The 142511-nt window shown below is 38.4% G+C and overlaps 5 protein-coding genes and 3 long non-coding RNA genes across 17 annotated transcripts; 3 read left to right on the forward strand and 5 right to left on the reverse strand.

The window, feature by feature from the left end:
* The first annotated feature begins 14683 nt into the window (after positions 1-14683).
* Positions 14684-21897, forward strand: LOC139195279 (uncharacterized). Of its 10 annotated transcripts, XR_011580036.1 has the most exons (16): positions 14684-14820; positions 15090-15178; positions 15343-15410; positions 15834-16022; positions 16151-16207; positions 16763-16887; positions 17837-18373; positions 18683-18890; positions 19492-19590; positions 19741-19806; positions 19911-20007; positions 20270-20306; positions 20605-20681; positions 20775-20824; positions 21669-21709; positions 21784-21897. XR_011580036.1 is itself a non-coding variant. In XM_070820517.1 (15 exons), exons 4-8 carry the CDS (start codon positions 15999-16001, stop codon positions 17899-17901), a joined length of 225 nt encoding a protein of 74 aa, XP_070676618.1. In that variant the 5' UTR covers positions 14684-14820; positions 15090-15178; positions 15343-15410; positions 15834-15998; the 3' UTR covers positions 17902-18373; positions 18683-18890; positions 19492-19590; positions 19741-19806; positions 19911-20007; positions 20270-20306; positions 20605-20681; positions 20775-21050. The 10 variants fall into 10 exon arrangements, 7 of the variants coding, with proteins under 7 accessions (XP_070676618.1, XP_070676613.1, XP_070676612.1 ...); XM_070820517.1 differs by lacking the exons at positions 21669-21709; positions 21784-21897 and adding an exon at positions 16371-16417 and having other exon boundaries at positions 16763-16794; positions 20775-21050; XR_011580037.1 differs by lacking the exons at positions 21669-21709; positions 21784-21897 and having other exon boundaries at positions 19722-19806; positions 20775-21050.
* Positions 21898-22834: 937 nt separating this feature from the next.
* LOC139195281 (uncharacterized) lies at positions 22835-23274 on the forward strand. Its single transcript, XR_011580039.1, has 2 exons — positions 22835-23043; positions 23131-23274. It is a non-coding gene; the product is annotated as an uncharacterized lncRNA (long non-coding RNA).
* Positions 23275-32007: 8733 nt separating this feature from the next.
* LOC139195280 (uncharacterized) lies at positions 32008-34581 on the reverse strand. The gene is made up of 2 exons (XR_011580038.1): positions 34436-34581; positions 32008-32798 (listed from the first exon to the last, which is right to left on the reverse strand). It is a non-coding gene; the product is annotated as an uncharacterized lncRNA (long non-coding RNA).
* Positions 34582-68263: 33682 nt separating this feature from the next.
* Positions 68264-71932, forward strand: LOC114824362 (probable pectate lyase 12). Its single transcript, XM_029101055.2, has 5 exons — positions 68264-68632; positions 68733-69199; positions 70070-70373; positions 70525-70872; positions 71707-71932. Exons 1-5 carry the CDS (start codon positions 68502-68504, stop codon positions 71915-71917), a joined length of 1461 nt encoding a protein of 486 aa, XP_028956888.1. The 5' UTR covers positions 68264-68501; the 3' UTR covers positions 71918-71932.
* A 2063-nt stretch (positions 71933-73995) lies between these two features.
* LOC139195211 (transcription factor MYB27-like) lies at positions 73996-88252 on the reverse strand. The gene is made up of 4 exons (XM_070820355.1): positions 88120-88252; positions 78663-78792; positions 74456-74553; positions 73996-74342 (listed from the first exon to the last, which is right to left on the reverse strand). The coding sequence occupies exons 1-4, from the start codon at positions 88250-88252 to the stop codon at positions 73996-73998; spliced, it is 708 nt and encodes a 235-aa protein (XP_070676456.1).
* A 2619-nt stretch (positions 88253-90871) lies between these two features.
* LOC103449990 (uncharacterized) lies at positions 90872-98622 on the reverse strand. The gene is made up of 4 exons (XM_029101056.2): positions 98314-98622; positions 98101-98211; positions 97082-97150; positions 90872-91161 (listed from the first exon to the last, which is right to left on the reverse strand). The coding sequence occupies exons 1-4, from the start codon at positions 98464-98466 to the stop codon at positions 91111-91113; spliced, it is 384 nt and encodes a 127-aa protein (XP_028956889.1). The 5' UTR covers positions 98467-98622; the 3' UTR covers positions 90872-91110.
* A 7476-nt stretch (positions 98623-106098) lies between these two features.
* LOC103427890 (serine/threonine protein phosphatase 2A 57 kDa regulatory subunit B' beta isoform-like) lies at positions 106099-110558 on the reverse strand. The gene is made up of 2 exons (XM_008365975.4): positions 108908-110558; positions 106099-106678 (listed from the first exon to the last, which is right to left on the reverse strand). Exons 1-2 carry the CDS (start codon positions 110072-110074, stop codon positions 106355-106357), a joined length of 1491 nt encoding a protein of 496 aa, XP_008364197.2. The 5' UTR covers positions 110075-110558; the 3' UTR covers positions 106099-106354.
* A 7269-nt stretch (positions 110559-117827) lies between these two features.
* On the reverse strand, positions 117828-119008 carry LOC114824363 (uncharacterized). Its single transcript, XR_003772637.2, has 2 exons — positions 118871-119008; positions 117828-117991 (listed from the first exon to the last, which is right to left on the reverse strand). It is a non-coding gene; the product is annotated as an uncharacterized lncRNA (long non-coding RNA).
* Positions 119009-142511: the final 23503 nt, after the last annotated feature.

The raw sequence follows: 142511 nt of genomic DNA on the forward strand, positions 1-142511 counted from the left end.
GCACCATGTGAAAAAAATGGAATCTTGATTCATCATGGCACCATGTGTAAGTACCACCGAAAGCAAAGAAGAAAATATAATAAAACATTTTGATGTGGTATGTGTGAGTACCACCGAAGGCAAAAAGAAAGAAAAAAAAAGTTACAAAAGTTTCAAGAGGTGCGCATGTGCACCATTCTGAAAGAAGAAAAAATATATATATATATATATATAATAAAAAAATGTTTGATCTTTGGTGCGTCTCGCACCATGATTAAAGGCAAGAAAAAAAAATGTTTGGTCTTTGGTGCGTCTGGCACCATGTGGAAAAATGGGTGCACCATGATTAAAGGAAAAAAAAAATATATATATATATATATGATTAAAAAAAAAATTGGGCGCTTCCTGCACGATAGAATATGGGGTGTGCTATCTACACACCCTTTTTTACTTCTCTCACACCCCTTGTTAATCTCTGTCCTTTGATCTTCTTTAATTCATCCGATCCGACGGTTGAAAATTAAAAGGGTGTGAGAGAAGTAAAAAGGGGTGTGTGGATATCACACCCCTAGAATATATACATATAAAATTATATATATGTATATAGGAAAGATGAATGGGTGGCATTTAAAAAAAAAAATATTTACTCTTTAATAAAATAAAGCTCGTTTATTGATTTCTCTGAAAAATTTACATAAATGTACATTTTACATCAGTCAAAAAAAAAAAAAGAGCAAACAAGAGGGAGCCTTCACGAAGGTTACTCGTGTGAAGCCTCACCACTTGGCAGAGCTCTAGGAAGAAGAGGCGCCGAAGGTTGACTGTTTGAAGCCTCACCACTCGGCGGAACTCCAGGAAGAAGAGGAGCCGGAGGTTGATCATATGGAGCTTCATTACGCAGTACAGCCTCAGAAAACGAAGGCAAATGTTGTTGGAACAAACCCACAAACCTCTGATGATCAAGTAAAATCTGACCATCAAATTCCTATATCTGGTCAATCTTCTTCTTCATGTTTGTAGCATAGTTATGTGCGAGCATGTGCAACTGTTTATTCTCATGCTTGAGCCCTCTAATCTCCTGTTTGAGACTCATCACTTCAGCCGCCAATGATTCAACTTGACGGGTTCGAGCAAATAGGCTTTGGGCCATATTAGACACAGAACCTGCACACTGCACACTGAGAGCCAGAGAATCCTTAACAGCCAACTCATCGGATTGTTTGGAAAGCAATCTGTTATCTTTGGGAGTGACAAGGTTCCGGGCCACCACCGCAGCGGTCATATCATTCTTTATCACCGAATCCCCAACGGTAAGAGGACCAGTAGGGGATATGAAGGATGGGCATCATATGAAGTCTGGAGAAGGCGGGACTGCCTCTTCCCCAAGGTTCAAGTCAAAACGACAGTCGAAGGGGCCAGACATTTTCAAAGGTGTTGAAGAAAGAAGAAGTCGGACAAATCAAGATCTTAGAAGTGCAAGAAGGGAGTTTCTACAAGCGAAAATTCAAGTGTGCTTTGAAACGAACCGCGTGCCTCTATAAAAATCAGCACTCGATGAGATTTCAGAGATCGAAGAGGCGAGCTCAGAATTCGAAGAGGCCAATTCAAAAATCGAAGAAGCAAGCTCAGAAATCGGAGAGGCATCTTGCTTTTCCAGACGCATCAGCATTCGTCACACGCAAACTCAGCTTTGCGGAAATCACGGGCAATTTGTCGAAGCGCCGATCCCAGATATCGAAGAGACGCCGGTCTTTTTCAGCCTCGTCAACACCTGTCACATGCACACTCAGCTTGGCAAAAATTACGGACAATTTATCGAAGATTTCTGATGAAAAAAAATCACGTGAAGCCATACTGATCAATCACTCAATGGTTGCCGACACGAGTGAAAAAATAGTACCTCTACAGGTATTAAAGAACTTCCTATAACTGTCCACCTTCACCCTTCATCGCAAGGCAGACATACTCAACCTTTCTTCATCTCTAACAATGCATTTCCAACAAACCCTCTCGAGTCACTCAGTGTTCCTTATTCCTTGGGGTACCTCTGCAAACAAATGACACCAAAGCAAAAGTATCTCATATCACCACGGTAGAAAGCAAGAGTATCTCATATCATGCGTTCTCCCTATCCTTTCCTTTGTCCTTGTTCTTACCTGCAAAGACAAGGATAAAGAAAGCAATATGCCGGAACCTCCACTCAAACTCGGGTAAGGAACCAACTGCTTGGAACCCTTCCCTAATTGCCTACCTAGCACTGCTCTCGAGTACTCGTCTTCCACTGCTGCTGTACTTCCAAAGAAGCTGCCACATCTGCCTGGAGAACAGATAAGGCAAGTGAAAATGATACCTTGCAGCATGTGGAGACAACGTGCAGAAGAAACAAGCAGAGAAGAATGCAGCCTGCACAGTCAACTCAGCAGAAGGAGTCTGAGCTGAGGAACTCGAGAAGATGCCACATTCTGCCAGAAGAATAGATAAGACAAGGGAAAATGATACATTGAAGCATGTGGAGACAAGCACAACAAAGCACGTGCCGATTCATTCGCTACTTCTTCAAAATCAAAAGTATCTCATATCATCAGGGTTGCAATCACTCTAGGTGGATGACTCGTTTTGACCCTCAAATTCTTGGGTCGACTCGCTAGGCATTGTGGGCTGCACGTGCCGATTCACCACCCTTGAATCAAATCCTTAAAGATCAAGTCACCAACTGGAAGAAGAGCCCATCAATCTTAAAGATCATACCGTTGACCAAACTGTTCAGGTGTGAATTAGAAGGATTGAACAAAGCAACAAGTCGTCACCTTCACCTCGTGCCTGCTTGCCATGTGTTCGAGTCAACCTTCAAGAATTAAGCCTCAACGGCCCTTGAAGAAGCTTCCAGCCAAATTCAAGATCAAGCCTCGACGGCCAGTGAGGAAATCACAAGTCCGATTCAAGATCAAGTGGCTACCACCCTTGAATCAAATCCAGTTCAAGAATAAACCTGTGGAAAGTTAACAATTGGAGGAATCCAGAAAATCCTCCAAACCCAGTTCAAGATCAAAGCTATGGAAAGTCAACAAGCGCAAAAACAAATACGTGCCAATTCATCCACTACCAAAGCCAAAGATCATCTACCACATGAAGCTCCTTGTGGTCCAATTTCAACCTTCAAGATCAAGCCTCGATGGCCCTTGAAGAAATTTCAAACAAAGTTCAAGAACAAGCCTCAATGGCTCTTGAAGAAACTTTCAGCCTAATTCAAGATCAAGCCGCAACGGCCCTTGAAGAAACTTTCAACCCAATTCAAGATCAAGCCTCAACGGCCCTTGAAGAAATCTCTAGCCCAATTCAAGATTAAGTCTCGATGGCCTTTGGATCGACATCTACAGTAAGGGACTTCAAAACGCATCTCCTACGCGAGACAAGCACATGTATACGACGCGCCTTGAAGTAGGGGCATTTGTAGACTTCGAAATTTTGGTAAATAAATGTTGACCGATAAATCAAAGTTTCAACGCTCATGTATTACATAAATTTTACACGTAGCGTGTGTCTAAACAAAAAATCGAAATAAGTTGGAAAAGTCATCAAACAGGACACGTGTCAACGCCCGGCAGAAATGATTTATTTCATCAGATTATTTAATCCCAAAAATCAAGTTTTGGAATTCTATAAATAGAAGGCTAATTCATTCATTTGGGAAGACCGATTCATATTACACCTTGAAGCTCTGAAACTCCGAAGCTCTCAAGCATCCAAGTTCCCGAAGAATCAAGAAAGCCTTCTTCGTTCTTCGTTCATCATTCTTCCAAGATCAAGCCCCGACGGCCCTTGGATCAACAATCATCCACCAATTCAAGATCAAGCCCCAAAGGCCCTTGAAGAACTTCCACCAATTCAAGATCAAGCCCCGACGGCCCTTGAAGAAAGTGTTCATCGTTCATCATCCGTTCATCCCGAAGAATCAAGAAAGCCTTCTTCGTTCTTTGTTCATCGTTCTTCCAAGATCAAGCCCCGATGGCCCTTGGATCAACAATCATCCACCTTCAAGATCAAGCCCCAAAGGCCCTTGAAGAACTTCCACCAATTCAAGATCAAGCCCCGACGGCCCTTGAAGAAAGTGTTCATCGTTCATCATCCGTTCATCCCAAAGAATCAAGAAAGCCTTCTTCATTCTTCGTTCATCGTTCTTCCGAGATCAAGCCTCGACGACCCTTGGATCAACAATCATCCACCTTCAAGATCAAGCCCCAAAGGCCCTTGAAGAACTTCCACCAATTCAAGATCAAACCCCAAAAGCCCTTGAAGATCCGTTCATCACTGTTCTTCAAAGATCAAGCCCAAAAGCCCCTTGAAGATCCGTTCATCATCTTTATTCAAGATCAAGCCTCAACGGCCCTTGAAGAAACACTCATCCTCAAGATCAAAGCCCCAACGGCTCCTTGAAGATCCGCTCAAATCCACTTTCAAGATCAAGCCCACGGCCCTTGAAGAACGTTCTTCCAAGATCAAGCCCCGACGGCCCTTGGATCAATCGCACATCCACAAATCAGCACCTTACGGAGATCGAATAAGAGGATCAAATTTGAGAGAGATTGTAACCCAAAATCATCAAATACAAATATTATTTTGTGCACGTTGTTCTTGTCTCTTTCATTTCAGGAAATTTTCGTGTTCACAGTGTCGTTTAAAGTATTTTCCTTCTTATATCTAAGTCATTTTTAACTATTTTCCACTTAAGAGTTTCATTTGATATTCAAATCTAGTTAAGTTAAATAAGATCTTTTTCATTAAAAGTAAATTGTGATCATGGAAATGATTGGAAGGGCCTTGAACTCCCTTCGTTTTGGACATACAAGATTATGATCTAAAAGTCCTTGTTTACAAGGCAAGAAAAAGAACTTAATACAGACTTAACCCATCTATGATAATCCTTTGATAAACAAGAAGTTTGAGTAACTTGGGGTGCAAGTAATCAACTTAACTCGCACCTATTCAACAATATGTTATACTAAGATAACAGTGGCACGCTCAAATCTATATTAGTTTTGATTGTGAGCCTCAAGGCCTACACGAAATGCCCTACAAAAGCACCTTTCAAACTAACTGTAAACTCTTCTTGCAATACACCAAGCAGCAAGAACTTACCCGACAACCAACAAAGTGTCATTCCCTCGGGGAGCTGTGCAAGGGAAATCTTGCCGGAATGGCTACTCTCTTGTGTACTTGCCTCATTGATTGACTCTTGGGTGTTTGATGCAGCAGCAATCTCACAATGACGATGACGACGGGCCATAGAGCTTGATATCCTTGCTATTGTCAGATTGTAACGATCTTGCATTCACCACTGCTTACTGCATTTTATTTGTTAACATAAAAGTTTAATATGCATGTCCACAAAATTTATACTTCATTTATGGGTATACGTAGTTCTTTTGACAAACGATAAGATAATTATACTAAATTTATCAAAAACTACAAAGAGGGAGATTCAAACTTGGATGCATAGGGCAAAGCACACTGATTTAACTAACTTGACTAAATTCATGCCCTACGTACGTAGTTAAAATGAGCTCTATGGAAAATTGTACATGCAGCTTGACTTAATACTAGAATCACTAACAATAAGCATTTTGGTTTAGCCACGTTAAGTTTTAAGTTTCTTGGAGGAGGTTATGATGCTAATAGAAAATTGCTCTTATAAAATATGTTTTAAGCGCAAACACCATTTTGTGCATTATTTTTAACATTAGCTAACTGAGCAGAATTTTACATCATATGCAAATCGGTAAAGAACGTAAGTATTTTAAGCAAATTTGTATCTTATTTGATAAAAACAAATTGTATCATCTGATTGATATGACAATACCACATACAAAAACCAAATATCCAACAGAAAAGCACTGTTCATCTATACTGCATAGTAAAATTACGTGTTTACCCCTATCCTATTCGTGACTTTAAGGCTGCCCATTGTTCATCTTCTCTTGCTTCCGGGTCCTATACGCGTGTTGCTGGAAAGAGAGAAGGATGGAAAACCGGGCTCTTCCATTTGCTTCTGTTAGGGTCTTACACGCGTGTTGCTGGAAGGAGAGAATGATGGAAAACCGGGCTCTTCCATTTGCTTTTGTTAGGTACTCGAGCCCAATTCAAAAGATTAGTCCAATAGATCGAAGGACCCTTGCTCCCATACTCCTGATCGGATCATATTTATATATATTTTTACTTCAAATTCACTCGTCTTTTCTTAGTTAGTTCCTTATATTTTTGAGCTATTTACGTTATTTTTGTGTTTATAAGATCTGTTATGTAAAGAAAACAAAAATAGCACAAATAAGATCTATTTACGTTATTTTCATGACTGCTTTCTTTTATTTGCTATTGTCAATTTGCTGAGTTATGCTTTCCATATATTTATTTTAAGCACCACATGATTTCAGGTTAGTGCTTGCTTGCACACTGGAAAACTTGCTGCCTTGGTAATTTTGGTCTCTGGAGGAATTGTATTACAAATTTTGGCAGTGTGGTTGGTGAAGCAAATAGAAAACAAAAAGAATAAGCTGATGGGGCGGAAAGGAGAGCACATACAAAGGTGGAAGGCTGCTTTGCAGCGTGGTGATAGTGGAAGAAAGAAAAAAATAATATAAGCTGCAAGTGCAGCATGGTAAGTGAGTTTTGCGTGGAAGCGTAGGGAATAAAGAGAAGCAGCAAAGCTGCTTGGAGGGGGGGAGATCGCTGCCCTTTGGCAGCGAGGTCAGAGGAGAGAAGTGGGGGAAACGAAATAAGCTGCCTTTGGCAGCAGATAGACGGTGAGACAGAAATAACGGGGGGGAATTGGTGGAAGGCAGAGAGCTGCCTTTGGCAGCGTGTCAGTAAGAGGGAAAGCTGCCTTTGAGCAGCGTGAAAGAGGACTGACAGGGTGAGAATCCAGGGGGGAGCAAGTCGGGGGCGTGCAGAAAGCGGAAAAAAAGAGAGGGGCTGCCCTTTGGGCAGCTCGCAGAGACGCAGGAAGGAGAGAAAAAAACGCTGTTTGCGCAGCAAGAGACAAAAGGAAAGCATCAAGGCTGCCTTTGCAGCTGAGGAAGCTAGGAGAGAAGGAACAGCTGCATGTGCAGCACGGGCAGAAAATAAAAGAATCTTGCGGGGAGGAAACCGAGAGAAAGCTGCTTTGCGGCAGAGTGAGGAGGACAGAAGCAATCTGGACAGATGGAACACAGCAAGCACTTATCTCTTTCGGTTAAATCCTTCCAACTTATATTTTATTTATGTTTTAATAATGTGTAAATAAATTTATTTTGGCTAGAGGTTAATTCAAAGCCATGAATATATTTGTAATATGAATTGATTACCTTCAGTTGTGATTTCATAAGTTGTGAATTCAATTTACTTATCCGTTCGTATAAAAACTGATTTGTGTATGTTGGTTGAGAGTGCACGCTTAATTTACATGCATGAATTTGATGCTAGAATATAAGTGAATTTCACCTAATCGTTATGAACTTATATTCACAAGTAGTGAAGGTTGTTATCCACAATCGTGTTAAGTGAATTCTTGGCATAAGTTTCATGCAAATCATAGTAACGAGTGCCTCGTCAATGCTTATGTTTTTCATAGAACTTAATGATTCTTGCTTGTATCTCTATTATGCAATTCATGTAGGGAACTTGTAGGGAATGTTTTGGGTTGTCGTATGCAATCATCCAACCCAATAACTTGTGGAAAAACTGAGGGTTAATTAGTGCAATTCACGGTTAATTTGGGGCGTTGAGATTTACAATTTATTGAAAGAACAACTGAAAATCAATTTAGGTTGCATATGTGTCATGTGTGGAGAAGAACCCTCTAGCTAGTCCGTCACCTATCCTTTCACCTTAATTTCATGTTTTTGTCAATTCTGTAATTTAATTAAGTTTAATTTACTTTTCATCAAAACCAAACACCCATCCATTATTAAATTATATTATTTAGTTAGTTTTCTTTATTGTTAGTCTTTTAATTTAATTTCCGTCCATTTCAGTTCCTAGTGTTTAATTTAATTGTTTTCATTATTTTGAGTCATTTTAAGTGTGTTTCGAGTTATTAGAGTTTTTAGCCTAATTTTGTGTCTTTGAGTCTTGTTTAATATTTTTAAATTAATTTAGAATAGATTAGCAATCCCTCCTAATCCCCGGCCTAGAACGATACCCTACTTACATCTATACTACAATTGTCAAAAAGAGGGTTTAATTTGTGTGTCAAGTAATTTCTCACATCAAATTTTGGCGCCGTTGCCGGGGATTAGTAACTTTGCTAATCCTTTTATTTTTGTTTTTGTTTATGTTTATATTGGTGTTTGTGTATTTTACTTTTGATATTTGATGTATTTTTCTTTCTTTGATTTTAGGTACAAATGGAGCTGAGGGAAATTTAAAGGAAAGATGCGTCCGGCTAAAGACGTTAAATCAAGCGCTTCTTGGGAGGCAACCCAAGCATTCAACGAAGGGAGACTTTGGAATCGCTAACCCAATCAGATTTGCATTTTTACACCCTTATCTTTAATGCTTTCATTTTGTTTTGTTTAGTTAGTTGTGTTATTTGTTTGATTTCTGTGAGTTTGTGTTATTTAGTTTAAGTGTGGGGGAAGGTTAACCAAAGTCTTTCTACTTTAATTTACATATAAAAAAAAAATATATATATATATATATATATAAAAAAACAATTAAAAAAAATACATTAAAAAAAAAAAAAAAAAAAAGTAAAGTACAAATATTTTACAATGATGTAAACTAATAGTATTCATTGGTCGGGTGGTGCTTCAGTAGTAGGCGGGGCTTCAGCAGTCGGCGGGGCCACAGAAGGAGGAGGCGGCAAAGGTTGATCAGTTGGAGCTTCACTACGCGGTGCCGCTCCAGAAGACGAAGGCAGATGTTGTTGGAACAAACCCACAAACCTCCGATGATCAAGTAAAATTTGACCATCGGTGTCCTGCATCTGGTCAATCTTCCTCTTCATGCTGGTGGCATAGCTGTGTGCGAGCTTGTGCAATTGTTTATTTTCATGCTTGAGTCCTTTAATCTCCTCTTTGAGACTCTGTATTTCAGCCACCAACGATTCAACATGACGGGTTCGGGCAAATAGGCGTTGGGCCATGTTGGACACGGAACCGGCACACTGCACGCTAAGAGCCAGAGACTCCTTAACCGCCAATTCATCAGACCGTCTAGCGAGCAGTCTGTTATCTCTGGGGGTGACAAGGTTCCGGGCCACCACCGCAACAGTCATGTCATTTTTCATCACTGAATCCCCAACGGTAAGAGGACCGGTAGGGGATATGAAAGATGGGCGCCATATGTTGTCTGGTGAAGGCGGAGCTGCCTCTTCACCACGGTTCAAGTCAAAACGACGATCGGAAGGGCCAGACATTTTTCAGAGGTGGTGAAGAAAGAAGAGAGTCGGACTGATCAAGATTAAACAAGTGCAAGAAGGGAGTGTTTACTGGAGGGATAAGTGTGTTGTGGAACAAGATTAACGCCTCTATAAAAAGGAAGAAATCGGAGAGGCGCTCCTCAGAGAAGCGTCATCTCGCAAATCGAAGAGTCGGGGCTCCTTTCTCAAAAGCCGGATTCTTTTCTCAAAAGAGGCGTTGCATTTCTTAAAGGCTGGGCTTGCTCAGAAACCACGAGCCGAACCCCGGATTTCAAAAGATCAAATTGTCCAGACGTGTCGTCACTCGTCACATGCAACTGGCAGCTTTGCGAAAATCTCGGGCAGTTTGTCGAAGCACCAATTCAGAAATCGAAGAGGGAAATTCAACAGTCAATGACACGCTAGCTTTCTCAAAAGCTGGGCTTCAACCCACGGACAAATCTTCTTTTCCAGATTTATCCGCACGTGTCACATGCTACCTCTACAATCGACGATGCTCAGAGCTCGAAGCGCCGATTCCAGATATCAATGAGGAATCTGCTTTGCGGAAATTACGAGCAGCTTTGTCAGAAAGCGCGTAATTTGTACTATTCATCCATCCACCGGCTGCCGACAATGAGTGAGGGAATAGTTCCGGTTGTGAAGAAAAGTCCCATAAGTATCTACCTTCGCCTTCCACAGCAAAGGCACACCCTCTCAGCACTTCTTCGTCTCTGAAATGGCTTTCCAACAAACCCTCTCAAGTCACTCTGTATTTTTCATCCCCTGGGATACCCCTGCAAACAACCCATCCAAAGCAAAAGTACTTCATATCATGAAGGTTGAAAGCAAGAGTATCTCATATCATGCTTTCTCCCTGTCCTTTCTCCAGCCAGCACTTGCTCTCGAGTACTCATCATCTTATGTTTCCTCTTCGTCTCTCACGTATAAGGGAAGTGAAGATGATACCTCGAAGCATGTGGAGACAACGTGCTGATTCATCCTCAGCTAGGGACAAGGAGAAAGAGAGCAAGAGGTGGGCACTTGGAAAGATTGAAGAAAGAAACAGACCAATACCTCTACCTCGTGCCTGCCCGCCATGCAGAGGAAACAAGCAGAGAAGAATGCAGCTCGTACAATCATCCCAGCGGAAGGAGTCCGAGCTGAAGAACTAGAGAAGCTGCCACATCTGCTTGGAGAACAAATAAGGAACTGCAACATAACCAAAGAGCAAAGCTTCGCCGTACAATATCATCAAATCATCACTTGCAAGTAAAAAGCTAAGTGTCACCCAGTTCAAGAGGAAAGCTGTGGAAAGTCAACAAGCACGACCAATGATCACTTATTAGTTCTATTCATTGTCTTTTATCGTGATTTTCAATTTTTCGTTTGCAATTTTTTTTTATATATTTTCTTGTGTTACTTAACTGAATTATTTCTTTTCTTTGCAGGAAAATTTGGTTATTTCCACCCTTGAAGTTGATTGCAGAATTTTAGCTTGGGGGTCATCGCTTGATTTTACTGCAAATTAGGGAAGTTTTCAGTCCACTTGTTTTATTTTGTTTCTTATTATTTATTTTATTTTTATTTGCATTATAGTGTTTTCTGACATTGGGGACAATGTCCAGTTTAAGTTTGGGGGTAAAGAGTATAAAAAATGACCAAATTGAAAATTGAAATTTTTTGTACCTTCAACTACGAACGAGTTTCATTTGTTTCCATGTTGTTGCTTTTTGTTTTCATAAAAAAAAAAAATATTTAAAAAAAAAAAAAAAATTTAAAAATCGGAAAATTTAAAAAAATCCAAAAATATTGTCTTGTTTCCCTTATTGTTTTGAATTAGATTTTTGTTAGTTTCCCGACCCAATGATATAATTAGATCAAATTTGAATCATGATTATCAAGAACTTAGTTAACATGTGTTTTGTGAAATTCCTAATTCTCTTGTTAGTTTTGTACATGTTTGATCATCTTTGAAAAACCAAATGCACATAGCCTTGTTGATGTGAAACTAAAGTATGAATTAAAGCTTCATATGTGAATTTAGTGACCATATATATCCTATGTGAGTTTTTGAGCCTATTGAAAGTGTGTGCATTTTTCATACACTCCTATTCTTTCATATGTGATGAACTTATGTGAAATACATCTCTAGAACTTGCGTAACGATCTTTCGAAATGTTTGTCATTTATTGCATGAACTTGGAAATGATAGAGGCATTAGGTTTACCACCATGGCCCAAATAACCATGTATCCCAAAGAAAAAAATGATATCATTAGATTGCCAATTTGAGCCGTGTATGTTGAGCCTTTTTATTTCTTATCACCAGATATGTCTACCCTTATACCTGAAACATTTTTCCTTACCCTTTCCAAGCAAGCTAGTGAGCAATGTGAGATTGTCTTATGAGAAATGTTTGTGAAGTACTTTGAGGGTGTTGGGCAAAAGAATAAGTGTGGGGGTATTTCATGTTTGTATTAAAAAAAAAAAAAAAAAAAAAGAGAAAAGAAAAAGAAAAAGAAAGATTGTATACGAAGAAAAGAAAAAAAAAAAATGTTTTTAAAGTTTCAGTTTAAGGGTGTGATTGGAGGTTTCAAAAGAATCGTTGGAGAGCTTGAGTTCTTATAAATCTAGACAAAAGAATTGCTTGCAATGTAGCTTGGAACTTGTGTTTTCCTATTCTTTCATTTTAATAACCCTATCCCTAAGCCTCATTACATCCAATAAAAGTCCTCTTGATTTAAGTTTTGCAATTATGACTGTGGAGAAGTGATCTTTATGCAAGCTTATGGTAGAAATTTCACATTTGATTCTTTGAGCGAAACACATTAAAACTAAACACATGTGTGATTGAGTGCATATCCCGTGAGAAGGTCGCTAGTTTGCATATGATGATTTTAAAAATAAAAACTTGAAATTGCATTAGCATGGCTATCTCACACACTACACTTCAAGGATGATTTAAAGATTACTGCTAATATTTGAATGAGGAAGATGAACTTGGATTAGTTCCTTGATGCTAGCTATGGTTCTTGATGATTTGTTTTCTTAAATGAAATTCTATGAGGGTCGCATAGGGGGAAACTAATGTTTTTCATGTTAGTACTTTTTCATGTTTTCTTTGTTTTGCTCGAGGACTAGCAAAAGATAAGTATGGGGGTATTTGATCGGATCATATTTATATATATTTTTACTTCAAATTCACTCGTCTTTTCTTAGTTAGTTCCTTATATTTTTGAGCTATTTACGTTATTTTTGTGTTTATAAGATCTGTTATGTAAAGAAAACAAAAATAGCACAAATAAGATCTATTTACGTTATTTTCATGACTGCTTTCTTTTATTTGCTATTGTCAATTTGCTGAGTTATGCTTTCCATATATTTATTTTAAGCACCACATGATTTCAGGTTAGTGCTTGCTTGCACACTGGAAAACTTGCTGCCTTGGTAATTTTGGTCTCTGGAGGAATTGTATTACAAATTTTGGCAGTGTGGTTGGTGAAGCAAATAGAAAACAAAAAGAATAAGCTGATGGGGCGGAAAGGAGAGCACATACAAAGGTGGAAGGCTGCTTTGCAGCGTGGTGATAGTGGAAGAAAGAAAAATAATAATATAAGCTGCAAGTGCAGCATGGTAAGTGAGTTTTGCGTGGAAGCGTAGGGAATAAAGAGAAGCAGCAAAGCTGCTTGGAGGGGGGAGATCGCTGCCCTTTGGCAGCGAGGTCAGAGGAGAGAAGTGGGGGAAACGAAATAAGCTGCCTTTGGCAGCAGATAGACGGTGAGACAGAAATAACGGGGGGGAATTGGTGGAAGGCAGAGAGCTGCCTTTGGTAGCGTGTCAGTAAGAGGGAAAGCTGCCTTTGAGCAGCGTGAAAGAGGACTGACAGGGTGAGAATCCAGGGGGGAGCAAGTCGGGGGCGTGCAGAAAGCGGAAAAAAAGAGAGGGGCTGCCCTTTGGGCAGCTCGCAGAGACGCAGGAAGGAGAGAAAAAAACGCTGTTTGCGCAGCAAGAGACAAAAGGAAAGCATCAAGGCTGCCTTTGCAGCTGAGGAAGCTAGGAGAGAAGGAATAGCTGCATGTGCAGCACGGGCAGAAAATAAAAGAATCTTGCGGGGAGGAAACCGAGAGAAAGCTGCTTTGCGGCAGAGTGAGGAGGACAGAAGCAATCTGGACAGAGGGAACACAGCAAGCACTTATCTCTTTCGGTTAAATCCTTCCAACTTATATTTTATTTATGTTTTAATAATGTGTAAATAAATTTATTTTGGCTAGAGGTTAATTTAAAGCCATGAATATATTTGTAATATGAATTGATTACCTTCAGTTGTGATTTCATAAGTTGTGAATTCAATTTACTTATCCGTTCGTATAAAAACTGATTTGTGTATGTTGGTTGAGAGTGCACGCTTAATTTACATGCATGAATTTGATGCTAGAATATAAGTGAATTTCACCTAATCGTTATGAACTTATATTCACAAGTAGTGAAGGTTGTTATCCACAATCGTGTTAAGTGAATTCTTGGCATAAGTTTCATGCAAATCATAGTAACGAGTGCCTCGTCAATGCTTATGTTTTTCATAGAACTTAATGATTCTTGCTTGTATCTCTATTATGCAATTCATGTAGGGAACTTGTAGGGAATGTTTTGGGTTGTCGTATGCAATCATCCAACCCAATAACTTGTGGAAAAACTGAGGGTTAATTAGTGCAATTCACGGTTAATTTGGGGCGTTGAGATTTACAATTTATTGAAAGAACAACTGAAAATCAATTTAGGTTGCATATGTGTCATGTGTGGAGAAGAACCCTCTAGCTAGTCCGTCACCTATCCTTTCACCTTAATTTCATGTTTTTGTCAATTCTGTAATTTAATTAAGTTTAATTTACTTTTCATCAAAACCAAACACCCATCCATTATTAAATTATATTATTTAGTTAGTTTTCTTTATTGTTAGTCTTTTAATTTAATTTCCGTCCATTTCAGTTCCTAGTGTTTAATTTAATTGTTTTCATTATTTTGAGTCATTTTAAGTGTGTTTCGAGTTATTAGAGTTTTTAGCCTAATTTTGTGTCTTTGAGTCTTGTTTAATATTTTTAAATTAATTTAGAATAGATTAGCAATCCCTCCTAATCCCCGGCCTAGAACGATACCCTACTTACATCTATACTACAATTGTCAAAAAGAGGGTTTAATTTGTGTGTCAAGTAATTTCTCACATCAACTCCCAAGGCAGCACCGCTCGCCAAGTCCCATACCATCAGGAATGTAGGCTCTGATACCAATGTTAGTTACTCAAGTCAAGGAAAAAGCCTAACCCTAGTCCAATAGATGAGAGACGCTTGCATTTAAGTACCACTACACAATTTATTATTGTGTAGCCGATGTGGAATAATAACAGCTTCCAGAACAGATTTCTCAAGCTCTCTCACTCACAAACCGCGAACTCCTAGTCTCCGTAAGAAGGTTCGTCTCTCTCTCTCTTTCTCTCACCTGTTTTTTCAATTCGTGATCGATATTTCTTTGCATGAATGCTGGATCGGTTGTGTTTGGCAAATTTTGCCCTCTATTTGCTGCGATTAATTTTTTGTCATTTGATTTGGGAATTCTTGGAAAAATCCAAGCTGAATCCGTTGTGATTTTAATTTTAAGTATGTGGGTTTTCTTTGGTTTCGTCTTTTAATTTTTATGACGTAACAACCATTTCTCCTCATTTATACTGAAATGTACCGAAGGCTTTGCTGAAAATTGGAATTCGTAGCGCTATTATATCTGATGTTTGAGGCTTTGGTGCACAAGGTGGTTCAACAGAGAGGACAGGGCGGTATGTTCTTACTTTGGCATGGATATTTCCTCTTCATTTAAATTAAATCTCTAGATGTTTTGAAACGCTGCCTACCTATTATATCTACTGTTATTTATTTATCATCCTACTCTTTTCTTATATTATCATTTCATAATTTCTTCCTTTTTTTATTACTTTGTTAGGCTCTGCATTTTGTGAAGGCAACTTCGTCTATAAGATTAGAATAGAGATTGTAGTGAGCAAAGACCAGGTATGAAGAGTCTGAGTTATAATTTTAGTTTTATAATGCATTCTTTTTGAAGTATTGATGCTCAGGGAAGAAGGGTTGAAAATCACCGATTGAATCCTGCTCTCATCACTTCTTAGGTTGAAGCTGTGGTTGCCAAAATAATTGAAGCAGCCACGACTGGAGAAATATTATTATTTCGTGTTGAAAATGATGTATACTGACTGAATTCAAACTATAACATCTTTATAAGTTAGCTTATTTTTAGACAATTGTTTAATGGCTTTGTACCTTCCTATTTTGTCACCTATAGATGTTCTAAGAGATACACATACCCCTCCAGGGAGAATCAGAATCATTAGTTTACATTATATGTCATGTTTGTGATGTGAGATACCACAACCATCTAAAAGTCTTGACTTCGAATTTTGTTTTGTGTGACAGCAGAGCAAGGAGTATGTGACCCGATTAGCTCCAAGCTTGCGGTAAACTTTTCGTTTTGCTCAGGGTTATGAGAATTCTAAATAATAATGGGTGAATAATGAATGTTCTGCCAAGTACCATGTTATTAACCAATCTTGGTAGATTTACAAAGCATATGAGAGAATTCATATGAAATTTGCTTTGGTGGCTGAGGTAAAATCAACGAGCTATATTACATATTTAACCATTTACATGTATTTTATCACAGATATTGAGAAACCTTAGAGTTAATCATCTGTAACAATAAATGTTAATTATTCAAGCTTGGATTTTCTTGGCAGTGGCTTCCTTCGTTAACCTCTACAACTGCGTCTCTCTTCGCTTTCCCACTTTCTCCAGTACTCTCTTTCTCTTTCTAATCTCTATTGAGTTTCTTTCAATCTGTCAATTTATATAATTTATTCTTTGATGTCATATTTGGTGTGTTTGATTTGGTTTTGTGAATGGCTTCCTAACTTTTCCACTTTGGATTCAATTAATAAGTTCAATAGTTGTTTGCAGAACAGAATACTGATTTTTGAACAAGGCAATTCAAAGCTCGAAAATTTGTATGTTATGCATGAGCTGACTACTTTTTTTTCCCCACTTTTTCGACTTTGAGCAATTGCAGTGTTTTAGCCTAATTTGCTAATTTTTTTTGTTTATTTTTAAATTAATTATGTATGAATTAACTTGGAAATGATGTTATATGAATTTGGTATAAACTGGAATAGAACTTATATCCGCAGGTTGAATGTGCCATTTGCCAACTTATTTTTGGTATGAGAAAAAGATTACACTATATACACACAAAGCAATATGATAGGTCTCTGGAAAATGAACTACATAATGATATTTACCCATCTGTTTATATACATGTTATATTAATTGATTTAATGTTATATGTAAAACAGAGCAATAGATGCAAAGCCAAAAGCAAGAATGGGTACGAACATGGAATCCATGCCAAAATCTCACATTTGTTCATAGTGGTCTTGATGGAACATGGAATCCATATCACCATGCATACTAATTCAAGGTTTATTGTTCTAATTCTTAAATTAAAATAAATTGTCTTCACTCCAGTTCATGCATTTCTTAACTTCACATGCATAGATGTTGATAAAAAAGAGCTTTAGGAGGGTCATTACTAAACATCTACAAATTCGTTAAAGCCTCAGGCTTCCAGTTATCAAACTACAGGTAACTACAGATTAGTAGATGTTTAGTAATGACCCTTTTGAAATGTTGGATATATTGTCGATATTATTGATCAATTGAGAATTGGTTTTTTGGGTTTATGAGCTTGAATAAAATTCACATTGAACAACTTAGTTCAGATGTGATTGGAATCTTAACTTCCAATTTGGTTCCAGTTCATGGCTGATATTGTATATGTTCAATTACCTGGAATTTTCTTGCGAAAATGCCTTTGATTAGGGTTTTAAGATCCGGTTTATAATTCTCTATGTACATTGTATTACAAATCTTCCCTCTGTTGGATTTTGGTACTGTTCCTCAATCAATTTGAGAGATCTGTTTTATTTCTATGAGTTATGGGAAAGAATATGCAATTGCATTTAGACGGGTGGAATACAAATACTAATGATGCAAGCACCTGAAGCTATGGTAATTCATATGCAATTTAGGGTGATTTAATTCCAAAGTAATCAAATTATGTTTTTAATATTCTTTTTATTTGAATTTTCATATCAGCGGTGACATACAAAATAAAGGAGGCGCCATTAACACAGTTATGAACTTGGATATCTTTGATGGAACCAAACTTCCTTTTTTTTTAGCTTTGTACAATTGTAAATATAACTCTTTGGGATATAGCCATAGATTTTTAAAAACATTCCCCAAAGAGTACATTCCCAGTTTTGTTAGCATCTAACGCATGGCTGAAATTTTTGTTTATAAACACTATTCTTTGACACATATTTTTTGAGATTTTCTACATCTTTAACAATGTTTGAAACCCGCAGCAACGCGTGAGTACACTTGCCAGTCTTACATACTAAAACTCGGTTGGGGTGGGTATTGTGGATGACCATGCGGCGGACGATTTGCCCCTTCGTTTTCCTCCGTTTCTCTGCTCTTTCCTCCTTTGTGCAGTCGAGTGCCTATTTTGCCCCTTCCGTCCACATGTCAATCATCTAGCCAGTCTCTGTTTCGGCTATGTTCTCAATTTTTCTCTTCGTTTCTGCTGTTGTCTCACAGATCTCTCTTCTATTGTTCTCGAACTCACCATTTCTCGCTCCCAGTTTTTGGAGCCGGAAACGCTCCCAGTTTTTGGTGCCTCACGGATTCCGGCTAGCTCCGCAGCAGTTAAACCATAGAAATGATCATTCATCAGGCCTGTATTTCGATTGCATCCTCTCAGTTTTTGTCTGTCTCAGTTTACGCCGGCTCACTAATTCCAGCTGTGTCTGCACTCGTCAAACCATAGAAAACACCTGAAGTCAATTTTCTGAAGCTTGTTTTGCTCCTCGGTTTGCTGCTCAGAAGATCAAACTGTCCAGGTTCGGAACAAAAAAGCTTATTTGCAAATGGATTTCCTCACTTTTACAGATTATTTTTGTGTTTGATGCATGTTGGTTTTTTTCTTTTTATTAATTTTGGTTGTCTGATTTGTAATCTCTGTTCTTGATTTTAGTTAGATTTTCAGGTTTTGTTTTTGTTGTTTTTAGGCTTTTTTTGCTCTACTGAAATTACATTTGGTTAAATTTTGTCAATTTCTTTTTGTCTGGCTAGGAAATTCTTATGTTGTTTTTGTGGCTGTTATATGATGGGGTGACAAACTGTGGCTTTTTAATTTTTTGGTTTTGCAGCATTTAACTAATAGGCAATTACCTTTGAGGTGCAAGGAGAAGAAAGTAAGGTGTGTGAATCACCTAGAAAAAAAGGTGTGACCGTTTGAGACCCAGAAACAGAAACAGTGGTGTTCCAGTCACTTTGGAGACTGTCGGTGACATCTGTGTAGGCATCAAAGGGTTTACAAACAAGCAGAAGGCTATTGAAAATGGGATTCCGTCTGAGGTAGTGCTTCATATTTGCTAATATTGTTCTTCTTTAGTGATTTGGGTTGACATTGTCAATATGACCTTACTTTTGAATGTTTTTCAGTACAAATTTAGTTTCGAATTTTTGGTTTGCCTTGATGTGTTGGAAAATACATGTATTTGAGAATGTTGGGGACTTAACAAATGTTGTAGGCACTGAATTTTGTGAACTGTTTTTTTAATTTGGATTCACATGGGATATTCATGCTTTAAATGATTAATTGGTGATGACTTAGTATAATTATGAATATTGGTGTGAACTATATTTATGAAGAAAGCAAAATTAAAGTGGTGCTTTGTGATGCAATTTATGTCTATAAAAGTTTGATCTCTTCAGTGAGAGGAGTCAAGTTCAAACATGTTGAAAGGGAAAAAACAAAGATGCGTTCGTACAGTCATCTTATTCGGTCATGTATTATAGCATAAACCGGGTGATATTATTTGATTTGTAACAATGATAATGATGGAATTATTGATCATTTTTAATAGTATGGGAATTTGCAATCAGCATACTGTTTTTTGCAAGGCTGAACATTAGTTTATTGGGTTAACGTTTTTGGATTTGGTTGGATTTGAAGGAGTTGGAAGAGGAAGATATGGCTAATGGGGAAGAGAAAAGCAGTGACTTATATGCAGTTTTCGGGTTGGAAAAGAAATGCACAGACTCGGAGCTCAGAGTAACTCCATCTTTTTTTTATTCCTTGCATTCCTTTTCACTTAATTTTAACTATAATTTTACTTTTTCTTGGGTGATTTTATGTATATTGATTATATGATTCATCTGTTCTGCTTAACGTGACATATTTAGTGGTAACTACGCATTTCAGTCATAGAAGTTTCTAACATGGGGATTGGTTAATGGTATGCAACACATAATTTCGAAAAGTTGCGAGGTTTGTTCTTATACAGTACATGAATTTTCTTTGTAATTTATATGTACAGTGGTTAATATTTGTAGCTGTGATTGAGTTGTCCTACAAGTTTAGACTCAATGCAGGTCTGAATGAAGTGAGGCACTACTTAAAGGAATTGTTTCCAAGACCAAGACCTTCGACTTATTAATACAACCATCATGGGATCCTCGAAACCAAAAGGTACACCGGTGTTTCTGTGTTGATTATAGTGATAATCTTAGATTTTGATTAGGCAGCTTGAAGAATTTGGTATTTAGGGTTGTAAGCAATTTGATTTGAATGTTGATTCTGAATTAATGGAGGATTAATAATTGTGAATTAATGATTCAGAGCCATCTTCAAGTAATTATATACAAGATTCGATACTATGATTAAATATGAATTAAGGTATATATCTGATTAATATTGTTCTACATTTTCTGGCTTTGCTTTTCATCATCAGATGTACAGGAGCAAGAAGATGGAAGACCCCAGTCAAGGTGAACAAATTAACAAATTGCACACAGGCTCACCTTCTTCTGCAATAATTAATACAAAAATTAGGGTTTACAAATTTACAATCTTGCTCCAATCAAACGCATACTTACTATTTTAATTTTCTGTGTGAAATGGTCACTTGTCCCTTACAAAATGTTGTGCCAAAATACTTGAGAGTCTGGAATTGTGAAACCAAGTCAACTCTCACTAAAAAGTGTACATAATTTTAGTGTTACACAAATGCAAGTTATGTTTTACTTATTCTCTGAACCTTTTACTTCCTTTTAAACTTGGAAGCAGTAAGCCGAGTCCCCAGACTGCTCCAAGGGCTAGGAGGTCATCCTTGAGCAACCTGGCCTGAGGATTTTACCAAAATGGTTGGGCTTCTGAACCTCATTATATTTCCGTGTATTTTTCTTATTGAATGCGTCCATGTGTGGATTGAAACACCTTCTTTTCTAAATTTTCAGGGCATGAAAATTCAAGCTTGGGCGGTACCGCCCATTTCATCACTCGCCCAGTTACGCGATTCATCATCTGCTTTATTTCTCATACAAAATACATTTCTCTAACAATTTTCCATTTCATATTGTGTTGTTTTGTTCCATCAAAGGATATCCATAAAATATACCTATGGTTAAAACATCTAGATTCATACTATATGATGTCCATCTTGAATCCATCAATGAATAGCCAAACAATTTGTCGTGTGTTTACCGCACGTGAAAAGAAGAAACTCTAGTTTATGTATTGGTAACAGTCAGTTCCTCTGAAGAGGAAAGATGGACATGATGATAATGCCAAAAAAATAAATCAAAGTTCAAACAACTCGCCAAATCATACCTTTGTCTACCACAAAGATAAAAAATATTAAGGCATGTCTGATCCATCTCTCAACATTCTCTGTTATCGTTATTACAATATTTATATTATTTTTTATTTTCCATTCTTGGCCAATAAATTTTTCTAGCAACTTCCTTTTTTCATTCTCTACACTATGGATTTGTGTCATTTGATAAGGATATCGTACAATTACACCTTTTGCTGTAGTTTTTCAAATGTGTTACAATAGTTTTACATCACTATGATATTATACATCTCCACCTTGCAAAAATTACAAGGTACGCTGCCACTCCTCATGATCTGCTTATCTATGATCTAGATAATCTTAACAAACATTATGTAATCCGTGTTTAGCAAAAAAATCTGAACTTATATAAAAACACAAAACAATTATATAAAAAAATGAACATAGACAAACCAGTTCATGCACGGTTTATGTTGCTAATTTGTTTCGACATTTCCATATTCGTTCATTTGATTGAAATATTGTTCTATAACAGGTTTAAACTTTGTTTTTGCAGTACCTTATCACAAAATAATTCCACCTTGGACAAATTACAAGGTATGCTGCAACCTGTGCTTTGATAAATTGTATTCAAATTGATACTACTTAAGAATGCATTTGAACATGTTCAGTTTCACGCCCGCAACATTGCGCAGGCACCTTTGCTAGTTTGTTCCAAAATGAAGGCAGCTAACTGTAAAGTAGTAATGTTTTATTCATTATTTAACGATTGCCAAAATTTCAGATTTAGTAGACTTAAATTGTTGAATTTAAAAAGCAAAAAACAAAAGAAAGACAGAGGAATCACCAAACAAAGTTAAGAAGGCTTACATCATAAACAGCTTGCTTAAGCAAATCCAGTTGTTCTCTTGAAACAGTATCTAACTGGGGGGATGTAGTTTTTGTGATTAGCTAAAGGTTTTCAGTTATTGGCTATATATCAAGCTAATGAAGAAATTATTTGCGGTTTAGGATTGATGAATTGACTGTACCTTATCATTTACGGTCCAAATAACTCGTTCAGTACAGGGAGGGGTTGTGAGTGATCCCGAGAATCTGTAAAATCTTGACCTGGACCATTTTATTGGAAAGGGTCCGGACCCCTTCCATCAAATCCACCAAGCCGAACCTTTGAAATTTGATCCAAGGGCTAAAATTATTGTAACTTTTAAAAGGAGCTCCTGGTTTTAGCCATTTGATTAAATTTCAAGGTCCTGGATTGGTGGATTTGATGAATTTGATGAAAGGAATCCAGAGAGAATCCCTTTCCCATTTTATTTCCTCTGGATCAATCACTCTCAAATTTTTCTCCCTTGTACTAATTATAGTAGATATATCGTTGTTTATCTGAAAAGTGGGGCAGTACGTTTTTGGTATCATGAATCTCTTACAATTCATTTAATTGACATATCATTTAGGATAGTGCTATCCATACACCTAGTTTTACCTCTCACACAACTCTTTTAATTTTCAACCGCCGGATCCATTGAATTCAAAAATATCAAAGGACAAAAATTAACGAAGGTATGTGAAAATTAAAAAACGGTGTAGCACAATCCATTATTTATATGTTTTGTGGATTTTAATTACCTTTGAAACAAAAGTATTGGGCTGGCCGACGAGTTATAGAAATCCAACCTCAGCTAGGCTGTACTGGTCGGCGCTTTGATGCACCATGTGCAGTTCCAGATCATACGTAATGAGGATTGAGGAGTACTCTTAATTTTAGACATGGATGAAACATTTGGACTTTTAAGACAAAGGAGCTGAGAGAGTGAGACCTTATTGTGGATGCAAATTTTCGCCTTTTTTCTCTTGTACGAAAATGCACATGCAAAACAAATAACACATAAGATCAAGGTCAAGAGTCTCGCATGCCCACGATGAATTAGGTAATTAATCAATTAATGTGGTAATTAATCTATTAATTTTGGCAATTAATCCCAATTTGAAAAGAATAATTGGGAGTTACCTTGTAGGTGAAGATTTGATGAGGAGTGACGAGAGGGTTTAAAAGAATACTATTTTGATAACTTTGACCTCGATTAAGCCGTTATTGTATGTTGCATACGCATGGGAGTCCTGGTGTGCCTCAAGGGTAATTTTATCTTCTTTACTCAAAAGTTTACGTGTCACCTCCATATTTTTCTTGATTATTTTTTGCTCCACAAATGCCCTCACACCTGTCAGGCTGCTCGTAGGAAAAGGCAGCAGGTGTAGAGATCTTCCCTTGCTTTAGGAAACATAATATTGTTTCTTATTTTGATGTAGATTTCCTCCTTAATTTGGAAATTAGATCATTCTACGAAAGGGAAATAAATTGCTTCTAAAGTCTATTTAATTCTATCGTAAGTAGATGATTGAATCAACTTTAATCAACTTTAGAGAGCAATGTATTCTACCCTACAAAAGAGAGAAAGCTAAAGGATATTTGTTCCCTCTCCCTTAGCAATCTTCTACACTTGCATGTGCAAAGGATCGTCCTTCGTTGCTTTCTTTGTCTTCTCATCGCCACACCGAATTAAGAAAAATTAATTTTCCTTGTCTTCTTCTTGGATAGTTCTGTCGCGAGGCAGCCGTCAGGGTGGTGCGGCATGTCGGTTGGCAAGGGCTAGGAGTCGACTCAGTATGGGCCGAGGAGGTGTTGTGGTAAGGACCACTACTTGGGCTGCTCGGCTTAGCTAGAGCCAAAGGTAGCTGTGCGGCTCAGGCTGCGAATTGAGGCGCTAGACGAACCGCATGGCTCATGTCCTTTGGGTGTTTAGACCTGATGGGGGTCAAGCTGATGATTGAGAGAAATGAAGAGGTTGCGGGCCTTATGAGCTGCTAGAATGATGGGCATGTAGGCCTCCTGCCTGCTAGTCAGAGAGAAAAAATGAGGGAAAAGCCATCATGGATTGAGCTCCCCTGCCAAGTACCGTGCATGGTGTTGGCCGCTTAGTCCTCTTTGCCAGGAGAAAGGCAGGCTACTTCCGAGAGAAGAGATGAAGATGATCAAGGTAGATACATTGGCTCGTCCGATCACTGTCGTGGAGCCTGCTGCGAATGAAGGTGGAAAAAACAAATCTTCCCCACCTACTCAAGAGATGTCGGTTGAGAAAAAGCCAAAGACTTCCTCTGCTGCTCGTGAGGGTTTGCTTGTTACTAATAAGTTTGTGATTGACTTGACTTCTTCCAAGGGGAAGAAATATGAGGTTGCTAGATCTGAGCCAGTGACACCTGTTGTGCCAAAGGTGGCTAGTATGATTGCTGAGAGGATTGCTTAATGTAGAAGTTCCATCATGCCCCAAATGTCGAAATTTATGCCAAAACGTTTGTCGGGGCTAAGTCTAGTTCACCCTTGGAGAAACATGCTAATATGAAGAGCGATAAGGTAGACTCTGCTGCTAGAGTGGCGCCAAAACCCACTCCCATCGCTACTGAGATTGATTCGCCTACTGAGAAAGAGGAGACTGCTCACATGGGCAGTTATGAGAAATCCACCATGCTTGTTTCTGGGGAGGCTGCTGAGATTTATGCACTCTTGAAACCATATCTGCTTGAATACATGGACGCGTGTACCAAGCTTATTGATGGCGTTAAATGGGTTGTCTGCCTAAGTTCCTTTGTGAAGCATACGATGGAATATAGGAGGACTGCTCTGTTTGCAATGATACAAAAAAAAAAAAAGGCGATTCTAGTAGCCGAGTCTATGCTCATTGACCATAAGGATACCAAGGCTGCTAAGGAGATGGCAAAAACTATGGCAGTTGAAGCTTATTCTTCTACCGAGAATATTAGAAAGTTGGAGTTTTAGCACGTCGCTTTGAAAGGGTCCAATATCTCTACCCTCACTTCTATGCAGCTTGAGACCATTTGCCAAGAGATCGTTGACTTGAAGACTAGGCTTGACGCGATCCAAGTTAAATATGAAAATGCAGAGGAGAAGATTGGCTGTTACATACCTCATATTCCAAATCTTGAGTGTGCCGTTTCTAAGCTTCGTTCCGCTGCTTACACGAATGATGAAGAGTCTATTGCTGCTTATAATCAAGTGATCCATTTCAAGAAGATTGTCGATAGGCTTGAACCTCAAGTGTTGGAACTCCAAGGTGACTGAAGATCAAAGAAAGTCTGAAAAAGGAAGTGGATGAGCTGTAGTGCATTCGTGTTGGTCTGCTCAAGGAGATCGAGCAGCTGAAGCACGAGAAAGACTTCGAGTTTGCTGGGAAAGGCTTCGCTTGTTTAGAGTCAGGCCAATTTCTACAAACTTTGTTATATCGATTATCTCTTTGGTAGGCCGTCTGACTTTGAGTTTGCTGGGAAAGACTTCGAGACCTTATCTATTTCTCCGGAAAACTTGCTTGCCTTTACTTTTGAGGCTTTCATTAGTGAAGTAGTCGAAGAAGTTGGTGCCCAAGCTAGGGCAGCCAGGGGTGAAGCATTGGATAATGTCGCAACTGAGAGTGTCGTGGCGGCTGGAGGTGTGGCGACCGAGTAGTCGTGGGATGTCCAAGCTGCTGTAGAGTAGTCTTCTAGGTAGCTTTTAGGATTTTCTTTGTTTTCCTTGTTGCTTTTTGCTTTGCTTGAACTCCTTCATCCTTTTCTATTTGTTTATCAATTTTGTTGGAAAATTTAATAAACTTGCTTCCTTCGTTTTTCTTCATCTTCACTCTTTCGTTTATGCCAAACCTTTGACTTTTAGGCTAGCGGCAGATATGCTGCTTTTCTAAAAGCAGACAAGCCCACATAGCCTATGCAACCGTAGGTGTTGGAGTAGAACTTTTGCAAAGTTATTAGCCATAGGATCAGCAGCCGGACACCTTACTTACAGAAGCAGACAAGTTTACATGCCCACTTAGTTGCTAACCCTTGGCTTTCTTCAATCTTTTGAGCTATATGGCCTACATCACTACATACTAAAGATTTTTGAGATGTAAAATTCGCTAACTGTTTGTATCAAAAGTACGTGGTTGTATTGAATTTTTTAAGCAAAGGTCCGAGAGAACTCCTTGCTTTTTATGTAACCAATTTCGTTGGTTGCGTAGCAAATATCACAACACTTCAGGAATTAGTGTAGATCTAAATGAAACTTATCGACTGCGTAGTATGTCAGTAGTGGATAAAGCTTCGTATGTGCACGCTAACTTGTTTAACCTTTCACAAAAATGTGTCGTTTGTATAAGTTTAGCACAGCTTACTGCTCAAAAGGCAAGCCATAGGCAGTCTTCTGGAAACCGTAGGCTACCTTAGTGCACTTGGTAGCAGCTTTAGGGTTCCAGGGCAGTCGTCCATAGAGCATACTGCGTAATGTGCCTCCTTCATCTCTAAGACCCAGTTCTCTACGGATTAGGCCAAAAGACCCAAAATCTTTCAGTTAGCTAAGCCTTAAAAAAGACCATTGTGGTTACTTTTAAGAATCTCAGCGCAAGCCATCATGCACGTAGTTATACCAAGGCAGCCCAACTCATCCACGTCTGGATATTCAAAGTGTAAAGTTTATCCTCTTGCTTTTGAGAGCAAATGTGGGTGTCGGGAAATTGGTTTACCCTCTCACACTAGAAAGCAATTAGTTTATCCTTTCGCACTAGAGAGCAGACCCAGATGGGTGTCGAAGGATTGGTTTACCCTCTCGCACTGGAGAGCATGATTGGTCCCTGGGGGGCGCAATTCCTACGATAAGTCCCTAAGAATGATGCGGTCTTCTTTTGAAATACAGGAGTGATAAGTTGTTGTAAGCATGCAGTCGAGCCAAGCTATAAATTGCTTTTGAATTCTTCATTGAAAAACGAGTGAAATGAACAAAACCTTAGCTGTAAAGTAGAGACCGCATAACAATTGGATTATCCTCGGCTTGCGAGGTGGTGCCCATCGAGCTGCTTGAGTCTTCGGGCTCTAATGTAATGGGAGGTCACGCATGGTACTTCCTCAAATTGTAGGTGTTCCATCTTTTTGGGACTAGATCTCTAGACTGAATCTCTAGACTTTTCTTAGGACTAAATCTCCAGACTGGAACTGCCGGATCTTAGCCCTTTTGTTGTAGTTGGACAAGAGTTACTGCTGGTAGGCTGCGATGCGGTGATGACCTTCTCGAATTTATCCTCTGCCAAATCTAAGTTTGTGGCCATCTCCTTTTTGTTTTGCTTGATGGTTGGTAGTAAAATGATGATACTTGGCATGATGACATTAGGATGAATGATTATTTCTGAACCAAATCCCAAGGTGAAAGGAATCTCACCAGTTGCTCATCGCTTGGTTGTGCGATACGCCATAAACATCCAAGAAGTTCATCTGGCCATTTTTCCTTCTTGTCGAAGAAGGATTTCTTAAAGCAGTTGAGAATTGTTTTGCTGGATGCTTCAGCTTGCCCATTGCCTTGGGGATACCTCAACGTGGACATGTGCTGCTTGATGCCATATTTCTGGAAGAACTTCGCCAAATCTTTGCCTACCAATTGAGGGCCATTGTCTGTTACGATGGAAAATCAGAAAATGATGTTCCTCCATATCAAGTGTTCTATGTCCGTCTAAGTTATGGTTGTCATGGGCTCTGCTTCCACCTACTCGGTGAAATAGTCAGTTTCCACGATCATCATACTCTGCCCCCAGTAGCAGGAGGCATTAGCCGTACCAAGTCGATTGCCCACTGCATGAACGGCCAAGGACTCGTCTGCAAGTGTAGTTCGATGGCAAGCAGTGCTGGAACGGGCTTATAACATTGGCAGTTGTCGCGCTTTTGTATTAACTCCTTAGCGTCTTAATGCATAATAGGCTAATAGTAACCTACGTTAAGAGCCTTTTATGCTAAGGATCGGCCGACAAAGTAATTTCCACAAATGCTTTGATGGATTGAGCTTAGAACCTTTAGGTCGTAGGGAAGCGCTAGGTAGCAGAGATGTGGTCTAGTGTAGGATCTTCGAACGAGAATGCCATTCCATATGTAGCAGCGTGTTGCCTTTGTTTGGAGCTTTCTAGACTCCAATCTTTCCATGGGGAGTGTGCCATTAACTAGGTAGTCTATAATGAAATCTTGCCAGTTTGGAGTTGTACTAAACTGTGAAACCTCGGTTGCTGGCTTCGCCTCTATGCTTAGCTTGTCTAGATACTCTACCGGAATAGAGCGTTTAAGTTGGTGGTAGAGGGCAGAGCCTAGGCCGGCTAGCGCGTTCGCGCGGGCATTGTCTGGCAGCAAAACTTGAGTGAGGGTGTAAGTTTGAAACGCCTCAAGTTGCTTTCGTACCTTCCCTAAGTACTGCGCCATCTTCAAATGTTTTGCCATATACTCCCCAATAGTCTGGTTAGTGATTAGTTGGGAATCAAAATGAATTACAAGCTTTTTCACCGCCAAGTCTTTTGCCATTTGGAGGCATGCCAGTAGGGCTTCTAATCTACTTCATTGTTGGATGCTTTGAAGCGTATAATTATTGCTTGCTCGAGCATCGAACCGTCTGGGTGACAAGGACCATGCCTGCTTCTGAGCCCTTGTAGTTGGATGCACCGTCAACGTTTAAATGCCAAAAGTCTCCATCAGGTGAAGCAAGCATGGCTAAGGCGTGCTTGGTTGCCTCCGAGGCATTGTTGGGTCGCTTTGTTGTGTTGCTTAGGCTAGGCGTGAATGTGTGGTAAAGAGCTGTAGGGCTGGGGCCATGTTACACGCATCAAGAAATGCTCAACTGTCGGTAGTGGGCCACTCTAGAGTTGAATTATAGAGTAAGGGTCGGCTGGGGCTGTGTGACACGCAGCAGGAGGTGGTGCTCAACTGCCGATACGTGTTGCTCCTATGTAGAATCTTTTGGGGCAACGAGGAGAAAACTTACTTTCGAATGTGTCATTCTAGTGTTTTTCTGCCCTTGGTGTACCTTTTGGGCTAAGTTATTGCATTCGTTAGAAAACTTTACATCCGTTAATGTATGCACCTTTATTGTCACGGGTCTAGATTGAGCAGAATAGTTCGTCATAAGGATGAATGCTTGCATCTGAAGGTATAAATTGAGCTTCCGAGTTGCAACAACTGTTGCCAAAGTTAGCTTTTGAATTTTTGGTAGCTGGTTTCTGCATTGAGAAAAGCTTTTGAACTGTGGAATATAGGTAGTCGGGCCCCTAGCTCTTCTCGTATGAGGGTAAAGCTTATTGTTACTTCAGATACCATCAAGCATGTAAATATAAGTCCTCCATTGCTTCCAATTTGGATAGTAGAGAGTTGATGTCGGATACTTCTTTAAGTCCTTGAATGTGCATCGACGAACCTCATCCCAAAGTGCATGCTTCTCTGCCATAGCAAAAGAGTCTACCAAAGTTAAATCTTCTTTCATGATCAATTTTCTGAACAGTGGATAGTCTATTAGAAGTCCTTTTTGGAATGCTGCTTTAGCTATTGAGTCGTTACATTCGACTAACTTTGCCTTCTCTATTTTGAACCTTTTAACATAGTTGCGAAACAACTCCTTTAGGTTTTTCTTGACGTTGAACAAGCGGTTGAACTTTTTCTTGATCGAGCGATAAGATGAATATTCTTTGGTGAAAACTAAAGAAAGTTCGTTCAAATTCTGGATAGATCGTGGCAGCAAGGTGTAGAACCAATGTTGCGCCTCGCCTTGTAGAGTGGTGGCGAATATCTTGCATGAGATTGTCGTTGTTATAGAGGATCATTGCGCTTTGGTAATGTTTTAGGTGTCTCTCCAGGTCTCCATCTCTTTTAAAGGATGTGAAATGTGGCATGTTGAACTTGCGTGGAAACTCTGCTTGCTCAATCTCATCCATGAAGGGTGACCTATTTATGTTGGTCATGTCCCGTCGTAGTTCCTCGTCAGTGACCTTGTTGCATTGGAAATCACGCAATCGCTCGGTCAATAGCCTCTATACTTCTTCCTGAATTTGCCTTTGTTAGGGTAGCAGAGCTCTCGGCTACCCTTCGTTATGACCTGCTGTCTAGGTTACTCTTCCATGTGTTCAACTTATCTATGCTTTGATTGTGGTGCATGTGGTATGTTCCCAGAAGGCAAGTGAGTTCTTCGCAGGCTGCCGGTTGAACTTGAGTAGGATTAAGTGATTGTTCTCTCAGTCCGTCATGATGCCTACTCCTATGTGAGGTGGATAATACTCATTGCGGACCTAGCCGCAAATGAGCACTTCGCCTAGAAGGTTGCTCATGTTGATTATCGGAATGTGACCCCAACCGTGAATGTATGTTCGTCCGTGAGCTTAACCGATGGTGTACGCTCATCCGCACTAAGACAAGAGTATACGCTATCTTGGTGGCCTAGTCAGGAGTGCACATGGCCAGAACGCTTGGTTCGTGATTGGTCGAGTGGCTGCTTGCCCGGACGCTGCTAGAGAGGTTTATCATATCCCCTTGTCCTACTTCGGGACACCTCGTCTGGAGCACATTGCATCTCGGTGTGCTGCAAGAGCTAATTCATCAAGGTCGTATGATGTGCAAGGGCGCTTGTCAACTTTATTATTTGTCGAGACAAGTGTTGTTCGCCATTTGGGTTGGAAGAGCATGGACGATATGAATCTCCTTGAGTAGCGGAAGTGTAATAAACTCTGGGTGCGAGATTTGAGTTGGGAAATGTCAAATCTGTGAAGAAATTGGGTGAAAATGCCCCCGATTCAATCGTCGGTCCAGAAATCTAAAGTCAGGACGGTTGAACCAGTCTTGGACCGATTTGGATACTTAGAAAGCCTCGGGCGTGGGCTGGATCTTGGATCAGGCTGCTGGAACGGGTCGGATCACCGAAGAGGGTTGGATCGTTGGCGTGGGCTGCCCCGTGTAAGGTGCGCATGGGCGCTGAGCCTCGGGTCGGCTCGGGAGCGCGCTGGGTCACAGCTTAGGCCAGCTCGCCTTGGGCTTAGGCCAGTGTGGGCTGGAGTGACTCGGCTTGGCCTTGGAGCACAATAGGCTCGCGCTGGCTTGGGCCTGCGAGGTCTGGGTTGCTCCAATTGCCGCAGCTGCTTAGGCTTGTTGAATCTGGGCTGGCTTGATGTGATATAAACTAGCACACAAATTAAGCCCTATTAAGATAGTTGTAGTATGCGTAAGTAGAGATCGTTCTAGGTTGGGGATTAGTTAGAGATGCTAATCAACACAAATGAAACTTAAAAACTGAAAACTACACTCTAAAACATAAAACTAAACGTAAACTACTCAAAATAGCCTAAACTGACTCAAAACACACAAACTAAGTTAAATTGACTCAAAACAAGAACTAAGGGGTGATTTGGACGAAAATTGAACTAGAAAGACTCAAAACACTAAAAAGAACCTAGTTTGGACATATTATAACCTAAAGACATGAAATATAAAGGGGAATTGGTTTTTGACGAATTTAAGACTCAAACTAAACAGATTTAAGACTCTAAATAACTTTGGACGAAATTGGTGATTTAATGGGTGAATGGCTAGCTAGAGGGTCATTCTCCACACATGACACATATGCATACAAATCAATCTCCAGTTATTCTTCTTATAAACTATGAATGACAATGCCCCAAATTAATCGTGAGAAGCACAAATGAACTTTCAGATTTTCCTAAATTCATTGAATTGGACTCAGCGATGCAATCAAATTATTCTTATCAAGTTCCCTACATGAACAGCATAATAGGGATACATATCAAAGATCATTAAGTTCTATGAAAACCATAAGCATTGACAAGGCATTCATAACTATGAACTACATGATACTCCTGCCAAGAATTCACTTAACACGATCATGACTAGTGACCTCCACTACTTATAAATATAAGTTCATAACTATTAAGTGAAACTCCCTTATATCTTAGCATCAAATTAATGCATGCAAACTAAGTAGGCCTCCTTAATCAACACACGAGAACAAGTTATCAATCAAACAGATAAGTAAATTGCATTCACGATTCATGAAATCATAACTGGATGTAATCAATTCATATCACATATATGTTCATGGCTTTGAATTCACCTCTAACCAAAACGAATTTAGTTCCACATGGTTGCAATTAAATAAAAACAATCTAATTTAAACATTGAACTAAAACTAAGGATAGAATGCACCTAGAAAACCTCCAGCACTCCAATGGCCTTGGATGGCAGGTCACGGCTCCAAGCTCTCCTTCCTTCCTTGCAAACCTACGGCGCAATTGTGTATTTTTCTGATTTTAGGCTCTTGTGTATGAGGTGCGAAAATAGGGTCAGAGATATGTATTTATAGGCTAGGGTTTCAGCACAAAGGTTGTGGAGGAGAAGGATTACATAATCCTAAGGGAATAGGACTAGGGAATTCGGCACAAAGCTTCTAGAAAGGGGTTAAATTCATCAGATTCCTAGGGGAAAAGGGATCAGGTTATTTGCATTGTTTCAGGGCTTCTAGAATCAGATATTAGGTATTCTAATGTGATAAGGAGTCCCCCTTATAGCTGGAATTAGGTAGGATAAGATTAGGATAGGATAAGATAAGATAAGGTTAGTTTGGATACTGTTGGATAAGATAAGGTTTTGGACAATGTTCCTTCCTTTTAGCTGATTCCTTATCTTCTTTGTCTTGACTTTATTTTCTTTATCTCATCAGCATATTCCTAGCCTCTTGAACTTAAAAAACGTCCATCCACCTTGCTCCATGCATGTGCTATCCATTCTTGGCCCAAAACTGCTCCAAATTACACTTTCTTGCCAACTTTATTATTTGAACCTGAAAACACACGAAAATAACTTAAAACACTATAATAAACAGAAACTAACTCACTAAATGCAAGAAAACAAGCTAACTAAGTCGCATAAATATGCTCCTATCATGGCAGCCTTATGGCATAGGCTTTGGCCTGCTACAACGAGGTAGCCAAACCGTGGGCAGTGGCTACCACGGTGGTGCTTCGTGGGGATGGTGCCGCTCCACTCATTGCTGCATTGAGCCTCATGGATTGCCGTGGTCCAAATCCTTAAATGTAGGAAGTTCCATTTGTTATGGTTTCTGAATTTCTAGTCATTGTACTTTTCTTTTACGTTTTATCAAAGAATTTTTAATAAGAATGTACGAAAAATCTACAAATGAACAAGAAATGAGAAACTTTGAAATGCGAGAGGCTTCTTCGAGTGTGTGAATCAAGACTCTCAATGAAAGCACCAATTTGTGGATGCAAATTTCCTTCTTCTTGGACGAAAATGTACCTGCAAAACAATTAACACCTAAGATCGAAGGCCAAGAGCCTCAAGCGCCCACAATGAATTTTTTTTTGGGTGGGGGGGGGGGGGGACTTTGGCCAAAGAATCTCCAAGGCCAAAGTTAGAATTTGAGGGAAAAGTGTTTACAGAAATTTAGAGAAATTTAGAGAAATTTAGAAGAGAATTGAACTTAGGTTTTTTGAGAAATGAGGGGCTATATAAAGGAGTGGCTGGTCCATATTTCCCTATTTGGGGAAATAGGGACCGGCCACTTATGGTGGTAATTTGGCTCTAATTGCAAGATATTATGCTACATAATATATTGCAATCAATTAGGTAATTAATCAATTAATTTTGGCAATTAATCTCAATTTGAAAAGAATAATTGGGAGTTACCTTGTGGGTGAAGATTTGATGAGGAGTGATGAGAGGGTTTAAAAGAATACCATTTTGATCATATTTGACCTTGATTGAGCTGTTATTATCCGTTGCATGCGCGTGGGAGTCCCATGCCTCAAGGGTAATTTTATCTTTTTTACCCAAAAGTCCACGTGTTGCTTTCATATTTTTTTTCTTGATTATTTTTTGTTCCACACTTATGTGATTAATGGTTTTTTGGGGGGGGGGGGGGGGGGGAAGTAATATGTGCCGTCGATTTGGATAGATCCAGCATCGCCTCCCCATTCAAGATGAACCAATTTAATACAATACAGAATCAAGAAACTCGTATGAGAAGGGAGTTTTCTGAGAAAAAAGAGTTCTACAAAGCCAAAGCTATACATTTTGGAGAAATGGAAAGCAGGACTCTGAATATTTTTTACTAATAATGAGCAACTTTCGTTTTCAAAGGGAGAAGATGTTTCTTCAATATACTGCAATATATTAGGACCAGGCATGAAGGTATTGTAAGAAAATGTAAAATGCAGTATTAAATATATATATATATATATATATACATGGAAAATGCTGTACCAAAATGAAGTAAGCTACACAATGATTAGTTTGTTTTGTCAATCACCTCCTAATTTCAGATCTCATGGACGACAGTTGTTTAACAAATAAATAGTCAGTGTTTTAAAAAAATGCATCTAGAGGCGCGCTAGGCGACTTTGCAGGCAAGCCGACCATGCAATCACCTATGCCCAGCAAAAGTAGGCGAAAACTCACCTAAACATAGTCGAGGCGCACCTGAGATGTTCCACTGGCGTCCTTTTTTCCGTTTTAAGTTGCAAGAATCCAAAATTTTTTTTTTTTTGAGTTGCAGGGGTCTGCCAAGCGAAGAAGATGGAGAAGATGGGAGGTTTTTTCTTCCTAACCTTTTTTTATGCTTTTTTTTCTCTTTTAAAATTTAAACTGGCCCCACTTTGTTGACATTACCCCACTATCTTTCTTTTTGTTCAATTTTTTTTAATAGTATTTTTTCCTCATATACAAGATAGATAGATAAGCATCTTTTCTTGGATATTCTCATGACAACCTAGCAGGGAGAAAAAATAAATGTCTTTTTGTTTTTATTTCTCTTTTTAAAACTACATATCACACCCAAATATTACTCAAAACTTTCATATACATACAATGTTCTAAAAAACGGCATAGGCGCTGGGCGTTGTCGTCCCGTGGCGATTTGGGGTAAAACGTTGAAAACGGTAGGCCATCTAGATGGCTACTAGGCGGTGGAAGGCAGGCCAGGCGGTGCAGCCCAGACTTGATTCGACAAACCCAGACGCTACAACCCCAACAAGCTGCAAACCCAGAAGCAGAAGCTTTCACAATTTCGTACACCTAGAAAGAGAATACTAATCCTAATCTAAGATTGCCAAGAAGAATAGAGAGAGAAAAAGCAGAGAGAAAAAAAGAAGGGTGATGGCTGACTCAACTTCCATTGCCTTTTGCTAGAGTGTTCTTTGTTTTTTTTGTTTCTTGTTTTTACAGAACTAGAGTGTTCTTTGCAAATATTGAAGCATGGATGGCCTCTTTGGTTCTGTGCTAATTGAATTAGATACATTGGGGGCTATGAGCTGCAGTGGCTTTTGGGTTTCCTTTTACAATCTCTAGGGCTTATTTTATGGATTTGTACAAAATAATTTATTGCATAATTAAATCCAATAACTTCCCTTAGAAGCTGGTTTCCCATAGGCATTGGAAAGAGATAATATCCAAGCAATAAAGCCTTCCAAAACCGTTCAGATTACAAAACAATTTGTATTTTGCACATTTTATTTAATTTTTTGCAAATTTCTAATACATTTAGGTGTAAATAAATACCTATTTATAGGATATATAATAAATTTTATTCAAATCCGCCTAGGCACTAGGCCCCATGCCGCCGCCCCACTAGCGCCTAGCATTTTTTAGAATCTTGTATACATATAAATAGTACTTAAGTCTCTAGATGTCTCGCTCTATTTGTTTGATTGTTGATTAAGTTGATTGCTTGGTTAAACTTGTTTTTGATGTGAGTTAAACTTGTTTGTGACGTGTGCACTTTTGACTGACAATGAATATTTGTTTTACAAAGTATTTTATTTTTCATATATTATATATAATATATATTAAAAAATTTAGGTCTTATGATGCTTTCGCCTAGGCAGGGCCATCCATGAAATGCCTCAAGGCTTTCGTCTAGACAGGGCTAGTCATGAAGCGCCTCACCCACTCCTACACCTTTTAAAACATTGAAACACCTCCATACAACATAGGTGGTACAAATTCATAATTAAGGCCATGCAAACTCCACAATTTAACTTGAAGCATAAGAAATCTCTAATGTGATTTTCACTCTCTCACCGCGATATAGTGACCTTCGTTCTTGAGAATTGCATCAGAAGGCATATAGCTCACTGTGATATCATTGAACTTTGGACCACTTTGGTGGCACGACTCTCGTCTAAACCTATATATCGGTGATTGAGATTTTCCATCTTTACATGCCGCCCATTCTTGCTTAAGCAATCCCCAATGTTCTGGGCCCTTCTCAGTCCCTTCCCTATAATCAAACTCTATTTCTTGGTCTGCACCAAAAACGTAAATTCAACATGAATGTAATAGGATGATCATTATAAGATGAGCGAAATGATTTCCGCACAATTTCTTCATCTGCACACAATTTTCTTTTGGCTTATTCAATTCGAAAGTTAGAAATAAACACGGGCGTGCAAGTGGAAAAAAGAAGCGTGCAGAAATCAGTTGACCAATGCAAGTCTATATGCTTGGCTTTACAGAGTGGTTTAGCTGTAATTGGTATTTGGTGCCAGTAGAAAAGAAAAAATGTCAAAGCAAAGAACTGAGATAGGTTTGCTTTGGTTGAAGCATCATTCACAACGAACAATCACTAATATCGATCATACAAATGTTAAGAAAAAAGAAGACTCGGTTTGTATACCGGTTTAGACAGTGATGCCCTGTGAGCCTATGAATACTGAAGTTTATACAGCAAGAGGAATGGTTAGCCCCACTGTAAAAATTTACAGGATCTTGATGTGGAAAGAAATCAAATCCCTTTAGTAAAACTACCTTGGTTCATTACTATAACTAGACATGAGAATTTTGCCAACATTGGAGGACACTTTAGTCGGATACTCAACAGATTTTCTCTTTACAAGGACTTATCTGGACCATTAAAAATAGATTCAATGCTTAATAAAACCTTCCACATCTCTCTTTGGTCACCTGCCATGGCCAAGTACCTTTTTTTTTTCTTGTCAAGTTACAGAACATTTGATTAAATTTGAATGGAAGCGTTTCATTAGATGCTAAACTGTAAAAGGATTTAACTTGGGTGAATTATGTTTCTTGATTTGAAATCACTAGGAGCAAAACATGTATATAGTACAACAGATGCATGTACCTATGCTAGAATTTCTAAATGGGAAATTAATAATTACAGTAAATATATTTTATTCATAGGACTTGGCTGTATCAGTTGTGCAATCCATGTTTATTGTCTTGAGTTTGATGATGAATCTTTTTTTATAAATTGATGGTTTATAAAAAAATTTCTTATAATTATTTAGACGTAACTCAGAAATTTTTATTTAGTAATATATGTGCATGTTACATGTAAACCAAACCCAACAGCACTGCAACATTGGTGAACCGATGTAATCACTTTTTAGCTATTATGGTTCGATTGTGGTCTGAAATTTAAACAAACTCAGAGTGTGCTGCTTGGGTCTTAGTTTGGACCCAAAACCAAACTAACCCAAACTGCACCCAACTCTATTTCTGATGCTCTTGTTGGTAATGTGAGAACAATACAATACGCTTGGTGTCTCCTATAATGTAACATTTCTTCATTTGATCAATATAAACATCATTATCTTCATAGATAGTCGTAGGAATATCTTAGATGGAAGAAAGTCCGCAATTACCTCATTTTCTGTTTTCTAGTCAAGTTAGCTAACAGTAATAAAAGAGTAATAAACCTAAAATTTAATCTCCCTAACTTGACAAAACCTTTAACCTAATACAAATCCCAACCCAAATCTCATGAACTTTGAATCTTACTCTCTAAAAAACCATCTTGCAAAACCAATTACACTACTCCGCTAGAACTTAACAAGCATTATATCGCAAAATAAGTCATCAGTTCCAATAATATAAGCAACACTAAATCGAAAATTCCTCTCTCTTTTTGTTAAGCTATTATAAGCAACAATAATTTAAGGAGTGGTCATTACTATAACCCTTGTACTGCTTTTGAGCGACTTGAAGACAAAGCTAACAAGGCACAAGACATAAACATTTGGAATCTAAATCCAGAACCTTTAGCATGATAATCTTCCTTTCCGTCAAAGATGTGGGATATAACAAACTAATAAGAATCAAAAAGGTCATCTACCTTACGTATTAGTGGGCCGACGAGGTATGAAAAAACGTTCACTACTCCAATGATTTAAGAGGAACCTTTGTATATCAACGTTATCTAAAAATAGTCATTTAGTACTACGGTTTAGTAGTATTTTTTTTATTTGTAAGAGAGAGGTCGATTATCTCCAAAAGTCAATTTGAACCACATTATTATTAATTCATTGTGAGGTTTAACCCACTTCCCAATGATATTGTTTTTTTAAAAAAAATTTAAAAAAAAACATTATCCAAAAGCAGATTCTTATATATTCCCAAATATTTTCTTTGAAGTCATTTTTGTTGAAAAGAAGACACATAATATTCTTTAGATAATTTTTTTAATACAAGCCAGAGAGATGACATATATAATAAGAATAGGTGGTTTTGCTAATTGGTCCTTTGAAATTTATGGCCATTATATGTTTTCCCCAAACTAACTTTTTTAAAAAATTTAAGATTTGAACTTTTTTAAATTAGCCAATTACCCTCTAATTATCGAATTTTACACATTTCATCTAAAGTGTCACACGATAACATGTAAGGTAAATTTGACACTTCAGATGAGAAAATTGGTATTTCAACATGTATTTGGGTCAAAAACATTGATTCCAAAAGTCTCCCACTCCGCAAATATATACATGATGTTAAAATTTGTTGTTTGTGCACAAATTGGTGTAGATAAGAATAGTTTACCCATTAAAGCGTTAGATTTATAAGTGTCCATCGCATGACACAATTAGATGAAAAATTAGATGGAATGTATAGAAATTTGACAATGAGTGGGTGAGTTAATCAAAATAGTTCTTTAAGGTATCGTTCGGTATGCAGACGGGACGGGACGGGACGGAACAGAGGGAGCAAAGAGGCCCTCGGATGGAAACAAGGAGGAAGAAGAAGGAGACGGAGAGATTATAATTTTGTGTTCTACAAAGATGTGGAACGAGTCGTTCCAGAGGGGTGAGGCGGAACGAAATTTCACCCAAAATTCGTCCCCGTGTTCCACCTGTTTTGGGCGCACCAAACATGGGATGAAACACCTCATCCCACTCCGTTCCGTCCCGTCCCACGTATCAAACGGTACCTAATCCCCAAACTTCCCAAAAAACAAAATTTGTTTGCAAGTTGACAGATTCCTTCAAAAAATAAAAATTAATAAATTAATAAACCCAAAATTAAGGGATACTTTTAAAAGGGATTTGATCAAAGTACGAAACTTGATAGATTATACATTGGATTAACATTTCGAGGTAGTATATGTTCTTAATTGGGTGTCAAAATTTTCAAAAACTTGCTCATTAAACCCTGAAAAAATGGTGGGTATGTAGGGTTACGTTTTCAAATCTCTTAACAGAACGGTGAGTGGGCCCATGGTATGCAGTTAAAGTTGATCAAGGGTGTTCGGTTTAGCATGTTGGAGAGGAAGGGAATATGAACACAGCTTCTTTCTAACATAAATATTCAACAATGGACACCCCATTTGCTTGTCTGATTCTGAGAATCTGATGAACTGGGTGTGTACGATATGCATGCATGATATTGTACACGACTCGTATGTGGGGCAAACCAGCTAGCAATGTGAACGGCGTACATTAAATTAATAAATCGAGCAAAACTATTTGAAGACTCTGTTCTGCTAAATAAGAGAGTGTGTCAAGCATGCATGAGTTGAGTTAGTGATGGCAAGTTCAAATTATATTATTTAATAACCGCTTGTTTGGATTACTTCTGAAACGACTAAAAATAATTTTAATTTTACCCAAGTGCTTCATATAGAGGTAATCCCAAACAATCCTTGCACATTCTATAACAAAAGTTCACATTCATTGTCATCAGTCGTTACGTCCATTTTTGAACAAGCTAAACCAAACTAGAAGCGTCTAAAAGCTATAACTCCAGTGGAGATTTTGGATACATGCGAAACCAAGCAGCGACGTAAAGGTATATGGTGAGATTAGACCAAAAAGAAACAAAAATCTGAAGAAAACAAATAAAAAGAAATCAAAGGGAGCATGATGTAGTAATGAAAGCACAAAACAGGGTAGGGCATAAATTTTAGGCTGAATAGATTAGGGCATTTGAAAACTAGTAAAGCAGATGACACCATCCATGTATGTATCTTTGCTAATAATTATTTCTGATGCCAACTTAATCTTTGTCCTTTTAGTGGAGCCCTCATGTCGAAGAAGGAAGAACGGTGGAATATGACTCGGATATAACAGTGGCATTGTGTGTTAATAAAATAAGTAAATGTATAAGTTTTTGTCTATATACTTTTATTTCATTAGTATGAAACGTCAAATAATGATATACTTGTGTCCTATAGCTGATCAATTTGTTTCCGGATCCGGAGGAGGAGGCTCCATCCATTATCATCGGTTGCTGGTAATACTGCTCTGCATGTGTGCACTTTATAATGTAGGCCCTTTATTTAACTAATTCCTGCGCGGCTTTTGAAACTGGGTTTGAATTAACCAACCGGATTCAAAACTGGTTGAAAGCTCGGGAAAGTAGTTTTGAAACAAAATGAACAGGAAACTAAAGTAAAGTATTTAAAGTTTCCAAAAAAAGAAACGTATTTATACGGCTCAATTCATAGATTAGTTTTTCTACGGAACATAATTTACCCGTCCCAAGACAAAAGATAAGTGAACTTGGTTCAATAGTAGAGAGATTTTTTAGTGTGTTCGGAACACGTGTACATACATTATATATCATTATACAAATAAACAGACACTTGAAAAAAAATTTCCCTCCACTTGTTCAGTAACATAAAGCGTACCGCTCCGTCTTCCGAACATATTGAAAAATTTCTCCACATAATACTTGGAAAGTGATTATGCCCATTTTCTCTCATCCATACTCCATTAATTTTTTTATTTTGTGTTCAATAATTAAAGAAATATCGTCACTTAGTACTACGGTCTATAGAGATGTCTTAAATTCAATTCTTGCCATAAGAGAATTTGAACCACATTATTGCTAACCCATTGTGAGACTTATCATCCCACTCCCCTCCCTTTTAGTAAAGAAAATATCGTTTGTTAAAAAAAATGCCGATAAACAAAAATAAATGGGAGTGCATAAATTAATTCTTGTAGTACTTAATATCATTAATGTAGGACGAGATTCAAGCTATTTTGGTTGTGGTAAAATTAAAAGGGGGAAACAATGTTTTTTTTGTTTTTTTTATTTTTGGTAAACTGGAATTACACTAGGGTACAGCCAAAATACACCAGAAAAGCCCATACAGAGAACAAGCAACACTACAACCCAGAGAAACAACATACAACAAAGTGATACAGGGTCAAAGACCGACACAGTCAACAACTACATGTCACCCTAAATCACTCCAACAACGACTCTATTTAATGTGGGCAAGATAGATCATCTTTGTTCAGAATATGTACAATTGAAGATGGGGGTCTTTCGACCCAAGTAGAATTGCTCATCTTCGACTTCTTCGCATAAGCTAACCTGTCAGCCACCATATTGATGGATCGAGGAACCCAAGACCATCTACACTGTTAGAAGGACCCCTTCAGTTGCATAGCTTTCCAAAGCACCGGAACTGCCTCCCACCTACCCTGATAAATGGAATTACATAAGCTAGAGACAACCTCTTTTGAATTTGATTCAATTATAACCTTCCCTAACTCCAAATGGTTAGCAAGCTTGCACCCCTCCAAGACAGCTTTTGCCTCAGCTTCTTGCACTCTAGCTACCGAAATACTTTGCTTCCTAGTAGCAATAAATATGCCATTAGAGTCTCTAATCACTATGGCCACATAACCTTTTTTCATTGTCGAGTTCAAACTTGCATCAACGTTTACTTTGTACCAGGAAAGCTTGGGTGGAGACCAAACCGAGATTGATTAAGGATCTCTATTCAAATTTGCTTGATTACCTGGAGAAGTCCCCGATCCCACAACAACCCTATTCGATCTTTTGTTAGTGTCCATGAAAGCAACATGGCCACAATTAATTTTATAAATTACCTGCAAAGGCAACACAGTTTTCTGATTGAAAATAATATTACATCTCTCCTTCCAGATATTCCAACAAGTGAAAGCCACTTGTGATAAAATTCGGTTTTTTATCTTGCTTACTTCCCATATTAGCCTTTGTTTGTACCATACTTGACCAATCCCAAAACTACTGAGCACCAGTCAACGTTATACTATCAAAGACCCAGAAGAGTTTCCCTCTAACCAGAAGGCCAATCACAGTGCGACACATGTCGACATCAGAAGCCAATCATAGCGCGACACGTGTCAACATCAGAAGCCAATCACAACACGACACGTGTCAATGTTAGAATGAAACTAGAAACTCTCTTCTATAAATAGAGATCATTCTCTCACAATATTTCCTAATGTCATTTGTACTAAATCATTCACTTATACTCACTAAAGGAGAGCTTGAACCTATGTACTTGTGTAAACCCTTCACAATTAATGAGAACTCCTCTACTCCGTGGACGTAGCCAATCTGGGTGAACCACGTACATCTTGTGTTTGCTTCCCTGTCTTAATCCATTTACATACTTATCCACACTAATGACCGGAGCAATCTAGCGAAGGTCACAAACTTAACACTTTATGTTATACCAAAGTCTTCACTGATTTTGTGCATCAACATTTGGCACCGTTTATGGGAACGACACTTATTCCCACTCTCTTTAGCTTTGTCAAGCTGGTTTCCACCATTCGTACACTCTCTTTTGACCAGGCATCCCTCTCCAATATGGGGAACGAAGGAAGCCACAGCACACAGAATGACACCCATCTTGCACCTAGTGCGAAGCAACGAAAGAAGGAAGGAAAGAGGGTTGCTCTTCAAGCTAAAGTCGATGAGCTAGAAGCTCATAACAACAAGATAGCAATGAAGAATGAGGTTCTCCAGAAGCAGTATGAGAAACTCTTTGAGACGCTCCATGAAATTAGGCATACTCAAACACGCGAGCTCGTTGCCCCTGTGGACATCAACCATCATCTGGGTGCCCTCCAACACGAAGGGTCACCTCCCTTCGACATGGGTATCCCTGATGAGGAGCGAGCTAATCATCAAAACATTGATCAACATGAGACATCTCTCAATCCAGCTGCTTCAACCCGAAGCAGGAGAAGTGGAGGAAGACACCTCCTTGCAGAAGGGTTGGAAGGATCGAAAGCCGTTTATCGTGACTGCTGAGACTTCTTAAAGCAACGTCGAGAAAATCCCCTCCACATATGCTCGAAGATCAATGATCCAAGGGTTCCTGAAAGACTCGGTCCCCTCCTACGACCCAGGTTAACTGCCAATCTACGGAAGGAACGACAGGTCCCAGAGGAACATGAAGGTACAGGGGACTCTGAGGTATTCTGACAGACTCGCCCTAGAAGTCAGTACGGCGAGTTCAAGGAAAAATTGCACGCCTTTGCTCAAACTTTCCTACTTCCAAGAGACGATGGAGACTTACGAAAGAAAATACCAGTGGTACATGACTCCACTCAAGACCCCATTGTCCTACAGCTCCTTGAAGAAGTAAACAAGTTGAAGGCCAAACGTCAGGCCGAGATACCTGACTGGAACCAACCCAGGCCTGGCCCTCTCACAAGGAGGATCCTTGACACCCCCCTTCAAGCGAAGACAAAACAAAAGCTTAGTTTACAACTCTATACTAGAAGAGAGGACCCAATTGAACACTTTAACCTCTTTGAGTTCACCATGGCATATCGGATGCACACCGACGAAGAGCGATGTCTTCTCTTCCCCTCCACCCTCTCTGGCGGAGCTCTAAACTGGTATTGCTGTCTTCCACCTGAGACAATAGACTCATTTGAGGAACTGAGGAAACTGTTTGTCTCTCAATACATCTTCCAGACCGATCGCTTGCATTCTGCAGATGACTTGTACACTATTCGCCAGAAGCCGGACGAGTTACTATGAGAGTATGCTGGTCGTTTCAGCCATGAGTATTCTCGCTGCACTGAGGCAGATGACAAGACCGCCCTCAAGGCCTTCATGGCAGGGCTACGTGATTGTTTCTTTAAGTACATGATCAATGCCAACACTTGGAAGACTTACTCTGAGGTGATGGCACAGGCTTACAACCATGCCTCCGCTGAAGTAAGGACATATCAAGGGAAACCCCCCACAACCACCCCTTATCAGCAAGTAAGGAGTGGAAGCCAGATCCAACCAAATGAAAAGACCTCGACCTTCCAAACGACAACGGTGCATCTCCCTGCCTTACTTAATACTTTGCCAAGTCAACAGACATATCAATCCCAGGGCAAAAGGAAAGATTTCCATCCTCACCAGTCTCATTTTAGTAAAAGGAGTAAGGGACACTACCGCGATAACCAAGGGTATCGCCATGGTAATCCCCGACCCTAAGCAGTTAACACAGTGGGTCAAGCACATGTCAGGACAGCCCCTATCCCGAGGTATGAGGCATACACATCTTTGAACGCCAGATGCGTGACCATTTACCCCAGCATAGCACACTTGATACCGAAGCCAAAGCCGAGGCACCCGGATTATAAGCCCACGAAGAACACGGGCACGTTTTGCTGCTATCACGAGCATAACGGCCATGACGGTGAGAAGTGTATCACCCTTCGTGATCATATTGAAGCTCTGGCACGTGAAGGAAAAATTGATCAATTCCTCCTTCACCCTCCAAGGGGTAACCGTAACCAACGCCAGGTAAATGTGATATATTCCATAAGTGGTGGCACACCCATATCTAAATCTTCCAACAGGGCCATGAAAAATAGTGAACGAGCTTTAAGGTCTGGCCACCAAGTGTTTCACGTGGAAGACATCAGAGGAGGTAAGCATCAAAAGCCTAACTGGGATCCAATATGTTTCTACCCTGAGGAAGAAAAAGGTATCATCTACCCTCACAATGACCCACTGATCGTGGAAGCTCACATAGCCAACTTTGAAGTACGACGAATCCTGGTAGACACGGGGGCTTCGGTCAATATCATGTTTGCTGAAGCTTTCAAGGCACTTAATGTAGCTGAACACTTGCTCGACCGCTCGATTTCCCCTCTGATAAGCTTCTCTGGTGATATCGTGCAACCTTTGGGGAGCATACACTTACCTTTCACCATTGGTACAGGCCCTTACACAGCTACCATTACGACTAACTTCCTGGTGGTTGATTGCCCAACGGCATACAATGTCATCTTCAGATGCACAGGCATCAATGATCTCAAGGCCATGGTATCCACACATATGTTATTGATGAAATTTCCAACCCCCTATGGCAATGGTTACATCAGAAGAGATCAACTTAGTGCACAATCATGTTACAACACTTCGGTCAAGCAACAGCACCTGCCTGTGCTGAAGGAAACCCTTTCTATACATGACCAAGTCATAAAGACCAGCCCAGACGAAGCCAACTTAGATCTTCACGGTGGCAACAGTCAACCCGACGATCATCGAGATGACTCTTTCACCCAGCAAGCACAACCCGCTGAAGAGTTGGAGAATGTCTCTATCTCAAAAGATCATCTGGATCACATGGTGAAGATTGGTACCACCTTGTCACCACTCATTCGATTGCCATTGATCTCTTTTTTGCAAGAGAACACTGAGGTCTTCGCCTGGTCATACAAGGACATGCCAGGCATCTCTCCCGATATAATCTGTCATCGCTTAAGTATTGACCCTAAGACCAAGCCAGTGAGACAGAAGCGAAGATCTATGACACTGAACGGTACGAGGCAATGAAGGCAGAAGTTGAAAAACTCAAAGGCATAGGCTTCGTCCGCGAAGTCAATTATCCAACGTGGGTAGCAAATGTTGTCCTTGTTAAGAAGAATCCGACCAAGGAAAGTTTTCTACTTCAAAAGGTCTTGTGGAGAATGTGTGTCGATTACACCGACCTAAACAAAGGATGCCCAAAGGATAGCTTTCCTCTTTCTCTCATAGACAGACTTATAGACTCTACGGTAGGGTGTGAACTCTTGAGCTTCATGGATGCTTACTCAGGATACAACCAAATCCTCATGAACCCTCCGGACCAAGAACACACAGCCTTCACTACTGACAAGGGACTATATTGCTATAAAGTCATGCCCTTCGGCCTAAAGAATGCAGGAGCGACTTATCAGAGACTGGTGAATTCAATGTTCGCCGAATAGATTGGGAAGAGCATGGAAGTTTACGTTGATGATATGCTAGTCAAGAGCAAACATGTTGACCAACACATCACCAACCTATTTGAAACTTTCACCATTCTGAAGAGGTATCGAATAAGGTTGAACCCCAATAAATGTGCCTTCGGCGTAGGCTCTGGCAAATTCTTAAGCTTCATGATAAGTCAACGAGGCATTGAGGCTAATCCCGAGAAGATCAAAGAAATCATCGACATGAAGGAACCGGTAACTTCAAAAGACATCCAGAGCCTTACTAGCAAGGTGGCAACCTTAACTAGGTTCATCTCTAAGGCCATAGACAGATATGCTCCTTTCTTCAAAGCACTTAAGGAAAGTAAGAAGTACATTACATGGACTGATGAATGTGCTGAGGCATTCCAGAACCTCAAAGACTAAATGAGTAAAACCCCTTTGCTCTCCAAACCTGAGGTTGGTGACACTCTCATTATCTATCTGTCGATATCGGCTTCAACAGTAAGTTCTATTCTCATTCGAAAGGATGGTAATGTCGAACGGCCTGTCTACTACGCTAGCAAGGCCTTACAAGATGCGGAGACACGATACTCCAACATTGAGAAATTGGCTCTAGCATTGGTTATGTCTGCTCGAAAACTTCGCCCTTACCTCCAAGCACATTCCATCATAGTGCTTACCAATCATCCTCTTCGACAAATACTCCAAAGTCCTGACACTTCCGGGCGAATGATCAAATGGGCGATAACATTGTGTGAGTTTGACATCTCATACCAACCAAAGCTAGCTGAGAAGGGCCAAGTAGTGGCAGACTTCATCGCCGACTTCACATATCATGTTGCCATTGTTTCCAGGCCTAAAGAAGTGGTTTCATTACCCTTGGAAGCTCAGAAAATAGAACCAACAACCCCAGCATGGAGTCTATATGTTGATGGCTCGTCCAACCAACAGGGTTGTGGAGCAGGACTAGTTTTTACGACCCCTAAAAAAGTGGCGATGAAGCCCTTCTAGCAGGCTTACGTTTGGCCAAACACCTTGGGGTTAAACGAATTGATATCTTCAATGACTCCCAATTAGTGGTTAACCAGGTCACCAACAACTTTGATGCTAAGGATAGCTATATGGCAGCATATCTGGCACAAACTGAATTGTTGCTCAAGCACTTCCACTACCATATCACCCAAATTCCTCGAGCGGCAAACAGTCATGCACATGCTTTGGCTCGCCTCGCCTCAACGGTGGAAGACAAGATTGGGAGAAAAATTCAGGTCGAATTGTTGGCAGCACCAAGCACCATGGTTGTGGAAGTGTGCAACTTACAACATGAAGATAGTTGGATTACCCGGATTTATAGATTTCTTGCTCATGGCACCCTTCCAAATGACAAAGTCCAAGCTAAGCAGATTCAATACAAGGCTACCCGTTACTTAATCATTAATGACCAACTCTATAAGCGGGGTTTTAACCTACCATACCTAAGATGCTTTACGACCGCAGAGGCAGAAACTGTCCTTTGGGAAATACATGAAGGAGTCTGCGAAGATCATGCTGGATCTCGATCCCTAGCACACAAGGCTTTTCGCCAAGGATATTACTGGCCAACACTCCACCAAGATGCCATCAGAATATCCCGCTCATGTGATAAGTGTCAACGCTACGTAACTATTCCTCACTCCCCTCCTAAGCCGCTCACTCCTATGATCAGCCTTTGGCCCTTCGCCCAATGGGGACTTGATTTGATCGGGCCAATGCTTGCAGGGAAAGGCAAGGTTCGTTATGCAATCGTTGCAGTTGACTACTTCACAAAGTGGGCCGAAGTAGAACCCTTGGCAACCATTACTGAGGTAAAAATAGAAGACTTCGTATGGAAGAACATTCTTTGCAGATTCGGCATTCCCAATGCGATAGTCACTGACAACGGGCGACAGTTTGACAACAATAAGTTCAGGATGTTCTGCTCTAAGTTCAACATCAACTTATGTTTTGCCTCCCCAGCTCATCCCCAGTCTAATGGACAAGTTGAAGCCATCAACAAAATAATCAAGCGAACTTTAAAAACTAGCCTGGACAAGGCTAAAGGTTGTTGGCCAGAATTTGTACCCCAAGTTCTTTGGTCATACTGCACTTCGTATTGGACATCAACAGGAGAAACCCCATTCTCACTTGCATTTGGCACATAGGCAGTTGTCCCAGTTGAGCTTGAGCAAGCAACGTTCCGAGTCCAGAACTACGTGCAAAGCGAAAATGACAAACAACTTACCCTCAACTTAGATCTAGTCGAGGAACACAGAACCCAGGCTCAGTTGAGGAATGTCGCCTACAAGCAGCGCATCTCCAACTACTATGACTCAAGGGTCAAACCTCGTTCTTTCAAAGTGGGGGACTGGGTATTGAAGAAAAGATTACTATGCGACAGAATCCCGAGTGAATGAACACTTAGTCCAAACTGGGATGGACCGTTAGTTGCCTTAGCTCTTACAAGCTTAGAAGCTCCGGTGGCAAGACCCTTGGCCATCCATGGAACGCTGATCACTTGAAGTACTATTACAAGTAAACTCACATTGTACAAGTGTTAAGCTTCAGCCATTCGGCATCTTATGTAACGAAGACTATTTGGCATGAATTCAATAAAGATGTGATTTAGACAACTTGATCCTAATCCTCTTACATTCCTAGCAATGAAACACTCGGGTTCAAAGCTTCAACATGAATGCTTCCAACATGAAACAAAGTCTAAGTATATGTCAACAAAACTATACAAATAAACGAACAGCTTCACAGTATATTCGTTCAATCATACATTCCAACACATTCATACATAAGCCAACTGTGCTTTGAAAGGGTTCAACATATTTTGTGTCATTCGACACTTGCTACAATGTGCCTAGAAACCTTGCCCTTATTCTCACCAACCAGGTGATGAAATGTGAACAAAGAACTCATCTTCATATCGCCAACCAGGGGATGAAATCTACAACCCGTACTCTTCTTCATGCCACCAATCAGGTGATGAAATGTACAACCCGTACTCTAATATCATTTGGCAACTTGCCATTCATGCTACCAACCAGGTGATGAAATGTACAACCCGTACTCTCCTTCATACTACCAACCAGATGATGAAATGTACAACCCGTACTCTAATATCATTTGGCAACTTGCCACTTATGCCACCAACCAAGCGAGGAAGGAACTCATCTTCACGCCACCAACCAGGTAATGAAATGTACAACCCGTACTCTAATATCATTTGGCAACTTGCCATTCATGCCACCAACCAGGGTAAGAAGGAACTCACCTTCGTACCACCAACCAAGTAATGAAAACAACTCACCATTCATTCCACCTACCAGAAGACGAGTGGTACAACTTATACATGTGAACTCCTAGCATTCACAAATAATCAAAAACCTTCAAGCTTGACAACTCAACTAGAGGAGCACTTATGCCCAACAAGAGTTATAGTCACCAACAAAGTCTTATTGCAAGCCAACAGCAACTTCAATGCATGGCATACGAAGATCAAGCTATTCAGCTCTCTTGCATCTGCTTCAAACATTTCCCCTCTATAACAATGCAAACACTACAACTCGTAGAAAGCTTCACACACTCTTGATCAAGATAGTGTGAAGCAAAACCAATTTATGGTGCCAACAAGAGCTTCATCAATGGAGGGCAACCACAATTCTCAAAAGCTTCACACACTCTTGATCAAGATAGTGTGAAGCAAAACCAATTTATGGTGCCAACAAGAACTTCATCAATGGAGGGCAACCACAATTCTCAAAAGCTTCACACACTCTTGATCAAGACAGTGTGAAGCAAAATCAATTTATGGTGCCAACAAAAGCTTCATCAATGGAGGGCAACCATAATTCTCAAAAGCTTCACACACTCTTGATCAAGACAGTGCGAAGCAAAATCAATTTATGGTGCCAACAAGAGCTTCATCAATGGAGGGTAACCACAATTCTCAAAAGCTTCACACACTCTTGATCAAGACAGTGTGAAGCAAAACCAATTTATGGTGCCAACAAGAGCTTCATCAAAAGAGCGCAACCATAATTCTCAAAAGCTTCACACACTCTTAATCAAGACAATGTGAAGCAAAACCAATTTATGGTGCCAACAAGAGCTTCATCAATGGAGGGCAACCACAATTCTCAAAAGCTTCACACACTCTTGATCAAGACAGTTGAAGCAAAATCAATTTATGGTGCCAACAAGAGCTTCATCAATAGAGGGCAACCACAATTCTCAAAAGCTTTACACACTCTTGATCAAGACAGTGTGAAGCAAAACCAATTTATGGTGTCAACAAGAGCTTCATCAATGGAGGGTAACCACAATTCTCAAAAGTTTCACACACTCTTGATCAAGACAGTGTAAAGCAAAACCAATTTATGGTGCCAACAAAAGCTTCATCAAAGGAGTTCAACCACAATTCTCAAAAGCTTCACACACTCTTGATCAAGACAATGTGAAGCAAAACCAATTTATGGTGCCAACAAAAGCATCATCAATGGCGGGCAACTACAATTCTCAAACCTTCGAAGCAAATTCAAAACTATTCGAAGCAAATTCAATTTATATGGTTCATCCAAACCTTCGACTACTACAAGGTGTGGCTTGCATCACAATCTCTTGCTCAACAATGTGGAAGTAAATTTGTATATGTTGTCTCTCCCACATTTTCAAATTTCTAGTTTCCCAAAAAAAAAAAAAAAAAAAAAAAGGGAAATTCAACAAAACCTTCAACTCCAAAGCTTCACCAACAAAAGCTTCATCAATGGAGGACAACTACAAATTCTCAAAAGCTTCACACTATTTTGATCAAGATAGTGTGAAGCAAAATCAATTCATGGTACTCAACAAAAGCTTCACCCATAAAAGCTTCACCAACAAAAGCTTCAACTTCACCAACAAAAGCTTCATCAATGAAGGACAACTACAAATTCTCAAAAGCTTCACACTATCTTGATCAAGATAGTGTAAAGCAAAATCAATTCATGGTACCCAACAAAAGCATCAACTCCAAAGCTTTACCTACAAAGCTTCAACTCCAAAGCTTTACCTACAAAAGCTTGACCCACAAAAACTTCACTTACAAAAGCTTCACCTACAAAAGCTTGACCCACAAAACTTCACCCACAAAAGCTTCACCTACAAAAGCTTCACCCACAAAAGCTTCACCTACAAAAACTTCACACTATCTTGATCAAGATAGTGTGAAGCAAAATCAATTCGTGGTGCCCAACAAAGCTTGACCCAAAAAAGCTTCACCTACAAAAGCTTGACCCACAAAAGCTTGACCCACAAAATCTTCACCCACAAAAGCTTCACCTATAAAACTTCAACACAAAAGCTTCACCTACAAAAGCTTCACACTATCTTGATCAAGATAGTGTGAAGCAAAATCAATTCATGGTGCCCAACAAAACTTCAACCTCAAAGCTTCACCTACAAAGCTTTAAAATATATATATATATATTTAAATTTTTTTTTCTGAAATTCGAAAATTCAAAAAAAAAAATTGAAAAAAAAAATTACCTAGGCCTCCTCTTCTTTGGGCCTAACAACTTTCATAACAATTATATATGAAGGAGTTTTGGGCTACCACTTAGAAAGGAAATGCCTCATTTGTTAACTCCATCGACCGGAAACTTGGGGGACTCCTACCATATGCTACTACACCTTGATACTCGGAAGTCTCACGACCACTCAGTGACTTGGATTTTTCAAGTCTCCAACCGAGAAGTTTTCCTCACTCGGGAAATTAAGGGAGCACTACCTCAACATACATGTTTTACTCTCAAAGCTTCAACATACAAGCTTCAACAAAAGAAAAAATTCAAAGAACTTAGTGCAGAAGGCCTTGGTGTATTTAACACAACACGTTGAAATGAAGCAAAGCTTGTTTATTGATATCTCCGATAAGTTACAAATATGTACATATACATGAATCAAAATAAACAAACAAAAGGGAGCCTTCACAAAGGTTGCTCATGAGAAGTCTCAACAGTCGGCAGAGCCCCAGAAAGAGTAGGACCGGATGGTGATCATTCGGAGCCTCAGTACTAGGCAGAACCCCAGAAGGATGAGGCACCAAAGGTTGATCATTTGGAGCTTCATTACGCGGTACAACCCCAGAAGACGAAGGCAATAAATGCCTTTGGAACAAACCCACAAACCTCTGATGATCAAGCAAAATCTGACCATCAGATTCTTGCAACTGGTCAAGCTTCATCTTCATGTTTGTAGCATAGTCATGTGCAAGTTTGTGCAACTGTTTATTCTCATGTTTGAGTCTTTTGATCTCCTGTTTGAGATTTATCACTTCAGCCGCCAATGATTCAACTTGGCGGGTTCGAGCAAATAAGCGTTGGGCCATATTAGACACAAAACCTGCACACTGAACACTAAGAACTAGAGAATCCTTAACAGCCAACTCATCAGACCGTTTGGAAAGTAGTCTGTTATCTTTGGGAGTAAGAAGGTTCCTAGCCACCACCACAGCTGTCATATCATTCTTCATCACAGAGTCCCCAACGGTAAGAGGACCAGTAGGGGATAAGAATGATGGGCGCCATATGTTGTCTTGAGAAGGCATAGCTGCCTCTTCACCAAAGTTCAAGTCAAAACGACAGTCGGATGGGCCAGACATTCTCAGAAATGATGAAGGAGAAATGAGGTGTAATAAATCTCTGAAGTAAGGGGAAAATTCCTACAAGCAATAACTCTCTGAATGTACTTCTTGCACACAATTGGTGCCCTTATAAAAGAAAGGGAAACAGGGTCGTTGGTTCAAGAATCGAAGAGGCACCACTCTCCAGATTCCGAAGAGGCACCACTTTCCACACGCAACATCAGCTCCTCGGGTACCACAGATAACTTTGCCAAAGATCTCTGACAAAGTTTAGACACATAAATTTTGAAGGTCCATCTACCATACTATTACCCACAAGGGTAAAGGAACAGCACCTCTACCTGATAACTAAAAAGTCTCAATGTGTGTCAACCTCTGTGCTCCGTGGCAAGGAAGACTGGCAAAAATGCCCAACCTTTACTCACATTCGAGAAAACACTTCCAACAAGATTGCTTGCTCAAAAATCGAAGAGGAACCACTCTCCGAATCTCGAGAGCCAGACTCCCAACATGATTACTTTCTCAAAAATTGAAGAGACACTGCTCTTCGAATCTCAAGAGTCAGACTCCCAACAGGATTGCTTTCTCGAAAATCGAAAAGGCACCGTTCTCTGAATCTTGAGAGCCAAATCCCCAACAGGATTGCTTATTCGAAAACCGAAGATGCACCGCTCTCCGAACTTCAAGAGCCTGATTTCCTTGGATAAAGCTTGTCTGTAATCTTCACACGCAACATCAGCTTTTCAGATACCATAGACTACTTTTTCAAATCGCTCTGACAAAGTTAAAACATGTGAAGCTTGCAGCTCCCACTATATTGCTATGACCAAAAAGGGTAAAGGAATAGCATTATTACTTGCTCAAAAATCTAAGAGGCATCGCCCTCCGAATTTGGAGAGCCAGACTCCCAACAGAATTACTTTCTCAAAAATCGAAGAGGCACCGTTCTCCGAATCTCGAGAGCTAAATCCCCGACAGGATTGCTTGTTCGAAAATCGAAGAGGAATCGCTCTTTGAACTTCGAGAGCCAGATTTCCTTGGATAAAGCTTGTCTGTAATCTTCACACGCAACATCAGCTTTCCAGATACCACATACCACTTTTTCAAAGTGCTCTGACAAAGTTAAAACACGTGAAGCTTGCAGCTCCCACTACATTGCTACGACCAAGAAGGGTAAAGGAATAACATTACTACTTTTTGTTAGGGAGACTTCTATATATGTCAACCTCCATCCTTCACGGACAGGCAGACTTGTAAAAATGCTCAACCCTTCCTCATATCTGAGAGGGCACTCCCAACGAAGCCTCTCGAAAGACTCAGTTTCCCCCCCCCCCAATAATACCTATGCAAACCAACCACACCAGAGCAAGAGTATCTCATATCATCAGGGTTAAAAGCAAGAGTATCCCATATCATCCTTTGACCTTGTTCTTACCTGCAAGATAAGGAGAAAGAGAGCAATCAGTTAGCACTTAGAATCAAGCTTCCAGTCAGGAACTGATTGCCTGGAACCCCTTGCCTGATTACTTACCTGGCATTGCTCTCGAGTACTCATCTTCAACATCTTATGCTTCCAGAGACGATACCACATCTGCCTGAGGAATAGATAGGGCAAGTGAGAAGGATACAAGGAAGCATTTGGAGACAAGCATAACAGAACACGTGCTGATACATCCACTACTTTGTCAAAAGAAAAAGTATCCCATATCATCAGGGTCGAACGTACTCTAGATTTGATGGACTTATTTTGACCTTCAAATTCTTGAGTCGGCCTTATACTCTTGAGGAAACCTCCAACCTAGTTCAAGAATAATCCTGTGGAAAGTTACTTCTTCAAAAGCAAAAGTATCTCATATCATCTCTTCTCCATTTGCTTCTCCTTATCGTTGTTGCTGTTTACGACACAAGGAGAAGGAGAACAATCAACCGAAAGCTGAAGTCGAACCTCCAATCCAGGTTGCTTGCTTGGAAGTCTGATTGCTTACCTTGTCTGTTACCTCTTTCGGCAAATCTCCTAGCTCTGCAACTTGGGGGACTCCTACTATAGGGTTTTGTATCGCACTTGACCAAGCCCGAAACTACAAGTAAGCTTCAAGTGAAATTGATAAATTACCTTGTGCATCTTCATCGATTAAAGATACCACCCCTGGATGGAGGAAAAGTACTTCCAGAGAAGATACCACATCTACATATGAGACAAATAAGGCAAGTGAAAATGATACCACACTTCGGTACTTAGAAGTTTCGTGATTACTCAATGGCTTGGATCTTGCAAGTCCCCAACCGAGGAGCTTTCCGCACTCGGGAACTTAAGGGAGCACTGTTTGTACCATACTTGACCAATCTTGAAACTACTGAGCACCGGTCAACGTTATACTGTCAAAGACCCAGAAGAGTTTCCCTCCAACCAGGAGGCCAATCACAGTGCGACACGTGTCGACATCAGAAGCTAATCATAGCGCGACACATGTCAACATCAGAAGCCAATCACAAGACAACAAGTGTCAATGTTAGAATGAAACTAGAAACTCTCTTCTATAAATAGAGATCATTCTCTCACAATATTTTCTAATGTCATTTGTAGTAAATCATTCACTTGTACTCACTAAAGGAGAGCTTGAACCTATGTACTTGTGTAAACCCTTCACAATTAATGAGAACTCCTCTACTCCGTGGACGTAGCCAATCTGGGTGAACCACGTACATCTTGTGTTTGCTTCCATGTCTCTATCCATTTACATACTTATCCACACTAATGATCGGAGCAATCTAGCGAAGGTCACAAACTTAACACTTTCTGTTGTACCAAAGTCCTCACTGATTTTGTGCATCAACAGCCTTAATTAAAGAAAATAACCAATTTTCAAAAGTATCAATTTCATTTCGATTCACCTTGTAATTAAGTTAACCTCCAAACCAGACAGGCTGAACCCATGGACACAACAAGAACAAATGCTCCACCGATTCCTCCTCCTCATTACATATAGGACAAGTAGGAGAAACAACAATGTGGAGCCAAAAATATTCACTAGGCGACACGTGGACTTTTGGACAAAAGAGGACAAAAATACCCTCGAGGCATACCGGGTTTCCTACACGCGAGCAGTAGAGAATCATTTTTTCAACCAAGTCAAAAGTGCCCAAAATAGGTATCAACTTAAAACCTAATTTATTCATATATTTCCCATTTCATTATTTAGCTAATCAATTAGCTAAATAATATACTTATTCCTTTCATATTTCATAAAATCATAATAATTGACTAATTAAGGGATTAATTACCTAATCAATCCCTTAATTGTCAATTTGAAACATCCACTCAAACCTAAAAACACAAGAGGGCCGGCTATCCCATTGAAAAACCTAATCCATTACCTTTTTTCTACCTTTTCCCACCATTTCTTCCTTTTTATTAGCCAATTATACAAAAAACCACCAAAACATTCATTTTATGTTTAATAGCCATATAAATTGGCTAATTAAACCTAAAAACCCTCGCCACCTCCTATCCCTATAAATATACTCTCATTCTCACCAAAAAGCTAATTCCAACACTTTGGCAAAAATCTCAAAATTCTCTAAACACTCTTTCTCTCTAAATTCTAACTTTGGCATCGGAGGTTCTTCGGCCAAAGCCCCCCCCATTCATCGTGGGCGCGTGAGGCTCTTGGCCTTAACCTAAGGTGTTAATTGTTTTGTAGGTGCAAAATCGTCCAAGATCGAAGAGGAAGAAATTTGCATCCACAAATTGGTGCTTTCATTGAGAGTTGAAATCCATACTCGTAGAAGACTCTCGCACAAAAAAGGTTTTTTCTTTATTTTCTAGTCCATTTGAATATTTTTCATACGTTCTTATTATTAGAATTTTTTACTTGCAAAGGTTCTTTGATAAAACGTATAAGCAAAATATAATGGCTAGAAATTTAGAAAATTCCACAAGTGAAAATTCTAATGTTCAAGAAATGGGATTGCGGAGATCCGTGAGGCTAAATGCGACAATAAGGGGAGCGGCATCATCATCACGAGCTTCCACCATGGGAACCACCGTGGTGGCTACTTCGGTAGCTACCCGCGGCGAGGTCCATGGTGCCTTCACCACGGCCACCATGGGAACCACCGCGGTGGCTACTTCGGTAGCCACTCGTGGCGAGGTCCATGGAGCCTTCACCACGACCCGGAGATCCGTAAGGCAAAATGCGACAATAAGGGGAGCGGCATCATCACCACGAGCTTCCACCATGGGAACCACCGTGGTGTCTACCTCGGTAGCCACCCACGGCGAGGTTCATGATGCCTTCACCACGGCCACCATGGGAACCACCACGATGGCTACTTCGGTAGCCACTCGTGGCGAGGTCCATGGAGCCTTCACCACGGCCCGAGCCGTGCCATCCAAGGCTCACGGTACCAAGACCACGATCCAAGCCGTGCCATCCAAGTTCATGTGGACCGAAGCCCAAGCCTCGCATTCACATGCACCGCGCATTGAGCAGCCTGCTCCCGTGATCCAGCCTGCTCTCGTCGAGCAACCCACTCCCGTGGCCCATCCTGCTCCTGCCAAGCAGCCCACTCCCGTGGCCCAGCCTGCTCCTGCCAAGCAGCCTACTTCCGTGGCCCAGCCTGCTCCCGCCAAGCAACCTGCTCCTGCCAAGCAGCCCACTCCCGTGGCCCAGCCTGCTCCTGCCAAGCAGCCTGCTCTCGTGACCCAGCCTGCTCCCGACGAGCAACCCACTCCCGTGGTCCAGCCTGCTTCTTTCGAGCAGCCCACTCTCACGGCCCAGCCTGCTCCCATGGCTTTCCAAGCAGCCCAAGTCGGCCCAAGACTATCTCAACCATCCGGACCTACCATCGAGCTGGGGGCATTCTCACCATATTTTTTCGCGGATTTGACATTTCCCAACTCAAATCTCGCGCCCGGAGTCTACCACCTTTCCACTGCCCAAGGAGGCGCATTCCTTCCAAGCTCTTCCAATCCAAATGGCGAACAACACTTGTCTCGACAAGTCATAGAGTTGACGAGCGCCCTTACACAACAGACAACTTTGGTGAATCAACTTTTGCAACGCATCGGGATCCAACGTGCCCCGGACGAGGTATCCCGAAGTAGGACAAGGGCAGACGAACCTTTCCAGCAGTGTCCTGGCAAGCAGCCATTCGACCAGCCATGAGCCGAACGTTCAGGCAGTGTACATTCCCGATTGGGCCCCCGAGATAGCGTATACTCCCGTCTTAGCGCGCGGAGGAGCGTGTACTCTCGACTAGGCCCACGGATGAGCATACATTCATGGGGTCACACTCTGATAGTCAACATGAGCAACCTTCCGGACAAAGTGTTAATTCGCGGCTAAGCCCACAAGGAGCATCATCCACCTCACATCAGAGTAGGCAGCACGACGGACGGAGAGAAGCAGTCACTCAATCCAGCTCAAGTTCAACCAGCAGCCTGCGAAGAACTCGCTCGCCTGCTAGAAACGCACCACATGCACTGCATCTGCGGCGTAGACGAGCCAAACACATGGAAGAGCAGCCTAGACCAGCAAGTCATGGCTGGGGGCAGCCGAGAGCTCCGCTACCCCAACAAAGGCAAATTCAGGAAGAAGTAGAGAGACTCTTGACCAAGCGATTGCATGATTTCCAACGCAACGAGGTCACCGACGAGGCACTACGGCGGAACATGACCAACATAAGCAGGTCACCCTTCACGGACGAGATCGAGCAGGCAGAGCCTCCACGAGAGTTCAGCATGCCACATTTCACATCTTTCAAAGGGGATGAAGACCCGGAGAGACACTTAAAGCGCTACCGAAGCGCAATGATCCTTTATCGAAACAACGATGAGCTTATGTGCAAGATATTCGCCACCACTCTACAAGGCGAGGCGCAAGATTGGTTCTACACCCTGCCGCCACAATCCATCCGGAATTTCTACGAACTTTCTTTGGTTTTCACCAAAGAATATTCATCCTATCGCTCGATCAAAAAGAAATCTGATCATTTGTTCAACGTCAAGAAGAACCCAAATGAGTCACTTCGCGACTATATAAGGAGGTTCAAAGTAGAGAAGGCAAAAATAGTCGGATGCAACGACTCGATAGCTAGAGCAGCCTTCCAAAAAGGACTTCCAGCAGACCACTCGCTATTCGGAAAATTGATCATGAAAGAAGATCTAACTCTGGCAGACTCTTTTGCTTTGGCAGAGAAGTATGCACTTTGGGATGAGGCTCTCCAATGCACATTCAAGGACTTGAAGAAGTACCCGACATCACCTCCCTAGAAGCAGCGGAGGACTTATTCACATGTTTGACGTTATCTAAAGTAGCAATAAGCTCTACCATTATGCGAGAAGAGATGGGGGCCCGACTACCTGTATTCTACAGTTCAAAAGCTCTCCTCGATGTTATTAAAAATTCAAAAGCTAACTTTGGCGATAGTTGTTGCAACCCAGAAGCACAAGTTTTACTTTCAAACGCATGCAATCATCCTAATGACGTACTATTCTGCCCAATCCAGACGCGCGACGATAAAGGCGTAGACCCTGGCGGATGTAAAGTTTTCTGACGAACGCAACACTGGAAGGACACACTCGAAAGCAAGTTTTGTCCACGTCACCCTAAAAGATTCTACATAGGAGCAACATGTACCGTCAGTTGAGTACCATTTCTTGCTGCGCATCACACGGCCCTAGCTGACCCTTGCTCAATGATTCAACTCTAGAGTGGCCCAATACCGGCAGTTGAGCATCTCCTGTTGCGTATGACATGGCCCCATCTCCACAGCTCCCTACTGCGTCTTCACGCTGAGCCTAGGTGACGCAACAGAGCGGCCCAACGATGCCTCAAAAGTAGCCAAGCACACTCTAGCTGCGCCTACTCCACCCGATGGAGACTTCTGGCATTTGCATGTCGACGACGCAGAAAAACCTTCATCACTGCCGGCAGAGAAGGCTCCAAAAAGATGGATCCCATCTGGGAAGGTCCGTACAAGATCAGCAGAGTAGGGGGCAAGAGTAATTACACCCTCACCACCATGAAGCGGCAAAAAGATTGAAAAGAAATGGATGGCCTACAATCTGAAGAAGTACCATGTGTGACCTCCCGCTACATCAAAACCCGAAGACTCAATAAGCTCAACGGGCACCACCTCACAAGCTGAGGACTATCCAGTTGTTATGCAGTTCCTACCTTATAGCTAAAGTTCTCGTTCGTTTCACTCGTTTTTCAATAAGGAATTTAGAAGTAATCACAACTTGGCTTGGCTGCATGCTTACAACAACTAATCATTCCTGCACTTCAAAAGAAGACTGCGCCCTTCTTAGGGACTCATCGCAGGAATTGCGCCCCCCGAGGGACCAACCATGCTCTCCAGTGCGAGAGGGTAAACCAATTCTCCGACACCCTTATGGGTCAGCTCTCCAAGACGGGAGGATAAACTTTACACTCCGAATATCCAGACGTGGATGAGCCTGGCTGCCCTAGTATAACTAGATGCACAATGGCTTGCGCCGGGATTCCTAGAAGTAGCCGCAATGGTCTTTTTCAAGGCTTAGCTAACTGAAGGATTTTGGGTCTCTTAGCCTAATCCGTGGGGAACCGGGCCCTAGAGACGGAGAGGGCACATTACGCAGTACATCCAATAGACGGCTGCCCTGGAATCCTAAAGCTGCTACCGAGTGCACTAAGGTAGCCTACGGATTCCAGAAGACTGCCTATGGCTTGCCTTTCGAGCAGTGAAGCCGCACTAGACTTATACAACCGCACATTCTTGTGAAAGGTTAAACAAGCTAGCGCGCATATACGAAGTTTTATCCACTGCCGACATGCTACGTAGTCGATAAGCTTCACCTCTGCCAAGCGCGGAACAACCTACACCAAGTCCTAAAGTGTTGTGATACTTGCTACGCAACCTACGGAATTGAAGAAAGTCAAGGTTAACAGCCTAGTGGTTACGCGGACTTGTTTGCTTCTGTAAGTAAGGCATCCGGCTGCCAACCCTATGGCTAACAACTTTGCAAAGTTCTACACCAACACCTACGGTTGCATAGGCTACGCGAGTTTGTCTGCTTATAAAAAAGTAGCATGCCTGCCACTGGTCTATCAAGTCTAAAGGTTAAGGCATGAACAAAAGAAGTGAAGATGAAGAAAAACGAAGGAAAACATGTTTATAAACAACTAGCAAAGGCCGAAGGAGTTCAAGCAAAACAAAAGCTACAAGGAAAAACAAAGAAAATCCTAAAGGCTACCTAAAATACTACACTACAGCAGCTTGGACATCCTACGACTACTTGGTCGCCACACCTTCAACAGCCGTAACGCTCTTAGCAGCGGCATCATCCGACGCTTCACCCCTGGCTGCCCCAGTCTGGGCACTAACTTCTCCAACTACTTCACCAATGGAAGCCTTAAAAGTAAAAGCAAGCAAGTCTTCCGGAGAAATAGAGAAGGTCTTAAAACCTCAAGCACATCCTTCTCACCCTTCAGTTGCTTATTCTTCTTAAGCAGACTAACACGGACGCGCTGCAGCTTATCCACTCTCTTCTTAGCATAAGTAGCGAAACGAAGCTCAGAAATTGCAAGCTTAAGATCTTGAATCTGAGGCAAATCAATCTCAGCAGCAAAGGGAGCAGGCTTTGGCGCCACTTTAGCAGCAGAGTCCACCTTACCACTCTTCATAATAGCAAGTCTCTACAAAGGTGAACCGGACTTGGCTCCCAAAGAACGTCCTGGTACAGACTTCGGCACTGGGGGCATGATAAAACCTTTACGCTGAGTAATCTTATCCACAATTGTACTAGCCATTCTCAACATGGAAGACGCCACATGCTCAGATCTAGCAGCCTTACATTTCTTCCCATTGGAAAATCATGTCAATCACATACCTCTCGGTAGCAAGCGGACCCTCATGAGCAGCAGAAGAAGTCTTCAGTTTTTTCTTAACTGGCATCTCATGAGCAGGCGGGGAAGATCTCTTATTTCCATCTGCATTCATAGTAAGCTCCACGACAGCGATCAGACGAGCCAATGCATCCGCCTTGATCCTCTTTACCTCCTCTTTCTGGAGTAGCCCACCTTTCTTTCGGCAAAGAGGACTAAGCAGCCAACGACATTCATGGTACTCAGCAGGGGAGCTCAACCCAGCATTCCAACAGGCAGGAGGCCTGCATGCCCAACATTCCAGCAGCCCATGAGACCCGCAATCTCCTTATTTCTCTCAATCACCAGCCTGGCCCGAGTCAGGTCCAAGAGCCCAAAGGACATGAGCCATGCAGCTCGCCTAGCACTGCGCCCCAGCGCCACAATCCGCGACCCTAGTTGCACAAGCTGCCTTTTGGCTCAAGCCAAGCCAAGCTGCCCAAGCAGTGGTCCCTGCCACAACATCTCCTCGGCCCATGCCGAGCCAACTCCTGGCCCCTGCCAGCCGATGTGCCGCACCACCCCGACGGCTGCCCCGCAATAGCACTATCCAAGAATAAGGCAAGAAAAATTAAATTTTTCTTACATCGGTGCGGCACGAAGAAGACGAAGAAAGCAACGAAAGACGGTCCTTTGCACGGGCAAGATGTAGAAGATTGCTAGAGGAGGGGGAACAAATATCCTCTAAGCTATCTCTCTCTTGTAGGGTAGAATAAATCGCTCTCCAAAGTTGATTTAATAACCCACTTAAGGTGGACTTAAATAGGCTTTGAGAGAAATTTATTTCCCTTTCCTAGAAGGATCTAATTTCCTATTAAAGAGAGAATCAACATCAAAATAGGAAGCAGTCTTAAGTTTCCTAAAGCAAGAAGATCTCTACAGCTGCTGCCCTTTTTTGCGAGCAGCCCAACAGGTGTGGGGGCATTTGTGGAGCCAAAAATATTCACTAGGCGACACGTGGACTTTTGGACAAAAGAGGACAAAAATACCCTCGAGGCATACCGGGTTTCCTACACGCGAGCAGTAGAGAATCATTTTTTCAACCAAGTCAAAAGTGCCCAAAATAGGTATCAACTTAAAACCTAATTTATTCATATATTTCCCATTTCATTATTTAGCTAATCAATTAGCTAAATAATATACTTATTCCTTTCATATTTCATAAAATCATAATAATTGACTAATTAAGGGATTAATTACCTAATCAATCCCTTAATTGTCAATTTGAAACATCCACTCAAACCTAAAAACACAAGAGGGCCGGCTATCCCATTGAAAAACCTAATCCATTACCTTTTTTCTACCTTTTCCCACAATTTCTTCCTTTTTATTAGCCAATTATACAAAAAACCACCAAAACATTCATTTTATGTTTAATAGCCAAATAAATTGGCTAATTAAACCTAAAAACCCTAGCCACCTCCTATCCCTATAAATATACTCTCATTCTCACCAAAAAGCTAATTCCAACACTTTGGCAAAAATCCCAAAATTCTCTAAACACTCTTTCTCTCTAAATTCTAACTTTGGCATCGGAGGTTCTTCGGCCAAAGCCCCCCCCCCCCATTCATCGTGGGCGCGTGAGGCTCTTGGCCTTAACCTAAGGTGTTAATTGTTTTGTAGGTGCAAAATCGTCCAAGATCGAGGAGGAAGAAATTTGCATCCACAAACAACATGTCTTTTAAAGAGATCCAACCTGGTTGCCATAGCTCTATGAAGGATTTGCCAAATGAAAATTCTGATCTTTGGAGGGACCTCCAGCTTCCAAATACTCTTCCAAACTTGTTTGTTTATCGAAGCAAGTAAAGATGATCTCCTATGCCGAATAGGAGCCTCCCTGCTATGAATCTAATGATAACCAAACTTAATCGTATATTTACCCCTCTTTCTGAAGGCCAAATGTATCTACCATCACAAGAATGGTCTTCAATTTGTACCTCTTTTATCTGTTGGAGGTCCCATTCAAGAGAATATGGCCTAATTATGGAAGCAACATTCTGACTCCAGTTTATATTAGAAGACTCTGAAGGATAAGGATGTCCATTTGGTAAAGAAGGAACCCAACGATCCATCCAGAGCCTTATATTTCTTCCATTCATCACCTGCCACTGGCCACCTCTCAAAAGAATCTATCTCCCTTCCAATAAACTTGCCCAAGCCCATGAGGCTCTACTCCCTTTTCTAGCCTCGAGAAATGAGGAATGAGGAAAGTATTTTGCTTTCATAAATCTGACCCATAAAGAATCAGGCTTCATCAACATTCTCCAACACTGTTTTGCCAACAAAGCAAATTAAACTCTTGTAAAATTCTAAAACTGAGCCCTCCATCATGCTTCAGCAAGCCAATGACATCCCAGCTAACCCAATGAATCCTCTTATCCTCATTATTTTGTCCCCACCAAAAACCCGCAATCAGGGAATCTAGTTCCTTGCAAAAATATGCATGAAATTTGAAAAGATTCATTGGATAAACTAGAATAGCTTGAGCAACAACTTTAATCAGTACTTCTTTGCCCACATGCGACAACAATATATGTTTCCACCCTTAAATGTTTCTCAATAATCGATCTTTAATATACCCCAAAGCTTGACATTTAGACCTACCCCAAATTGTTGGCAGACCCAGATAAGTACTAGGGTTATCAATAATTGGCATCCCAAGTATCCTAACCATCTCCTCCATAACTGTCCTTGGTGTGTTTGCACTAAGATAAACACTTGATTTATTAAGACAAATAAGGAAACAATGTTTAGTTAAGAAAAGTGAGTACATAATTGGCCACTCGTAGATTTAAAGGATATTTGTTGCTTGAATTTTTTAAAGGTTAATGTTCTAAATTTTTGAGGTAGCATAAACGGATGAAGAGTCAATTTTGACCAAGTTCTTCTCTATTAGTCTCAAGCCTTAATTTTCAAAAACTTAGACCATCTCCAATCGGGCCTGCTATAGAATCATAGGCCAAAGGATATCTCTTTTTGACACAAAACTCATTTCTAATGGATGTCTAGGCCAAAAAGTCTTGGGACCCACAGGCCAAAATCCAACCATATGGCCGGGCTGGCCATCTTTTTCCTATGAATACCTAAGACATTTCTACATCATTAATTTCTCACATTCATTTCACCCTTCCATATTATCTTATCTCATTTTATTTCAATTCTTAACATTCTATTCACATCAAACACTCTTTTCATACACACCCCTCTCTTACCTCTTCCAATAATCTTTCCTTTAATTTTTTTCAATAATCTTTCAATTGCCACATCTTCAAATGACATTCAAAATATATCTGGAGGCTTATTCATTTAGTGATAAGTGACACTCAAAATATGTTTGAAAACCTTATTTTAATAGGAAAACGAATGAAAAGGGCTTGACAACTTTGAGTTTTAACGACAAGAACAAAATAAAGGGTAAAGTGAATAGTACCAAGATTGACTTTTTATTGTTAAAATATGGTTTTTTGTTAAAGTGAACAGTACCGGGAGCTTTTCGTTAAAGTTCTCTATTTTAATATAGTAGTTTAATTCAATTAACCAATCAAATTAAAGAACATGCTTAAAATAATAAATTATTGAGGGGGCTAAAAAATAGCCCTCTTCAATTGGAGATGCTATAGTCTAGCACTGTTCAATAAAAAATAATTTTTTGCAGAGCTATAATCTGAACGGGGGCTAAACATAGTCCATGTAATTGGAGATGGCCTTAGATGCTCCGTTTCTGTCTTAGTGTCTTGAGTCTGTTTTGCCAAAATCATATATTGCGCGTGCTTATAATTGTTTAGGGAATTTTTCGAATTAAATTATTTCTTTTATTTTTCTTTTGAAATTAGGATCTGTTAAGATCATATAGATAACTTTTTGGGAACTTTAACGAAAAACTTTCGGTACTGTTCACTTTCATGAAAAACCACATTTTACACTAAAAAGTCAATCCTGGTACTATTCATTTTACCTTTTATTTTGTCCTTATCGTTAAAACTCAAAGTTTTCAAGCCCTTTTCATTAGTTCTCCTTAACTTTTAGGATTGTACTTGAGTATTCTTATTATAAATCAATATTAAACTTTGAGTTTTTTTTTTCAATTTTTGCTGAATTCGTACTAATGGATCTAGCTCAAAGTAATCGTTCGATTTCCCTATTCAATTTATCAAGTTGCGTCAATCTTTCTTATTACAGTGTGTTAGAACTAGAGCTTCCAATTAGAATCAATATCAGTAATAGGTGAAGATAAACTTACATACATAATGTTGTTATATTGTATTATTAACACAAAATGTCACAATTTAGATATATTCATATTATAAACATTTCTCCACAAAAGAATGGGGAGAGCTTCAAGCAGATAAGGTGTTTATAATGGAAGAAGATTCTCTCCCCTTCTAATTTTTCTCTCATTTCTTTCCCTTTTACTTAAACGGTTATTATTAAGTTACGTCAACACCTATATTAATTTTTTTGTAAAGAAAACAAGGTAAAAATAAAATGTAAGAAAAGTGGAGGAAATGAAATGAAAATAGAAAGATAGAGAATTATACATGAACGTGGTGAAAGCTGACACTGTACGAGCTGAAGACTGAACTTGGGCAGTGCAGAGCCTTAACTGTGGTTTGAGTAAGGTCCAAAAAGTCAAAAAGCCCCTTCCTTGCACCACGACATACCAACTTCCTTACCTACCAACCTTTCCATAATACTGCATAAACCTAGACTAATGGTCCGATTAGCTAGTGCCATGTCATCAATCATTAGACTAAACTAAACTCTACCTAATCTAGTATATCTAGCGGTTTGACAAATTGACGTTGTAAACATGTTGTATATGGAGCACAATTTTACACATCATGGTTAATCATTATCCATATATAAGACTTTTTGGCACCTGGTTGATTTGTGAGCTGGATGACAAGCGGAAAGTTTTTTTGTTTTTCCCTTTTTATAAAAAAGAGAAACTGATGGCAAGCCACGGTTATCAACTATTTTTTGATTCGGATAGGCTATGAGGAATTTCACCCTACTTGTAACTACAGTCAAACAAACTCACCAGCTCATAATATCAAACATGGGACCTCCCATATTTTTTTTTATTAGAAAGTCGTAGTCCACGCTCTTACCAATGGACCACTTTCTGTTTTGGAGTCCAAAGGTTTTGTTTACAAGTGGGAAGTATTCTTTTTTTCTTTTGGGGTCCAAAGGTTTTGTCTCCAAATGCCTAAATTTGCTCAATCTCTTCATAATATTCTAAAGGGTAGTTCTATTCACCGCTTATTTTTATTTTTCACATAATTTTTCAATTTTCAACTGTCAAATAAAATGAATTGAAAATAAATTAATAACAAAAAATTAACAAGGATGTGTGGCAGGTAAAAAATAGGTGTATGAATAGCACTATCTTATTCTAAAATTTGCTTCCATTAATGAAATACAAATCTCTTTGATAAAGGGGGAAAAAATTTAAAAAAAAATGACACTAATTAACCATTCAAAAGTGTTGTTGGAGTGGTACATGGGTAATAATGGAGAAAATATTACATTTGTAACAACATTATGATCATATAACATGCCAATATGGTATTATAAAATTGTCTAAATTTTAATACATGTGCAATCATAATACTAAACTCGATCGTAGACGCTTTAAGCTCAAAACACTAAACTTAACTATAACACTCTAAACTCAACGCGTATAATAATTTGACTAAATTTGGCACAAAACGCATCTCTCTACATTCACATTTATTTTTGGTACTAGCTAGCTTTTAGGATTTATGTTTATAGTCAACCAACATCTGTCTCCTATTGTAATTAAGATTTGTGTTTATATTCATTACAAAGTGAACTATAATTCATGTATTTATATTGATAAAAAATAATTAGTGTATTCCAAACAGATTTACTTTTCCAACAGCATTAATCTCCAACCATCGCCAGTAATGCTGGAAAAAGCTTCTGGGAGACCGTTTCCTCGAGAGCGGTTGGATTCCATTGCAGTGATCTCTCTCTCTCTCTCTCTCTCTCTCTCTCTCGCTCTCTCTCTCTCTCTCAGTTTCTTTTTCTTTTTACCGATAATACTAAAAAGATTCTCTCTCTCTCTCTCTCTCTCTCCCTCCCTCCCTCTCTCTCTCAGTTTCTTTTTCTTTTTAAAGAAAACTAATGAAAAGGACTTGAAAACTTTGAGTTTTAATGATAAAGACAAAATAAAGGGTAAGGTGAATAGTACCAATATTGACTTTTTAGTGTAAAAATGTGATTTTTCGTTAAAGTGAACAGTACCGGATGCTTTTCATTAAAATTCCCTTCTTTTTACCGATAATACTAAAAAGATTAAATTTATAGATAAATAAAAATTAATAATTAAATTATTATTTAAATATTAATTTAGTTTACAAATTTTATTAATAAATTTAGTCTCCCAAAAATTATCCGAGATGAAAATCCCAAAAGTCTAACATCAATTATTATAAAAGAACACTGAAATGACACTAATGTGGATACAGTTAGGAGTGTGGGAGAAGAAGCAAGTGGTCATCTTCTCCACTCACACACATTCACTACGGTGTATTACAACTCAATTACTGTTTGTTATCTTCTCAAATTAATCACGCAACTCCATAACCAGAACCCTAACTACATACATTCTTGTACCAAATTGGTATAAAATTCCCAGCAAAATATCAAAAACCCTCCAGACATTTCCTCAAAAAATGATCCCCCGAACCTGCATTGTCCTTCTCTTTCTTCTCACCTCATTTTATCCTCTTGCCTCAGCATTCGTCAACCTCACTCTCCCTGGTCAGCATCCCAACCCAGATGAAGTTGTTCTACAAGTTAATAGGTACATAACCTCATTTACTTCCTCTGTTTTTCTTCTGTTTCTTACCATTTTCCTAGATCTGAGTAACGAATTTGCACTTTTTTTTTGTGTGTGTTTTCAGGATGGTTAATGCTTCATTAGCAAGAAGGCATATGCTGCAAACAACCCAGAAAGACCAGCTGTTTTCTGCATGCTTAACTGGTAACCCGATAGACGACTGCTGGAAATGTGATCCAGATTGGCCAAACAACAGGCAAAGCCTGGCAGATTGTGCAATAGGGTTTGGCCAATATGCTCATGGAGGCAAAGGTGGTGAGTATTACATTGTGACGGACTCTTCGGATGACGATGCCGTGACTCCGAGGCCAGGCACTCTCAGATACGCTGTGATTCAGACTGAGCCACTCTGGATTGTGTTCCCTGGCAACATGCTCATCAAGCTCTCCCAAGAACTCATATTCAACAGCTACAAAACCCTCGATGGCCGCGGAGCCAATGTCCACATTGTGGGTGGTGGATGCATCACTCTGCAGTACATAAGCAATGTCATCATCCACAATGTGCATATCCACCATTGTCATCAGTCAGGTACTGGAGTTTTTCAATTTTGTTTTTCATGAATATTTATTTGCCATAGTTAATGTGCCACCAATATTTTGTCCCGTGTGCAAGGAAAACTCGATTTACCTCTGTGTTGTTATGTCTCATATTACCTAATAGACATGCTATTAAAAAAACAAAAAAAATACACATGCTATTAATTGCACTTTTTTTTTTTTTTTTTTTTACAAACGATAATATCTACTCTAGGGGGTTGGTGGTATGCTAAGCCTTATAATGGTTAATAACAATGTGGTTCAAATTCACATTTAGAGAAAATCAAACCTAAGATTTCTCACTTATAAATGAAAAAGAATACCACTAAACCGTAATATTAATTGCACGTATTTTAAATTTTCCAATATGTGTCTCGGTTTATTTGATACATACACACTTTACCTAGTATGCGTGGTTTGCTGATACTTACAAGTATTTTAGTTTTCCAACTACGAATCCGGAGTTATTTGGTATATACCATTTTTGTAATACATATGTCTTCTTGTTGTTGATAATTGTATATATTTGTGTTCACCTAATATTTATTTGGATTTACATAAATCAAGATTAGTTTTTTTTACTTTAGGATCTATGTTTACCTCATTCATGTTAGAGCAATGTTATTCACTCACCCCATTTTACTTTCCACACATATTTGTTAATTTTTGTCTATTGATATTTTTCTATTCACACGATCCGACAACAAAACATTATAAGGTGTGCAACAGGTAAAATAAGTGTATGGATAACACCCTTCATGTTATAATACATGATGTTTACGAATGATCGTATTCAGAAAGTTGGGCCCAAATTTTAATTTGTCTAGTCCCTCAAATTTTAGTAATTTGTTTGTGTGTGCAGGTCAGGCTAATGTGCGTTCAAGCCCTACTCACTATGGCTTTCGCACAGAATCAGACGGTGATGGGATCTCCATCTTTGGATCCAAAGACATATGGATAGACCATTGTAGCCTATCACACTGCAAGGATGGACTGATAGATGCAGTGATGGGGTCCACAGGAATAACAATATCAAACAATTATTTTTCTCATCACAATGAAGTCATGCTGCTGGGCCACAGCGATGACTACTTGCCTGACTCCGGCATGCAAGTCACCATAGCCTTCAATCACTTTGGAGAAAAGTTGGTGCAGAGAATGCCTAGGTTAGTCATACTATTATGCATCAAACATTGTACGCTATACATTAATTTTAAAGCGGCTCAAATCCAACCGTTAAGTTTCTTTTGATTTTTTATGTAATTGTGAAATTCAATAATGTATGTTATATATTGACGTTCCCTAGAATTCTCGTAGGTGTAGAAGGGGTTACATCCACGTGGTCAACAATGACTTCACTCAATGGGAAATGTACGCCATCGGAGGCAGTGGAAACCCTACAATTAACAGCCAGGGAAATCGCTACACTGCTCCATCAGACCGTAATGCCAAGGAGGTGACAAAGCGTGTGGAGACGGCGGAAGGGAAGTGGAGGGACTGGAACTGGAGATCGGAGGGGGACATAATGGTAAATGGAGCATTTTTTGTGGCATCTGGAGAGGGAATGGAGCTTAAGTATGAGAAGGCCTACAGTGTGGAACCCAAGTCTGCTGTGCTTATTGACCAACTCATCATGCATGCTGGTGCCCTTGGTGTTGGTGGCAGGTCTCTTGCTTTTTCTTTGTTGCTCTTTTTCTTTCCCTCTGCACTTTTTTTTCTTCTTTTTACTCCCTTTTACTTTTCCTAATTGGCTATGAACTCACTTTACTGTTCAGTAATTTCCACTAGTTCATGCCAAATTTACGGTGCATGGGTTGATTTCAGGCTCAAATTACGTAAGTTAGATTTACTTGGTTTGAGGTTGGGGTCATCCTAGGACTTCTAGCATTTTGGTTTCACTTTCTTTGATATTCAAAATGATCCCAATTTGTCCACAATTGAAATGACTCTTAATCCATCTAGGATATGTGAAGAGTGAGATAGATTTAATTCCCACTCATTTTTTACTTTCAGCACGATTTTTATTTTTTATTTTTATTTTTCAATCTAAGATTATGGTTAGGAGAAGAGAAAAACGAGAGAGACGAGTACAAGAGGTAAAAAAAATGTGCAAAAACTGATTCTCCTATATACCTTTAAATTACCAAAAACGTTTTTGGTAGTCTTCCGTTAAAATAAACAAAAATGCTATTTGGATGTTCAAAGATTCGTTATTACCATTTACTGGTAGGCTTTTTTTATATTTTATTTTTAAAGAACTCATACATGAATATGCAAGAACCATCTGAGATTCATAATAGAGCACTCCGAAATACACAGTAAATTCTCACTTTTTTAAGCCTGGCTTTAATTGATTTAACTCTATTTAACTTGAAGGATTGACTGAACACATTTGTTCATCACGTTAACTTATAAATAGTGGTGCTTTCTTGGTTTGAAATGGTAAAACCTGTACGATACTATACTCTGACAATGCCTAATGCACTTTTGTATGAGCAGGGACAACAACCTGGGGAAGTGGAGCTCGGACGGCGACGGAAATGGTTTAGGCTCTGGTCCAGACTATACGGATGACATGTCGGGAAGCAGCAGCATTCTACTGCCGCCACTTCCATCCACCTGCACTGTCTTCTCCTTTTTCATCTCATTGTCATTCTTGCTAGTTTTGTATGTTATAACTTATCCCAGACGACATGCATTTATAATATGAGAAAATATTCAATGATTTTAATCTCCTTTATTTATATCAGCAGTGTCTGCGCGAAGCATATTTGGTATCCAAGACCAAGAGAAAAGAAAAAATCATAAAAGCAATAGAATATGTTGCCTTTTACTTTACTTGGCGTAATTCTGAATATAGTTTATTAACTCACTTTGATTTAGGATGAGATGTCTTCTGAAAATGGATAACGGGTGATGCAGTTCCCATCTAGTTTCCAAATCATTTTTATGTTGCAGTTGAACAACTTTGTGTCTTGTGTCTGTGTTAGTGGTTTTCTGCTTTATATCCATCCAGTCGAGGTTACCAACTTAGTGTTAGGCATGGCTGGGTGGATAGAACTAGAAGGCAATGATGTGTTAGGTTTTGATGCCAAATATGTTGTTCAACGGACTAGTGTATCAATGTTGTCTCTAACTTAACTGTCCAAGTTTAACATGTCTCGACTCCAGTAGTGAACATACATATATATGTAGGGTTTTCTTTAAAACGTCTTAGTTTTGTATATATTAACAGTAGACTGTTTACTTGCGTGTTGTAAATTGTTGTGATACTTTTTCGACAAGAGAATATTTCTTTAATTTTCATATTCACAACTTGTATCGAGCCACACTACACAACCGCAATATAAAATAGTGAACCATTAGTATTTAAAACATGAATTAGAACTAAGGTTGTGATCCCTTTCTCCTTATATATAATCCTGCATATATATGTGACGTCTACTGAAGCTCAAGTTCAGTTGATGTAGCGCATCTTTCCAGCTGCCAACCTCATATATAATCTGAGTTGCCACATGGATAATGTTATCTTCTGCTTTTGCTTACGCTCGACCAACTCTTTTCCTCATCCAGATTACAAGTAGAGCTAGGTTGTCCGATTAATTTTTGTTTTATGTTACATATGGTCACACCAACAATGCAATAGCAATAGTAAGAAAAGTAGGAGGCTCGAACTATATATTATTATCCATTTATTATAGATAAAAAGTAGGAGTCTTGATGGTTGGTGGTGTGCCACAAGCTTTTTTTGACCAATTGATAGGTTTAAGTTGGGGTATAGGTTTAGCCACTTCCGTTGAAATATAGAATGTGTAACACTAGTCAAGGTGCTGCGTATGTATTCAATGAATACTTGTTTCATTATATGTAAGGAGTTATTTCTCTTTATATGACAATGTAACATCGTTTCACCGTATAAATATCATATATAATTGATGTGACGAACAAATCGACAGGCACTAACAAATAATATCCTTAAGTAACCGTCAACTTGTTTGATTCATATGAGCGACTAAAGAGTCTATGAACTGAATAAAGTTTTTTATGGTAAAGAGGAAAAATTTGGAATATGAAGTTTGTATGGTGAAATGATGTCACATGATTTAGATTAGAACTTTTTGTAAGGTGAAATGATGTCACATCCTCATGTAAGAAGGAATGACTCCTTAGGCACACAGTGTCTTGAAATGATAATACATATACCAATATTGCTTATTTTGCGTTCATTTGATTCATTTTCGCTACACTCTAACTACAAAATTTCTAGTTAGAGAGAAGACGAGAGAATACAATTCAAATTTAAGTCAGATGATTACACATCCAATACATGCATGCGATTAAAAATTATAGTTTGAAAAGCTTCAAGAAGCTACCTAACTGATCAAAGTAGATCCTCTCAGCGACTGTCCTATGTAGATGAGCGTACAAAAGCTATTCACCCTCGAAATTTTGTCCCATGAATTCTTGTTAAGCCATCATCAGCTGCCCTATTTTCTTCTCAGAAGATATGCCAAAACCTCACTTGCTGGAGCTGGAAAGGAAGAAATTCCATTTTTCTTAGCAACATGCATTGCAATATGGTAATGCTAGAGAGACCAAATTTGGAGACTAAATTTGCAAACTAAATGATGTGTCACCAATAAGAACAAGCACGTTTATCAACGTGTAAGTAATAAGTCAATCATCAACTTCCATGTCTTTTAGTTTTCAAAACTTTGTCTACAAATTTGGTCTAGCTAGCATTACTCATTTTTATTTCATTCGATCCACATTTCACACTATTATCTGTTAATTCATGTCCCAGAGAAAACCTGGACAGTCCCATGTATCACTATCATCCGGAGTCCATTTAAGATGACATAAATCGGACTCGACACTATTACAGTCCTGATTATAGGTTGTTCCACTTTGTTCACTTGATAGCTCAGATATCCAATCTGATAACTGAGTTTCGTATGGAGAATTTGTTGCCTCAAAGTCCGATAAACCAAGATCATCAGAGCTAGTAACCTTGGTTTCGAATAAATTCTTGACTGAGACATGGTTTTGATCAAAGTCGTATTTTTCCTCATTCATATCACCTTCCTGACAGAAAATACCTTGTTGGTTTTTGTTCAATGTACATTGGAAATTTCCTGCAGACAGAGCAACTGTTAGTAATGTGGGGCTTTGAAGAAGATAAAACAAGCGTTGGCATTTTCCACAATATGTTTCAGAAATCAGAAGAAAATGATGAAGTACAATATACCATCTTGAATTTGTATTTTCTTCTTTAAATGAGTTCTCCAGTAATTCTTGATCTCATTATCGGTTCTTCCTGGCAGCGCTTGGGAAATCATTGACCACCTACAGATTGATATTGTTGATGCACAAGACCGAAGGGATCTTGGAATAATGTAAATCTGACCGTGAATCTGCAAGAAAGTAAAGAACACAAGATGTATCGTGGTTCACCCCAATGTTTGAGCTACATCCACACTGATATTGTATTTCTCTGAGAGAATTGAGGATGATAGGGTCTCTGTAATGAGAGTGAGGCTTTGGGAATCTCAAACCTAAGAATTGGCCTCCTCCAATAAGGAGAGTGAGGAGTCCTTTTATAGAATAAGGGCTCCTCACTTATTACATATTTGCCCCTTCATTTATTACATAATTACATTTGAGTCTCTCGAGTATTTATATGAGGTCTAAATACAGAGGCCCTAAGTATGGTATAAACAGTAGTCCTCCAAGTCTTCAGTCAAGAGTCTTTTGGCTGGAGACTTGAAATTTAGTCCATGTGTGGGCCGAAGTAACTAGATGTCATCTAGGACTGATACTCGATATGAGACGGGGCTCAATCTGAAATGATGCTCAACTAGAAGTAGCACATGTTGTAAGGCTGCTCTGCTTGTGGCATATGTTGCCTTGGTTGGCTCAGCTTGTGGCGTTGAAAGTGAGGGAGTCCCTTTTATAGAATAAGGGCTCGCTCCTCAATACATAAATGATGGGTTAGAGTTGATGTTCGCGGCGAGGTGGTTGCTCAGTAGGCGATGATGCTCTCTAATGATGGTGAGGGAGTCCCTTTTATAGAATAAGGGCTCGCTCCTCAATACATAAGTGATGGGTTAGGAGTGATGCTCGCGGCGAGGCGGTTGCTCAGCAGGCGGCGATGCTCTCTAATGAAGATGAGGGAGTCTCTTTTATAAAATAAGGGCTCGCTCCTCAGTACATGAATAATGGGTTATGAAAGTAAGGGAGTCCCTTTTATAGAATAAGGGCTCATTCATCAGTACATAAATAATGGGCTAAGTCCCCCGAGTATTTTTCATGAGGCCCAGTTGAGGCCCAATATATGGTACATAATGTAGTCGCCCAAGTCTTCGGTTAATAGAGTCTGTTGGCTGGAGACTTCAAATTGAATCCATGTATGGGCCGAAGTGGCGGTTGTTTGGAGGCGGTATTTGTATACCCTACACTGAAGCTTTGTAGGTGAAGCTTTGCAAGTGAAGCTTTTGAAGCTTGAGCTTTGTAAATGAAGCTTTTGAAGCTGGAGCTCTCAAAAATAGAGCTCTATAAATGAAGCTTTTGAAGCTAGAGCTCTGTAAATGAAGCTTTTGAAGCTAGAGCTCTGTAAATGAAGCTTTCGAAGCTGGAGCTCTATAAATGAAGCTTTCGAAGCTAGAGCTCTGTAAATAAAGCTTTTGAAGCTAGAGCTCTGTAAATAAAGCTTTTGAAGCTAGATTGACATGAGTGATGCTCATGAATGTTTATGTTGATTGACATGAGTGATGCTCATAGATGTTGACATGAGTGATGTTCATGAATGTTGACATGAGTGATGGTCATGAATGTTGACGTGAATGATGGTCATGAATGTTTATGTATGATTGACATGAGTGATGCTCATGAATGTTTATGTATGATTAACATGAGTGATGCTCATATATAATTTTGGAGTACCGGACGTACTTTTGATCACCTGGTTGGTGATAATAGCGGTAGGCTGCCGAATAATTTTGGAGTACTAGGCGTACTTTTGATCACCTGGTTGGTGATAATAGCGGCAGGGTGCCGAATAATTTTGGAAGTACTAGGCGTACTTTTGATCACCTGGTTGGTGATAAGAGCGGCAGGGTGCCAAATAAATTTGGAGTCATAGGGCCTGGCTCTTTTGGGCATATAAGCCTTCGCTCTCCACATGACATTGCAGCCCATTAATTTGGGCTTGTCGTTTTTTTTTTTATTACCCTCTGATGGGGTTATACAGATGTCTCCGAAAGATAAGAAAAATAAATTACATCATTCAAAAATAAAGCTACTGAAGGTGGGTATGGCAGATGGTTGGATAACATGTGCAGCTGGCAGTTGTAGGGGGCAGAGCCTGCTCAATGGGTCACTCCCATAATTATGCCATTACCCCGTCTGCTTTTTCTTTATCTTCTTCCCTTTTTCTTTTCTCTGCTGCACTTAATGGCCAGCCATGCTTTCTCCTTTTTTTTTCTTTTTTTTTCTTTTTTTTTCTGCTTTTGCTTTTGTTTCTTTTCCTGTAGCTTTACTGGTGGTCTCCCTTTTCTTATTCTTTTTCTTTTGCGTTGTCCCCCATGTGTTCCCCCATGATTCGGAAGCAAACACAAGTCATGAAATGTAATGTACAACAATTAGCAACTAGTAACTAGCAATTACCTTGATGGTCATGGGAGTGAAGACGAAGAGATTGGTGAGATTGAAAGCAAAGGCAGAGAGCAAAAAGTCGAGCTGGTACTTGTCGGCAACAGAGGAAGAGCTCCATGGATGCAAATACCCAAACGACCCAGCCGATACTGCAAGGCATATCCCCACCATCGTGAAGTACACCGGAAACATCTTGCTCTGAAGATTCCCGAACTGATTGCGTGAAAGATTCTTGAACATGATGATGCCGCCTATGAAGGTGACCCAAAGAGCGGCGCCGAATGTGGTGGAGAAACAGAGCAGATGTGCCAACTTTAGGTAGTGGAGAGGGTGGGCGATTTTAGACCATCCGATTTCCACCCAAAGGTCTCCGGGGAGAATATCACTCTGATGGCCAAGAAAGCCACGGCTACTTTCTTTCTCTCACTATTTTCTTTTCTTATTTTCGTCTGGATAACTATTTTTGAGCCAATACATGCTTCAATATTCTTCCAGTCATGATCAAACAGCTGGAAAGCTTCGAGAAACTTGTCGTGTTCCTGCTCCGTCCAACTCTCTTTCGACTTGGTAATCGTATACGGTTTTTGGATCTTTTTGCTCTGATCATCCACCAACATCGACACGGTGTTTGCGGGCGCGGACGAAGATGTGTAGGCAGCAGTGGTACAGGTCGCCGCCGTAGCTGAAGCAGCACCAATTATTGGCGGCGACATAGGATTGAGACCCGGAAGACCCATATTGGTATTCATGGGATTGAATAAGCAGAAACCTTGAGCGGAGTGAAAATGGGGTAGTCCTGAGCAGAGAACTGGGAGGCAGGGCGGGAGGCAGGGGAAGAAGAACGGAACCTAAGATTTGGAGGGCTGCTTCTTTGAACCAGAGCAGCATGGAGAGCTCTCAACTCCACTGTTTTGGCAACAACGGCTTGGATTTCCTGCCTTATGATGAAAATGTGAGTCTTCAGGATAGAATTCAATCCTGTATTTTGGCTCGCGAGAGCTGCGACGAAATGCACCACCTAGGTGAGTTGGGAAGATCTGATCGACGGAGACGAGGTAGCTCAGAACGTACAAAAATTGAACCAAAAACACCAACACCCTAAGCTAATGAAAGCATGTGAAGCACAGAGAAAGAGAGACGGGGAGATGGGTTTTGCAGTGACTGTGCAGGTGTTTGGTTCTTGGGTTTTTATGATTTTTGCAGATTCACGGCGGAGGTGAAAAAATGAAAGAGAACCGACACAACTTTTCATATCGATTCCCACAGACGACGCCAAATGTTGATGCACAAAACCGGAAAGGTCTTGGAACAACGTAAATCGGACCGTGAATCTACAAGAAAGTAAAGAACACAAGATGTATCGTGGTTCACCCCAATGTTTGGGCTACGTCCACACTAATATTGTATTTCTCTGAGATGTTGAAAAGGGAGAGAGAGAGCTTCTGAGGGTCAAAGAGCTCTTCTCCATCTGAGAGGCTTGAGGGGATCAAGAGGCCTAAGAATTAGCCTCCCCTAATAAGGAGGGTGAGGAGTCCTTTTATAGAATAAGGGCTTCTCACTTATTACATATTTGCCCCTTCATTTATTACATAATTACATTTGAGTCCCCTGAGTATTTATACAAGGTCTAAATACGGAGACCCTAAGTATGGTATAAACAGATATAATGATATAGTTAGAACAAACTCAGAACATTGCAGCATTAAGCACTTAAGCTAGGCGATAATGCTAGCAATGTAGCAAGAAGGTAATAATGTCACGAACTTGAAAAGGTAACCAAAGGAAAGAACTATGAAACTCACTTGTTACCCCAACGTTGATGAAGTTGGAGAATGGTTTTCTCTTCTATGATGGTAATCTTACCATGCTTAATGTTTAGGCGGACGTAGTTCATCCACTGTATCCTGCAACTCCTACCACTCCTCATTAGACCTGCACAATGTAAGTTGTGTGACTTTATCCATTCACCACATACGAAGCGAGTCATCTTTAAACTTCATAAGTAAGTGTCACAGCCCATCCCGAAATTTATTTATCGTGGATGTAAAATGATGGAATTGCCCTTAAAGGCTCTTAAGGTACGTGTGACATGTTATTCGAATAAATGTATACTCTTCTAAGTTCTTGGCAAAATTTAATTAAGTAGATTAAATGGTATGCAAATTGTGTGGTTAAGGACCTAAAGGAATTGGATGGTGATTGTTTTGGGTGGACCACACATATGGGACAAGCACCTCCCCGTGTTCTCTCTCTTCCTTCTCAGTTTCTCTATCTCTTCCTCTCGAAACCGTATGGATAAGGCACCAAACCCTCAAATCTTCACGGATCGACATCAAAAAGGTGAGTTTCTTCATCCTTGCAACCTCCTGAGTTGAATGGTACCATTTTTAGAACTGGAAACCCTCGAAATCACGTGAAATCTGAACCCCAGTTTGATGTCACTATTCATACACACGTGAAATGTTGATTTTCATGGAATTCTAAGCTTACAGGGAGCTTAGTGAGGTCCCAAGAAAGCTCGGAATACTTAGTTTGAAGGTTTTGGACGTCGGGATCGTAGGGTTCGAAGTTGGCCGGTTTTCTTGGATTTTCTTTGGTGAGATTTCGTATGTTTTTTAGCCTTAAAGTAGTATAGCGTGATTCTACATGCTTAGGGCTTCAGTTTGATATTAAATGCGTAAAAAATTGTTGAGAATTAACGGAGAACAAGGAGATTGAAAAATCTCCAGTTTTCCAGTGCCGGCGAAACCAGTCCGGCGACTGAAGGAAGAAGATGACGCGCGTCGGGGCGCGTGCAGCATCGAAATTTTTTTCTAAAAATGCCTTGACGTCCGTGACGTCAAGTAAGTCATTGTGGCATATTCATATACCCAAATTGAGCATCGTATGAGAAGTTATTACGTATTGTTGGTTGTATGCTTTAAATAACGTTTTTATAGTTGTTTCACATATAGGTGAGACCTATCCCGAGGACGAGCGCGTTCAAGGGCGTCACGGGGGTTACGACCCTTCTACTTACTAGTGAGTGGGCAGTATTTTCTATATTTACTTATATACTATTGATTTTTCCCAGAAATTGAATTTAAATGAAAGTATGTTTTCAAATGCCACGCATGCATATTATATGAAATATATGAATTGGTATTTGATGCATATATGTGAAATGGAGCTGTGGACGCACAGGTGAGTATCAGGTGAGTTTTATGTTGTTCATATGGTGTATTGATGATGTGAATTGTTTTGAGAGCTCATAACCTGCACCCCTGGTGTTAGTGCTTATATTATTCACCCCGCACCACACGCTCACTTTGGATCCAAGTAGGTGCATGTTGTACAGACCATTAGAGGGTTCCGACATGTCGTATAGATCATTAGAGGTGGTTCCGACTTATAGGTGATCTTAGATTATTATACAGCTGTTGATGAGAGAAGCACTAGAGCGTATTCTTACACCATTCTTATCATACAGACTATTTTAGGTAGTTCCGATTTATGTGCAGAGTAGCGCCGTACAGGTCACAATAGTGACTCCGGTTGGACTGGATATTGAGCTATAGAATTAACCGTACAGGACAGCTGCAGGGTCTCCGGTTGATTCATTATTTCACCTGTTATATTGATGCATTCTTATTCTGTTGTTGACGTTTATAGCATGGCATACTTTCTGGTTTTTTATAAAGATTGGTGATTTGAGATGTTTGAAGAATTATATGCATATTATGTTATTTTCTGGGAAAGTATACAGGTTTTACAGCGAGGGGTTAGAAATGTTATTAAATGAAATATTTTCAAAAAGTTTTGTTTTACTGACCCACTCAATCTTGTTTTGCGCCCCTCCAGGTTCTAGTTAGCAGCGTTGGTGGCCCACGAGGATTCCCACGGCGTACTGACAGACTACATAAATGTAGGACTCACCTTCGGGTGTTGTAATTTAGTTATAGTCCTACTTGACTGCACCTAGTACTTATGCTCTGAACATATGTGTTTCACACTTAAACTCATGCTGGTATGCTAGTTGGTTATTATTGCTAGTAGATGGATTTTATTCCTTCGTAATTTTTTTATCTTTTGCTTCCGCATCGCACTTTTGGTTACGTCACGTTCACGTGACGGCCAGCACGTCTTGATTCTAGGATCGGGGTGTGTCAGTTTGGTATCAGAGCCTAGGTTGTAGTCCTGTATAAATTGTTAATGCTTTAATGATCTTTTAGTGTTTTCTGTCAGAACTATGTCACCTCGTAGGGAATCACGCCGTGCTTCTGAGCCTAATTTCCCTGATATAACTCAATTAGGAGAAGCGATGACTCATGCCTTTCAGAATGCAATATGTCCTTCTCCTCCTCAGAGGACACCCCTGAAAACTATGTATAATATAAAATTAGACCGCTTCATGGGTAATGAGGGTCATGAAGGGGCAGAAAAGTGGTTAGACCATATTGAGAAGACTTTTCAGGTGATACAGAGTCAAGGGAATCTTCCTGCTAGTAGATGGGTTGAGACAACTACTTGGTTTTTAGGATGAGAGCCAGCAACTTGGTGGGTAAATCAAACTCAGTTTATGTCACCTGAAGCGGCAGCTGATTGGGAAGTATTCAAAGAGAATTTTAAGAAACGATTTGTTCCTCCTAAATACCTTGATCTTAAGAAGCAAGAGTTCACTCAATTGAAGCAAAAAAATATGTCAGCGCATGAGTATTACAGGAAGTTTACAGACTTATCCCGTTATGATCTTGATAAAGCTGGTAATCAGGTAGAGATGCTTCGCCGTTTTAAGCTGGGCACTAAAAGGAAATAGCGGACGTTTGCTAGTGCAATTCCTTGCACCACTTACCATGAATTTTTTGAGATTTTGGTTTGGATGGAGGATTCCGACAACCTTCCTAGTAATAGTGAAGAAGATGGAGATAAGAATGATAATTAGAAGAAAGATTACAGGGGTAAAGGTATCTCCACTCAGAAACCCCGTAAGACACAGAATTTCAAGAAAAGTGTAGCGAGCTCGAGTTCTTCCAATGGAGGATTTAGTGTCACAGGCCCGAGGAGAGGTGGAAGATTTACTGGTAGACCCAGGTTTCAGAGGCAGAGAGACTTTGGTGGTGCTGGTGGTTCAGGTGCCCCGTTGTGCCACCGTTGTAATTTCAAACATCATGGAAAGTGTAGGAGAAGTGGTGGTAGTTGCTACACTTGTGGACAGATGGGACATAGGGCTGCTCAGTGTCCCTAGAGTCAGCAGAGGTCTCAGCAGTTTGTTATACCACCTTCAGCGCCAATTCAGCAGAACTTTGGATCAGGCAGTTATGGTCAGATGGGTCGTGGTGGTGCTTACCACTATCAGGGTGATGCTGCTCCCTATGCTTCCGGACAGTATCAGTATTCCCAGGATCCTTATTTTCAGACTGGGTATTCCCAAGATCCTGGAGGTTATACTACATATCCTTTCATGCCAGCTAGTGGATCTCAGTGGTATCAGGGAGGTCAGACCCGACAGCGAGAGGTTGCTGCTAGCAGTGCAAGACCGTCTAGACAGTCTAGCAAGATAGGTTAGGGACGTACTTCTCAGGGACGAGGTAATCAAGGTAATAGAGGTCGTGAAGGACGACAGCAAGCTCAGGGACGTGTTAATCACATTTCACTGCAAGATGCTCAGAACCATCCAAATTTGATTATGGGTACGTTAAATATCCTTGGTCACTTTGCTAGAGTTTTGATTGATTGTGGTGCTACACATTCTGTGATTTCTCATACATTTACTCAAATGACACAACTTCACCCTTCACCTCTAGGATTTGATTTAGAGTTTGCTATGCCTAGAGGGGACAAATGTTATGTTGATAGTGTTTATCCAGGGTGTCCAGTGATGGTAGATGGTGTAATTATGCCAGCTAATCTTATCCCGTTAGATATTGTGGATTTTGATGTATTTTAGGGGCAGATTGGTTACATTATAATTGTGCCCATATAGATTGTTACGGGAAATCAGTTACTTTTCTTCTTCCTGGACTACCAGAAGTTACTTTTGTGGGTGAAAGAAGTGGAGTGAGACATGGTGTTATTTCTATCATGAGAGCAAAGAAGTTTGTTATCAAAAGGTTGTCAAGGATACTTAGCACATGTGGTGTTAAATGATGTTGTTCCTAGCAGTGTGGAGGAAGTTGGAGTAGTTAGGCACTATCCTGATGTATTCCCTGATGATTTGCTTGGATTTCCGCCAGACAGAGATGTGGAATTTTCTATTGATTTGCTTCCAGGTACGGATCCTATATCTTTGACTCCATATAGAATGGCTCCAGCTGAATTGAGAGAATTGAAAATTTAGTTACAAGAGTTAACTAATAAAGGTTTCATTCAACCTAGTACTTCACCGTGGGGAGCTCCAGTGTTGTTTGTAAGGAAGAAAGATGGAACTTTGAGATTATGTATTGATTATAGGCAATTGAATCGGGTAACAATTAAAAACCGTTATCCACTGCCTCGTATCGATGATTTGTTTGATCAGCTCAAAGGTGCATGTGTATTCTCTAAGATTGATTTGAGATCTGGCTATTATCAGTTGAAGATTAAAGATGATGATGTACCTAAAATGGCTTTCAGGACCCGTTATGGACATTATGAGTTTTTGGTGATGCCATTTGGATTGACTAATGCACCTACAGCTTTCATGAGGCTAATGAATGAAGTATTCCAGCAATATCTTGATAGATTTGTCATTGTTTTTATTGATGATATTCTGGTATACTCTAAGTTGAAAGCAGATCATATTCGACATCTTAACTTGGTATTAAAGAAATTAAGGGAACATCAGTTGTATGCCAAGTTTAGCAAATGCCAGTTTTGGTTGAATCAAGTGGCATTTTTGGGACATGTGGTATCGGCACAAGGAATTCAAGTAGATCCTCAAAAGATTGCAGCAGTGGAGAATTAGGAACAGCCACGAACCGTCACTGAGGTGCGAAGTTTTCTTGGTCTAGCAGGTTATTATCGACAGTTTGTTCAAGATTTTTCTATGATTGCTTTACCACTAACGAAGTTAACCAGGAAGGATGTTAAATTCGAGTGGGACGAGAATTGTGAGCAAAGTTTCCGGCATCTGAAATATTGCCTCACTCATGCTCCAGTTTTGGTGCTTCCTGACGGTAATGGTAACTTTGAGATTTACAGTGATGCTTCCTTGAATGGTTTAGGATGTGTTTTGATACAGTATAATAGAGTGATCGCTTATGCTTCTCGACAATTGAAGATTCATGAAAGGAATTATCCTACTCACAATCTTGAGTTGGCAGCCATTGTTTTTGCTTTGAAGATTTGGAGGCATTATCTCTATGGTGAGAAATGTAAGATCTTCACAGATCATAAAAGTCTTCAGTATCTTTTTACTCAGCATGATCTTAATCTTCGTCAACGAAGGTGGATAGAGTTACTAAGTGATTATGATTGCACTATTGAGTATCATCCGGGTCATGCAAATGTGGTAACTGATGCACTGAGTAGAAAACCTCAAGGTTGACTTAATGCTTTCTATGCTTGCCGTGTTCCTCTTCTTGCAGATTTGAGAGCTACTGGAAAGTTGGAGATCGAAGAACGAAGATAAGCTTTTCTTGCTAGTTTCCAAGTCAGGCCAGTTTTAGTCGATCGTGTACTTGAAGCTCAGATGGTTGATGAAGAGATCCAGGAAATGATCCAATTAAGAAATGAAGGGAAAAAGAAAGACCTCAGAATTCGTGAATCAGATGGCATGCTTATGCAAGAGAACAGAATGTATGTGCCGAATAATGAGGAATTAAAGAAAGAAATTTTGGATGAAGCACATTATTCGGCTTATGCAATGCATCCAAGAGGAACTAAGATGTACTATACCATTCGACCATTTTATTATTGGCCGGGTATGAAAAGGGAAATTGCAGATTATGTAAGTAGGTGTATTGTTTGTCAGCAAGTCAAAGCAGAAAGAAAGAAGTCTTTTGTACAGATGCAACCACTTCCAGTTCCTCAATGGAAATGGGAAAATATAACTATGGGTTTGTGTATAAGCTTCCACGTACACATAATGGATTTGATGGCGTTTGGGTGGTTGTAGATCGACTTACCAAGTCAGCACACTTCATTCCAGTGAGAGAAAAGTATCCCCTGAATAAATTGGCTAAGTTGTTCATCACGAAGATTGTGAAGTATTATGGAGTTCTAGTGAATATTATTTCTGATCGAGATCCAAGATTTACTTCTAAGTTTTGGATAGCTTTTCAGGAAGCTCTTGGTACGAAACTGCTTTACAGCACTGCTTATCAACCTCAAACAGATGGACAATCAGAGAGGACTATTCAGACGTTAGAGGATATGCTAAGATCTTCAGTGTTACAGTTTGGTGATTCTTGGCATGATCGCCTAGACTTGATGGAATTTTCCTACAATAATAGTTTTCATTCGAGTATTGGTATGTCACCATTTGAGGCACTTTATGGTAGAGTTTGTCGTACGCCATTGTGTTGGTCAGAAGTTGGTGAAAGAGTGCTAGAAGGTCCAGAGATTATGGATGAAACTACTTAAAATGTTCAGGTGATTAAGTCTAACCTAAAAGCGGCCCAGGATCAACAAAAGAGTTTAACAGATAGACATGCTACTGATCGAGTATATGATGTGGGCAATTTGGTATTCTTGAAATTGTCACCTTGGAGAGGTGTAGTACAGTTTGGAAAGAAAGGCAAGCTAAGTCCTAGGTATATAGGACCTTATGTGATCACTGAAAGGATTGGTGAAGTTGCTTACAGATTGGAGTTGCCTCCTGAATTATCTAAGGTACATAATGTGTTTCATGTCTCGATGTTTCAACATTATGTTTCAGATCCTTCACATGTGATTCCTCCTCAACCTTTGGAGATTAATCCGGATTTGACGTATGATGAGGAACCAGTGACTATCTTGGATTGGAAAGACAAGGTTCTAAGGAATAAGACAGTGAGCTTGGTAAAAGTATTGTGGAGAAACCACTCAGTGGAAGAAGCTACTTGGGAGACGGAAGATCGAATGAGAGAGATGTATCCAAGATTATTTTATGAATATTAGTAGATTGAGTGTTGTATGAATTTCGAGGACGAAATTCTATAAGAAGGGGAGATTGTCACAGCCCGTCCCGAAATTTATTTATCGTGGATGTAAAATGACGGAATTACCCTTAAAGGCTATTAAGGTACGTGTGACATGTTATTCGAATAAATGTATACTCTCCTAAGTTCTTGGCAAAATTTAATTAAGTAGATTAAATGGTATGCAAATTGTGTGGTTAGGGACCTAAAGGAATTGGATGGTGATTGTTTTGGGTGGACCACACACACACGGGACAAGCACCTCCCCGTGCTCTCTCTCTCTTCCTCTCGAAACACTACGGACAAGGCACCAAACCCTCAAATCTTCATGGATCGACGTCAAAAAGATGAGTTTCTTCATCCTTGCAACCTCCTGAGTTGAATGGTACCATTTTTAGAACTGGAAACCCTCGAAATCACGTAAAATCCAAGCCCCAGTTTGATGTCATTGTTCATGCACACGTGAAATGTTGATTTTCAGGGAATTCTAAGCTTACAAGGAGCTTAGTGAGGTCCTAAGGAAGCTCAAAGTACTTAGTTTGAAGGTTTTGGACGTCGGGATCGTAGGGTTCGAAGTTGGCCGGTTTTCTTGGATTTTCTTCGGTGAGATTTCGTATGTTTTTTAGCCTTAAAGTAGTATAGCGTGATTCTACATGCTTAGGGCTTCATTTTGATATAAAATGCGTAAAAAATGGTTAAGAATTAACGGAGAACAAGGAGATTGAAAAAATCTCCAGTTTTCCGACACCGGCGAAACCAGTCCGGCGACTAGAGGAAGAAGATGACGCGCGTGGGGGCGCGTGCAGCATCGAAATTTTTTTCTAAAAATACCTCGACGTCCGTAATGTCGAGTAAGTCACTGTGGTATATTCATATACCCAAATTGAGTATCGTATGAGAAGTTATTACGTATTGTTGGTTGTATGCTTTAAATAACGTTTTTATAGTTGTTTCGCATATAGGTGAGACCTATCCCGAGGACGAGCGCGTTCAAGGGCGTCACAGGGGTTACGACCCTTCGACTTACCAGTGAGTGGGCAATATTTTCTGTATTTACTTATATACTATTGATTTTTCCCAAAAATTGAATTTAAATGAAAGTATGTTTTCAAATGCCATGCATGCATATTATATGTAATACATGAATTGGTATTTGATGCATATATGTGAAATGGTGCTGTGGACGCACAGGTGAGTATCAGGTGAGTTTTATGTTGTTCATATGGTGTATTGATGATGTGAATTGTGTTGCGAGCTCATAACCTGCACCCCTGATGTTAGTGCTTATATTCTTCACCCTACACCACACGCTCACCTTGGATCCAAATAGGTGCATGTCGTACAGGCCATTGGAGGGGTTCCGATATGGCGTACAGACCATTAGAGGTGGTTCCGACTTATAGGTGATCTTAGATTATTATACAGCTGTTGATGAGAGAAACACTAAAGCGTATTCTTACACTATTCTTATCGTACAGACTACTTTAGGTAGTTCCTATTTATGTGCAGAGTAGCGCCGTACAGGTCACAGTGGTGACTCCGGTTGGATTGGATATTGAGCTATAGAATTAACCGTATAGGACAGCAGCAGGGTCTCCGGTTGATTCATTATTTCACCTGTTATATTGATGCATTCTTATTCTGTTGTTGACGTTTATAGCATGGCATACTTTCTGGTTTTTTATAAAGATTGGTGATTTGAGATGTTTGAAGAATTATATGCATATTATGTTATTTTCTGGGAAAGTATACAGGTTTTACAGCGAGGGGTTAGAAATGTTATTAAATGAAATATTTTCGAAAAGTTTTGTTTTACTGACCCACTCAATCTTGTTTTGCGCCCCTCCAGGTTCTAGTTAGCAGCATTGGTGGCCCACAAGGATTCCCACGGCGTACTGACAGACTACATAAATGTAGGACTCACCTTCGGGTGTTGTAATTTAGTTATAGTCTTACTTGACTGCACCTAGTACTTATGCTCTGAACATATGTGTTTCACACTTAAACTCACTCTGGTATGCTAGTTGGTTATTATTGCTAGTAGATGGATTTTATTCCTTTGTAATTCTTTTATCTTTTACTTCCGCATCGCACTTTTGGTTACGTCATGCTCATGTGACGGCTAGCACGCCTTGATTCTACGATCGGGGTGTGTCATAAGAATCATTTGTAATGTGCTTACCTGATTCCTTCGCTAACGCATCCCACCTCCTACCCCCCTTAAGATTTACATAGGTCTTGAGTCGCTCATCTTCCTCTTCAAGCCACTGACCTTTGCGCAATTTCTCTCCTTCCACGGCCGCTAGACAAGTCATTATTGGTAGTGTGACAATCCAAGAGAAATTAAACCCTTATATATGTGAAGTAGGGTGGCATAGAGTTGGGCAAACGAGGAAAAAGAGACCTCTTACAGAAACCCCACTAGTTTGTGGGAACTCCACCATTGGCTTTGGCTTACATAAACTTATCGAATTACGGCAACAAATTAGGTCGTCCGGGAAGGTGAACAGTTGATGATTCTAGTTCTCTCTCCTTTTTTGCATCACATTTTTTTTTCTCTATAGCCATTTTGTCTCTGTCTATTGATCATACTATTCATATAATATATGATTAATTGGGAAAAAAAAAGGAAAGGATAGGGAGATAATGTTTTGGAAGGTAGTCCAGGGAAGCAAAGATTTTGATTAGATTAATAGATATTATGTAGGGAAGGCAATGAGGCGGATTGGGTTCGGATGTGCCATCCCCATAACTGAACCCATTTAATTTCCTCAAACCCAAAACCGTAAAATTCCTGAATGGGGATTCCCTGTAACCGAACCCATTGGGTTCGGATTCCCCATTGGGCAATTAACGGTTTTCCCCATTATGATATTTCTTTCTTGTGAAAAATTAAGCAAATGTTTGTAACACTTTCTAAAATTCAACTAATAAAATAGTGATTCTTAAACAACATTACTTGGCTATTCTAGAAAAGTTCATCATAATCCAAAGTAGTTCAGAGAAAAAAAGGAAATTCAGTAGAAAAAAAAATTCCAAAATGCTCCAGCTAATGCATTGCCCACATAACATATTAACATCTAATATTTCTCGCATCCACAACACAAGAAGCAATGCTTCATAATGTTCCTCCCTTACGATCATCTGCATGATGTTCCTTATCCACGTTCATATCCTCAAAGTTTGAGCAGCAAATGAGCAGCAACCAATATGTTCATCATCAGAAGAAGAAGCTATTTATAAAACAACAGCCTAAATTAGTTTGTAAAATTCAATACACAACAGGATCTGCTCAAACTAATGTAATCATATTCATCTAAGGTAGTTTAATGCAAGAAAAATATTTCCTTTCCTCCTCCAATTATTCAATCATGCGCTACTTGTTGAATACAAAGAACCAAATGCATTTTGATCACACAGAAGAGTTTGGAGAAAGCATACTTATTGTCTATTGATGGATTCCCCAAAGAAGAAGAGTTTGAAGAAAGCATACCTACTAATGGATTCGGAGACTTGGAGTTTTGTATTAGCCAATGCAAGGAAGCAAATGGTTGCTGCTGTCAATTTGTAAGAAAAAAATGAATAGGATTTCTTCGAAATTTGAATTATTCCTGGCCTTTGAGCTCTCCCACATTCCATCATTGATTCAAAGGATTGATTTTTTTTTTTAATAAAGTTGTTGGTGACCTTTGAAATCTCCTAGAATCAATTGATAAAGTTGCTGGAAAAAAAAATAAAAAAATATTTATATTTATTTCATTAAAGAATGCAAACGGGGTGGTTTCGGGTACGGGTTCGGAGCGGATACCCTAATAACCATAACCGAACCCGAAACCGAACCACTTACCTCATCGTTACCCATAACTGTAAAATACCCGATATTTGATCCCTCAATCCGAACTATTTGGATCGGTTACTTGCGGGGATCAGATTTGACGGGTTAAATTGTCATCCCTAATATTATGGATACTTTGCATTTGCATATCTGGAAAGAAGGGAGGAAGAAGGGTTTGTCCTTCAATGAAGGCAGTTAGTGAAATTGCTTGTCCCCGTTAGTGAAATTGCTTGGGACATTAGCAAAGTGTTGGTGATAGAGACTGGATCCAATAACTTGATTGGGCTTTTCATATTTGGTTCAAAACCATTGACTTGATTGAAGAACCACATGTTTGGTGCGTAGAATTGAATTGGATTGGATATACTGAAAGAAGAAATGAAGGTCATCTTCTAAAATTTCATCCAAGTTGACGGTAGAGAAAATGGATTTGTCATTAACAAAGTTTCTCCCTTCCAATCCCCACAAAATGATAGAATATCAAAGACCTCACGTTCAGGGCTCATTTATCCCTTGTAATTCATCCAATTCTTTCACCTGGCACAGAATCTGGCAGTTGAAATTCATTTCTTACCGCAACCTACTTTGAATTAGGGTTCATTTGGTGCCTGGGATTGGAATGGAGCCAGCAACTAATAAGCTTCAAGGTACATTAAAAGTAGATGTGAATGATTTCCGTTATGAAGGGATCTGACATGAAGGAAACATATGCCTTGTAATCCTAGGTGAACGCTTCAAGACCACAAGTTTGGTGCCTAGAGAATTATTTGGGATTGGACATATTAACTCATTGGATTCAGGTATGTTGAATGAAGAAATAGAGATTACTTTACCAATTTTGTCCAAGTCGAAAGTAGAAAGATGGTTTAGTAATGATCAGAACTTATCCTTCCAATCCTACAAATTGGAAGGCCATCGACACCTTATAACAAATCCATCTAATGTCTTCACCTTAGACGAAATTTAGAATTTGGCAACTTGGCATTCATTTCTATCATCAATAAACCTTGAATCTCGTAAGTTAATATATCCAATCCTTGTCGTCGAACATGACCTTTACGTATGCATTCATGTGCAATATGTACAGTGAAGACAAAGATTTCAAATATAACTAGCATTACTCCAAGCCTCATATTATTCAAATTCAAGTATTAATGTCACAATACAAAATAAGAAACCTCCCGCTTCTGATCTATAGATACTAACTACTACGTATGCCTCAACCGCAGCACAACCAAAGACAACACAAGTGGAGACCTCATAATAAGTCATTCTTCCTGGCTAGGCTTCCGCTGACTGCAATTACCCTATCCTCTTTGACAACATGAAACCGATGCACTAGCGATCTATAAATGATTTATTCATGAGATTGACGGCATCATCCATGAACTGCATTAGAAACATAATCAATTTATTAATTATTAAGACCTCTGGAACTCTGGATTTTCATGTTGTGTATGAAAGCAAAAACTGTTCTACAGTAAGTACTTGACAAGAATCAAACAAAAGTAAACCATCAATTATCAACAACGGTGGAGGTTACGTTCTGAAACTGAGACCACAAAGAAAGGAGTCCAGGCAAGAAGTCTTTCCTTATTCACTTTCAAAACAAGTGAATGATCAAAAATCAAAAGAGAATAGAGAAGTCTTAATTCCGCACCACAGATCTTCCACCAATCAGATATAACTGGAACCCAACCTCCCTCCCGTTCATATAAAAATCATCAATTTTGAAGAAAAAAAGAGCAGGTCTAGTCTGCGAAAACTAGGCCACAGCTTGAAAATACAAGCTGTTAAAGTCCTACAAACCCTAACCGCATAAGACATTTAGCAACAATTGATGTTGGTGTATAACCCTTTAGCTGAAGCTTGGCAGCAAGAATCATGTCTCTATGTTTTGTTTCAGTTTGAATGTGAGCCATTGGATCATAGTTCACATGGCATTTTAATCTTGTATCTAGCCTAAGTAATAGAATAAGCCAAGTGGCATCATCTCATAGGATGATAGCAATGAATGGCTAAGATTGTATTGTATGTTGAAGAGTGAAGGATCTCCCTTCCTTCTTCATAAAACGGTTAGATTGTATTGTGTGAAAAACGTCAATGAAAATTTGAAGAGACATCTTTGCAACTTCTTCTCTCTGAAACTCTCTCTATCATTGAAGACAACCTCCATTGAAATACATATTGAAAACACACACAAACATTAACATGGCCTCAGAGCCTGGTTTCATCGTCAAATCTGGGCGTGAAATCTGTGCGATTGAGCTACATCTTTGAGCTTCAATCGAATCTGGAAATTGTGATTTCTTGTATTCAAGTCTCATATGGCTGGGTCCGGCAATGTTGAGCTTAGAGCTCCGGTCTTCAATGGAGAGAACTATGAATTTTGGAGGATTCGTATGACAACTATACTGAAATCGTATGGTTTGTGGGAGCTGGTAGAAAATGGGTTTGAACCTCCAGATTCGAAGTCTGAGAAAGCTATGGTCGATGAGACGAAGAAGGAGACGACGGATGGAGTGTCGTTCAGTGAGATCCTGATGAAGGATGCTCGTGCGCTTGGAATGATACAAGGTGCAGTATCGGATCAGATCTTTCCCAGAATCATGAATGAAGAGACATCCAAAGGAGCTTGGGATGTTCTAAAGGGTGAATTCCGAGGAGATAAACAAGTAAGAAATGTAAAATTGCAAGGGTTACGTAGAGATTTTAAATATACTCGTATGAAGGATAGTGAATCATTATCTGTGTATCTCTCTAGATTGTTTGATATCATTAATCAAATGAAAAGTTATGGAGAAGAACTATCTAGGGAGAGAATTGTGCAGAAATTACTTATTAGTCTTCCGAAAACATATGATGCAATTTGTTCTGTAATTGAGCACTCTAGAGATCTTGAAATTATTGAGGTTCAAGAGGTTGTAGCTTCTCTAAAAGGATTCGAACAGAGGCTTGATTTACATACTGAGTCTTCGACTGAGAGGGCATTTGCAAGTTTAAATGTAGCATCTAAGGGTGTCAAAAGTGGTGGATTTTCTGGGAATCAAAGGTCTCAAGAGAGTTGGAAATCAAGGGGAAAAAATTGGGATTATAAACCAAACCTTGTTCAGAAGCAAAGTAATACTCAAAGGAATTGGGATCACAAACCCAATTATCCTCAGAGACAGAACAATACTCAAAGGAATTGGGATCATAGGCCTAATTATGTTCAGAAGCAAAACAATGTTCAGGGTGATTGTAAGTGGTGTGACAGGTTGCACTATGGGAAGTGTTGGTATGAAGGTAAACCAAAGTGCACAGGCTGTGGTAAGCCAGGTCATTCTATGAGAGACTGTCATGAGAATAAAGGAGTGCAGAAAGTTAATTATGTGACGCAAATGGGAGAAATAGGATCACTGTTTTATGCCTGCAATGCAGTGACCGATGTGCAAGTCAATAACTCATGGTACATTGATAGTGGTTGTAGTAACCACATGACAGGAGATGAGAGATTATTGGTCAATGTTCAGAGAGATTTGACCTCCAAAGTAAAGATGGGAACTGGAGAAATTTGTCAAGTGGCAGGAAAGGGAACCTTGGTGATTGAAACTAAATTGGGAAGAAAACATATACAAGAAGTAATGCTTGTTCCTGGACTTGAGGAAAACCTTCTAAGTGTAGGACAAATGATGGAAAACGGTTATTATTTGTTGTTTGGAGGTGATGTAGTTAATATTTTTTATGGATGGTCACTGGATAATTTAGTAGTGAGGGTACATATGACCAACAATCGATGTTTTCCTTTGACAATGTTGCCTGCAACACAGTATGCACTAAGAGCAGGTATCACACATTGTTCTCAGATATGGCATAAGAGGTTGGGTCATTTGAATGAGAGAAGTCTCAAGGTACTTGAAGAACAGGGGTTGGTGCATGGATTACCTAAATTAGAAATGTCCCAAAGTGTGTGTGAAGGTTGCATGTTGGGTAAACAACACAGAGACTCATTCCCTTCTCAATCGACTTGGAGAGCTAAAGATCCACTGGAGTTGATTCATACAGATATCTGTGGTCCAATGCAAGTAGAGTCTCATTCTGGAAACAAATATTTTTTGTTGTTTACAGATGACTGCACAAGGATGTCATGGGTGTATTTTTTGAGAAACAAGTCTGATGCATTTGAATGTTTCAAAAAGTTCAAGGCAATGACTGAGTTACAATGTGGATATAAGGTTAAATGTCTCAGGAGTGATCGAGGGGGAGAATTCCTTTCTGCAGAGTTTGACAAATACTGTAATGGACAAGGAATTCAGAGACAATTGACTATGGCCTACACTCCTCAACAAAATGGAGTGTTCGAAAGAAAGAATAAGACTGTGGTGGAGATGGCAAAGTCAATGCTACATGAAAAAAACCTTCCATATGCATTTTGGGCAGAAGCAGTGAATACTGCAGTCTATTTGATCAATAGGTGTCCTACCAAAGCCTTGAAGAAGTCAACCCCATTTGAAGCTTACAGTGGTAGAAAACCTGGAATAGCTCATTTGAAGATATTTGGCTCATTGTGCTATGTGCATATACCTTCCAATCTCAGACATAAACTGGAAGAAAACAGTCACAAGTGTATCTTTGTAGGCTATGGTTCAAGTGAGAAGGGCTACAGATTGTTTGATCCCATTTCAAGAAAGATTGTTCTCTCAAGGGATGTCACATTTGATGAGAATAATTTTTGGGATTGGAACTGCAATATAGATACTGGAGTGACATTTCCAGTTATCACTGAACATAAGAATCCTAATGAAATCTGTGAGGTTGATGAAAATTCTCAGTTTGAAGAATACAATGTTTCTCAAAGTGAGAATGTGCCTGAGAGATCTTCAACTTATGATGATACACCGAAGAAATGGAGAAGTATCAATGAAATCATGGCTCAATGCAACATGTGTGTTATTGAACCAGAAAGTTATGAGGATGCAGCTAAAGATGATTCATGGAGGAGTGCAATGAAAACTGAATTGGACATGATTGAGAAGAACAACACATGGCAGCTTGTTGAGAGACCATATGACAAGCCTGTTATTGGTGTTAAATGGGTCTATAAGACCAAACTTAATCTGGATGGCACTGTGCAGAAGAATAAAGCTCGGCTGGTGGCTAAAGGCTATTCACAAAAGCCCGGAATCGACTATAATGAAACTTTTGCCCCTGTGGCAAGGTTGGATACGATTAGAACTTTAATTGCCCTTGCTGCACAGAAGAAATGGAACTTGTATCAATTAGATGTAAAGTCTGCATTTCTCAATGGGGTACTGAAAGAAGAAGTGTATGTTGAGCAACCTCAAGGCTTTGTGAAGGAAAGTGAAGAAACAAAGGTGTACAAGTTGAACAAGGCTCTATATGGCTTGAAACAAGCACCAAGAGCCTGGTATGACGAGATTATACTTCAATAGTGCAGGGTTTGAGAAGAGTTCAAGTGAGGCAACTTTGTATGTTAAGACAAGTAAGGACTCAGGTATCATTATTGTCTCTATATGTAGATGACATTGTATATACTGGTAGCAGTCCACAAATGCTTGAAGAATTTAGAAATGACATGATGAAACACTATGAGATGACTGACTTGGGCTTATTACATCATTTCCTTGGAATGGGTGTGCTGCAAACTGAGAACAGCATTTTTATACACCAAAAGAAATATGCACAGAAACTAATTGAGAAGTTTGGTCTGAAAGAATGCAAATCAATTGCTACTCCACTTGCAATGAATGAGAGGTTGAGCAAAGTTGATGGAAGTGAACCTGCGGATGAAGGAGAATATAGGCAGCTTGTTGGAAGTCTGCTCTATTTAACTGCAACTAGACCTGATGTGATGTTTGCAGCAAGTATATTGGCAAGGTTCATGCATAATCCCACTAAGAAACATATGGGAACAGCTAAGAGGGTACTGAGATACATCCAGGGAACAATCGATTTTGGTATTGTCTTTGAAAGGGGAAAAGCTACTACCCTAATCGGCTATTGTGATAGTGACTGGGCTGGAAGTGAGGATGATATGAGAAGTACTTCAGGGTATGCATTCACACTAGGATCTGGTATGTTCTCATGGGCTTCAATCAAACAAAACACGGTGGCACTGTCTACTGCAGAAGCAGAATATGTTAGTGCAGCAGAGGCTACATCACAAGCAAAGTGGCTGAGATTTGTTCTAGAAGACTTTGGAGAAGAACAAGTGGAAGGAACTCAGATCTTGTGTGATAATACATCAGCCATTGCTATGGCAAAGAATCCAGTCTTTCATCAAAAGACAAGACACATCAACAGGAAGTTCCACTTCATCCGAGCCGCAATTCAAGCCAAAGAGATTGAGTTAGTGTACTGCAGGACAGAGGAGCAGATTGCAGATATACTTACTAAGGCTTTACCTAAAGATCGATTTGTGTATCTAAGGGAGCTACTTGGAGTTAAATCAGCCAAAGGGTTAGAAGGGAGTGTTGGTGTATAACCCTTTAGCTGAAGCTTGGCAGCAAGAATCATGTCTCTATGTTTTGTTTCAGTTTGAATGTGAGTCATTGGATCATAGTCCACATGGCATTTTAATCTTGTATCTAGCCTAAGTAATAGAATAAGCCAAGTGGCATCATCTCATAGGATGATAGCAATGAATGGCTAAGATTGTATTGTATGTTGAAGAGTGAAGGATCTCCCTTCCTTCTTCATATAACGGTTAGATTGTATTGTGTGAAAAACGTCAATGAAAATTCGAAGAGACATCTTTGCAACTTCTTCTCTCTAAAACTCTCTCTATCATTGAAGACAACCTCCATTGGAATACATATTGAAAACACACACAAACATTAACAATTGAACCATATTAATGTATCCAATAATAAATTTCATTATGGAGCTGAGCAAAGAGCATTCTAGACTTCCAATGCGATTTGACCCAAAACCACTCATTTGTTTTTTCAAATGTTTCAGAAGAACAAATTGGCCTCATATCATTTTCAGCAGATCGAACCAGGAATGATCTATCATAAGCTGGTTTTATTATTGGGGAAAATAATTTCTGAATTACTGTGCTCAGATTGTTTACCTTATCTAAACCTTCTTTCGTCCCTTTATTACTTTAATTATCAATAAAGTGTATCAATCTATTGACTTTCTTACTATTTTCTATTCCATGGAATTGGGGACAACGCCATTTCTCAAGAGCATTCCCAGCTTTATTTTATCTTTATTTCTGATTCTTCTAAAGCTATCTACTCTCATTATCAATTCAACAAGGGTAACTCCAAAAATGAAACAGATCTGAAACATTGAAACTTACCTTTCCAAGCTGCTTGAGCTCTCGCCCGACTGGTTCCAAAAATTTGAAGTTAACTTCAAATGGCCATACCTGTAAGAAAAACAGAATTCAATTAAAAATAATAATAACTAAGAAAGATAATTGGAGCAATCATCCCTAATCTAAAAATTCACGAGTATTGGTCCCTGAACGTGTAATAATATGGAGCCATGGTTGTTTTGGCTTCATTTTTCACCCCTTTAAACCCTTTATTTTGGATGGAAGTTCTAAGAGAGTTAGCGGAAATGACCATTGCTCCACATTATAACAAGTTCAGAGACCAATACTCCCGAATTTTTAGTTTAGTGACCAAAGCTCCAATTGGGCCAAATTTGAAGGATAATTTCTCCAATTTTCTCTAACTAAGAAGTACAAGAGACTAGTTATACAGATAATTGAATAGTATAAAGTAAAAACTTGATACAGCACAGTAAGCAAATCGAAGCATCACGATATCTCTATATGTTGCATTCTGAAATAGCATCTGTCAAACAAACAATTCAAGCAGAGGAACTATCCTCCTAAAAGTAGACACGTCACCAAAAAATAGCCTCTGGGAAAGCAGAACTAAATAGTCTGTGCAGCAATTGCAAGCGTTTATAGAAAGTAATAATTTTACGAATGACATCAAAAGGACAAAAAAGAAAGACCCAATTCAAACGTTAAGCAATGGCATATACTGCAGTGTTGAAACTTTACAAAGAAGCCAGTAAAACGAATTAAAGGAAGTAGAACAGGCAAACTAACATTGGCCCCAAGCGTTAGCAGATATTTCGATTCTAAATTCGAATAGGTACTGAGCATAACTTTAATCCTAAATTCCAAATTCAGATAGCATAACAGTTATAACAATCCACAAAAAGGCAGCAACAATTAGTAAAAATTTGGATGACTCCCAAAATTATTAATCAAAATTTGTAAATTAAAAATCTAATTACTGGATTAATGGACCAAATAAGTTTGAAGATATTTTTAATGATGGAAACAAAGCAGGAGGCAACCTTGAGACCAAGTAATTTGATGGGTGCAACTTGTCCAGGGACAATGCAATCCGGTCCTGCGGATTCCAATATAGCTTCCATGGCCAACCCACTTCCGACTGGATTCGGGTGCTGCAAAATTACACAATTTTACGACGAGCAAGATTATAAAAAACGAAAACAAAAATGTAATCAGAGGTGTAGAACGAGGGTAATGTTTGGAAGAAAACCGACCTTCATGACGGAGAGGGCATAGTTGGAAGTAGGGTTGGGGGCTATGCGGAGAAGAGGGGAATGGTGAATTTTGGGGATGGGTTTGATGTTTGAGGCCCTCCAAGGCACGTCCTTCGGGAGTGAAGAAGCACTTCCTCCTCCTTTGCGGGACATGCCTGTCTTTCGTACGTAAACTGACTATAGAGAGGGAGAGGGAGAGGGAGAGGTGAGCAAAGCTAGGTGGATTTTTGAGTTGGATGATGAAGATGATGAGGAGCAAAGCCGCTGGAGGTTTTGTATTTCCTTTTGGCGTTTGCCTTTTTTATTTTTCTGTTGTTAATATTTTTTTTAAGGGTTCAGTTTACTACTTTAAAATTTTTTGGTTTTTGATATTTGGTATATCAAGTTTTTTTTTTTTCATTCCAGAATAATACTTGAAGTCAAAAGTTTGGAACAGTTTCTTAGATTTGTTAAGGTTGCTGTTAAGTCGACCGTCAACCTATAACGCGAGGCTCACATGGGAGCAAGGTATAAAATATCGATGATATCGGAAATATCAGTAGTCCAAAAACACAGAAATATCGATGGAAATATCGGGATATTATCGATATCAATAAAAATTGTAAGAAAAACTTGAAAATTTTTATTGAAACTTTGCATGATATTTATTTAGTCAATTATCTATTAGTTTATCACAAAAAATTGGAAGGAAATGTATTGCATGATGGATTTAACTGATTTAAGTTAATTATATAGCGAGCTGGCAAACATTGTGAGTGTAGAAAATATGTAGTAATTAATTAAAGAAGTTTAAACACACCATAATCATTTATATATAATGAATTAGTACAATATTGAGAGGTTTTATTTAGGATATTAAAAAAAAGGAAGTGAATAAAATGATGAAGAATAATATGCCGAATTTGACACTTTAAATTTCTTATGCATAAGCATGTGTCTAGGCGTTGAAATTCCAAATTATAGTATATCAATTAACGATTGAAAATCAATACATTGAATAAGACTAAACTTTAATTTGGATGCCGATTATGTTTTTTCAAGTTCATATAAACTAAAAGAATTGAATTTTGGAAGCCAAGAGTGTGTCAATTGTTTTATAATTTGTCCGAATACATATATCAGGTTGCTGCTCAACGTAATTTGAAAGTATATCTAGTGCAAGGACTTGTCTTTTTTTGTAAATAAGCAGAGGGTTTGTAGCTTTTTTCGCTAAGCAGTAGAACATATTATCTTTGTTTAATCTTTAGCATTTGATCGTTGTCCACAAATATAGGATAGAAGACCTCAAATTAGATCTGTCTCTTACCTAGTTGGAGTCACAAGTTCACATGCACCAGCCCTCGCGGCAAAACGTTTTGGTTTCTGTAAGTGTTAGAATCCAACATCGCCCATGCGAGAGCAGTGAGCAAGCAAACAGGCCTATAAAAGCTACATTCCAAAGCTGAGAAAAGCAAACTTTCTGGGCCTTTGGGCTAAGATCAAGTGTAGTATCTTTTGAGACTTTTTAGCATTTTTTAAGTATTCTTGGGTTTTATCTTGCGATATTATTGATAAGGATATATTGTTCAAATAATGCATTAAAATGCTGAAAATGTCGTTTTTAATATTATCGCGATAATATTGATAAAAATATTGTTATATTTACGATAATTAAGTGGATAAGTGTGAAAATATCGTTTTCTAAAAAAAACGATATTATCGGTGAAATATCGCCGATAATATCAATATTTAAAACCTTGGATGGGAGAAAGTTTTAGTTGTAATGGGAACATAAATGGTACACCAAGTGTTTTAATAAGAGTAGTGAGAAATTTTATTTTTTAAGTTATTAACTTTTTATTACACATATCCCACTATTTGTATAGTGACATGTGGTGTACCACCCCGTATACCTGTTACACTGAAAAATCTCTCCTTACGTGGACACTAACTTGACGCCACATGTCAATATGGGCCCATTTCAACATTAGAAAATTAAAAAAAAATTAAAAAATCAAAGCCCATTGCTGAATTGGGTGGGAGCTTCACGAGGACGAGAACTTTTTAGTTGTGACGGGAACACGGATGGTATACCATGTGTTTTTATGCAAGTGATGGAAAATTTTAAATTTTAAGTTATTAATCTTTTAACACATATAACCCACCATTTATATAGGGACACGTGGTGTAGCATCTCGTGTGACGGTCACACTGAAAAATCTCTCCACGGGGACAAACCCATCTCGGTCTCCACTTTCTCTCTCGAACCCTCTTCTTTCTCCTCCACATCTCAGCCTCCTTCACTACCTCCGATGACTACCTCATCAACTGCGGCTTACCCTCCAACACTTCTGTCTTCAACCGGGTTTTTTCAGCAGACCGATACAAACCCGGGTCGGGCTCCATTTCGATCGCGACCAAAAATACCTCCCAATTCGCCCACCCTCTATCGCTCCATTTCTGGGGGCTTTTAGCACATTGATTGGTGTTGCAGAGGCGTAAGGAGATACAGCTTGTGCATGTTTTGGAGGAGGAAGAAGGGGTGGGGGAGGACGACGAAAAGGAAGTGGAAGAAGAGAAGAGCTTGGTGGGTTCGTCAACAATGGCGATGGTGTTGCTGCCATTGTCCTCCGGGAAAAACAACAAAAGCAAACCCATCCCCAAGATGGCTGCGGTCGGGAAAAAATCCCGAACGTTTCCTTCCAAATCCAAAGTTGTAGTTTTTAGGTTTTTTTTAATATCCACAAGGTATCCAGTCATTGTCTACATAAGCGTCACATCACAAGATAACAAAGCTTTTAACAAAAGGCTTAACGAATGTATGAAATTGTCCTAGAATTATCACTTAAGGTACTAGACTGGGATGAAAAAACTTGATGTGTCAAATATTGAAAATCACGAAACTTCAAAGTAATAAACTGAGCTTAACTAATATTTTTTTTTAAATTCTAACTGAATCCGCTATGTTTATTATGTGATGAATTTTGTGGCTGATGAATGAGCTAATTTAAGTTTATTGTGTTATTTTTGTCCAGTTTATTTTGATTAAGCTCATATCCCTTGTTGACATCTCTTAGTAACAACACTGCTGAAAATGTCTTATTGTAAGTTCATTTTGTTAGGCGTTTAGCCTCGTTTTTAAATAAAAAATTATGAAATTTGGCTGATAATATATTTTTATCAATTTCCATTTTTTTGGCTCTTAATTTCAAGGATATTTTGGAAAATGGTAGCTACATAAGGAGAAAAATTTGTATAGAGCTCGACTTGCCACTAGAATGTGTTGAGTGGTATTACCACCCGCTCAAAACTTGTCATTTATTAACCCAAATTAATAAAAGACTCCATATTAATTTTAAGTAAAAATTAAAAAATAAATTAGTACATAATTAATTTGTTAATTAAAATCGAATTACAAAAATAAAAAGCTTTAATTTCTCAAGCGCACCTTCTCCCTTCCTTGTTGTTCCCACCAACCAATCCACTCCGATCATTAAATCAAGGGACTTTTAATGAAAAAGTCTTTTTATTATACAATCTTAATCATAAGGAATTTTTTGTGTAAAAATTTCATAATGAGTAAAACTATTTTCTTTATTTACTCTTATGCCATTATTTCATTCATCATGGCGGGTCCATAATCTGTTTACATTTTTATCTGATGCTTCAATTATTGTACATTATTTGAATTGGTACTATTCCATATGCTACTTTTCATCTTTTACTAAATTGTTGCTAGCTCTCTCATGCTTCCATCATGTTGTCAATGTTATGTAGTTCTTCTTTTGTTTAAATTGTTCTAGTATTGTTCATCTCCTTCTTCTAATTCTACCTCTTTCTCTATCTTCTTTTACCTTGTAATACATATTTGATGTTTCTCCTTTAAATTTTTTAGGCTTCTGGTAGGGCTGATGAAAAGTTTTTGCCTTGCTGTAAATATACATTTCTTTTTCTGCTACTAATATCATATCATACCTAAAATCTTCAAATTCATCTAAAACCAACATTTGGATTCCTCAATATCTCAGAATATTTTTGTACTAAGGAGTCCATCTGTATGGGGAGATAGAGGATAATCTAAATGACTCTTCATTAATCATCATTATATGCCGAGCTTTCTCCTTATATATGCATATGTACACATTCTAAAGGACCACTAATAAAACTTATACAAAATTTTTTCCACTCTTCTAGATAATCTTCTGCTATTTTCTTAAGCTTTTCAGAAAGTGATTATAATTGAGGACTATGGTTAATGAATATCTTATCAAAATAGCCAAATTCTAATAATAAGGTTGGGTAACTTCTACTACATTATGATGTTTCTTACATATTGAAATGTCATGTTCTCTCATGTTAATCCTAGCTAAAGCTATACTGACTTCTGGTTTACACATATAACTCTTTGTACTATCATAAAGAGATGATGAATATATCTTTGTAATAATATTCATTCATAGTTTTGGATAAAAAATTGTCCAAACAAAGCACATTGTAATTGTAATTGTAACTCTTTCATGAACTATGATGCTCTGCTCAGGATCTCATTTTGCATGTCTAGTGGCATTATTCTTAATTTTGCTTTTCAAAGTTCTTCTAATAAGATATCATCTTTTATTAAAGTCTAATGGTATATTCCTAAGAAATCTTTCATATCTTTCTTGTTTTTCTTTGTCTGTCAGATGTTGAAGTTGCTTATTTATTTGATGCTGCTTATTTGTTTGATGCTGCTTCATTTCAGATTGAGCTTTTAGAAGAAAATATTGAAATGGAGTAGCATCAGACAAATGAGCAGCATCAAATAAATGAGCTGCATCAACATCTGACAGACAAAGCAAAACAAGAAAGATATGAAATATTCTTAGGAATATATCATTAGACTTAATAAAAGATGATATCTTATTAGAAGAAATTTGAAAATAAAAATTAAGAACAATGCCACCAGACATGCAAAATGAGATCTTGAACAAAGCATTATAGTCCATGAAGAGCTACAATTACAATTACAATGTGCTTTGTATCAATCCATCTTTGATCCAGAACTAGAGACGGATATTATTACAAAGATATATCCACCATGTTTTTGTGGTAATACGAAGAATTTTATTTGTAAACCAAAAGTTAGTATAGCTTTAGCCATGATTAATATGAGAGATTTTAGAGCATTTCATTTCAATTATGAGCATAAAAACAACATAATGTAATAGAAGTTACCCCAATCTTACTATTAGAGTTTGGCTATCTTGATAAAATATTTATTAACCATAGTTCTCAATTAAAATCACTTCTTGAAAAACTTAATAAATTAGCAAAAGATTATCTAGAAGAGTGGAAATAAATTTGTGTAAGTTTTATTAGTAGTACATAAGCATAAGGAGAAAGCTAGGCATATAGCCATGATTAATGAAGAGTTATTTAGACTATTCTCTATCTCTCTATACAGATGGACTCCTTCATACAAAAATATTCTGAGATACCGAGGAATCCAAATGTTAGCTTTAGATGAATTTGAAGATTTGAAGTATGATATGATATTAGTAGTAGAAGAATAAGAAATGTATATTTATAGCAAGGCGAAAACAGATCATCAGCCCTACTGGAAGCCTCAAAATTTCAAAGGAGAAACATTAAATATGGATTACAAGGTAAAAGAAGATAGAGAAAGAGAGGCAGAATTAGAAGAAGGAGATGAACAATACTGAAACAACTTGATAGAAGAAGAACTACATAACATTGACAACATGATAGAGGCATGAGAGAGCTGGCAGCAGATTAGTAAAAGATGAAAAGTAGCATAAGTGTAATAGCATCATGTAAAATAATGTACAATAATTGAAGCGTTAGACAAAAATGTAAACATCATTGTGAGACCTGCCATGATGAATGAAATAATAGCATAAAAGTAAATAAAGAAAAAAACTTGACCCATTATGGACTTTTTACACAAAAAATGTCCTTCGAATTGATACCATATTCGAAAGGCAAGGCCGGGTTAAATAGTCAAATGACTATTATAACAACTAGACATAAAACCTTGCACATGAAACTCGACTTGTTTTAGCATAATGGCTACTCACAATGCAGCTATAAAGCCTTAGAGGCTGAACTCAGAGTTATCCTGGTTAACGTCCAACCAATTATTTATATGGAAAGCATTCAACTATAACAGAGTGCTCAAACAAAGTACGATCGTTAGTTTGGCATGTTAATATTATAACTACAATAATGTTTTCCTGTTTTAGAATGGAAGTCTAATTAAACAAACGCACTAAAGAAAGAAAGAAAGAAAATTACTTAAGTCTAATTAAACAAAGTACGATCGTTGTTTACTTGCTACAACCACTTTTGTTGTATGGCATTTACTTATGTATGATATCTTTTTGTTTCTGATTGTATAAGAGACCAAGTTGTTTGAATATTTTGAAGGACAATGTAGGTATTTAAAAACACTTTTGTTCTAAAGGTTAAATAATTTTTTTTAAGAACTTTTCATTAATTTTCTCTTTTCTTTAATGAAGACCACTTGAACATTTCTATATGTTTGTCTACTTGCTGCAACCACTTTTGTTGTATGCCATTTATTTATGTCTGATATTTTTTGTTTCTAATTTTATAAGGGACCAAGCTGTCTGAATACTTTGAAGGACAGTATAAGTAACTTTGAAAACCTTTCCTCTAACCTAGAAAAACCTTTTTTTTATTTTTCTTCCACTCATCAAATTCCTTTTTTGTTTGATTAAATATATAGCATATATTGTTTCTGTGTTGTTTTAGAGTTTATAGAGGGAGAATTGCTAAGAAGGAAAAAGGAGGGTTTTATATGGTGGGGTGGCGGTTGCTTCTTGATCATTTTTTTTTCAATTAATTATAACCAGTAAGCTAATATGTGTAGGAATCCTTCTTCCTTTACTCAGCCATTTTAATTTCTCAAGCTGAAAGAGATTGCCATTTCCATTTGTCCCAGAGTCAATATCTTTATAATTCTGATATGAACACCGTTGTGACTTTGACATAGCCATCTTATCATATCAATATTTCTAGCTGCCACCTCCAACCCTTCGTCTTTCTGATGGAGGTGGACTGGGGTGGGGTTTGTGTTTCATGTTATCATCTTTTACTTTTAAACATTTTTTTTAGGTTTTATGTTAATATTCGGAAACTGTTAAAAAAACTATCATATTTAATGTTTTTACAAATGGCAAGTTTTGAATGGGTGGTAATGCTACTCAGTACAGTTCAGTGGCAAGTCAAGTTCCACACAAATTTATTAGGTACAAAGTGATTTTTTTTTTACTTCAAAAGAAAAAGTGAGGTTATGTTCGAATTCTAGAGGAAATGCTAAAAATATAGTATTTTGCCCTAGAAAATGGGTAATTCATAAAAAGTTTTCCAAGAACGAGTCAAAGCCCAAGAAGAAAAAAAAAATTAGTAGGAAAAAATACTAAATATCTTTGGGTTTTATCCTTAGGTTGAAAACATTATTTCCAATTCATAGAAGAGGTAAACATTTTGTTTGATTCAGAATTGTTTAGTAAATGACATGACGTGAAATTATTTCTCTTGAAAATTAAGAGATTTCCTTATTCGATGAGTATAATACGAATTTCAAATCCAAAAAATCACACAAATTTTTCTTTCGACTCTAACAATAATATTCTAATATAGTTTATACGGCAAGAAAAGAAATCAAACCTAGCTGCATCGCACTACTCTGTCCAACTAACTTAATCCCAATATCACACAACACAAATTTGAACTCACCAACTTTGGGACCATGGCACAGCAAGATGGTAGAAGAACTCAAAATACGAGAAGAGGGAAAGTAGAAAATATATATTTCACAAATCATTCTTAATCTGCAGCATATTGCTAACAAATTCCGTACATCTTAAATTACATTTTATCACTGCTTCTGATCTTCAATGATTCGAACCGGGATCAAAAAATTAAAAGACAAAAAAAATATATTAAGAAAGAATACCACCAAAATGAGAGGACCGGATTTATCTTCAATCCATCCCTTCATTTTCCAGTGCGGGTACACGAAACCCTGCTTGCTCGTTCAGGTCGTAACCATATCCCCTTCCCCTCTCTGTGCCGCCGCGTCAGCCAGTTTTTTCCATGTCAACTCTCGCTGTTCTTCTACCTCTCTTGCCCTCGCTTCTCTCTCTGCACGCTGCCTCTGGCACTCTTCAAACAACTCAGCATCCATTTCCAAAAACATTTTCCGCACATTGACAGTCAGCCCGTGAACGGCTTGGTTCCAGTGGTTTTGGATATTCATCTCCAATGCCTCAAAAATAATTGGTAGTATGACATTCCGGTTCTGAGCAATTAAATTCACAATGTGTTCATTATTCCATAAGAAGAGTGCCCGTTCTGCAACCTGCATTGTAAATGTGACTTAGAAAAATTTTCAAAGGATTTGTAATGCTTTCATCCCTTCACCATTTCATAAATGCTAAAGTGTTGAAAGCAATTGTAATGCTTTCATAATGCATGATAGGAATACAACTAAAAGACCACCCATACAGTTACCTCCCGTTTCATAGATATTTTTTCAACAGAATATCAAAATAGAGCCCAGTTACCAAGTAAGATCAATTGTCGGCACACCAATATTCATGCCAGCAAGCACAAAAGCTAACTAATTTCACATTTCTTGTTCTGCCATACCAATACTTTCATGAAGACAGCATTTTGACAACCTACTAACAGGGGACAAGATAAAATAACAAAAAACACGTAAAATGAAAAAAAAATAAAGCACTTAAAATCAAACCACTGCTGCTGTTCAGCAGAAAAACAAAACATAAATATTAATAATTAAAAACTATTAAAAGCTCAAGATATTTTAGTGCCAACCACTTGGGCTATTTCATCAGAACATTACATACAGGTTTCAGGTTTCTTAGCAAATCAGGAGTGTTGTCAGCAGGAACTGTCAAAACAATGTCAAATACAGCACGCATTTTTTGCAAAAAAACATCGAAAGTTAGATTAATCAAGGTGAACTGTTCCTCTTCATAAATTGATCAACATCTTAACTACCCAAGGGATATCAACTTAAAATGTCACTCGAGAAGGTCACATCCATCATTGATTTTTATAATTGATGTCTAATGAACACTTAGTTTTCCCCTACATCATGCCCACCTTCCTGGGGAGTTGTCCTACCTAGCAATCTTGTGCTTTTGTCCCCGTAATATTGATACTATATGATTTCAGATAATCTTAACATTGCCCCTTATGTGATATGTATGTAACTACTTTTCCCATATCAAGTTATATGATCACTGTATACCGATAGACTACAACTTGATCCCACATGTCATCTTCTATATTGCTGCATGTCCGCTTATTCAATAGAAATTCAATACTACAAAGATGCTAGTGTTGAGTGCATTCCTAAAACATTAACATAAGAACTATAGCTATCTATAACAAACCCTCTACGGCTCTACCTTCCCCACTTATCAAATGCCAAGAACGAAAAACCCTCTGTTTCTACGTCAACCCATAAACTAGTGTCCAAATTATTGTGTGATTGACTCTCTTTTTTTCAAGTAACATATCAACTTTTGACCTTTCCTTTAAAGATGGGCGTATGAAAATTACAAAAAATCACATTGAATGTGAAAGAAACAGGCAAACCTGCTAAGGCAACAAAAATTATGTATGCAAGGCAGATTTCTCCATTGGAGGAACACAAAAGCAAACACTTATGTGTACCAAAATATAACAGAATGGAAATCACATTAGCATGAGAACTTTAGCCATCTATAACAAACCCTCAACCTTCCCTGCTTATTAAATGCCAAGAACGAAAAATTCTAAGTCAACCCATAAACCAGTCTTCCAATTATTGTGTAACTGACTTCTTTTTTTCAAGTCACGTATCAGCTTTTGACCTTTCCTTTAAAGATGGACCTATGAAAATTACAAAAAGATCACATTGAATGTAAAAGAAACAGGCAAAGCTGCTAAGGCAACAAAAATTACGTACTCAAGGAAGATTTTTCCCATTGGAAGAACACGAAAAGTAAACACTTATGTGTACCACAATATACAGAATGGAAATCACATTAGCATGAGATCAGCAACAAAAGAAAGAGACAATGGGTAAATTTATCAAACTAGAATAAACTGATAAGGCTGCAGTCTCAGGCAAAAAGAGAAACAAGGCAAGGAGAACAATGACGTGGTATTTAACAAAAAAAGTAGATTTAGAGAGATTGCGGAAAAGTGAATATTGGTTACAATAAATGCACACTAATGACACTTTCCACACACAGAAGCAGTTTCCATTTGCACGAGATTTCATATCACAATGATATTCAACACATTCATACAATGAAATAATGATAAGTACAACAAAAGCGGAACAACTAATGAAATTTAAATCACAAAAAAAATGGAAAAGGTAAAACTTTTGACCAAGCTAAATACCAATAAGTAATGGAAAAAACATTGAGAACCATTTCTCTTAAATAAACCAGCTAAACTATTAGTTTAAAGCTCCAGCAAAATAAATCCCAGTTTTCCATACAAACAAATAACCATAATGGATAATTAAATGAAGCAAACGCAATCAAATTTGAAAATATTCCCAAACCTGAAAATGAGAGCTGTTGAGGCAGCGGGCAATCTGTCTGAAAAGTGGAACCATGCACCGCTGAAACTCAGCAGCTTGTGTTGCCTCCAGAACTTCTTCAAGTTCTCCAAGGAAAAGAACTTCCTTCTGACAGTTGGTCACTGGCCAGTATTTCAACAAACCCCTTACAACCGTATCTGCCAACTTGTAATCCTTTTCAACAAACTGGATTATGCAGTAGGACAGCTGCTGATGAAACACACCAATTGACTTCGGCTTATGCAGCGGTATAAGTGCCCGAACAAGAAACAATTTATGCTCCTCTTTCATTGGAAGTGCAAACCCATTAATTATACTCCCAAGAATCTCTAAAAGCTCAGCAATGCCACTGTGCCTCTCGGTCTCATATATAAACCTATAGAATATGTTATTGATGGCTTTCCTGATGAAGGGTCGGTGCACCATGAACTTCCCATATATGCGGTGAAGAATGTTCTTCAAGTACTCGCGCTCACGCGGGTCCTCAGAATCAAACAAATCAAGTAACTTCAACACAAATGAGTGATCAATATAACGCTTGGCAACCTTGGTATCGGTATCAGATGACACAATGTACCTAAGAAGAAGCTCATAAACCAACTGCAAATGAGGCCAGGATGGTTCCAAATAAAGCTCCTCCTCTTCAGGATCGGCATTCTCTTGGCCCGTGTTTTCGTGGGATGCAGGGGGCAAGCACCGAAATATATTAACAGACACCATTTTAATCATCTCCTCCTGACAAGTCTCGGTGATCTTACCCGACCCAGATTGTATAAAATCAACCAATTCCAAAAGGGTTTGACGCTTAATTTCTTTCTCCCTAGGGGTCTTAAGGGTATCAGAAAAATCGAAGTGAAAGCAACAAACCTGCAATTTGCGGAGGAACAGGTGCTGGCGCTCCGAGACGGGCACATCACGGAACATAGGGAGAGGCTCGATGGTTCCGGAAGGCGGCAACGCCGTAACACCCGCGCCACCCACGTTGGGCCCAAAAGCAGCTGGCCCAGTGCGGGAGGCGTGGTTCACGACCACATTCGCCGAGACCGCCCCGGAATTGCGGGTTCCGGGCGGCCCGTACCCGTACGAAGAAGGATCATGAGTCTCGGATTTCGAGGGCTTCTTGTTTCCCTTGATGATCTTCTTAAACATAATTTCCCAATGCAGCGACGAATCCTAAACCCTAGAATTGCGGACAGCGATCTATTTGGGAATTTGGAAGCAGCTCTGGCGATGTGGAGGGAATAGTCGGCGATTGGCGATGATTTGATTCAGCATGCATGGAACGAGAGCCCTAAATTCTCCACAATCCAATAAAATCCCCGAGTGGTTCTATTCAATCGGCGATATCGGCGTCGGAAAACGAAATTGAAATCGAAAAGGGGCGTGAGGATGCGAAGAAATGTACCGTCTTAGGAAATAGGAATCGCTGAGTTGTTGTTGGTGGATCCGAATTCAAAGTCATCTGAGTCGGACCGCCGGAATGCCGGCGACTTGATCGGACGTTGGTGGTTCCGGCGATCAACCCGATGAGAGAGAAAGAGGGGGGAGATAGAGAGAGTGTGTGCGTATAGAAGTGGAGGCCGGATGATTATGGAGAAAATGAAAAACAAGAAAAGTTTAAAGCAACAAAAATGGGAATGATTGAATAAACGCCCCTTGTAAATTAAAAAAATAATTAAAAAACACTGACAGTTGTTTATTTTTGCGAAGTTATTAATATTTGGGTAAATTACATAAAATTACTTTAACTATTGGATCAGTTATAGTTTCATACTTCATCTTTAAAAAATGTCAATATCATACCTTATCTTACGAATTTGTTACAATTTCATATCTTCGGTCAGTTTTTCTATCAATTCTTCTGTTAAATAGTGACATGACTTGAGACGGAGCCTATTATCTATAAAAAAAATAATTAAATATTAAAAACTAAAAAATAAAATCATTTAATAATTGCATGGGGGACCCACCCCTTATCCCCCTCACCCATTCTTCCCCGCTCCAGTCTTCCCCAAACCCAAAACCAGATCCCACCCCGCTCTCGTTTTCTTTGCATCGATCACTACCGCCACTCTCCCTTCAATCTCCCTTGCCACTTCTCTGGCTTTGATGACCACCTTTAGCTGTCACTCACCCACCTCACATGCGCCACGCCTTATCCCTTCACTCTTTCTTCCCTAATTCCACAACCTAGAATCCGATTCAAACCCCTCAATTTTCAAAATTCGCATTTCAAAAAATTGAATACAAGATGAACTGAAGTGATGTCACCACTTATTGTGAAGTGAGCTTGCTTCATGTCTCTGGAAAGATCGACGATCTTCTTATGAAGATTGGAGAGGTTGAGGTCCTGACCGTAGCGTTGAGGAGGGCGAGGCAGCCAGAGATGGCGACTGTGTGGTCGCGGAGGGAAGAGCAAAGGGAGAGGCAGTTGATGATGACGAAGATTTTGCCCTTGGTTCTGTAGAACGACAGAGTTTTGAGTGTGGAGGTGAGGTCGACGATGATGCCCTTAAAGGCGATGTGGACGAAGGGAGAGAGGGAGTCGAGCGATGGCGTGGCGCGGGTGAGGTGGGTGAGTAACAGTTGAAGGTGGTTAGCAAAGCTAGAGAAGCAGTAGGGGAGGTCGTAGGGAAAGTGGCGGTAGTGATCGGCACAGAGAAGACGGGAGCATGGTGGGATCTGGTTTTGGGTTTGGGGAAGACGGAAGTGGGGAAGAAAATGTGAGGGGGATAGGGGGTAGGTCCCCCATGCAATTATTAAATGATTTTATTTTTAATTTTTTAATATTTAACTAATTTTTAATTTTTTATTAATTTTTTTAATAGAGAGTGAGCCCATCTTAAGCCACGTCACTATTTAATGGAATAATTGACAGACAAACTAACGGAATGTATGAAATTGTAACAAATTCGTAAGATGAGGTATGACATTGACATTTTTTAAAGATGGGATATGAAACTGTGACTGGCTCAATAGTTGAGGTAATTTTATGTAATTTACCCTTAATATTTTGTTAGTTAATTCAATCATAATTTTGTTTTACAACTTAGTACTATGGTTTAGTTTTATTCATTTTTATTTGTAAGTGTAAGTGACATGTTTTAAGTTCAATTTTTGTCAAAATCAAATTTGAACCACATTGTTGCTTGTCCATTATGAGGCTTGATCCACTTTATACCCTTAGTATTGATAATATTGTTTGTTAACAAAAAAAAAAATTGTTTTGGTTTTTGAATTTTTTACTTCTTTTTGTGGTTTTACACGTGGCATGGAACCAGGCAAGATAAATGTGATATGTGTTTGTTTTGCTCAGGTTAGGGAAGATTTTACCATGTTTATGTTTCCTTGGAGAGAACCTTGGAGTTGGGGTTTGATTGGATCCTTGTACACGCTGGCGGGCCCCAACTGTATTGAGGATAATTGTTAGGTTAAAATATAGTGAAGTTTCTATTTTTAGGTTTGTTCTAATTTTTCATTATTTCATGATTTTTTTTTTCTCAACCGAAGCCTAATTTGCTCAATGGCATTTAGACCTGGCAGTTTTTGACACGACACGAAAAAGACACGAAAATAACGGGTTTCGGGTCAACACGATAACTTATCTGGTCACTATCGGGTGACCCGTTAAGAACCCGTTAATAACATGTTCTTAACAGGTATACACGCGGGTAACACGTGGGTAACCCGTTTCGACCCGTTAAGAAAAAAATTATTTTAATAATTTTAAAGTTTAATTACCAAAAGATTTATTATAAAATACAATAGTCATATTAATATATACAATATATTCTATATTAAATATATAGTTTTGTATTATTGTTCTATATAAATTATAAAAAAATAAAAAAAAGTTTTAGTCATTATTTATTTTTATTATGAGAGTTCCTTATTATCATTACTAGGATAAATTTTACATAACATATTCTTGTCCAAAATTAAAATATACTAGTATAGTATTTGTATAGGCAAGAACTAAGAAGATATACATACAAATATGAAAAATGTGAAAGAATATATAAACACTCGTGATTTATCATTATTCCTTCACAAATAGATAATTGTTACACTTATATTATCGTTTAGATTTTTAAAATCCTTCAAACCCTCATGAATAATGTTTTTTATTTGAGGGCAAAATTAATAAAATTAATAATAATTATTGTAGAAGTGTAAAAAATGTAAAAAAATATATATACAATCACTCGTATATAAAAAATGTAAATACTTTAAATTAAAGATCAAATTTATTCATTACATTCTTATAGGGTCGAGGAGTGTATATGTACAAAATCATCAAAATCAGAGCTAAACTAACCGTTACATTGTGATTTTTCGTTTATAACCGTCGAAAACTTTTGTTCCGTTACGTAATCTCTGAATGTTTGTTTTTTATGATTTTTTACGTTTGCAATCTCGGAATGTGTACGAATAAGTTTGACGGTTGGATCGTTGAAAAAAGTTTCGTAGAATGCATATTGCATCAAAACGGTAGATTAAACAAACACTTAGAGTTAATATTATACTTCTATTAAGTATAAAATAAGTTTTTGTGGTATCCACTAGTGTAAATACTTTAAATTAAAGATCAAATTTATTTATTACATTCTTATAGGGTCGAGGAGTGTATATGTAAAAATCATCAAAATCGGAGCTAAAATAACCGTTAAATTGTGATTTTTCGTTTATAACCGTTGATAACTTTTGTTCCGTTACGTAATCTCTGAATGTTTGTTTTTTACGATTTTTTACGTATGCAATCTTGGAATGTGTACAAATAAGTTTGACGGTTGGATCGTTAAAAAAAGTTTCGTAGAATGCATATTGCGTCAAAATAGTAGATTAAACAAACACTTAAAACTAATATTATACTTCTATTAAGTATAAAAAAAGATTTTGTGGTATCCACTAGTGTAAATACTTTAAATTAAAGATCAAATTTATTCATTACATTCTTATAGGGTCCAGGAGTGTATCTGTAAAAAATCATCAAAATCAGAGCTAAAATAACCGTTAAATTGTGATTTTTCGTTTATAATCGTCAAAAACTTTTGTTCCGTTACGTAATCTCTGAATGTTTGTTTTTTACGATTTTTTACGTATGCGATCTCGGAATGTGTACAAATAAGTTTGACAGTTGGATCGTTGAAAAAAGTTTCGTAAAATGCATATTGCGTCAAAACAGTAGATTAAACAAACACTTAGAGTTAATATTATACTTCTATCAAGTATAAAATAAGTTTTTGTGGTATCCACTAGTGTAAATACTTTAAATTAAAGATCAAATTTATTCATTACATTCTTATAGGGTCAAGGAGTGTATCTGTAAAAAATCATCAAAATTGGAGCTAAAATAACCGTTAAATTGTGATTTTTTGTTTATAACCGTCGAAAACTTTTGTTCCGTTACATAATCTCTGAATCTTTATTTTTTATGATTTTTTACGTATGCAATCTCGGAATGTGTACAAATAATTTTGATGGTTGGATCGTTGAAAAAAGTTTCGTAGAATGCATTTTGCGTCAAAACGGTAGATTAAACAAACACTTAGAGTTAATATTATACTTATATTAAGTATAAAATAAGTTTTTGTGGTATCCACTAGTGTAAATACTTTAAATTAAAGATCAAATTTATTCATTACATTTTTATAGGGTCGAGGAGTGTATCTGTAAAAAATCATCAAAATCGGAGTTAAAATAACCGTTAAATTGTGATTTTTTGTTTATAACCGTCGATAACTTTTGTTCCATTACGTAATCTTTGAATGTTTGTTTTCTACGATTTTTTACGTATGAAATCTTGGAATGCGTACAAATAAGTTTGATGGTTGGATCGTTAAAAAAAGTTTCGTAGAATGCATATTGCGTCAAAATAGTAGATTAAACAAACACTTAAAGTTAATATTATACTTCTATTAAGTATAAAAAAGATTTTGTGGTATCCACTAGTGTAAATACTTTAAAGTAAAGATCAAATTTATTCATTACATTCTTATAGGGTCGAGGAGTGTATCTGTAAAAAATCATCAAAATCGAAGCTAAAATAACCGTTAAATTGTGATTTTTCGTTTATAACCGTCGAAAACTTTTGTTCCGTTACTTAATCTCTGAATGTTTGTTTTTTACGATTTTTTACGTATGCGATCTGGGAATGTGTACAAATAAGTTTGACGGTTGGATCGTTGAAAAAAGTTTCGTAGAATGCATATTCCGTCAAAACAGTAGATTAAACAAACACTTAGAGTTAATATTATACTTCTATCAAGTATAAAATAAGTTTTTGTGGTATCCACTAGTGTAAATACTTTAAATTAAAGATCAAATTTATTCATTACATTCTTATAGGGTCCAGGAGTGTATCTGTAAAAAATCATCAAAATTATAGCTAAAATAACCGTTAAATTGTGATTTTTCGTTTATAATCGTCGATAACTTTTGTTCCGTTACCTAATCTCTGAATCTTTATTTTTTATGATTTTTTACATATGCAATCTCGGAATGTGTACAAATAATTTTGATGGTTGGATCATTGAAAAAAGTTTCGTAGATGGTAGATTAAACAAACACTTAGAATTAATATTATACTTATATTAAGTATAAAATAAGTTTTTGTGGTATCCACTAGTGTAAATACTTTAAATTAAAGATCAAATTTATTCATTACATTCTTATAGGGTCGAGGAGTGTATCTGTAAAAAATCATCAAAATCGGAGTTAAAATAACTGTTAAATTGTGATTTTTTGTTTATAACCGTCGATAACTTTTGTTCCGTTACTTAATATCTGAATGTTTGTTTTCTACGATTTTTTACGTATGAAATCTTGGAATGTTTACAAATAAGTTTGACGGTTGGATCGTTAAAAAACGTTTCATAGAATGCATATTGCGTCAAAATAGTAGATTAAACAAACACTTAAAGTTAATATTATACTTCTATTAAGTCTAAAAACGATTTTGTGGTATCCACTAGTGTAAATACTTTAAATTAAAGATCAAATTTATTCATTACATTCTTATAGGGTCGAGGAGTGTATTTGTAAAAAATCATCAAAATCGGAGCTAAAATAACCGTTAAATTGTGATTTTTCGTTCATAACCGTCGAAAACTTTTGTTCCGTTACGTAATCTCTGAATGTTTGTTTTTTACGATTTTTTATGTATACGATCTTGGAATGTGTACAAATAAGTTTGACGGTTGGATCGTTGAAAAAAGTTTCGTAGAATGCATATTGCGTCAAAACAGTAGATTAAACAAACACTTAGAGTTAATATTATACTTCTATTAAGTATAAAATAAGTTTTTGTGGTATCTACTAGTGTAAATACTTTAAATTAAAGATCAAATTTATTCATTACATTCTTATAGGGTCGAGGAGTGTATCTGTAAAAATCATCAAAATCGGAGCTAAAATAACCGTTAAATTGTGATTTTTCGTTTATAACCGTCGAAAACTTTTGTTCCGTTACGTAATCTCTGAATGTTTGTTTTTTATGATTTTTTATGTATGTGATCTCGGAATGTGTACAAATAAGTTTGACGGTTTGATCGTTGAAAAAAGTTTCGTAGAATGCATATTGCGTCAAAACAGTAGATTAAACAAACGCTTAGAGTTAATATTATACTTCTATTAAGTATAAAATAAGTTTTTGTGGTATCTACTAGTGTAAATACTTTAAATTAAAGATCAAATTTATTCATTACATTCTTATAGGGTCGAGGAGTGTATCTGTAAAAAAATCATCAAAATTGGAGCTAAAATAACCGTTAAATTGTGATTTTTCGTTTATAATCGTCGATAACTTTTGTTCCGTTACGTAATCTCTGAATGTTCGTTTTTTTTACAATTTTTTACGTAAGCAATCTTGGAATGTGTACAAATAAGTTTGACGGTTGGATCGTTGAAAAAAGCTTGTCATTACGAGTGTTTATATATTTTTTCTATATTTTTTTACACTTCTACATTAATTAAAAAACTATTAAAGACTTTAGGTAAGCGAAAATATACTTAAAACAAAATTGCGTTTTTATGTTTTGGATGTGATAATATGGAATGTATATACTTATTTAGTATTATGTTTTTCATTTGATTATTTATTGGTTTAAAATATATTTTCCTTAACGGGTAACGGGTCGGGTCATATTACCTGTTAATATTATCGGGTCGATTTCGGGTCGGGTCATTTTACCCGTTTATTTTAACGGGTGTTACCCGACACGACCCGTTAAGATATCGGATATGACACGAAAACGACACGAACACGGAAAACACGACACGAATGCCAGGTCTAATGGCATTGGTATTTTGTGCTTTACCCAAAAAAGAAAGGATCAAAGTTATTATCCTGAAAAGAAATAAAATAAAGTAGTTTTTTAAATGTATTTTTTATATAAGAATACATTATTTGTTTTTGTTAAGATTTTTTTAAAAGAATAAGAGTACAATATGATTGAAAAAATAGCATTACAAATACATATCATAAAGAATCGAATTCTAAAAGATCCTCACAAACTAGATCTAAAACATATTATAATAAAGCATCACCAATCAAAACATTTAAAAAATGAAGATTTTTAAATGAAAAGTAAATTATAAGGCCTTCAGGTACCATTTGGATGGGACGGAACGGAGATTCCGTGTTATGTTTGGTATGCGTAGGACGGAACAGGACGATTGTTCCGTTCTTTGTTTGGTACGCATTGGACGGAATGGAACCAAAAGATTGAATGACTAACTTACCTCTGTTCTGTCTTTTGTTTGGTACAATGTTATGCGTGGGACAGGACGAGACAATTTTTTTTTTTGAACTTGTTCATATTTGAACACATAACAATACCATGATTAACTTTTGGAGATTGCAGAAGAAGCAAAACGTGGCAGGGAATTTAGAGAGAAAAAGTGAATGACTAAAGATTGTATTTCTTAAACAATGAATGAATTACAAAGAGAGGCGTTTGGTATTTATACAAGTATTCTTTGCTTCACTCATACGCTACTAACCAACTAACTTATATCCCTACAATCCCAACAAACCTAATGTGCTGCAACAACATACATGGAGACCTATAAAATGAAAAGCAAAGAGCATTGGTAAGTAATAATAAAACAGAAAAACTACACAAATCACAATCATAAAAGTCTGCTTCCATTTCCCTTTCAAACTAGTTCTCCAAAGCTCTTTCATATTGCCTAAAGAACAATGGTAATGTGGTCTGTTGATTCACATAACCTTCAAAAAAGGAGCCATAGTACTCTTGATTGGGAGATATATCAGCAAAAAAGGAATCTCGGAAATACACAGGTACCCATTGAGCGTGAGGATTGTATAATGATTGAAGCTAATCATTTCTCTACCATTCCATGATGCACCATTCCTCGACATCAATCGCTTCAACATCCAAACTAAACTCATTGTGTAATGCTAAAGAATACAATTATCTTTCGAGCTAATAAAATAGCAGTGCACCATGTGTTATCTAATGATACAACAACTTTTAAGTTGTTGAGTTGTTAACACGATTAGAAATCTTCTGCACGAATTCTAGTACCATGTCAGTCTAATAGTCATTCCCAGAAATAGTTAGATAGTTGAAGCATCTAAGCTCTCAAAAGTCACATACAACTTTCACTATATTCTTAATGAATGCAACAAATTTCTCAAACAAAAACAAAAACAATAAGATATTACCTGCAATTGTATATTGTAGCCATCAATGGTTCAAATAACTAGTTAAGGCAAATAAATGTATAGTCTACGAGTTCAAGTTGAAGCATATAAGCTCACTAAACATGCAACTTCCACAAATGGGGGTAAGGCTAGCCGACATTCACCTCTCCTAGACCCTGCGTAAAGCGGGAGCCTTGTGCACTGGGTACGACCTTTATTCAGGCAATTTTTCAAACACAAAGCAAACAACCAGACATGGAGGCTTAGGATTGTACCCGCAGCGGACCCATTAGACGAGTGAGATGAAGTAGCCATAAGCATCGGCTTTGGAGCCACAACCGAAGGTGTAGAGACTGCGGGGCTTCCGCCGGCATTGTAAGTGTTCATCACGCTCAGCAAACTCTTCGGCGCCTGCAAAAAAAAAGAAAAAACCCAAATCCCAAATCAGACAAATAAGAAATCTTTCAAACCAATTTCAAACAAATCATCGGGAAAAACCAAGTGGGTATCTCTCGAATCGGCAATTTGGCGATGATGGACGAAGCTTCAGTTCTGAAAAAAGAGCGAGTAACCAAGTAGTTGTTGTCGCAGAGGTATCGGTTGATGATGAAGGCGATTTGGACGAGGGGTGACCATTCCCTTCCCTAAATTCTTAGATTTCTTGCCTTTGGATGGCTTCCCCATTTTTTGAATATTGAGAGATGCTGTGGAAAACTAGGGCTCGGATGGAAGGGATGAGGAAGAAGATGGAGACGGAGAGATTGAGATATGAGGAAAGAAATAATGGGAGAGGGGCATTTTTATCTTAAAATGTTATAATTTTGTGTTCTATGGACGTGGAACGAGTCGTTCCAGGGGGTAAGGCGGAACGAAAATTCACCCAAGCACGTTCCACCCATTTTAGGAGCATCAAACGTGGGATGAAACGCCTCTCAAGTACCGTTTGGTATGTGGGACGGGACGGGACGGAACAGGACGAGCCGTTCCGTCCCACGTTTGGTGCACCTAAAATCTGTGAAACGGGTTGTCCCATGGGACGAAATTTGGCTAATTTTTCGTTCCACCTCTTCCCCCTGGAACGATCCGTTCCACATTCGTGGAACACAAATTTATAACATTTTATGACAAAATTTCTCCTTATCTTTTTCAATATTTACATCATCCGTTCCATCTTGTTTCGTCCCGTCCCGTCCCGTCCTGTTCCGTCCCGTCCCGTCCCGTCCTGTTCCGTCCCATCTGCGTACCAAACGGTACCTCAAGGAACTAGTAAACATTAGAGCCTCCCCAGCAAAAGTTGGGCAGTATATAATTCAACCTGCATTAGAGGATAAGCTATGCCCATAATTGTATTGTTTTGCTTTGTGTACATGAGAAATGTTGAGGAGACTCTCTTAAAAGTATGACTCTTTATATAAATTTTTGTCACTTTATATTTTTGACAATATTTTTGACACTAAAATTGATACTAAACTGTAAGCTGGTAAAGAGTCCATAGAGACTCCCTCTTTGAGAGTCTCCTTAGCATATCTCTTGCGTACATATATTCAAGTCATGGACTCGGTTGTACAAGGATATAATTACAAATAGGAGTTAAGTTCCTAACCCTAACACAAAAATTGTTAGAAATGAATATCTTGAAGTGGGCTCTGGAGCCTCCTTGAGATGGAACATGATTTAAGAAACTATAAGAAACTTGATATTATGTCATTGGCACTAAACTTGTTACCACTTTCACAAGATCACGCTTTGGTAATCCTTAATGAAACTTATACACATCAGAAATGGCTTCATGCCTCGACAACTTCTCATGAAAATTAGCAATTATAACATAGTGAGTGTAGATTTGAAGAAAGCAGTTTCTCAATTCATCAAGAAATTTCGTCCAACTATTAGCTTGCAAGATTGCACTAGACAACTGCATCCAGTTCGGACTTGATCTTGAAACCCAGATGATACAGATTAGAACTAATAAACAATTCAACTCTAAAATCACATATTCACACCATAATTTCTAAGGCCCAGAAGTTATCAACAATTTATGAGCAAACCCAGATAAAAATGAACCTAAATATTACAGAATTATGACAGAAACAGTGAAGATCTTAATGGTAGTTCTTAAATTTCTTCAAAACAAGTTATATAAGTGTTGATAGGGTTGGTACCAATTTGAGAATTGAATTGGGTAATGCATAAGACAAAATAAATTAAGAGGCAATAGAAACTAATGAAAAATACAACAAAAAGGGGGGTGAAGTACCAATTTAGTCCCTGAACTATCACCTTAGTGAAAATTAGGTCCCTAAATTATTTTTTCAGTAAAATAAGTTCCTAAATTCATTAAAAATTGTTAATTTCATCCATACTATTATATTAATTTTTTTGGTCGATTACCCTTCAAAGTTAACTCCATACACTCTTTCTTTATGTAAAATTACCAATCTACCCTCCAATGTGTATCACATGCAAGTAAAGTGACTTAAATTGATGGAAAATTGGAATAGTAGCTTCGAATATAATATTAGGGATGTAATTGGCAGATTTTTATAATTTAATAACTGATTTTTCTTAAAAAAATAGTTTAGAAACCTAATTTTTATTCATGTGATAATTCAAAAACTAAATTAGCAGTTCACCCCCAAAAAAGGTAACGACCATCAAGATATCCTGGTGGCTCTAGAATCATATTAACTACATTATATTGAATGAAGAAATACAAAATTGATTATAAATATCAGATGAGAAAAGAAATTTAATTAACTATCATACTAGTAAATTATACAAGCAATGCCGAACTAACTATGACTAACGTTTTATTTTTTACATCTAATTTAGAAAATTAAATTAAAACCTAGGCAATCATACATTATGAACATAACGATTCAATATTCCAGCAGATAGAATCATACATTATCATTTAACAATGTTTAAGAAAATAAATAAATCAAAGTATGTATTTTTTAAACCCAAAAGATAGCAATTCAATAATTCAAATTTTCAGCAATTCAATATTCCACCTGAGATGCTCACGAATGTGGTGGTGGACTTGCAGTCTATGGTGGAATGATGTTAGGCCCCAGCAAACGGGCTGGTTATTAGGCCAAATTTGGCCAGCCTGATGTTCTGACTTTATGAACTTCACTAAATTTTAGCCCAGCTTTCAAATGGAGACGATTTTGTTTAAATCAAGCCATATTTTGGCACTTTAGCCTTTTAACACTCTTCATTGAAGATTGATTAAAAGGTTAGGCCATCTCCAATCTGGCCGGTCATAAAGCTATAAACCAAATGATAGACCTTTTTTGACACAAAATCCATCTCCTATAGAGGTTTGAGCCAAAAAAACATTAGAACCCACATGCCCAAAATCCAGCCATATGGTCGGCGAGCTGGCCATCCTTAGCCAGCCAGCCCGTTTAGTTGGGCCTAGTTGGAATTTTTTTTTTAAGATGACATTTAAAAAAATTTAAAAATTCTAATTTTTTTCCTATAAATACCTAAGATATTTCTACACTATTTTTCAAATCCTTTTCATCCTTTCATACTATTTTACCTCATTTTATTTCAATTCTTCACATTTTTTTCACCTCAAACACTCTTCATACACACCCCTCTCTTATCTCTTCCAATAATCTTTCCTTTAATTTTTTCAATAATTTTTAAACAGCCACATCTTCAAGTGACACTCAAAATATGTCTGGAAACCTTATTTTAATATTGTAGTTTAATTCAATTAACCAATAAAATTAAAGAACAAACTTAAAATAATAAATTATTGAAGGGGCTAAAAAATAGTCTCATTCAGTTGAAGATGATATATAAATATGGTTTGAGACTGTTCATTAAAAAATAATTTATTGTACGGCTATAATCTGGACGGAAGCTAAACATAATCCCTTCGGTTAGAGATGTGTATAGAATGAGGATCCTCTCTGATCCTCTTTGTGAGAATCTCGTAGATCCTCACATTGTGTTCGTTCATCGTATATCATGCAGTCATAAATAATTTTAAATAATTTTATATAAAATTAAACACAAACAGTACCTGACGAAAACTGACCGTACGATATACGATAAACAGACATGATGTGAAGATCCCTAGGATCCTCACAAAGAGGATCCTTTCGTATGTATAAATATGTAATCCCAACAAACTTGTCCTTGTCATTTGTATGGTAAGGAATGAATCTTAGTACTGAAATTGGACCCAAATGTTGAAAACTAACTGGAAGGGACTCTCAACTAATTTTTATTTGATAAAAGAAGATAAGTATTTTGACGTTAGCAATCTAATTAACGTATTAAACTAAGCCCTAATAAGAAAGAGGTATCTGTTGTTATTCATATACATGATAGGAATTATGTCTCCTTCTTTAAAAATTTAGTTTAAAAGTTTAGTCTCTCTAACATTATTTTATATAAAATGACTAAATTCTAACCGGAAAATTTACAAGAGGGTCGACACGTGTACAAGCAAGAAAACGCATTGTCTCATGTGAAGACTTGGTCATTACTCATGAACTATATATTTGTGCAAGAATCATTTGGTAAATTTAGGCCATCTCCAACCGAAGGGTCTAGAGGGCCGAAAAACGCTTGAAAACCATCTCCAACCGAGGGATAGGCCAGAGGGCTCAGGGGTCCCACGAAATCTGAAAAGGCCAAAGGGCCAACTGGCTGGCCCAATCTAGCCAGCCAGCCAGTCAGCCCCGAGCTGGGCTAGAAATTTGAGCATTCTTGTCGGATATAATAGACAACAATATAACATATTCCTGTCGGTTATATCCGACATGAATGCTAGGTCAAAAATTTAAATACAACAGCTAGCTGTCGTTAGTTAGCAATTATTTTTTATTTTTTTTACAATTTTATTATTATTATTTTTTTTACAAATTGTTTTCCCTGTAACTTCCTATAACTTCTATTTTACAAAATTTGTTTCATATATTTTTTTTTAAATTCTATTTTTTTCCTATAACTTCCTAAGCCATTATACAACATTAAATTAAATTAAGTAACATGAAACAACATTAAACAATATGAAACAACATTAAATAACATTAACCAATTTGTAGTTTTTAAATTTAATTTGTAGTTTTTAAACATAAGTTGTAATTTTTTAAATTTAAGTTGTTGTAGTTTTTAAATTTAAATAATAAATTATGTTTGGCCCTATGTGTAACATCTCATATCGCCAAGGGGAGTGGATCCTATAAGCTTTATATGTATATTCCCATCTCTACCTAGCACGAGACCTTTTGGGAGCTCATTGGCTTCGGGTTCCATCAGAATTCCGAAGCTAAGCAAGTTCGCGCGAGAGCAATCCCATGATGGGTGACCCACTGGGAAGTTCTCGTGTGAGTTCCCAAAAACAAAACCGTGAGGGCGTGGTCGGGGCCCAAAACGGACAATATTGTGCTACGATGGAGTCAAGCCTAGGATGTGGTAGGGACCGGGCCGGGATGTGACATTATGACCCTTTGGCCCTTGGTCGGAGATGAAAACAAATATAGTCATGTACTGTTCATTAAAATATTAATATCTTGGAGGACTAGAGGGCTAAAACGAGCCATCTGGCCAGTCTTCGGTTGGAGATGGCCTTAGATTTGTCTAATAAATTTGGTTGGCTAAGGCCTAAACAAGCTAACAAGATTCTTCATTCAATAATTTAGGCATTCTAATTATGGTTCCTTGCTGTGGAGTTTAAACTTTAAATTAACTCTAGATTTATGATACACAAAACTTAAAAGGAAGTAGACATTAGACTTGAAATTTAAGAGACTGTTTGATAATTATTTGGTTTTTAGCTTTTCAGTTTTTTATAAAACTTGTTTAGTAACTACTTTCAGTTTTCAAAACAATAAAAACTACAAATTCAAAGGAGTATGAATGTTTGATAACCATTTCAGTTTTAGTTTTCAAAAACTGTAAATAAGATGCACATACAAAAAAAAAACATGCCATGCAAATAAGGAATGCATTTTGCCCCTTTAATTTAAGCATTGATTTGGGCTGGGCTGAAATGTTATAACTTATCGGGCAGAGCCTTCTCATTTAAGCTACATTTTTTTGGCCACTTTTCCTAACATAGACCAGCAAGAGAATTTGGAAATAAATAAATAACTTGTTTGGAAGTACTTTTAAATAACCGTAAAAACTTTTGGTGAAAATATTTTTTTTTTAAACCAATCATTAGTAAAAATCCAAGTGGATTCTAGAAAAACAATTTAAATGCTTCATGTAAGAAGCACACCAAAAAGCACTTAAAGTGTTTTTGAAACCCAAATCAAATTCACCAAAAGCTTTCAATAAATTTAAAAGAACTTCCAAACGAGCCCAAAGATATTCAAATTTCACACTCTTTGTAGCTTCTCACATAGTCATCTTTATTTCTAACCATTGGATTGAATAAATCAAACACGGTCAAGACTAAGCAGAAGTATGTAAGAAGATCAAACACAATCAAGATTAAACAAGAGTATGTAAGAAGTTAAAAAGAGTGTGTTTACCATTTCCCTAAATAAGTAAATCTCTAAACATTCCCTAAGATGCAAGGAGATGTAGCTCATGTAGTTAATAATATCTAGAATTTTTCTTCCATACTCTGTTTATCATTAAATGATACGGGTATTTGATGGTATGGATTGAAAGACCTTATTAGAAAGCTTCAATCTAACGACATTGAAAGTCGTATCATAAGGAGTATGCAAACCGGACTCTAAATCTACAATTAAACTTGAGGTACTATTCCTCCCTTCCCTTAAAAATAAAAAAGACAATATCCTCCACATTCTTTGGCATCCATCAACAGAAATGTTTCTCTCTATTTTTTTTATCGACATAAAGTGTTCCTCTCTTTTACCCAAAGAAACCAACAGTTTAGCTTGATTTAGCACAACCAAATTTATGGATGGTCAGTTTGTTTGCAAGAAAGTTGGTGAGACATTCATGCATGGATATGGAAGATAATAAGGCTTTCTTTCTTTCTTCCGTGTTGATTCACGTGTTTGCATAACACCACAACAACTACTCAGAGGCTCATAGCAGCCACTCCTTACCATATATATGAACTCAATGACTAGTATCTGATTTATGGAAGATGATTCTCTTCCATTCTCTTTCCTCCTACTTAAAACGGTTACGATTAAGCCACACACACACACACACATATATATATATATAAAAGATGAAGGATCATGTTCCCTCCTACTTAAACGGTTACGATTAAGCCACACACACACACATATATATATATAAATAAGATGAAGGATCATGCAACACAGAGGTATCTTATGGATGTCGGCAACTGTAAACATTAATTCTCATGGACATGCATGCATTCCATCGAGTAATAAAGGGAGGATGTTCAAAATTTAGTCATGAATCCTTACACATTTTTGTTTGTATGATTTTGAATAGAAGAAGTATAGAAACTCAAAATTATGTTAAAACTGGTCATTTAATGAGAAATGTGGTCAAGCATATCAATTGTTCTCATGATTGTCATAATGTGGCATTCATTAAAGTTAAATTCCTAGGTTGATAAGTTGGTTAGTTAGGAGGTAATAATGAGTCACCATCTGATAAGGATGAAAGGGTGTTAAGTTAGCATCCTACAATAGTCGAAACTCTAAAAACTAGTCGTTTTGTATTCACTTGGCTAAAATAGTCTTTAAGATTGACATCACTCCTTATTTTGATCGCTGAGATTTGAAATTGATACAAATGGTCCCTGAGTTTATCCATCATCGATCATTTTGGTCATTTTGCGAAAAATCTATGTTAAATAAGGGTCAAAATGACAAAAATACTGTCAATTTAATAAAGAATGGGCCAAAATGATTTGACAAAATTTGAGTGTATTTTTGTAATTTTTCCTTTATTTAAAGGAGACTTTTCACAAAATGGCCAAAATGATTGACGATTGACAAATCAAGGACTAATTCTATAATTTTAAATATTAGGGACCAAATTGAGGAGTTATGTCAATCTGATAGACCATTTTAACTAAATGTCTAATAAATATCACCTTCGATATATACCAACTCCAACTTTCGGGTAGTACATGAATGCAAGGATAATAAAGGCGATACTTTACTAAATGAGTTGGATCGTTATGGGAGTAGTGACATAGAATCACCTTGTTGCTTCTTAAAATTTGGTTACGTACTCGAAACCGAAGCAAAATAGACAGAAAATCAAACAAAAGTGAGACACTTCAAAAAGGTCTAGGACTACATAATCCATAAAGCAAACGAAACGCAGAGACACAAATGAGAATATGAAGTATAAATTCAAAATTATTGATATAATTTACTCTTTCTACATATAGTGTAGTGTGTTAGCTGACATTTCAATGGTGTCACTCAAACAACAATTTTCTACGATGAACGGTTTCCTAACTTTCCTAGTAATTAATCGACTCAGATTCCGTCACATCAGTATCTCAACTAAACCAAATTTTTTACATCAATAAATAGTATATAAATAAGTTTACAGTACCATTTTCCAATTGGCAAGAAATAAAGTACTGACCAATGCTATACATATACATATATATATATATGTATGTATGTATGTATGTATATATATGTATATACAGGCTCTTTAAGGGAAGGGATCCCATTTAAAAAAAAAAATGGGGACACCCTTTTGACTATTAGATTTGACTTTAATGAAATTCTGTGGTTGAGATTAAATCACAGGTCATAAAATCTCAACCACACAATTTCATTAAAGTCAAATCTAATGGTCAACAGGGTGTCCCCATTTTTTTTTGAAAAATGGGGATCCCTCCCCTTAAAGGTTTCCTATATATATGTATATATGATCGTTTAAGAGAAGGGATCTTTATTTTTTGGCTTTTTAGTCAAAATGGTCACTGAGATTTGCATAACACAAAACTTTGGTCCTTGAGATTTAAAATCAATAGAAGTGGTCTCTGAGATTGTCCATAACCCATTATTTTGGTCATTTCGTTAAAAAAACTCCGTTAAGTTAAGGGTATAACTGTAGACATGTAAATTTTGTTGCATGCAAATAATGCATCACAAAGCTCCACGTGGCATATGACTCATCACAAATGGACAAGTCATCAATGACATGTGGCACAAATCAAGAAAAGGAAGCTCAAAAGCATTCCTAAAATGCGGCAAAGGGAAGAAATCTCCATAAAATCGGCAAGGGGCCCAAATTGCTCCCAAAACAGGAATAAAAGCTAAAACATCTTCACAAAACAAGCAAGAATTGAAGATTGCTCGCAAAATTGGCAAGAAAGCCCTATAGATTTTGGCCAAGTAAGGGAAAGTTGCTGAAATTAAGACACAAAACATGCCTAATTTTCCCATGATCAAGACACAAATCAAAGCCAAATCCATCCAAAGGCAAGCTTTGAGAAGTCTATAAATACTAGGTCCTCAGACAAACATAATGGTGGACAATTTCTACATTGAAGGGCCGAAATTCTCACAAAAGGAGAACCTCTGCCTAATCTTTGAAGACAAATATGCTGCCCAAGCTCTCTTCGAAGAACGTACAACCAAAGTTGAAGCTTTTTTTGGACCAAAGCCGAAGCATTCCCTTGAAGAATCAACAAGCACTTGTAATGACGTTTGATTCAAGATCAAGTTGCCAAGACCCTTGAATCAACGAAATCCCACGTCAACATCATCTTTGCCGCACCTTGAGGTGAAGACCATCCACGCATTGTTTTCAAGCTTAAAACTTGAAGCAATCGTTTAATCGTTCGCCTGATATTAAGTTATCGCGACCCTTGGATCAACAACCTGCGCATTTACATCAAATCTGAAGATTGAATTAGAGGAAAGTTGTAAACATAGATTATAACCCTACAAATTCATTAATACAAATCTACTTTGTACACATGTTCTTGTTTCATGCATTACAGAACTTTCGTGTTTACAAATTTGGCACGCTCGGTGCGACATCTCTGCCTTTCATCTCTGTCTTCAAATCCACAAGAAACACACATGACATCAAGAAAAGATCAAGCTATTCCCCCAACCAACACTAAGAACAAAAACATCATTGCAGCAAATGATGGCACTTTGGGCATCACAACCCGAAGCAAGGTAAGAGCTCTCTTTGTTGTGCCTTCCACCCCTACATCAACTCTGACAAAGGAGTAAGAGCACCCGAGGCACGAGCCCGTGATTACCCTGGCCTCGCTAAGGGTGTTAAGGGAAGAAAGCTCGAGGAGGTACTCCGAGTCGTTAACTTCTGATGCCGACTCGAGCAACATCTCGTATCCCGTAGCCATGCAAGTTATGACTACTAGTGCAACTTCAATTGAAGAGCAGCTGGCACAAATGAGTGAAGCAATCGTAAGGCTGATAAGGACTGTAGAGGAAAATGGCTTACAGATTGCTACACTCGTCAACCGTTTGGAGGCGTATCACAACGAGAATGCTGACCCGAAGGTTGATCCACCAAATGAGGAAACTGAAGAAAATGAGGAGCCTTTGATGGACAAAGCTGAGGAGAAGCTAGAGATTGATCGAGCTACGACGCTCATAGGATTTTTCTCTATCCAACAGCTGCAAGAGATTATCACAAGCACAATCAAGGCGCAATATGAAAGAAGCTAGCATGACTCCGTGTTGTATTTAAAGCCTTACTCTAAAAAGATTGACGCTTTGAGGATACTAAAGGGTTATCAGCCGCCAAAATTCATGCAAGTCGATGGAAAAGGCAATCCTAAACAACATATTGCCCATTTTATCGAAACCTGCAACAATGTTGGGATGAATGAAGACTACCTCGTCAAGCAGTTCGTGCGCTCACTAAAAGGTAACATTTTTTACTGGTATACCAAACTCGAGCCCAAGTATACCAACAGCTGGGATCAGCTTGAAAGGGAATTCTTCAACCACTTCTACAACACTCACCACACCGTAAGCATGCTGGAGTTGACGAGTACAAAGCAGTGGAAGGACGAACCTGTCGTTGACTACATCAATAGGTGGTGTTCATTAAGTCTGGATTGCAAAGATCGACTTTCTGAAACCTTCGCCATTGAGATATGCGTTCAAGGCATGCACTGAGGGTTACATTACATCCTCCAAAGCATAAAGCCGAGAACGTTTAAGGAGTTGGCAACTCGGTCCCATGACATGGAGTTGAGTATTGCTAATCATGGAGTTGACATTAAGTTACCTGAATGCAAGTGCTCCGAAGAGATGAATCACGTTAACGATCTTAGGTAGTGCAAGTATCATCGTATTGTGAGTTCAGTTGGCAAGTGCTTCATCCTCAAAGAGCTCATCATGAAGCTAGCACAATAAGGACAGATCGAGCTTGACCTTAAAGACAAGGCCACAACACATACTACCTCGATTGTGTTCAAATCCTTCGCTCCATACGACACCTTTAGTACAACCATCACTAGGGGCAAGCGACCAAAATGCACCTACCAATGATTAAGAAGGATGGACATTGGTGACTTACAAAAGGACAAGGAAGCCAAGACCACAATCCACAAATCCAAAGGTGGAACAAGGGATAAAGCATCACCCCCGCAACAATAGGAAGCCCAAAAGGAACGTAAGAGCTGCTAAGCCAACATATGTAGGGGATGAAGGAAATTTTGTGAAAAACATGTTCATTTAAGCAACATCTATAGCATGCAATTAACAAATTAAAGGCGGAATCATGCTTGTATGCACTTAAAAACAAAACATTAACCATGAAATTCAAAGCCTAGTAGTTAGGTGAACCAAGACTCAACTCAAAATTAAGTGAGTTGAGAAATTTATACCTTTGTAGATTCCTCTTTGCAGAAGCAAAGGATAATCACCCAAGAGATAGGGCCTTCATTCCTTGCTTCTTAGATCCATGGATTTGGATGGAAGAATAGGTTTCTCTAAGTTCCCAAAATTGAGAACCTCTAAGTCTCCACACCAAGGTAAGATGTGAAGAAGAGATGAGTGACCTTGGAGGAGAAAGATTACTAGTTAATCCCTCTAAGGGTGGCCGGCCTTTTTAGAGAGAAAGGAGAGCTTTGTGTTCTCTCCAATTTCCTCAAAAACCCTAAATGAATTTTGGCTATAAAGTCATATTTATACCTTTATTCATTGGAGTGGCAAACTTGTAATTAAAGCAAGTTCACTACCCTTCCTCTAAATGGCCGGCCTTAGGGTATTATTGGGCTATTTGGGCCTAAGTTGTCATACAACTTAAGTCAATGGACTTGACGTTCAAAGCCCATTGGGCCTTAAGGTCCAATACTATCCCGAGGTCTTTAACGAACTTATTCGTTTGATTAATTAACATATTAATTAATCCTTGCCATAAATAATTAAACCATTTAATTATTCTTACTTATCTCCGTTGTTTCTTCAATCTCTACCTTACACGGTGTACGATCCATTAGGATCCTTTTAGCGAGGCAGTGGGCGATTAAAACTCTTTCAAATCGATTGTGAATTGAAACTTACTTTCAATTCTCCCTTTAGTGTTTATACACGTTTAGGGCTTCCACAAACCATGAGTGACACCTAGCAGCATATCATGGTTACCCAAGCTAATCAGAAGAGGTGGATAACCTATTCAGTTTAGGATTACAATGCAATACGGTCTTTCTCTAATACAATACTCTTGACCACATTGTTTGGATTGATAGTTTATTCATGTCTATTATCCAATGTGATTCATTTACTTATATGATTACCTTGAATGTGATTTGGAATGACTTCCTAAATCTCATTCATACTCTGGCCAGAGATTCTTAATCATATCATAGAGTATTCTCCCTCAAACGGTTTGAAGGTTAAAGATCCCTTGTTGCGCATTCACTTGCCTCTATGGCTAAGTGGCTTAACCCCAACTATGCCGTGGACACCCGCGAATGGAGTGACTTTGACATAATCAAAGATCAAGGACCTAACCACAAGACAACTATGATGCCTCAGGTCAAAGGACTACTTTGCATTATCCCAACCATGAGTTCTCATGTGACATGAGTATGAGAACTCTTCGTTGATCGTGTTCAGTGAACTCATTCCTTATTGAGCACCTATGTACTTGTCTTAGTGTCAGTCACACCAATGACTCGAGATCAGTCACTCTTACTAAGAGAAGACATAGCACATACTGATCTTAACGGACTGTCAATGCCCAATTAGCAATCCTATGATCAGGAACGTTTAGGATATGTATACGAAAGAGAATGGTCTCATGAATATAACTTCTTTAAATTACATTCTCCTAATTACATATTCCTTGGACTCATCGTTTAAGCATATAACATTTATATGAGACGGCTTAAAACAATAATCTATGCCCTTGATATTAAACTAGATTAGTTTAACATGTGAAATGTCCGTAAAGTATCATCATATGATTGGTTTTAGGGCACATTTCCAATAGGGGAACCTATGGAGCAAAAGTCACGCATTCTCGTTTCCTTGCCCGAGTACTTCTCAAATGACATCTTTCAACAGTGCACTACCGCTGCCTATCACATGGTTGAAGTGGAGATAGTAGAGCCTTTGAAAGGCAAAGTTATCTCCATCGAGGAAGAGAAGACCCTCACGCCCAAAGAAAACCTGGCAACATACTTTAGCATCAAGGAAGCACTACTATTGCCCAAGGAGATAGGAAAAGCACTAGTAGCGGTTTTGGTCAATCCTAATGACCACGAAGTGCAAGAAAGCAAGCACGAAGACATGAAGCTTCGACCACATGAAAATGCCACATGCTATGCCACCCATGATGCAATCAACTTCACTGACGAAGACTTGCTGCTAGGGTTAAAGCCTCACAACTGTCCTCTCTTCGTCTTTGGGTACATGAGAGAGAACAAAATCAATCGCATGCTTGTGAATGGTGGGTTAGCCATAAACATCATGTCAAAGTCAACAATGACCACAATCAACATCAAGGTGGATGAACTATCCCGAAGCCGTCTCCTAATCCAAGGTTTTAACCAAGGAGGACAAATAGCGATGGGCATGATCCAAGTGGAGATGACCATTGATGAACTCAAATTAAGCACGTTATTCCATATGATTAATGCAAGAACTTCCTACAGTTTGCTCTTAGGAATGCCTTAGATCCATGAGAATGGAGTGGTGCCGTCCATCCTTCATCAATGCTTAAAGTTCTACCGAGAAGAAGTAAAAGTGATACAAGGCGACACCAAGCCATTCACCAAAGCTGAATCACACTTCGTGGATGCCAAGTTCTACATGGATGAAGACATGATGCCAAAAGCTCTTCCAAAAGAAATCAAATCCACATGCAAAGTTGCACCTAAGGAACAAGAGTGGCAAGTTATGCCCAAGAAATGATAGGAGCATATATATGCGACTTAGTTAGCTTGTTTTCTTGCATTTATGTTATTAGCTCATAGTTATTTTAGTATTTTAAGCTATTTTTGTGTGTTTGTAGGTCCAAAGGGCTAAAGTGGCAAGAAAGTGTTTTTTGGAGCTTTTTGGAGCAGTTTTGGGCTTGGAATGAATATCACATGCATAAAGCAAGGTGAATGGATGAATTTGAAGATCAAAAGAGGCTAGGATTATGTTGAAGTTATGAAGAAATTAATTTAAGAAAAGGAATTAAAGGATGCAGCAATTAAGAAGGAATGTTAGCCAAGTTACCTTATTTTGTCCTAAACTTTCCTAATCCTAATTCACCTAAGTTCCAGCTACAAAGAGGTGTCCTAAATATTTTAGGACACTCAATAACATGTTTCTAGAAGGCCTAAACCCATTCCAAGGTGGTGCCGCACCTAGCCTTGCACTTTCCCTTCCTTGTCGCACAAGGAAGCACTTTCCTTTCGCTTTCCCATTTCCTTTTCCCTTGTGCGCCTAACCCTTTCCCTTTTCCATTGCCATGCAAGGGATCCTTCTTTCCCTTTTTCCTTTGCCACATATCTTTCCCTTTGTCCCTTTGGATTCTGTTTTGACTTAGCCCTTTTCCTTGTGGACTTAGAGTTAAAATCTTTCTAAAATAATAAAAACTTTAATTCCCTTTTCCATCAATTTCTACCGCACCCTAGCCTTAATTCCCTAGGGTTTTGACATACTTTGGGATATATTTAAGTGTGTGCCGTAGCTTTTGGGGGACACACACCATTCATCACCACAAAAACACACAAAAACATCCCTTGCCACAACCATACACCATTCATTCACTACCATTCATACTTTCACCCTTTTCTTCCATACAATTCACCACTCAACCCTACACCCATACCTTGTGCTGCAGCAAAGAAGAAGAAGGAGGACCCTTGGACATGCTTGCCATTCAAGTTGGATAGTTGGAACGTTTTTAGGTGTTTTCAATGTCTAAGTTTATGTATCTTTGTTTTGCGAACATGAGGAGCTAAACTCGTTTTAGCTAGGGAAAATTCAAAGCCATGAACATATTTGCAATATGAATTGATTACTTCCAGTTGTGATTCTATAAATTGTGAATTCAATTTACTTAACTGTTTGATTGATAACTTATTCTTGTATGTTAATTGAGGATTCATACTTAGTTTGCATGCAGGGATTCGATGCTAGAATATAAAGGAATTTCACCTAATCGTTATGAACTTATATTCATAAGTAGTGGAGGTTGCTAGTCATAATCGCATTAAGTGAATTCGTAGTAGGAGTATCATGCTGTTCATAATTACGAATGCCTTGTCAATGTTAATGATTTTCACAAAGCTTAATGATCTTTTGATTGTATCTCTATTATGTTGTTCATGTAGGGAACTATTGAAGAATAATTTGGTTGCCGATGCGTTATCCATCCAATTCAATGATTTAAGGAAAATTTGAGGGTTAATTAGTGTTGTTCATGGTTAATCTGGGGCATTGAGGTTCATGGTTTATTGGAAAAGCAAATGGAAATCGTTTTGTATGCAAGTGTGTCATATGTGGAGAAGAACCCTCTAGCTAGCTTGTCACCCATCCATTTACCCTAATTTCGTGCCAAAATCTGTTTAAGTCTTTAGTTTACTTGTTTTACTTTAAATTCGTCAAAAACCCAATCCCCTTTACTTTATTGTGTCAAATTAGTTATAATCTGTCCAAACTTGTGTTTTAAGTGTTTTAAAGTGTTCTGAGTCAAGTTAAAGTCAATTTTCGTCCAAATCACCTCCTAGTATCTAGTGTGAGTCTATTTGATTGTTTTATGCTGTTTTGAATCTTTTTAGATTATTTTGAGTTCTTTGAGTCTAGTTAAGTGTTTTCAAGCCTAGTTTTATGTTTTTAAGTCAGTATTAAGTAGATTAGCAATCCCTCATAATCCTCGGTCTAGAACGATCCCTACTTATATCTTTACTACAATTGTCAATAAGAGGGTTTAATTTGAGTGCTAGTTTTTATCACATCAAAGTTTTGGCACCGTTGCCGGGTATTAGCAAAGTTGTTAATCCCCCGTTGTTTCTTTTTGTTTATTTTCGTGTCTTTTATTTTTAGTTTCTGACTTTGTTTCGTTTTCTTGTTTTTAGGTACTAGTTTATGACTCGAAGTTCTCAACCTGTTCGTGAGCACATCTTTGACTTTTACGACGATTTTGAGCGAACTTTGAGAAGGAAGAGGAATTAGCAAGCATCTAATCCACCAAGCACAATTTCCTTTCCATCAATCCAAAAGATTGAAACTTTCATATGTTAGGCTTTGATGTGGATCATTGAAGTACATATCCACTTCATGGGCTATCTCATTTTGTTGTGCCTCCGCTCTCTTTTGTTGGATCTTTTTTGCCATCCTTGAAGCTACATCAATATCTACGATCACACCCCCCACATCATCTAGTACAACACTTGATCTTTGCTCCACATTTGAGGTAGCACTACTACTAGTACTACTACTACTAAGGACCACTCCCTCTTTATATGCATTATACAACTCGGTTACATAGCCTTTAACCCTTACTTTCTCCTCCCTTATTTTGTCCCATCCATAGCCGAGCTCTTCTAGATTTGTCTCCAACATATCAAATTTGTACCTCGGGTCGAGTACTTGGGCTACAAAGAGAATATGATTCACTTTTTCAATGTGACCCCAATATTTGTCAAACTTGAGCTTCATTGAGGTAGCCACACTTTGCAAAGTGGCATTAGAGGCGTTTGAAATTTGTTCTTATATCTCCACTTGCAAGGCAATCATCGTGCTAAGTATTAACTGTGATGTTGGAGTAAGGGTTGCACTCAATGTCAAGGTGGCATCATAAAACTTTTTAAGAAAGTGAGTAAAACTCATCGACCTTTCCCAATCATCCACCTCCGGAGGACCCACCTGCTTGGCCTTTCTTGTCACCCCATCAACCTCTTTCGAGACCTCCTCTTTAAAGTAAGCAATAAAAGAGTCACACTCAAAGGCTACCTTAGAGAACACTTCTTTAAACATGAAAGCACTATTAAGCATTTCATACGTGACATTCCACCTTGTGACAACGTCAAAAGGGATACTTGACATCCTATCAAATCTCAAAAAGACACAATATTCCCTAAAATACTCCAACCTTGCCGGGGATGAGTGTATAAACTTCACACAATTTCTTATGGCATCAATCTCACAACTAAGCTCCGTCATTCCATCCTTAACTATCAAATTGAGGATGTGACAAGCGCACCTCATGTGCAAGTGAGCCCCGTCAAGTAAAAAAGTACCATTTGACTTGAGTCTTCTTTTTATGTATGCAATAGCGGTGTCATTTGCACTATCATTGTCAACGGTAATACTAAACACCTTGTCTATGCCCCAATCATTCAAGTAAACCTTTAGACATCTTCCAATTTCATCACCCTTATGAGAAGTAACTTGGATAAAGTTTAAGATCCTCTTATGCAACCCCCAATTAGTGTCCAAAAAATGGGCCGTGATGACCATGTAGTTATCATTTGAATCAAGGTCCAAGTGTTGGTTGTAATACTTACTCTCAATCCCTGAATCACACTTTTTATTTTTGCCTTCTCTTCAACATACAACTCCAAAACCGCCGCTGCCGCCGCCACCTTATGCCTATTAAGAAGTTTGTACTTTGGATTCAAGTCACGAATAAAATCTCGAAAGTCCTCTTGATCAAACACCCTAAAAGGCATCTCCGCTATTATAATCCACCTCACACATCTCCTATCAAGTCTTTTTTGATTGAAAGTGTGAGTGACAACCGGACCTCCTATCCTCGCTTGTGTCAATGTAGGTTGGTTCGGATCCACATTCTCAAAGAGACCAGAACTCGGGCATTTCCTTAAATGCTTAAGAATTCCTGTTGTCCCATGAGTTATAGGGTGTGCTGGTACTAAGAGTTTGCAATGCTTGCATTCGGCCATGAAAGATTTCTCCCCATTATTATCGGTGATCGTTACCCTTTTAGCATCATTCCACGCCGGACTTGAACCCTTTCTCCTATTGCCCTTTTTCCGAGGAGGACCCTCCCATTGTCTCACCACTTCTTCTACTTCCTCTTCCTCTTCTTCCCCCTCTTCCCTTCTTCCCCCTCTTCCCCCTCTTCCCCCTCTTCCCCCTCTTCTTCTATTTGTTCTAATGCAATATCCTCCTCCATATCCGGAACATCATCCCAATAATCTACATAATAATCATTATGCACATAATCTTGAGTTGAGGGAGTGCCTAATTGAATGGTACCACTAGGTTGGGTTTTTTTTCGATTTCCTAATACCGCCGAGACCATATGTGTACTAGATTGGCTACTAGACCCGTCCATCCTAACAAATAAAATAACAATGCACATTAATATATATTACGACCACAGTTTAGCATATATCCAAATTCCAATCAATAAATAAAATAAATGGTTCAAAAATCTGAGCATTCAACATAGAAATATATGGTTGTGAGAAAAAGAACTCAAACTATATCGTGTATTTGAACTAGGAAGCAAATAAAAACCAGCTTGTTTCTAAACTAGGAGAATATAAGTAGCTTGTTTCAAAACACTAAATTAATTACCTAATTTGGGGTGAGAGTGAGACTCGGACTCGGAGTAGTGGTGAGAGAGAGCAGATATGTACGTACCAGAAGCACCTTGTTCAGATGACTTGCATTGGAAAAAGAAAAGTAATAAGAATTTTGTATGCACAAATACATCAATCTTTACAATGATGATTAAAACGAACAAAACATGACATAATACAAGGTTACAACCAATTCAACAAATATCAGTAAGAATGTAAACAGATACAATTTGATGGGATCAATATTTTTAGTAACCTTGCCCCAGGTACTAGTTTTATTTAAAGGGTAAAGATATTAATGCAAAATGTCTAAAAAATTTTCATTCAAATTGTGAAAACTGCATATAGTGAAACGAGAAACAAGTATACAATGCACCTAAGGTTAATCAAACATGCAAACAAAATGACATCTGTGTCATGCTAACTTTAAAAACTGCACGAGTTTTACACTTTTACTTTGGGCACAGCTAGACTGATGGGGGGAGAGGAGAGATATAGTGCATCTAATTGTGAGGAGCTTGTAACTGAAGTGATCAAGAATATTTAGTCTTTTACTCGACATTATAAGTTCAAAATCAGTGTTTGTATAACTCTTATCTCTTAAGCAACATGATTAAAATCATGTAGTTGCTTAAGATCGGTTCACTCCACATCGAACTAATAACCCATGTGGAACCTTGGGACTAAAACACAACAGCACCCTTCGTCTGGTTAGAATGACTGCATTCATGGTATATCTCAAGATCACATTGAAACTGGAAAAAAATGTATTCCAGTATTTTGATTATTATTGTAAAATACTGATTAAGAACTTAATGATGTGTGTTAGGTTGACATGGTCACTACACCATTAACAGTTGGATATTTCCTGGACTGTACTTAACATTGCATGGGGTTCTATCTGTGCAGAATCAGAATGATGCAGTAAAGTTTTTTGGTGGCATTACATGAAAATACTGGATTCCAGTTTCATGTTAAGTACACCTTTGTGAGCATTTTGGTTCTTAATAATCTAATTTTTCAGCTGTAATAGTTACTTTTGATGGGATGACTATCCATTATTGGCTCGTTCTTTTGAGATGCTGCCAAGATCTCAAAAAAAAATCTATCCACTTTTGTGTTGATTTTGTACTTTCGTTAAAATATGAACACTTGAGACTTTCATAGATGTTTACATAATGAGCCAAGGTACTAGTTTTGTTTAAGGGGTAAAGATATTAATGCAAAATATCTAAAAAAATTTCATTGAAATTGTGAAAACTGCATATAGTGAAACGAGAAACAAGTATACAATGCACCTAAGGTTAATCAAACCTGCAGACAAAAGGACAACTGTGTCATGCTAACTTTAAAAATTGCACGGGTTTTACACTTTTACTTTGGGCACAACTAGACTGATGGGGGGAGATGAGAGATGTAGTGCATCTAATTATGAGGAGCTTGTAACTGAAGTGATCAAGAATATTTAGTCATTTACACGACATTATAAGTTCAATTCTATACTCCCTTGAGAGAGATTTTAGGACTAATTTGAGACAAGAAAAATTCTAAGACTCAAACCATAAAAACCTCAAAAATTTAGGGGACAAATGTGAGATCAAACCTAATTATTCTTGTAATCTTTGAATTCGACATTCTAGAGATACAGTAGGCACACCCTTTACATGCCTTCCCTCCATTTATGACTAAATCCCAAAACTAAAACAGGTCAACATAAGTCAATTCAATTCCCAAATAAACTAATTACGACCTCGTCACTCTGGCTTCACTTTATGATTTATATGTAAGAAAATTGACTATAATTCATAGACAATGTATATCCAGGAATAGTCACAGATCGGAAAGAGACAAGTGATTAGATACAAATTACAATTGTTCACACTGACACTTACTGTGGCAGCCGCATCAACCTGGTAAGGGTAATCCTGCTTTGATGAGTGTCCCCTTCTTAAAGATAGATATCACTCAGGCTCCTTAGCCGCACTTCAAATTTATCATCAAGAAGTATACTGCTTGCTTGAACATCCCTACAAAAAGAAAGCTAAATCACTACTTGCACGGTTGCACCAATAAGAATACAAAACCAATAGGGAGGCTCTCCGTCACCTGCATAAGTTAATCGTTGATGGAAATGCAAAGATGCAGTGCATAAAAAACATTCACTCTTCAAACAATTGACGTATATAAACATATGAAACCAGTAAGGGAAGATTCAAGATTGAAATTAGATTCCAAACCCTAAATTAAATTTCAAAAGGAAGACATAAATTAGATTTCAAAACACTAAATTAATTACCTAATTTGGGGTGAGAGTGAGACTTGGACTCGGTGTGGTGGTGAGAGAGATCGCGGGTTCTGTTCTGTACGTGAGAGAAAATCGCCTGAGAGAGAGAGCGGTGGCTGTGTGGTGAAGAAAGGCTGGAGTGTCAGAGACGACAATATGGTGTGGTGGTAGGCCGGAATTCAACACAGACAGTCACGTGAGAAATGAGGGCTCGGTGAGGGAAGGCTGTGCTTTGAGTTCGATGGATGGAAATAAATGAACTGAAGTGAAATCTAAAATGGGATCTGACCTAAAAACAAATGAATGTCACAGATTAAATCCAAAACAATGAACGGTTGAAATAATTCTCTTATAATAAAAAATAATATATATATAATATTTTTTCAGTTCAGTATGGGAATACCAAAAAAATGGAGATGCAAAACCAAATCCCATACCGAAAATTTCGGGAATTTTGGTTTGGGATTGGGATTTTTTTGGTCTGGTTTGGGATTTTTGGGATTTTTTTCCAGCCCTAAAAGGGAGTGTGACGCCCTCAAAAGAACCAAACACACCTGTCTTCCGATACATCCCAATGTCGAGAAGAAAGAATGGGCAATCCCCATTCGAAATTGGAACAAGCAAAGTTGACACACAGCTGCCCAAGGACGATGTAAAAGCTACTCAAGACAAATGCCGTTTTACCTCTGATATAGCTAGGTAACGCTAAAGTTTCAAAACCACCACAAGGTTTCGTAAAACCTCTGCCAAAGGGGACAGAACCAAGCTCTCTTCCAACCAAGAGGTTCGAAGAAGGTTTCGACCCAAACGCCTACAAACTCATGTAAAAGGATGGGTACGATTTCGCCTCTTCTTTAAATCTTGGAAAGAAGAATGCAAACACGGTCAACGGCAAAGAGGCGCACCATCATCTGCACTGGCTAATCTTTATGCCAAAAAGCCCAAGAGGACAGCACTAAAGAGGAGGTCCAAGAAATCTTCCACATCATAATCAAGGAAGACAAAGAAGACGAAATCCCCGAGAAAGATGTCACTGTTGCACCACCACAACTCAAGGATGGGAGCAAGCCATGGTTGATGATCTCAAGGAGCTCAACTTAGGCACAAGCGAGGAACCGAAGCCTATCTTCGTAAGTGCACTACTAAGTGCAAACAAGATCAATGAGTACTACCAACTGCTAATGGAGTACAAAGACGTCTTTGCTTGAACCTACAAAGAAACACGACTGATAAAGCAAATTCAAATATGCTATCGATCCGAGCTCATCTCACAAATTGAGGCCGAGATTGACAAGCTAATTGAAGCAGGCTTCATTCGAGAGGTGCAATATCCTAAATGGATCTCCAACATCGTCATTGTTCTTAAAAAATTTGGACAAATTTCCGTGACCTCAATGGCGCTTGCCAGAATGATGACTTTCCCTTGCCAATCATCAAAATCATGGTGAATGCAACTAATGGCCACGAGGCACTATCATTCATGGACGACTCATCTGGGTACAAACAAATCTGCATGGCTCCCAAAGACGAGGAATTAACAGCCTTCCGCACTCCAAAAGGTATCTACTGCTACAAGGTAATGCCCTTTGGCTCGAAGAACGTTGGGGCTACATATTAACGTGCATTGCAAAAGATCTTCAATGACATACTACATAAAAATGTAGAATGTTTCATAGATGACGTAGTTGTCAAGACCAAGAAAAGATTTAATCACATGAAGGATTTACGAATGGTGTTCGACAAACTATGGCACTACAACCTCAAGATGAACCCTTTGAAGTGTGCATTTGGCGTCACCTCTGGGAAATTCCTCGACTTCATTGTTAAGCATCGTGGCATTGAACTAGACCAATCGAAGATTAAGGCCATTCAAAGCATGCTTGAGCCAAGGAATCTACATGAGCTGAAAAGTCTACAAGGAGGGCTAGCTTTCATTAAGCGCTTCATCTCTAACTTTGTTGGACGCTGTTAACCCTTCAGTTGACTCATGAAGAATGGTGCTCCATTCATATGGGATGACACCTGTCACAATACCTTTAAGAGCATAAAAAGGTACTTAGCAAGCCCACATGTTTTAGGAGCTTATGTGTCTGGAAAGCCACTCATCCTATACATTGCCGCATGAGAGGGTTCCATTGAAGCACTCTTGCCATAAGAAAATGAAGACTAAAAGAAAAGAGCACTTTACTACCTAAGTAGAACTCTCACCGGTGCTAAGCTCAACTACTTACCAATCGAGAAGATGTTCATTGCCTTAGTCTTTGCCGTCCAAAAGCTTAGACACTACATGCATGCTTACACCATATACTTGGTTACTAAAGCTGACCCAGTTAAATATGTTATGTCCAAACTCGTTCTGACATGGTGACTAGCTAAATAGGCATTGTTTCTCAATCAATACGAAATCATATACGTCTCACCTAAAGCATGTCAAGGGACAAACACTAGTAGACTTCCTTGTCAGTCAAGGGACAAGCACTAGTAGACTTCCTTGTCAATCATCCAATCTCAACCAATTAGAAAATCTCAGATGACTTGCCTGATGAGGAAGTGTTCTTCATTGACATCTTCCTAACATAGACAATGTTCTTCGACGGATCCGCACGAATGGACAGAGCAGGGCAGGAGTAGTATTCATGTCGCCATAAAGACAAGTACTACCCTATTCATTCCGACAATGGCGTTGAGTACCAAGCGT

This window comes from Malus domestica, chromosome 04 (assembly GCF_042453785.1).
Source record: "Malus domestica chromosome 04, GDT2T_hap1".
Taxonomy (NCBI): domain Eukaryota; kingdom Viridiplantae; phylum Streptophyta; class Magnoliopsida; order Rosales; family Rosaceae; genus Malus; species Malus domestica.

Bases quoted from the DNA above. Each gene is read 5' to 3' on its own strand.
- LOC103449990 (XM_029101056.2), bottom strand. From the start codon at position 98,466: ATGTCCCGCAAAGGAGGAGGAAGTGCTTCTTCACTCCCGAAGGACGTG. The intron at 98,212-98,313 runs GTCGGTTTTCTT...GTAATTTTGCAG, and splicing joins ATGCCCTCTCCGTCATGAAG to CACCCGAATCCAGTCGGAAG. The intron at 91,162-97,081 runs GTAAGTTTCAAT...TTTCTAATGCAG, and splicing joins AGCTCAAGCAGCTTGGAAAG to TTCATGGATGATGCCGTCAA.
- LOC139195279 (XM_070820511.1), top strand. From the start codon at position 15,999: ATGAAATTTGCTTTGGTGGCTGAG. The intron at 16,208-16,370 runs GTACTCTCTTTC...AGTTGTTTGCAG, and splicing joins TCGCTTTCCCACTTTCTCCA to AACAGAATACTGATTTTTGA. The intron at 16,888-16,987 runs GTTTATTGTTCT...AAAGAGCTTTAG, and splicing joins ACCATGCATACTAATTCAAG to GAGGGTCATTACTAAACATC.
- LOC139195211 (XM_070820355.1), bottom strand. From the start codon at position 88,252: ATGACTTGTCTAGCGGCCGTGGAAGGAGAGAAATTGCGCAAAGGTCAG. The intron at 74,554-78,662 runs GTGAGTTTCATA...ATCAATCTGTAG, and splicing joins CATCAACGTTGGGGTAACAA to GTGGTCAATGATTTCCCAAG. The intron at 74,343-74,455 runs GTATATTGTACT...CTCTGTCTGCAG, and splicing joins GAAAATACAAATTCAAGATG to GAAATTTCCAATGTACATTG.
- LOC103427890 (XM_008365975.4), bottom strand. From the start codon at position 110,074: ATGTTTAAGAAGATCATCAAGGGAAACAAGAAGCCCTCGAAATCCGAG. The intron at 106,679-108,907 runs GTTTGGGAATAT...TTTACAATGCAG, and splicing joins TCAACAGCTCTCATTTTCAG to GTTGCAGAACGGGCACTCTT.
- LOC114824362 (XM_029101055.2), top strand. From the start codon at position 68,502: ATGATCCCCCGAACCTGCATTGTCCTTCTCTTTCTTCTCACCTCATTT. The intron at 70,374-70,524 runs GTTAGTCATACT...GAATTCTCGTAG, and splicing joins TTGGTGCAGAGAATGCCTAG to GTGTAGAAGGGGTTACATCC. The intron at 70,873-71,706 runs GTCTCTTGCTTT...TTGTATGAGCAG, and splicing joins GCCCTTGGTGTTGGTGGCAG to GGACAACAACCTGGGGAAGT.